General features: G+C 33.2%; 9 protein-coding genes, 1 long non-coding RNA gene and 5 pseudogenes across 12 annotated transcripts; 3 read left to right on the top strand and 12 right to left on the bottom strand.

The window, feature by feature from the left end:
* The first annotated feature begins 5,728 nt into the window (after positions 1-5,728).
* On the top strand, positions 5,729-11,140 carry LOC105165137 (premnaspirodiene oxygenase). Of its 2 annotated transcripts, none has more exons than XM_088884038.1 (3): positions 5,729-5,793; positions 9,134-10,191; positions 10,310-11,140. In XM_088884038.1, the coding sequence occupies exons 2-3, from the start codon at positions 9,253-9,255 to the stop codon at positions 10,922-10,924; spliced, it is 1,554 nt and encodes a 517-aa protein (XP_088740164.1). In that variant the 5' UTR covers positions 5,729-5,793; positions 9,134-9,252; the 3' UTR covers positions 10,925-11,140. The 2 variants fall into 2 exon arrangements, with proteins under 2 accessions (XP_088740164.1, XP_088740165.1); XM_088884039.1 differs by having other exon boundaries at positions 5,763-5,793; positions 9,139-10,191.
* Positions 11,141-11,871: 731 nt separating this feature from the next.
* Positions 11,872-14,614, bottom strand: LOC105165050 (viridiflorene synthase). The gene is made up of 7 exons (XM_011083958.3): positions 14,403-14,614; positions 13,900-14,161; positions 13,387-13,762; positions 13,037-13,255; positions 12,778-12,916; positions 12,436-12,681; positions 11,872-12,362 (listed from the first exon to the last, which is right to left on the bottom strand). Exons 1-7 carry the CDS (start codon positions 14,526-14,528, stop codon positions 12,066-12,068), a joined length of 1,665 nt encoding a protein of 554 aa, XP_011082260.1. The 5' UTR covers positions 14,529-14,614; the 3' UTR covers positions 11,872-12,065.
* An 8,759-nt stretch (positions 14,615-23,373) lies between these two features.
* Positions 23,374-29,328, bottom strand: LOC105164969 (small ribosomal subunit protein mS47). The gene is made up of 14 exons (XM_011083864.3): positions 29,077-29,328; positions 28,695-28,775; positions 28,378-28,446; positions 28,232-28,298; positions 27,258-27,337; positions 26,402-26,485; positions 25,225-25,309; positions 25,002-25,087; positions 24,792-24,913; positions 24,515-24,575; positions 24,210-24,308; positions 24,017-24,118; positions 23,897-23,938; positions 23,374-23,819 (listed from the first exon to the last, which is right to left on the bottom strand). The coding sequence occupies exons 1-14, from the start codon at positions 29,203-29,205 to the stop codon at positions 23,700-23,702; spliced, it is 1,227 nt and encodes a 408-aa protein (XP_011082166.1). The 5' UTR covers positions 29,206-29,328; the 3' UTR covers positions 23,374-23,699.
* Positions 29,329-30,973: 1,645 nt separating this feature from the next.
* On the top strand, positions 30,974-34,568 carry LOC105164886 (transmembrane 9 superfamily member 8). The gene is made up of 7 exons (XM_011083740.3): positions 30,974-31,258; positions 31,976-32,140; positions 32,227-32,336; positions 32,444-32,552; positions 32,630-32,742; positions 32,858-33,008; positions 33,212-34,568. The coding sequence occupies exons 1-7, from the start codon at positions 31,061-31,063 to the stop codon at positions 34,367-34,369; spliced, it is 2,004 nt and encodes a 667-aa protein (XP_011082042.1). The 5' UTR covers positions 30,974-31,060; the 3' UTR covers positions 34,370-34,568.
* A 66-nt stretch (positions 34,569-34,634) lies between these two features.
* On the bottom strand, positions 34,635-39,499 carry LOC105164802 (nucleoid-associated protein At4g30620, chloroplastic). The gene is made up of 7 exons (XM_011083618.2): positions 39,279-39,499; positions 38,077-38,228; positions 37,176-37,276; positions 37,039-37,078; positions 36,704-36,775; positions 36,498-36,554; positions 34,635-36,322 (listed from the first exon to the last, which is right to left on the bottom strand). The coding sequence occupies exons 1-7, from the start codon at positions 39,340-39,342 to the stop codon at positions 36,248-36,250; spliced, it is 561 nt and encodes a 186-aa protein (XP_011081920.1). The 5' UTR covers positions 39,343-39,499; the 3' UTR covers positions 34,635-36,247.
* A 3,081-nt stretch (positions 39,500-42,580) lies between these two features.
* LOC105156032 (cytosolic sulfotransferase 15) lies at positions 42,581-43,839 on the bottom strand. The gene has a single exon (XM_011072063.3). The coding sequence runs from the start codon at positions 43,759-43,761 to the stop codon at positions 42,802-42,804; it is 960 nt and encodes a 319-aa protein (XP_011070365.1). The 5' UTR covers positions 43,762-43,839; the 3' UTR covers positions 42,581-42,801.
* Positions 43,840-51,239: 7,400 nt separating this feature from the next.
* On the bottom strand, positions 51,240-52,551 carry LOC105156018 (cytosolic sulfotransferase 15 pseudogene; annotated as a pseudogene).
* LOC105164728 (cytosolic sulfotransferase 15) lies at positions 51,240-64,308 on the bottom strand. 2 transcript variants are annotated; one of them, XM_088885885.1, is made up of 2 exons: positions 63,102-64,304; positions 51,240-51,572 (listed from the first exon to the last, which is right to left on the bottom strand). In XM_088885885.1, exon 1 carries the CDS (start codon positions 64,119-64,121, stop codon positions 63,135-63,137), a length of 987 nt encoding a protein of 328 aa, XP_088742011.1. In that variant the 5' UTR covers positions 64,122-64,304; the 3' UTR covers positions 51,240-51,572; positions 63,102-63,134. The 2 variants fall into 2 exon arrangements, with proteins under 2 accessions (XP_088742011.1, XP_088742035.1); XM_088885909.1 differs by lacking the exon at positions 51,240-51,572 and having other exon boundaries at positions 62,886-63,246; positions 63,356-64,308.
* Positions 53,498-56,577, bottom strand: LOC148789306 (uncharacterized). Its single transcript, XR_016067300.1, has 2 exons — positions 55,105-56,577; positions 53,498-55,006 (listed from the first exon to the last, which is right to left on the bottom strand). It is a non-coding gene; the product is annotated as an uncharacterized LOC148789306 (long non-coding RNA).
* A 5,456-nt stretch (positions 64,309-69,764) lies between the features above and the next one.
* LOC105164651 (cytosolic sulfotransferase 15 pseudogene) lies at positions 69,765-71,110 on the bottom strand (annotated as a pseudogene).
* Positions 71,111-74,726: 3,616 nt separating this feature from the next.
* Positions 74,727-76,011, top strand: LOC105156001 (cytosolic sulfotransferase 14 pseudogene; annotated as a pseudogene).
* Positions 76,012-80,111: 4,100 nt separating this feature from the next.
* Positions 80,112-81,387, bottom strand: LOC105155993 (cytosolic sulfotransferase 15 pseudogene; annotated as a pseudogene).
* Positions 81,388-85,788: 4,401 nt separating this feature from the next.
* On the bottom strand, positions 85,789-87,100 carry LOC105155986 (cytosolic sulfotransferase 15). The gene has a single exon (XM_011071990.3). The coding sequence runs from the start codon at positions 86,987-86,989 to the stop codon at positions 86,003-86,005; it is 987 nt and encodes a 328-aa protein (XP_011070292.1). The 5' UTR covers positions 86,990-87,100; the 3' UTR covers positions 85,789-86,002.
* A 6,071-nt stretch (positions 87,101-93,171) lies between these two features.
* Positions 93,172-94,950, bottom strand: LOC105155977 (cytosolic sulfotransferase 15). The gene is made up of 2 exons (XM_020696467.2): positions 94,791-94,950; positions 93,172-94,501 (listed from the first exon to the last, which is right to left on the bottom strand). Exon 2 carries the CDS (start codon positions 94,309-94,311, stop codon positions 93,313-93,315), a length of 999 nt encoding a protein of 332 aa, XP_020552126.1. The 5' UTR covers positions 94,312-94,501; positions 94,791-94,950; the 3' UTR covers positions 93,172-93,312.
* Positions 94,951-101,437: 6,487 nt separating this feature from the next.
* Positions 101,438-103,047, bottom strand: LOC105155967 (cytosolic sulfotransferase 5 pseudogene; annotated as a pseudogene).
* Positions 103,048-111,700: the final 8,653 nt, after the last annotated feature.

The raw sequence follows: 111,700 nt of genomic DNA, 5'->3' as shown, positions 1-111,700 counted from the left end.
TATTGTTTTTTTTTTCCTAATTAAGGAAGAATTATATGTAGGCCAAGGTCAAGTCAATGATTTTAGTAGAATGGAACTCTCTGTTTCAACATTACTACTTTTCTTGTTCTGCTTTGATGCTTGGTTCAAACATTGAAGTCCCAGAAAACAATATTATTAGGGATCAGTTAATTAATTTGGAATTTAATTTACATTTTTTTATTTATAATTATTTTTTAACTAATTTTTCTATTGAAAAAAACATTATATGCAATGCACATGTGATATTTAAGGGTTATGTGATGTGATATTTTTCACATATGTAAAATATGTGATATTTTTTCGGCAGAAAAATCAATAGAAAAAGACCATATATGGCAAAAGTGCAAATTCCGCAAAGTTGAGATGGTAAGTTGATACAAAAAAAAATTCGATGATAAAGTGTAAAAAGAGTCATTGTTCTGAGGGCAAAATATAATTTACCCATTTTTTTATGATGAAAATTCGCGTATTATTTACACCCCTAAAATATGTATATTACAATCATTTGCCTAAAATATAATTTGAATTGTTAAAATAAAATTCTACCCAAAATTTATTATTTTTATAATAAATATAGAATCTTTATACATCTATAGATTTACAATCTATATATATATTTTTTCTATTTATTTTTCTTGTATCAAACAAAAATAAGCCAAATAATTTGAAGAAAAAAAATTATTATTCTTTTTCTTTTTTTTTTTTTGCCTTTCTCACCCCCTTTCCCTTTCACTTCTCATTTCCTCTCACTTAAACTAAATTAACCCGTAATATTATAAAAAATAATTAAAGAACTTGTCTCCAGACTCCAAGTTTCTAAGGACTCCAAATTAAAAAGAACATTTAAGAAAAATAGAAAATATTTAAAAAAACATCGGGACACTAATTGAAACCATGAAATTCGTGAAGAACAGTAGCCCCTCGTGACAAAACTGATCAAGGTTTAGATTCTTCTAAAAAACACGATCCGAAACATAAATAAATTAGCCCGTAATTTCTTCTGAATAAAAAATTATTTCTATTCATGCGATACCCCTCCCCCCTCCCTCTTTGTAAAAATAATATGCGTTCATTGTATCATTCAATACATTCAAATTCACAAAATAATACAATACAGCAATGATTCGTATAAACACATACGTAACAAACTATTATAAATGTAGACATACACCCACATTATATTCGTAGGACTCGAATTCACAATCTTTGGTTTATATATCCATGCAATTATGTTTTTATCTAATAAAAATTATTTAATTATGTTATTTGATATGTTAGAGTATTAAATATTTTAATAATAATAATAACAATATTTTTAAATTAAAACATATGTCTAATAGAGAAAAAAACGTATCATGCGCTAAATAAATGTTTGATTTTTTCAATAGTTTATAATAAAAGTCACACTATTTTGATGTCAAGAAAGGCAGTGGAAGAAAAGTAGTGGCGTCCCTCTCAAAATAGAAAAGTAGTCGGTATCAGTCAGTATATCTATATATATATATATATGCTGTGGGAATCTATCAAAAAAGAAATTAATTTATTATTAGTTCGATTCTAAAATTACAAAAACACACAAAAAATAATAATAATAATAATTAATAGGACCTATACACAAAGTAAGAATATATTTAATTTGGATCGAATTTGGTTAGATCAAAATAAATTAAATGATAATTATAATTCATTTATTATGTGATTGATTTAGTTCGGCCAAATTTAATTTAAATAAGAATTTTTTCATAAAATAATAACAACAAAATATATTTTTAGTTGTATAGGATAGAGAGTTAAGAAATTTAATTTTCTGCTTTACGAGATTTTTAAAATGATATCAAAATTAGAAAAATTAGACATTTTTAGCCTATACAATATAGGGTTTTCAAAATGGTCCGAAAATTAGGAAAACTCAGCACATTTAGTCCCATAAATCCCGTAAAACAAAGAAATAAATGTGTAGATTTTTTCAACTTCGGACCATTGAGGACTAAATGTGTTGAGTTTTTCTAATTTTGAGATCATTTTGAAATTTTCATAAAATAAAGAATTAAATATATTAAAACTAAAAGTGTAATTTTATGAATTTATGAGTATAGAATGACCAAAACAAATCAATCCGATCTTTGTTTTGAGAAGACCGTTATTTGATTTTTCCACAAGTTGATATGATGAAGATGTGATTTTGACAAATTTATCATTTTGATTAGGGAGGGAGAAAGAATTGTATTGTCTCAGGCCTTGTGCGCTAAGTCCATGTGAGAATTGGCTTCAAGTTGCCGTCTACATATATCTTCAAATTCAGTTATCAACAACTGATGAAAATATAAGAATACTTAATGAATGTAGTTGAATAAGGCGAAATTGTAACATACACCTGTATGTATGGGCCGAAATTGGTTCCATAGCTTTGAGACTGATAGTTTTTGTATTTTATATTTTAAATTTATAGCAACTTTGATCTTTCCGGTTAAAAGTGACAAAAAATTAACAAATCAAATTGGGGCTTGGGGTTTCGGCAATAAATGGACATTACTTACACAGTCAACATTCTACGTAGATACTGACGTGACAAAGAATGGTTAACTACCACCTAGCACCACCACCACTTCACAGCCGGTCGTCGGAGTTTTTTTCCGGCGCGTCTCCGACCATGCGCACCACCATTAAACTCACTGTTCGATATCGATTCCAACCCTAGAGTATGTGTTTCGATCGGAGTTTAAACACCCCCCTCCCCCAAATTATTGATTATAATCTTGCTCTGTAACCTAGATTTATTTTCTCTCTCATTAAAATTAGCCGCCGTCCAATCTACCCACTGTTCGAGACCACCACCAATCAACTCCCCATCTTTCGGTGAGTTGATTGCACCTAGGCCCTTCCATTTTCGTCCACTATCTGGCCCATTCTCTTGGTTTCGTTTTTGCCACCTTTTGCTTCACCTGCCACTAGTTTTTTCATCATATCTCTGCCACTAGCGATCATCTCGCTGGCAGATCAACATCCTTGTGTTCGCCTCCCCATGGCGCACACATCTCTCTGACCAGTTTCCGCCAACGGCACCATCCACGTCATGGCCTCCTCATCAATTGACTTCTCCTATATGTTTTAATTTAGTAGCAATTTTAGTTCTATATGTTTTAATATAGTGGCAATTTTGGTCATTTCAACCAAAATTATCCATCAGCAGCCATATAAGATGCCACGTGTTTAAGTTGAGACCAATCAGCAAAACCGAAACACTAAGCCCCAATTTGTCCTGCTAATTTTTGGTATTTTTTTCATTAAATTAAAACATATAGGACTACATTTGTCAATTTAGTGGTTACAAGACTAATTTTGCCATTCCTTATACTTGTAGGACTAATTTTGTAATTTTTCCCTTAAATAATTTAACCATAACTTATAGAACATTCACTTTATAATAATTATAGGTTAAATGTATTTTTGGTTCCATAATTTAGATTATTAGTGTTTTCATCTTTTAATTTTCTGCAATAGCATTTTGATCTTGTATTATTTTAATTTTTGCGATTCTAGTCCCTTTTTCTGTTGAAGTTCACCATTCTTGCTAGAAAAATGCAGTTGCATCTCACTCAATCTTTTAAAATTGAGACTATGATTCCTATTGGCTCATTTTTGCTAGCATTTTTGTCCTTTAAGTTTCTAAACTAATATTTTAGTCTTTTGGCTACAATACTACATCATTTAGGGCATCAAAATATCAAATATTAATTACAATACTATATAATATATGATTCAAATTAAAATATACAGTAAAAAAAATAAAAAATAAATCATGAATTCTATTGCTCTCATCCAATGTATGTGAAATAATGCTTTGACCATACTGCAATTATCTTATATTTAATTAATTCTCTTTTAATGCGGAGACTGATTATATAGCAATTGTTTAAAATTCCAATGTTTGTTAATTAATGCGGAGACTGATTATATAATTAGTTAATTAATTATCGTAAATTAAAATTTTAATTTCATTTTTGATTTATGATGCTCTGTAACTTTAATCTATATCATATTTTATAATTAGTTCTATCTAAACCTTAACATAAGAAGTTAGGTGTACACGAAATGTTTTTAAATGTAAGTGTAATTTTAATTTTTTTTTCTTGAGAAAAGCGTCAATTTCTCATTTTTGAATGAGATTTAAGTTTAATTAACCCTAATTATTTTATAAAAATTGTTATATATAAAAACATATGGTGATGAACTATAAAAACAAATAATTAAAATCACTCCAAATGTGTCATTAATTATCTATATATAGTGACAATTTTATGTACAATTTTCTTCACGCACTAGAAAAAAAAATTACTATTAGCTATGGACTAAAATTGTGCTAAATAATTATTATTAACCACAACAAAATATATATTAATGTAGAAACTTATATTACCCACTATGAAAATTACTTTTGCCGTAGCTTTGAGCCATAGCAAGTGTTTTTGTTCTGAATTTTAGCCATGACAAATATTTTAGTCATATTTGCAAAAACCATGACCAATAATTGTTACGTAGCCGTAGAAATGACTATTTACTAAAATTATTTATTTTTAAATGTTAAATTTCTTCTAGTGACAATGAATAAAGCTATTGTTCATTGTCAAATCATGTCTCTTTTATATGTATATACGAGTATATATATAATTTTTTTAATTGAATGTCCTATAATTAGTGTAGACTTATGTCGACATAAAATAAATGAGGCACTGTTTCAAAATATTTTAAAACACCTCAAAATAAATCAAGACAAACATTGTCCTTGTTTTGGCCCATCTCCAAGACCTTTAAATATTAATAATATTATACATTTATTTGATACCCTCTTTAGTAAAATCTAACAATCAATTTTTTATTTTAAATTTTATTATTTACGATGTTAATAAATTATTGTTGGATTAGTCGATAAATTTATAAACTCGTGTTCATGCATAAGTATATATACCAGATGTAATTTTAATAAAAAAAATATTGCAAGTAACGATCGAGTCTATTGTTTTGGTACTGCTTAAATGTCAAATGAGATAATTTGTGGGTTGATAAGATAATTGTTTTTCCCAAATAGTAACTATTTTTAATTCTTTAATTTAACTCTAGGTTTAACATGTTAGACTTGTCAATTGATGGGCAATACCTAAATCAAGACCATTTTTATAATAGTTAGTAATCGAACTCGAACCTAATATTTTTACATTAGATATATCTAGAGTCGGACAGATATGTATAGAAACAATTCTTTTGGAGATGGATAGAGTATACATACTAAAATGCCCGTGAGTACGAATATCGGTATAAGTAAATTGTGACGTCCGTAGAATTTTTCACATAATTGAAAGACTAATTGATAATTATTAAAAATTTAAATTTAATTAATAAATAAATTATAGATTGAATTTGAGATATAATAGAATTTAAAGGATTAAATTGAAATTCGTTATAACATTTGGGGGCAAATTATATTAATTATAAAATTTAGGAAGAACGTAATGAGTATTTCGAAAATAGTTTAATTAAATATATAAAATAATAATAATATTTTATATATATAAATAATATATATATATATATATATATAAGGGAGGAGAGAGAGAGAGTTGAGAGTGGGAGGTGGGGCCATCAACCCCCACCGCCTCACTCTCCTCTTTCTTTTACTTCTTCTTCTTTAATATATACACATAATATATAATACACACAAAACACAGTTAAGAAAAAGTTGCACTCCTGCCTCTTGCGGAAAAACTAAAAACAGAGGTACGAAAATTTCCATTTTAATTCATATTAATTAGTATACTTATATTATTTAATTACTCCGTTTATTAAATATTATTTATATTGATCGATGTACTATTTAATTGGAATATTTTATGGTTTTGACTATTTAAATTAGTGTCGAATTAAATATCACATTTGATATAAAAATGATGTAGTTGATTAATTAAATTATTAAATTTGTTATATTTAATTATTATTATTATAGTTAATTTATGCAATTCCATATGAATGATTAACCAAATATGTAATTCTATGTATCATTGCTTAATTAAATTATATGGCAACAATAAATTGTTAGAAAATTCATAGAAATATCTCGAAAAATTATAGTTAAGAAATATTATGTTATTAAAGAGGGAAAATGAGGTTTCAATGGTAATATAATTACGGATGTTATTAAAGCGATAATGATTAAATGAATTCTTATGAATTAGTTGATAAATTAAATATATGTTTGAGAAGCTTAGAAAGTGTAGTTATTTCAAAGAAAATGGAACAGGGGTTTGGACCTTAATATAAATAGAATATTAAAAGATTGGTAGAAAATGTACGAACATTATATAATATTTTATTTAGAGTTTATAATACTCTAAATATATTGACTATACGTATAATATTCTATTATAGGACTTGACGACAAAGTAGAGGGTTGAGCAGTCCCTCGTGAAATCGAAGCATTTTGGGATTTAAGATAAGTATAGCTAATTGAATTTATATATATAGCTATATGTGTAGTATTATATATATATATTGGTTCTTGGATGTGATCGTGAACTTGGCTTTATATTTATATACGTGGATTTCGTATATTGATTGTTTATATAATTAGTTGTGGATTATTTGTTGGATTACCATAATATCGGTGAAATTGTTACTATGTGTTATGTGATTGTAATGTAGGGGCGTGCGGGATATGATTATGTGATGACTATAATTTATTGTTGTATGAAATCAAATTGGGAGTTATTATTGAGAAAGTAATTTATTATAGTAGAATGATGATCGTGAATTAAAATAAAAGATGATGCTTGCCTAGTTGGGAACACAGTCAATGGTTTATGATAATGTGATTGATGATGTGATATGAAAAATATGTGAATTAAGCTAGGTACCATGGCGTGTAGGGTACCGGAGTATTCCGGGTAGCGGTAAATATCCTCTGTTGTTAGCTACACACTGGGGTGGTGTGGGGATACCATGTTTGTTGTGATGTCCTGTGCTGATATTGCTGCACAATTGGAGTAAAAGAGTGTGGGGATACCATGTTTGTTGTGATGTCCTGTGCTGATATTGCTACACAACTGGAGTAAAAGAGTGTGGGGATATCACATACAACGGGTATCCTGTGCTGTATATGATATGACGATGAGATGATGATGACCGGTGAAACCATTGACTGATGTACTCCAATTAGCTAATAAACGATAACGTCAAATATTATGTTGTGGATTGCTTATAGTTGTGAGTATGTATTACTACTTATATATGATGTATCTATATGACGAATGACTGTTAGTCGATGTAACTGCATGTACGTGAATCGTTGTCTGTGTGTGTGTATATATATATATATATATATATATATAGACTGATTATCTATACTTATTGAGTAGGCAGCTCATTCCTTGCCACGTACTTTTCAAGAGATAGATTACATTGACTAGTCACATCAGACTTCGAGTCATGCCGTGGTTTTTATTAGGTGGGTCAGTCGTAACATCCGAAGTTAGAGTTTTTGGCTGTTTAGCTTGCTAAATATTTTGGTCTTTTATCGGGTTGTGGTTAAAATTCTGGTACTACTTTTCTTGAGGTTATGCATATGAGGTCATCTAGTGAGGGTAAATATAAACTTTTGGAGGTATCTATTACCTTTTGTGATATATATATTATATTGATAAATCAGAATTTATTTTACAGGTTGAAAGGGAATTATTTATAAAATGAGTTCTAATTAAAGAAAATATGAAATAGTGATAATTAAATGTAGCGAGTAGAGGGTGTTACATAAATTTTTAATATTAAAAATACAATTTTATTCATTAATTTGAAATTATTGAGTTTATAAACTTGTGCTAAATCAATACGACTATTTATCCATTTAAATTTGAAAATCATTATTTTGCACTTAAGCAACTTAGACTAACTACTATTAATTTATAGACGTCATAGTTTCATAAAATTTTAAGTCAAATTAATCGATATATTTTATTATAAAGGATATTAAAGTGAATATACATATTATATTATTAACAGTCAAGGACAATTTTATTCATTTTTATTTAATTTAAATAATTATAACAAAGAAAGGGAGATAAGTAAATGTTTATTTAGTTTATAGGATAATTGACGAGAACGGTATATTTTAAGAGTGTAAAATATATTTAACTCATTTTTTTTTAAATAAAATTTGACATTTTTACAATAGCATCCATTATTTAATGGTGCAAATTTTTGTTTATTCCAAAGATTAATCAAAAAATTCAAAATTTAGCAAGATTTCTTTTTCTTTTTTTCTTTTTAAAATATTTCCAGGTAAAACTGTGTTTCAGGCAATTTTTCTCCAAAGTATATTAGGATTTTCATTTTTTTAACAAATTTCTTACCAAAATTAAATTTTCTGCCCTATATTTGAATTAGGCTGAATTTGATAAATTGCTATTAAGAGGGCGTTTGGATGAGCATATAAACTGTCTTTTTTTTTAAAAAAAAAAAAGAAAAAGAAAAAACTTATAAAATCTGAAAATAAATTGTTTAAAATCTTATAAGCTCTTAAAAAAATTGCTATGGCTCTAATTAGCTAAGACAAAAATATTCGCCATGAGTTTAGTCATGAAAAATAGTTTAACTACCCTTACTAAAGCCACAGTCAGTAAACATTGTATGGTTGTGGTCAATGATTATTTACTATAATTATTATTTTTTAGCTATAAAAATTAGTCATGATTAAATAGTAAGATAATTGATTATATTTTCTAATTTGAGACGAAATATGTGTTGATCATTAATACGTAATACTAAAATGTAATAAAAAAATCCATATGGTCCGTATCCCCATAAAAAATTCCAATTTGAAGATTCTTGGTGGTTTGGGATATAAAATAGTTAACGTAGACTGACTTAGAACTGATCAGGTGTTCAAAATAACGGACTTTTTGTCATATACAAGACAAATCACTTTGAATTCCACAGAGATAATCTGAATAAAGACATTCTTTATACTGTGCAGTAGAGCAGCGTAGACCGCTGTTATTTTTAAATTGACCCGATGGATTTTAAAATGAACCAGCAGTATTTGCATGCTGATGACTTTTCTTCGCAGAAAAGTATTTAAATTCATCTGGCGACATGCAAATCCCTCAGACCCACAGCCAGCACAAGGAGCTAGCAGATCTTAAAATCTCTTCGAAGTTCTGAAGTCTCCAGTCTTCTTCCAGGAAAATGGGTTTTGTTTTTCCTCTGAACTTGACAGCCGTTGCGCTCCTTGTCCCTGTAATCTTCCTGTTGATCAAGAAATGGAAGAAATCCAAACCCGTTTCTGTTAAACTCCCTCCAGGCCCGAAAAAGCTGCCAATAATTGGAGACCTGCATCTCATTAGCGCACTTCCCTTTCGTTCTTTCAGAGATTTAGCCAAACAGTATGGCCCGATTATGCACCTGAAACTCGGGGAAGTTCCCACAATTGTGGTTTCTTCGCCGGAAATTGCGAAAGAGGTGCTTAGGGAACACGACCCGAATTTCGCTGACAGGCCCGAAGCTATTGCCATGAAGATCATGTGGTACAATTATATTGATATTGCTTTTAGCCCGTACGGCGACTACTGGAGACAGATGCGTAAAATATGCATTATTGAACTCCTGAATGCCAAAAATGTCCGTTCCTTCAGTTCCATTAGAAACGATGAGGTTTCACGGCTGATCAAATCTATTCGCCTCTCTTCTGGAGAACCCGTCAATCTGACGGAGAAGATTTTTTCATTAACGAGCTCGATCACCTGTCGTGCTGCGTTTGGCAAGGTGTGCAAGGATAGCGACGCATTGATCAAGTTATTGAAGGAAGGAATTCAGATGGCGGGCGGGTTTGAAATTGCTGATTTGTTTCCATCCTCAAAGATTATCAATGCTCTGAGTTGGAGTAAACTGAGATTGGTGATGATGAGGCGTAAGCTGGATGTGATTCTTGATGATATCATCAAAGAGCACAAGGAAAATTTGGCAAAAATGGCGAGAGAAAATGGAGATGGAGAAGGGAAAGAGTCGGCTAGGAGGGGCAATGGCGAGTTCGGGAACGAGGATTTGGTTGATGTTTTCCTGAGAATTCAGGAAAGTGGGGAGCTGGAATTTCCTATCGGCAATGACAACATCAAAGCTGTTATTTATGTAAGTTCTTGAACTGAACATCTCTAATCTAGTCCATTTGGTTGAATTCAAGTAAAAAAACAGAGTCTTTGTACTTAGAAATGGGTGTTGCTTGGCTGACTTTCTGTGTGTGCTATAGGACATGTTCTCTGCGGGAACTGAAACATCATCGACAGCAATTGACTGGACAATGGCAGAACTGGTGAGGAACCCACGCGTCATGGCCAAGGCACAAGCTGAAGTAAGAGAATTCTTCAACGGAAGCGAAATCATCCAAGAAAACGATGTTCAGAAACTGAAGTATTTAAAATTGGTCATCAGGGAGTCTCTCAGACTACACCCTCCAGTTCCAATTCTCCCCAGAGCTTCCAGGGAGGAACGAGAAATCAGTGGTTACACCATTCCTGCAAAAGTTAAAGTATTGGTTAACAATTGGGCAATGCAAAGGGATCCTAAGTATTGGACCAATCCTGAAACCTTTGAACCCGAGAGGTTTGAGAATCAGTCCCTGGATTTCTTGGGTGCAGATTTTCAATACCTGCCGTTCGGGACTGGAAGAAGAATGTGCCCTGGAATGACATTTGGTTTGGCTAGCGTTGAGCTCCCTTTGGCTCAGCTTCTCTATAGCTTCAACTGGAAACTCCCAGATGGTGTTAAAGCAGAAGATTTGGACATGATCGAAAATCCTGGAATTACAGCTTCAAGAAAAGACAACCTTTTTGTGGTCGCCACCCCGTATGAATCACTGGCTTAATGGCATAAAACCTCTTAGTCCAATAACTACGACTACTTTCTTGCGTAATTTGAGTTCATCTTGTGTTTGAAATTATGCTTTCTTTTATTCAGTTTGTTTTGAATAAGTTTCCTATATAGGAAACATCCATCAGTACCAATAGTTTTTGTCCTTTTTCAATATTTCAGGTGTAATTATTTGGATTTATTCTTAGTTAATTTTTTCTGTTTTAATTAATTGATCTTTTTGTATTTTTCGTAATCTATAAATGAAAACGTACCACGACTATTCATTGCAAAAAAGTGCATGTATCTTGTTGATTTTGAATTCGAATGAAGGCTTTTCGTGTCATTCTGCTCACTATATATTTATAATAACAAATAATTATTTTATGATTAAAACATACTAGATCAATTATACTTATTAATTAACAAATAATTTATAATTAACATTACATTATAATTTTTTTTATTTTTCATTAATTCGGTAATCAAATTGAAATAAGTTCGATTTTTATCCATTCAAACTAAACATTTCGGATTGATTATCCATCTAATGTGTACCAAAATTGAGATTTTTTAAGTTATAAAAGACTAAAATTGAACCCTAGTAAGTTACGGGACTAAAATGAGAATTGCCTGAAGTTAAGGGACTAAAATTGCCTTTAATCCGTTAGGCCATGTAACTTTTTAAACCAATAAAAAACGAAATCCCTAATTTAAAAAGTCACGTGAAGGCCATGTGACTTTTTTAGTGACTGAGACAAATTTTTGACCAAATGTGTACCAAAATTGAGCTTTTTTAAGTTATAGAGGACTAAAATGGAATCCTAGTAAGTTACGAGACTAAAATGAGAAGTGCCTGAAATTAAGGGTCTAAAATCGCCTTTAACCCTTTATAATTTTTAAATAATAAGGGAGCATTCATAATTATATCAAATTTCTAATTTACCCAAAAAGAAATTCACTTGAAATAATTTCTGCATTATTTATAAATAGTATTACACCCTTTGGGAGACACAATGCATCTATGGTTATTCCATCATCACAACATGATGAAAAACCAACTGGCATTAATTTACATACTTATTGACAAGATATATAATAATTAACATCATGAAAGAATAAATCAAAGTATAAAACAGATCAAAAACCAGTCTTGTTCAAATCTTGAAGAAATCCAGAAGCAATCCGTTGATGTGAGGCTTCAACACTTTCTCCGGGTGAGTGTATCCATCTTGATTGTGCTTGTAAACAACATCTATCAATCGAGCAAGGTTCACAACTCGTTTGATCATCTCCTTCGACACAGCCTTTTCCTTTGCCAATTCCTCGTTAATATCCCTCCAGGCATTCTCCGCGATGTTGCTCAACTCCCTCATCGCCTCTTCCTCACACACTTCGTACTCGTTCATGTAACACTCAATTCCTGTCACCGTTTGCCCTCTTTTCTTCTCGATCTACATACAAAAATAATTCTATATATATTTATTTTATGGTGGTCGTGAGGTCGTTAACATATTAAATGCATACCTCGTAAGTGGCTATGTCATCGACGACACGACATATAGTCACATTGGCTACTTGGATTTTAGGTTTTTTCATCAGCCAATCAAATGCTTCCTTCGGGGCGGACTCCATGCCGATGAACGACGTTGTCGCAAGCAAGTAGTAGGTGCTGGTAATGAAACCATTGGCCATGTAGTCAGCAAAGGGTGGCATGTATCCTTCAATGAACCATTTAGCCTCTATGTTGTAACTCCTTACTATGTCCTTCATCTGCTCATCAAGATATAAGAAAATAAGTTTTATTTTTAAAAAATATCATTTTTGATATTTTAGAAATAATATAACTATTAATTAATGTGATCGTACCGTAGCTTTCGCATAGTGAACAGCAAATGATCGTCCTTGTTGTCTTAATTCCTCATCGTATTGGTCGTAGAGATCCAAAAGAGCTTTATAGCATATCTTCATATAGTCTGGGAGTCTATCGATTTCGTTGATATCCCATCTGGAGAATAGGAAAATATCGACTAATTCTTAATAGAGAGTTATATATATATACTTTGTTCCAAATATGCATAATCCAAGAAATTAAATTAGAGTAGCTAGCTATATATGTCGATAGTACCTTTCTATTGCATCGGTGAAAATGGCAAGCTCGTCAACCGTTCCATATGAGTCATAAGTATCATCGATTACTGATATCATAGCGATAGTTTTAGCCAACATGACTCGGGCTCGAGAATATTGAGGCTCGAAATACACTCCCATAGTCCAGAAATAGCATTCCACCACCCTATCTCTTGCATAAGAGAGTTTTGAGATAAGGTCCAACTCCTTCCACCACCTTAATGTACACAAAACAAGAACTCAACATTAATTACTTAAAACTCTTACCATTATTACAACATATGCAAAAGAGAACTGATAGTGATCATGAGAGTTTAGGGCATCATAATATGTACATGTCGTACGTACCTTGAGACTTCATAGAGTTCTTTCTTGTGCAACATTTGGAGCAAATTGAAGTCCAACTTTGCAAACCTTAATAACGATTCATCCTTTGATTCATCTTCTTCGTAGAATGCAATAAAATGGCGTGCCTCAATTCTTGGAATACCCCTTTGAAGGAATTGCTCCAGTGCATGCCTCACTTTTCTCCCCATCATAGAATTGCTCGAATCTTGTCGTCCATAGGACTCAAGATGGGCAGTCGAGAACGTAAGCGCCTCGTCTAGAACGGTCTCTCCATGATACCGTAAATGTGCTGCTTCATAGAGGCTGAGCAGACCCTTGATGTCAACCCTAAGGCTCTCTTTGAATTTACCGTTGTTTGTGAATTTGTCGAAAACGCCTGATCCAAAATATTAAATATTTAATGGTTTTTTCTCTCTAACAGTTCAAATTTCAGCATAAAACACCCAACAATTTGCCGTAAATGACATTTCATATTATGAATATGATATGTTAGTGAAAAATATGTATACTTACAAGAAGAGACATCAAAACCATGTTGTCTTAGCAGTCTGAATTGCAGTGCAGTGATGAACAAATCATCATTCTCCTCGTTTTCGAGCTTGAATATAAGTTCAAGTTGATCTTGGATTTCTTTCTCAAAATGATACGACAAACCAAGACGTTGGACAGTTTCGATCAAAATCAACTTTTCGTGCAACTTTTTCCCATCGGCAACTATACTACTCCTCGCCTTCTCTTTCAGTTCTTCAACCTCCTTAGCATAAAATTCAGATACCTGTATATATCAAACACACAGAAATCCAGCACAATACATTAAAACTTTAACAAGGAGACAAATCCAAAAGTATTCATTACTATTACATGCATGTCACTAATTAATTAACCTTATATAAATCGACAACTCTATTTTAATCTTATGTTAATTTCTTCATGCATGCAGGCAGAATTTCGCGCAAAAATCTTAATTAATCAAATTAATGCAGAAACAACTATTGATTACATATAAATTTATATACCTGAGTATCAGCACAACAAGAAGTGAAAAGATCACCCCAGAGACTAGGGGAGAAATTGGCGACAGGACGAACGATATTCTCCTGTCGAGAGCTTACAACAGACGTATTCATGTCTAAGGAAGCCATTGACAGTACAAGATCCTGAAAGAGAAAATGTAGTTTGGATTTTTTCTTAATTAATTAGAACTTGAACAGCAGGTATAACTATATATGTTGATGAAATGACAGAGAGGTTCAAAGGGTATTTATAGGGACAAGATCACCTTAATTTTTGCAATTTAATCACATCTATTACATTTGGATGTGGTAATATTTTAGTTTAGGATCTGGGAATTCTTGGTGCTTTCGTTTCTTTTGACTGTTGCATGCATTCCAGTCGTGATACACTACTTTTCTTGGGGCAGTTGGTTTAATTTGATTAGGTCTATTTTCCATGGAAAAATCTTTTTTTAATTTAATTTTGGCTGTCAAAGGTTAAATGCACACGAAAGTAAATATAATTCGCGGATAATGTCTAATTTAATTGGTAAAATTGAAGTTATAATAACCTCTTAATTTTGACTTCGAGTTCCATCAGTGTGAGGCTATAAATCTACTTTAATAATAGATACCGATCACGTGTAATAATAGTTACAGGTTTGCTAATTATACATATTTAATTATAATAATTAATATATATTAATTATTAATTTTTAAAATTTGTGATGTAATTATAAATAATTCATTCAAAAAAGAGTTGGTAATTTCTTACCAATTGACCACTTGATTTTCACGTCGCGAAACGCCCATATTAGACCGTTGATTTTGTATATGTCAAGAAATCCACGGTGAAGAAACGAAGTCAGTAAAGCAACAAAACCAAAAAATTCTTTGGAGACTGCATAAGTCAAATTCTATCAGATACAAGAACAAAATATGGAGTATATATAAATAATTTCTTTAATTTTTTTTTTAAATCGATATTTGTATAAGATGTTAATAATTCAAAATCTATAAGAAAAATAATGAGAAATTTGTATACATTTTCGTGTAAAATAAAAATAAATTTTAACCCGTTAATAAGATTGCTTCTTATATTAAACTTTTAGTGTCAAATCAATATATTTTTTATAAGAATATGTATAAAATAATATATTTTTATTTTAATTACTATTATAAAAATTGAAATTGAAAATGAAAACATAAACAAACAGGCTGATGAAATTAAATTATTATAAGTGAAATATTTATGCTTCATGGGATTAAATTAAACTCATGACGTCATATTTGTTATAAAATAAAAAAGATTAAACTTAAATCAATCGGAATTTTCAAGTGAGAGTTTATATTTTTCATAACTTTAAAATTTCATCACAATATTTATTACGTATTTTGTATATTTATTATTCATATTATATATATATATATAAGCAACTATAATATAATAAGCACCACATGCACTATTACTTAGTAATTTATTCAAATTTAAACGATAATATTTTAAGATGAATCTGATCATCATGATTACTGATTTCAAATCAATCACGATTTCTCAACTATTTTTATATTAATTATATACAACCCATTTAATTTACATAAGATTAAGTTCAATTTTTTTTTTAAAAAAAGCTAAATTTCAAATAATTTAAAATTTAATATAATAATAAATATTTTTTATTTAAAATATTATAAATACCCTCTAAATTTGAACCTCAAATTCAACCCTAGTTGGAAAATTTTCCCCCACTCAATTCTATTCCAACATAAGACTAAGAAAAACATGATATTTTTCAGTTTAGGTTGAACACATATATATGATAAGGATTGACATTTAAATCAGGTATAGTAGAAGTCAATTAATTGCATGTAAAATGTAATACAGTTGTAACGTGATTTGTTACTCTCTTTGAGGTATATATCAATCATATTACAAGTGTATTGTACTTTTTATTTAATTAATTTAGCTTTGGTCGGACCCAATTTGGGTTAGAAATTTTATATTTCTATGAATTTATAAGCTCTTTAAAATATTTCATAAGATATTTAAGAGTTTATAAAATGTTCAAATTCTATAAACCTTTTACAAAAAAAAAAGATTTAATATATTATAAGCTTATAATTTTTTTTTAAAAAAAAATGTGACCCCTCAAAGATTATAATACATAATTGTGAGATTAATTCATAAGTTTTTATAAAATTTAGTTAATTAATAAATAAATTATAAATTAAAAATTAATATACTAAAATTTGAATGGAATAAATTGGAGTTTATTATAATATTTGAGAATTAAATTATATTAATTAAAAAAGTTATGAAGGACTTAATTGGTATTTTAAAAAAAATTAATTAAATAAATAAAATATATATATATATATATATATATATATATATATAAGAGAGAGAGAGAGAGAGAGAGTTGAGAGTGGGCGGGCGGGGCGATAAACCCCCACCGCCTTACCTCTCTTTCCTTTCTTGCATGTGTGCCAGACACACATATACCAAACACAACACACACACACACAACACAAACACGTTCGGTAGTTGCAATTTTTCTCTTGGCGAAAAAAAAATTGAGGTGCGAAAGTTATATTTTAATTTATATAATTATATTATTTAATTATTTTATTTATTAAATATTATTTATATTGAACGATGTATTATCTAATCGGAATATTTTATGAATTTTGGTATTTGAATTAATGTCGAATTAAATATCACATTTGATTCAAATTGATATAGTTGGTTAATTAAATTATTAGATTTGTTAGATTTAAATATTACTATAGTTAATTTACACAATTCCATTGGAATGATTTACCAAATATATAATCCTATGTAATGCTGCTTAATTAAATTATATAGTGGCGACGAATTGATAGAAAATTCATAGCAATGTTCCGAAAATTATATTTGAAAAATAGTACGTTATTAAAAAGAGAAAATGAGGTTTTTAGTTATAATCTAATTTAGAAATTTTATTGAAAACGATAGTTATAAATATATAAAGGGTTTGATTAAATGAATTCTTATGAGTTAGTTGATAAGTTAAATTTATATTTGAGAAGCTTAGAAAGTGTAGTTATTCAAAAGAAATTGGTACAGATGTTTGGACTTCATAAACATGAAATATTAAGAGATTGGTGGAAAATGTACGAACATTATATAATATTTTATTTAGAATTTATGATACTCTATATATATTGATTATACGTATAATACTCTATTATAGGACGTGACGACAAAATGGAGGGTTGAGCAGTTCCTTGTGTTAATCAAAGCACTTTAAGATTTGAAGTAAGTATAGCTAATTGGATTTATATATATATATATATATATATTTATATGTATAGTATTAAATATATTGGTTTCTTATATTTGATCGTGAACTTGGATTTATATTTATGTACATGGTTTTTGTATATTGGTCATTTATATATTTAGTTGTGGACTATTTGTTGGATTACCTTAATATCGGTGAAATTGTTACTATGTGTTATATGCAAATGTATGGACGTGTGAGATATGATTATGTGATTGTATAATTGATTGTTGAATGAAACCGAATTGGAAAGTTATTACTGAGAAAGTAATTATTATAGAGAATAGAATGATAAAGTTTGTGATATTGCTGTTGTAAATTGAAATAAAAGATGGTGCTTACCTATTTGAAAACATAGTCAATGGTTTACGATAATGTAACTGATGATGTGATATGAAAAATAAATAAATTAAGTTAGATACCATGACGCGTAAGTAAATCCTATGCTATTAGCTACATACTGGGGTGGTGTGGGATGCTATATTTGTTATGGTGTCCTGTGCTAATATTGCTACACACTTGGATAAAGAGTGTGGCATATCATACAACAGGCATCTTGTGTTGTATATGATATGACATTGACTGAGATGATAATGGCCGGCAAAGCCATTGACTGATATACATACGGCGAATATTTATTAGTTGATGTGATTGTATTGTACGTGACTTGCTGCCTGTGTGCATATATATAGATGGTTAGCTATACTTATTGAGTAGGAAGTTTATTTCTTGCCACGTACTTTTCAGGAGATAGGTCACACTGATTAGCCACATTGGACTTTGAGCCATGCCGTTATTCTTATTAGGTAGGTTAGCCGTGACATTTAAAGCCGGAATTTTTGATTGTTTGGTTGTTAAATATTTTAGTCTCTTGTTGGGTTTGTGTTTAAAATTTTGTACTGTTGGTTGTTACGCTCTTTCTCATTGAGATTATGTATATGAGGACATTTGGTGAGGTAAATAAAAGTTTTTGACGATATATATTATCTCTTGTAATATTTATATATGGAAAAAAATTACTTATAAAATGAGTTGTAATTAAGAAAAGAATTTGAACTCACGACCATTTAGTTTGTAATCCATATTGTTAGTACTACTTGGGTGCAAGTTAAATTAGAAAAATCTGCATATCTATGCATTATAGCAGAACCATGGTTGATCAAAATTAAATTAATTTTGACCGATTACTAATTTTTGGTAAATATAATTTTTTTAATTATCAAGAAAAAATCTTATTTGTTAAAAAATTATCTAGTTTAAATATATTGATTATTTATTTCGTATTTAACCAAAATCTTATCTCTAAGATTAATATAAATTTTTTAATTGTCAAGAAAAAATCTTATTGATTAGAAAAATCGTATAGTTTAATATATTAAATATTTATTTTGTATTTATCCAAAATCTTATATCCAAGATTATATAATTGAATTTAAATTATTCAAGGAAAATCTAATTGGCCAAAAAAATTCTATTTTAATTATTAAATATTCCTCTTATAGTGATTTCTATGGTCATTGCTTGATTTTATTTTTCTATAAAAAGGAAAAGATTGTTTTAATAATTCTACTTAATTTGTTATTTAGCTTTAATTTATGTTTATAACCCATAATAATTTAATAATGGGTGTAGTAGTCCACTCAATTTCTTTCAAGAAAGGTGTTGGGGGATGGACTGACAGAATTTCCAATTGTTTGAGTCAAATTTTGAACTATGCAATAAAAAAAAAACATGGGAAAATCAGAAATGTGAATAATTTAAAAATGAAAGAACAATTACTTGTGTTCTTTATATTACATATAATTATGTCAACGGGCTGACGTATTTTACTGTTTTGTTTTGTGGGAATTCGTAGGTTTTGGTCTGATCATCAGAGTTTTCTTGTCCAACAAGGAATCATAATATATTTCCTACACTTTCGTACAACACAAGCAGCAGCCTCTTTTTTTTTTCATATGTAAAATAATTGAGTACAGTTAACGTTTGCATTATTGATTTTTTAATAACTAATTACAGTCTAATTAGGAAGTAATATAATAGGAAAAAAGTTATCAAAACGTTGATTTCGTCAAAAAATGGCCAAAAGGTATATATTATAAACAAAAAATTGTATTTTGCACTCGAAACGTTGATTTGCTCGTGAATCATAAGGCCAAAATAACATTTACTTATTTGGGGTCAAATTGCATTTTAGCCCCTTGTATTTTCTCAAACTAGTTAAAAATCCCCCTATATTTTTATATATAAGTTAAGAGGTACATATAATTTTAAAAAGTCTTGCGTAAAACTCCCATTTTATTAGAAACTAATACACACACACACATATATATATATATTATTTTGAAATTATTTTTTTGGTTTCTTTTTGATATTTTATCATTCTAAAAAAATTATTTTTTATCCTTTAATATATTTATTTAAATTAAAATACAAAACATATATAAAAAAATTAATATTTATAAGTTAAATAAAAAAGTTAAATTAAATATCACAACACAAAAACTTATATACAATGTTAGTTATTGATATCAATTATATATTATTAACTAAATAAATTATATTATTTACTATAAATAGTTATAGATTTAAATTACCATTCTAAGTATTTAAATGAAATTTCATACATTCTTTGAATTATTTTCAAGTTTGAAAAATATAAATTAATTTTCTTAATTTTTTCACTTAAAATCACAAATTAAAATTTAAGGAAAAGAGTTGAGCGGCCGCAGAGGAAATCTGGGCAAGCACGGTGGCCAGATTCGAGGGCCACGGCGTCAACCCCCCTCCCCCTTCCGAATTTAACGAAGAGGGACAAGTAAACTACATTTACTAAAACATCATTATTCAAATCTATATATTTGGACAACCTACCGTATACGTACACCGAGGTCTGTAAATAGACCTCTTAAGAATTATTTCGGATGGAAAATACGGACAGGACTGATCTTGTAATAATTTGTATTTTTTTAAATAAAATTATTTATCTCTATATAGTTACTGAATATATATATATATGTAATTTATCTAAATTATAATAATTAATTGACTATCATAAAATTTTCTACACTATTTAATATCTATAATAATAAGAAAAGTCTGATTCAGTTTTCAAGTAGTGATTAAAAATTTAAAATCTATAATCCAAATAAACAAGAGGCTGCGACACGGCTTCTAGATAGATAATAAAACAATATTAAAAAAATTAAAATAAATTTAATTTATATAAAATAAAATAAATACATATGTATCTAGAACACGAACCCGTAATATCAATTTTGTTTATATAAAATCCCAACAATAACCGCTAAACTTAAAAATATCATTTGAATTCTCGTTTTTCAACTTTCTGTCTCTCTCCCCCTTTCAGTCTTTTCTTTATAATTTCTCTTAACATTTTTTAATATATATGACAGATAATTTATAATTTGAATAACTAGGGGTGCATATAGGGGTGGCAGATAAGTCGAGTCGGCTCGTGAGCTTGAGCTCAAGCTCAACTATGAGTGTTCACCAGCTCGCAAGCTGGTGAATATATATATTTTTATTTTTGAATTTTTTATATATTTAATTTTATATTTAATATTTGATCAATTTTATAATAAATTTGATCATATATCATAATTATTAATCAATATCATACATTTTATTTTGGATGATAATAAATTATGGTACTTTTATTTATACAAAATAAATTTAATCAACAACTTAGTAAATTATATTATTTTTTATAATTAAAATTATTATTTAATATGATATATATAAACTTTATGTTTTATTTTAATATATATTTGTATTACGTTATACATTTTTTAAATTGACAAGTAATTCGCTTATAATTTTTTATTATTTATAAATTTATGTCAAAATTTAATAATTCCTATGAATTAATCTAAAAATCATAATAATAATAATAATAATAATAATAATAATTTAACAATAATAATAATAATAATAATTTAACAATAATAATATTAATAATAATAATAGTAATAATGATGATGATGATGATGATGATGGTTGAACAATTCTAATTATTATATATATAATGAGATTAAAAAGTTTAATCAATAATTACGATATCTTAAAATTCGGGCACCCGATTGATACGAAATTTAAATATACAAGACTGTGTCCATTATATCATATCAGACGATATGCTTTAAAATCACATGGTCTGATTCAATGATACACAGTCTTGAATGATTACTCTTATGTTTAGAATACGATATCTCAACATCCGTATACCCAATAAGTATAAAACTTTACCAAATGTATTTTTCCGATTTACCCATATTGTTCAATAATGTAAGATGATAGTTACATCAATATTATACTAACATTTATAAATATATAAATTTTGCAGATTGTGGACATATATTAATTTCAATTATAAAATATTTTTATGTATTTCAATTGCATTATTTCAGATAATTGATACTTTCTCAATAACTTTACACTGTTCAGAATAATTTTTTTTTGTACAATTTACTAATTATATTACTACTAAACTAATCAGTAGTTTATATTTATAACAATAAATTAGAATTTCATACTATATTTTGGTATATTTATAATATAGTATACATTATACAATCTATTCTATTACTTATAAATTTATGTAAAAAATTGGTGATTCCCATTTTAATCTAATAATAATAATAATAACAATAATATAATATGCATTATACAATTTATTTTTATTATTTATAAATTTTAGTGAAAAATTAGTGATTTCCATAATTTATAATAAAAATAAAGATAAAAATAAAATAAAATAATAATAATAAAAATAATAAATAAATATATAAATAAAATAAAAAACCATTTGAGCTCGCGCTCGAGCTCGACAAAAATGATCGAGCTAGACTCATTGCTACCCCAAGATGCATATCCATACACCATGGTCAGACACAATAATTACTGTATAATTATATTTACATCTTTAATTTATAATTTATTTACATAAATTATCTTTATTTTTTTAAAAACTGTACAAACACTTATTAAAAACGTCAACATCATATACATATATATATATATTATGGATAATTATGAATGTACATCCGTACGCCATGGTCAGACACAATAATTATTACAATTACATTCACACCCTCTAATCAATAATTTATTTATAGAAACCATTCTTGCTTAAAAATTACAAAACACCCACAAAAAATATTAATATCATTTACATAAATCGCCTCTATTTTTGAAAAAATTACACATACATCTCCAAAAAATATTAACATTATTAAACAAACTACCTCAACTTTTTATCTGACAGAATAATTTGTATAATTGAGCACAAACATAAGAATAACTTGGGTAAATAAACCATAAATCTCCTAATGTAGATATAATTATCCCTATATAATTTAATGAAAGAAGTAAATGCAAACTGTTGGATGATACCTTCAGAAGTCATATCACTTCCGTTTTGATTTCAAACTCACAAAACAAAATACAAGTCATTGATACGAATACGATAACAAAAATTACTAATTCACGCGTTTAAGCCCAAGATTTCTTCAAATCAAGTTTCCACTTTCGAAATCCTCTTTTTTCTTATAAAAAAAGAAAAAAGAGTTCACACGTGCCGATGGGGCATGTCCAGAACATATGTCCTGAACTATCCACCCCATCTGCCATCTCTACCTGCATTAGTTCCAACATCACAATCCATAACTCGTCGCGTGATCCGTTTATTAATTGAATATTGCGTCTGCAGCTGCAATTCATCAGCAGCGTTTCTGACATAATATTTGAGGCGACGACGGTACTATTATGACTCAGAAAAGCAATTTTTAGCTACAAAAACTTGAACCCCAAGCTACTAATTTTTCAGTTTCTGCTGATCACCACATAGAAGCAATCATGAGTATCCATGACTTGTCCCAATCAGTAGTAAATAGCAAATGGAGACAAATGTAGAGCATCTTGGCTAAGAGCAAAGTCAGCTTCAGAAACTTGGATTCCTTCTGTAAAATCTAAATTTGTGTCACACATCGGGCTCTCGTACTGAGACGGGCAAGTTTAGTTCAGGTTCGACTTCACCGAGAGGAGAGAAAAAGGAGGCAACCATGTCATCAGTTACTTCCTCCAACTTTGTCAGACTCCACTGGAAATTCAGAAATTACCTGGTTAACTAATTGTGTTTTTTGTCGGAAGAAATTTTATAGGGCCTTAAAAACGTACCTTTGGGGCGAAATCCTTGTCGACTAATCTTGCACGTACACCCTACCAAAGGAACAAATGCAGTATATAAGCAAGTTTTCGATGAAAGTTCCTGAGGGAGAATAGCAGTTAAGGCTATACCTCACAGAAATCATCCGAGACCTGTTTAGATATAAATTTCAGGGATGTGCGGTATTCTCTAGCGAGACACTGGTCGAGAGTTTGGAACCTACCTTCCCGTATCTTCGAATTGTGCACGGACAGAAAGGTTAGAATCATGAATGATGAAGGCAAAACAGATGGATTTTGTAGCAGAAGGTATTGTGAGACTTACTGACTGTAAAGTCACTTTCAAGCTCAATGGAGAAGCTTCTCTAATTTTGTTGAGCACCATACTATACCATTTATTATTAGATTCTGCCGCATTAGTTTCCTATAGGAGTAAAAACAGGAAATGAAATGGGCGTACGTGCAAATGAAAAGTCGATGATAGAAGGTGTACAAGATGGTATATACTCTAAAATTGAAAAGTGCCAGCGGATAAGGCGTATATGCTCATTCACAGTGTTCTTAACCAGAAAATAAGAACAAAGGAAATCCATAACACCAACTGGTAAGTAAATATGATAGGAGACTTACCAAAGCTTCAATAATTTCCTCCATGGTATCGTGGCAGAAAATCGAGTCAATTGTCTCAATCCTGATCACCATAAAGAAAAGTAGAGCTAAACAGACAGAAATAGGATAAATAAGCTAGCTGACTATCAAATATCATAAGATGATACGTAGTTAAGATATATCATTTCTTTCAAATACACTTAAGAAATGATATGAATAACGACCATAAAAGGCAGAAAAGGCAAAGACTGAAGTAGAAGGAAGGTAAAACAAAGGCTGCATGGGATGAAAACATTACTCATGAAGCATACTCCTGCTGTCCGGGTAGACTAAGCTGCCATATTGAGCAAGAGAAGTTTCAATGACCGAGCGGTCATCAGTTATCAAATTACCAAGACGTTCTTCAATCCAAGGAAGCTTCTGTTAAGGGAAGTGAATCTATGAAGATGCTTAATAAGTAAAATTAAACACTGAAACAAGATGTGGATTGGGCAAATGGAACACTAACTTCCTTTGGTGAATAGTGTGTGGCGAGACCGCAGGCCATCATTTCAACACCATTTAGCTTTTCCCCTGTAAGAGCTAAATATTCTCCTGCAGAGAGAATTTATCTTGAATCCATTATTTTTCCAACCTCTATGCTACTCAATAACCACAAGAGTTTTCAACATGCGTCAACATCAAGATGTAATGAAAACAATCCAAACCTCAAAACTTTATTTCTTTTGTACCTAAATAGCCAGGAAGACGAGAAAGATAATATGATGCCCCTGCATCAGGATGAAAACCTATTTGAACCTCTGGACTCGAGAAGACCTGCAATTCATCAGAAAGATCACTTTTTTTAAAACATAAAGACCCATAATTCAAAGCAAAAATGCTTGCAGAAGTGCTAATCATCCTAACAGCCTGAACATTATATTGTCCTGATTACTATTTATAGTTTATCATAATGGAAGAGGCAGCTATGTACTCTTATGCTGGGGAGCACTGCCATGTAGGCAATACCATGGTTATTTAACCAATTGTAACCCGTGGAACAGATCTTTCAGAACCATCAAATAAAATCCAATAAGAAGCATTGGCACATGCATGAACCTACAAATGATCAAGTCATCGGGATTGATAGTTATGTCTGCTGACTGTTGCATCATTCTGGACAGAGAAACTTAATAGAGCTTTCAAATGTTTTTCTTGTCTTTTTTTGAGCAAACAAATAAACGCATTAGTATAAAGCCTCAATAAGTTACCTTCTTTAGTTTTGTCAATATGAAGTAAAAAAGACAGAGATTTCAAGCTCCTAAACCAAAACAAAACTACAAGTCAATATGTGTTACCAAAGGCCGAATTGAACTTGATACCAATCATCACAAAATGTCTAGCTCATTCATTGAAGCACAATTAACATAATTATCAGAAACGACCAACTGAAAGGGCCCAAGCAAATGTTTTAAATGCTTTTCTCACTAAATTGTTACTTGAGATCTTCTAATTATCAAGCAGTTATTCATGCCTACGCTGCTGGCTTGCAACTTTCTCATTGAGTTCTCAAAGAGATGGTGTACATAAGCGAAAATTGCATGCATAACCCTACCACTGAGACATATAATCATTATCTGCGATATCAATACAGCATAGGAACAATACTTTCTATTTATCCAATGTGCGTGATTACAAAGACACATCCTTCTCATTCTTTGGACTGAACTAATCCCAGTTGGTAAGCACATCAAGAGGAGAGTAAACTCGAACTAAATCCTTCCAAAATGTTGCACGAAAAAATATGAAGCTAGGCTCAGGAAAACTCGAGTGCCTTTAACTTGTCCTGAACCAAGTTAACATACTTGAAAATCAATGGAAGCAAAAAACAATTTGTTCAGGATATGCATTCAGGGAGAAGTTTCATACAGTTCTATCAGTTACAACGCGAAACATCCCGGGAAGTGAAATACCTGCCCCGCCTCCCATTACAATACCATCCATTATAGCCACCTGTACAAACAACAATAATTCAGCTAAAAATAACAATTTAGCACGGTCTCCAAGTAATAAATTTACTGAAGAATTGAAATAATAAATTAGCAAGAATATATCCGACTAAGAAGACTCACAGAACTTCCTAAGACAATGAGGGAATTCACAAGCTTCAAAATCAACCACTACTACTTCAACTTCAGTAGGATGTCCATGATATCTTAATCCAAGAATCTAGGTGGAATATTACTTTCTAGGAAATATACACTGATATTAACTATTCAATGAGTCGAAACAAAGTGCACTGCAACAGTATGTTACTCCTATCCGAAGCCCCCATATAGTTTTATATTTGCAGCTATAGAATTAAAACTCTATTCAAAATGCTTATAAGTCAGTATTTCAGCAACAAGTACTATTACAGAATGATGATGGATGCAACTAAGTCTAAGATGTACTATAAGGTCAGCAATCATTTTACAGCATAGTAACCCCAGATGGAACTGAATTCTGTATCCTCTATTATTTCAGTTTCGAAAAACAAAATCCATTGTGGTTCAATCCCAATATAGGTTAAGAAGGTACTTCACCACGCGCAGGCTTACACATATGATGCTGGCCTCATAAATACGAAATCCATCTCCATTCATTTCTTAGGAATTTAGGGCAGAAACACAAGCAGCAGATATGAACACTAAATAGTCTATATATTAGGTTAATGCTCAAAGGAAAAAGAACTTTCCTTTTAGTTAAATATTTCAACAGATTTAATAGAGAGAAGTGAACTCACATGTGGCTTGAGATATGTCCCCAGAACATAGACGAACTTGTACAAACTCTGAAAGAATGCTTTGGATTCCTCTGTCTTCCCTGCATATTAGTTTTAAGTCAACAAAACTCCAGCTCAAAAGAAGAATATATCCCACCAGATACAAGGCCATCTGTAGTTCATAAAGTGATATGATATGAACATACGTATTATATTAGAATATAAGAGGTGTTGTTGCACAACACTGAATACATTCTAAGGAATTAAGTAGTGTCCTTCATGTTCATCAGAATCCAAATGCTGAGACCTGCTTTCCTGTCCATTTACAGTGTCTATGGAAAGAAGCCAATGCTGCCTCACATAAATATTTCACATTTAGCAATCTCCAAATGATGTCATTCACTATCAGCATTTATCTGATAATTTTCAAGCATCATATCAGAGAACCTTGAAACTTTTATTCACAATGTAAACATTAACCCAGGAACAAAGAGGTTCACACATGCATCCACGTATATTGATATTGTACCCAGCATTTGTTACTCTTCAGGCTGTTATGATGTAGCTGTATGTCAAGAACCTAAATTTTCACTAGCCTATAACAAGAAATGGAGAATCAGAAGTTAGATAATCGGTTCTAAGAGAAACCAAAAAACCTCGGACACACCGTAATAAATCCTACAACAAGCATCTTATTCATTTCTTGATGAAAACCTGCTTAATGACTTTAACATAATCTAACAGCTTATGTTAAGAAATAATGGCCAGAATTCATTGCGGACGCACATGCAAAATAAAAAAGTATCATTGATCAATGAGTAAAGTGCCTTGGTAAAAAAAGTTCACACCCATTTTGTTAGCAAACTATCTTTATCAGTTGAAACTTGATATAATCATCGCATACTACCAAATGAGTTTACCATTATGGTTCAAGGCTCAGTGCAGAGAGTTCAAATTGCCAGATAGAAACAAGCAAAAGCAGTTTGATGACCAACCTTCATTAAGCAGCTGATACAGTGCAACAACATCTGTGCCAGAGCAAAATGCTCTGTTACTACCCCCCTTCAAGAAAAAAGAGCAACTTTAGACAAGGGAAGAGAAATATAAATTATGGAGGTGGAATAATAAAATAATCAATTACCTTCATCATGACAAATCCTATATCTGAGTTTTCCTCCCAAGACTCATATAACCTGTTTAAACGAGCGGCCTACCATCGAGTGTAAAAAAGGTGCAACTAATATGAGTAAGTTAAGAATTTGAATAAGGAAGCAGAAAGTTGAATAAATAACAATCTTGAAGAAGGATTATATCACCTTTCCCTACAAGAATCACGTAATATCAAAAAGGGCTGTCTTAAACTACAATTTCTTTGGCATATTTGAACGGAACAATATCAAACACAGCAAGAACCAAATAATAATGTTGTAACAAACAGAAAATTGAGCGTGAATTTACCATAGAAGCAGTGAGAGCATTGAGTGCAGATGGTCTATTTAGAATGGCGGCCCTCGAATTAGCCCTTCCTTCCACCAATACCTGAATTTAACAATCACAACAAGACGTTCCCTTCAAAACATTATTTTTCAACGAATAAGAAGAATTCAAGTAAAATCTCAACATGGCCTCCCTTGCAATATCATTAAGTCCCTATATTACATAAATGCATATGTATGCAAACATAAACGAATTTCCCAATCTTTTCTTGGTAAAAATAGCAGAGCAACAAGTTGACATGGCTCGTCCCTATACTTCACCAGTTCATAAGCATCAAACATGCGACACGAAAGTAGTTTCAATAAACATAAATCAAAACTCAAGTAAAGATTGATAAACTAGCCTCTTCTCGTTGGAGATAGCCGGGTTCCGTATAACTGGGGAGAGCAGAAAAGCTTCTCCTCTGTTGAGAAACAAAACCATTTCTCTGTAAATAACGTCTCAAAGGTACCAGCAATTTTAGTTTCTGCATTCTTCAAACAACGATTGATCTCCGTGGTTAGGCTGTTCCTCGAGCTCGCAGTGTTCTTGCGGCTACGGCGGTCTCAAATGGGGTTAAATTCGGAAAAGAAGAGAGCTCTGGGAGCTGAGTCTCTAATACTGTGGAATAATTACAGTTTGGCCCCTGAATTTCTCATATTCATCTCTAGGACTGGTCACTTTCCTTGACTTACCCTTTAACATTTATTAGTTTTGGGATTAAGATTTCATCAAATCCCAATTTAAAATGCTAAACCAAAGTAATAAAGTAACATGGTATAAAGAAAATTGAATTTGTTTGCATATGTGTAGCATTAGTGACTTATAATTGTCAAAGTATATTTTTTTTTAGTGTGATATCTTTTTAAAGATAAATTTGCAAAATTTATATAAAGTTAGCGTGGATAATACGTCGCTCGATAGAACACTAAGGGAATCAAACTATGTGACCCTTCCATGCCCGATAGGGAGTTAATGATGATGTCGCACATTCCATATCTATTGGAAAGAATGAACTTTAACGACTTATAAACTCCAAAACTTCTTTCCATATTAGTTGCAAATATGAGTTTGAGTGGTTTATGAGCATCAGTGCAATCATTTCTTTGTACATGACGCCTTTTAAAACAGAAAATCATGAGGCTCGTTTAAAACTGAAACGAATAATACCTCACATAATAAGAAACTGATCGCATCCCATGTCGTATCACTCATTAATTTTATTATAATTTATAAATTTAGAATATCAAAAATAGAGAAATATTATATAACAAAGAACTTCTTTTTTTGTTTTTGCACACACTCCAAACACACAAAAAAAAAGTTCAAAAAGATTTGACTTTGTAAAAATAAATGATGATGAATAGTAAAAGGCAAAGGGGAGGCAGTTTAGAGTAGGTGGATCACTTGCATCACATTGCATGTCTACAATAACTTTGTACATTAAATCAAATAACATCCAAAGCAACCAAGTCTATTACAACTTTGGAATTTCCCCTTCCATGTGGAAATATTGTTATTTTAATTTAGATCATAGCATTAATAGAAGTCTATGCATAACATGAGATAAATGGCTGACTTATGTTAGAAATACCTCTACTCATACTTAAATAATTGCCTATACACTCTATGATTTCACCCTCATAAAATTATATTACAATTTTAATGGAAAAAATGCAAGTAACCCCTTGTTATATTGTAAATAAGCAAATTACCCATTATGAAAAAATAAATAGCGATTTACCTCTCTATATTTTTTAAAATACAACAATTTACCCCTTTATGATTTTTAAAAATGAAGCAATTCATCTCCCTGTATTTTAAAAAGTATAGTAGGGTAAATTGCTATATTTTTTTATAGGGAAGGTAATGTGCTCATTTTCAATATCGCATTGGGGTAAATTGTGATTCACCCCAATTTCAATAATGCAATAAAACATATAATTGTTTTTGTTCCATTTCTTGCTACTTCATGTTTTGACTTTTATGTTCAGTTACAAATTAAATACTTGAACGATTAATACAAATCTTGATTTATCAGCGTAACGTTATTGAAATTTAAATAAAATTATTGAACATCTAGAATGAATCCTTAAATGAAAGAATATTGCAACTAATAAATATTTGTGAAAAATGGGCCATAAGTTTGAAATTTATCTACCCCTTAAAAATAAGTTTGATAAAAAAGAAAAAGCATGAAGAGAAATACAGGTTTAAGCAAAGACAATATTATAGAATGGTAGAAATATAAATAACTTTCCTTGATTTCCACTTTTAGCCCGAGAAGTGAGAGTGCAACTACCGAAAGCAACCGACAGGTTTATATTACACACAAGAACGATCATTCCATGTCTCAATTCTTCTTCCCCCACTCCCCTGGATCTGAAAGCAGAGCGTTCTTGATTGATTTCACGATGGGCAGAGTTGCTGTTGGATCCCGTGCAATCCGTACACTTTTCATATTCACAATCATCTCCATTCTGCTCTTTTCCGACAATGCTGGCTGCTTCTATCTCCCCGGTGTTGCCCCCCAAGACTTCGAAAAGGTTTAATGATTTTCTGTAGTGTTCTTTTTGTGATTTGGGTTTTCATTTATAGCATTCTTTAGTAATCCCGTGTGAAAATCTAAGTTGTAGCGTGTTTCTTGATCTGGGTTGATTCTGTTCAAAGATCTGACCTTTCTGTTTGTTTCTCTTTGTTCTTGTGTGTAGGATTAGATTAGGTTAGCAATTCGAAATGGGTTTTTCTTGAAAATTTGAGAATTTGATCAGAGAAAACGTATAGTGTGATACTGATGCTTGTTGTTGCCTATATGTTGTGGTAGTGCTTGGAAAAAAAAACATAAAACGTTTTGATGTATAAAGTACATCATTGGATCTTATTCTTTCTGTGCAATTACACTTATTGAGCTTAGTTTAATTAGTAGGAACCGCTTTTGCGTGTAGGATTCTATATTGTTGGAGTGGGTGGTTCCTAGCAATTTGTGTACGTATCGTTGTATTGATCATTGCCATTTGCTTAATGAAATTTCAGGACACAATGAAAATTGTAGAATATGAACATCAAAAGCACTTGGAAACATAATAAAAGAGCACATGGTTAATTTTTCGCTTTAAGTAGGCGTGCAATTAATGGATGTTTGGCATTTGAGTTCTTAGTGTTGTCTAAAATGTTTACTTCACTTTTTGTTGTTTATGTAATGTTGAGTTGAATTAACAACTATACTCGCATTGATCCTGTTATTCTTTTTCTTGTTTCTCCAGGGAGATCCATTGAATGTGAAAGTGAACAAACTGACTTCTATAAAGACTCAGCTTCCTTACTCATACTATTCTCTTCCTTTCTGTCGCCCAAACACTATAATTGACAGTACAGAAAATCTTGGAGAAGTACTTCGTGGGGATCGCATTGAGAACTCTCCTTATGTGGTTGGTGTATTATATTTGATGATATATTGCTTGTTTTACCTTCTGTCAGTCAATTGACCTTTCTTCTTTGCATGGTTATGTTACAGTTTAGGATGAGGGAACCACAAATGTGCAATGTTGTTTGTCGGCTCACGTTTGATGCCAAAACTGCAAAAGATTTCAAGGAAAAAATTGAAGATGAATATCGTGTCAACATGTACGGCTATATTTCGCACTGAGCAAATCATTCTCTTACATCATGTTTCAATGGAGTCTAATTTGAAACCATTCCCTTGCTTAATACTTTTGCATTCTGTAATGCAGGATTTTAGATAATCTTCCTTTGGTTGTTCCAATTCCAAGATCAGCACAGGACGGTCCTCCAATCTACCAGCTCGGTTTTCATATTGGGCTGGAAGGGCAATATGCTGGTGTAAGTTTACTGATTATTTCAGAAGATTATGTTCTAGCAATTTCTGTACAAGATTTCTGATCTTTTTACTTTTGCAGAGCAAAGAGAAAAAGTATTTTCTCCACAACCATTTGAGCTTCACAGTCAAGTTCCACAAGGATCAGCAAACGGATTCATCAAGGATTGTTGGTTTTGAAGTCACGCCATATAGGTGGGTTCTATATGTAGCGTATTATATTTAAGAAATTGTGAAAATTCTGTTATTTTCCAAATCTTTCCATTGACTGATTTCCTACCGAACTCATCATTTATACTGTTTGCTTTAGTGTCAAGCATGAATATGAAGGAGAATGGAGCGGCAATACTCGCCTAACCACATGCGATCCTCATGCCAAGCGTTTAATTACTTCTTCCAACTCTCCCCAAGAGGTTGAAGATAAACAAGAAGTCATATTCACTTACGACGTTGAATTCCTGGTAAGTCAGTTCACCTAAGCATATTTCCACATTAAGCATTGATCTTCATCACTCCATCAACTTATTGTTATTATGTCTCCTGGAGCCTAGATTTTCATTTTCTGTTCTTTGTTTGTCTTAATGCAAGTTATTTCTCGCTTTTCCCAACGCCAATTTCATGTTTATGGGGATCAATACTTCATGATCCAATGTCTGTTTTGCAGGAGAGCCAAGTGAAGTGGGCATCAAGATGGGACACTTATCTTCTAATGGCTGATGATCAAATCCATTGGTTCTCCATAGTCAATTCTCTGATGATCGTACTCTTTCTCTCGGGCATGGTCGCGATGATAATGCTGCGGACACTTTACCGAGACATCTCCAAGTACAATGAACTTGAGACCCAAGAAGAGGCCCAGGAAGAAACAGGATGGAAGTTAGTCCACGCTGATGTCTTCAGGCCCCCAACCAACTCAGATTTGCTCTGCGTCTATGCTGGAACAGGCGTACAGTTCCTGTGTATGATGCTAGTCACTATGATCTTTGCTGTCCTCGGATTTCTTTCCCCTTCAAACAGAGGTGGTCTTATGACAGCCATGTTATTGCTATGGGTATTCATGGGAATTTTTGCTGGTTATGCTGCTGCCCGTCTTTACAAAATGTTCAAAGGAACGGAGTGGAAGAAAATCGCCCTCCGAACCTCGTTCATTTTCCCAGCAACAATCTTTAGCATCTTCTTCGTACTCAATGCTCTCATTTGGGGCCAGAAATCTTCCGGGGCAGTCCCTTTCGGAACAATGTTTGCTCTGGTCTTCTTGTGGTTTGGTATTTCAGTTCCACTCGTCTTCGTAGGCAGCTACGTTGGATTCAAGAAGCCAGCAATCGAGGACCCCGTAAAGACCAACAAAATCCCAAGACAGATCCCACAACAGGCCTGGTACATGAACCCAATCTTCTCAATCTTGGTTGGAGGCATACTCCCATTCGGAGCTGTTTTCATCGAGCTCTTCTTCATTCTAACCTCAATATGGCTGAATCAGTTCTACTACATCTTCGGATTCCTCTTCATCGTCTTCATCATCCTCATCATCACCTGTGCCGAGATTGCAGTCGTGCTCTGCTATTTCCAATTATGCAGTGAAGACTACCTCTGGTGGTGGAGGTCATATTTGACATCTGGTTCCTCTGCACTATACCTGTTCCTCTATGCAACTTTCTACTTCTTCACAAAGCTTGACATCACTAAGCCTGTTTCGGGTGCTTTGTACTTTGGGTACATGCTGATTGCTTCGTACGCGTTCTTCGTGCTAACGGGCACCATTGGTTTCTATGCTTGCTTCTGGTTTACCAGGCTGATTTACTCTTCTGTCAAGATTGATTGAGAGTGCAAAACTGTTGTACGAGAAGAGGGTCTATCTTGTAGGAGCAGCAGAAAACCAGGCAAAGAGAATTCATTCAACTCAAAGTTCATGTACACTCGCAAATTTTTTGAACTGAATTATTATGTTGATTAGTTGTAGATTTGTAGTGGTTCATTTTCACTGTTTGTATTCGATGCTATCTTATTAGTTTTGTGAATCAGGTCCAATTCTTGCCATCTTTACGATGCGGTCTTATAATTCGGGCGCTTTTGTAATATCAAGAACATGAACAACAATAATAACAACTCTGTTATTTGAGCAACCGCAGTACTACATTTTTCACAATATACAACGTAGTAATAACAAAATCCCAGATCCCCTATTTTCGTTGGCGCGTTTCAGCCGGATCAGTAGCACCCGCCGGGGCTCGAGGGACGTCGAGGTGTCTAGCTTCAGGCTTCCTCCTGCCGTACATGTACCAGAGGCCGCCGGCCACCGCGAGGCCTGCTACCGCCATGGTGTAGGGACTGTAAGGCATGCTCCAGCGCTGGCGAACGCCGCCGGCGGGATTCGAGCCTGCTGTCCTGTGGGCATCATTCCCTGCCATTCTTGATTTTTTTCCCTCCTGTGAGCAATTGTGCAGTTGTGTGTGTGTGAAATGGAGTGCTGGTTATATGAGTGCTGGTCATGGAGGTGCATGGGACATAAACGTGTCGTCTTGGTGGATGGATTGTTTATTACACGTGTTAGTTTGGGTTGACAAGACAACTTTATCTTGTTCATATCTCTTCTACATTCTTCTTTTCTAAGTGCTCAAAAGGAAAAGAAATTAGTTAATAACTTTATGGAGTGTATGATAAGATTCTTATAAAATACCTACAAGATTCAAACATGGAATTTATAAGATTTAAAAAGTAAAATATTAAAATTTTATAGATTTATTTAAAAAGAAAAAAAATCTTAATTTATTTTTAGAATTTAATATGTTTTTTAATTTTAATAATATTAATTACAAGATTATATGATCTTTTATAATTTGACTATATCCAAACACTTTAACCGTTGGATTCTTTTAAAACTTGTCACAATTATAAATATTACATCGTTATTTAAAAAATTATAAATACTCAAATTTAATAATTTTTTCATAGTAGTCCATTGTAATGAAATATTTGTTAGATTTAATTTCAAGAAGGTATTTATAAACTTTTAAATAATAAAAAATATTTATAATTATAAAAAATCCTCAGAGGAGCTCAATGTAATTTACACATTTTTAAAACATGTATGAACTTAAAAATGTTGTTTGTGTAAACTTAACCTTACGAGCACCATGGCATTATTGATAATTGAGGATATTAGACAACGAATTCTTAGCATTAGTTTATCTACATCAGTCAGTACACGAGCTTTATATAGACTATGGCGTATCCCTTGGCCTAACGAGGGAGAAACCAACTGATGATCACATTGTTGTACTATACTACTATTTTACTTAATGAAACTTACATTTACCCAAAAAAAAAAAACTTAACCTTAAAAAATAGAGAAGATTCAAGGCAAATAAACTCCCTGTAAATGTACAGAAAAAACTTGTAAAGCTTAAAAAAAGTTGCACGATTGATGCCAAACAAACTCTTGAGAAGTATAATCACAAATGGCATCAATAGTTCAAAGAAAGGCAGATGATGTTATGCATTTCTTTTCTCCTTGTTCTTTCTTCTCTTTTAACCAAAGACTAGTTTAGGAGAAACATCACTACTGAAAAACAATAATACATTTTTTTCTTATGTTGAAGGTACAAGTTAAAACCTTAAAACGGTTAGAATCCGAATATATGACTAATCGAATCAAAAGATCGTATACAAAATTGAAGCCACCTCAGTTGATCATCAGCAATCACTTGAGTCCCTCGCTTAAACCTGGCGGCATTCCTAAGCTCTGAGCAAGATTGCTCATTCTTTCTTTCATGGCCTGCACGCTCAAAGCAACACAAGTAATGATAAATGCTCAAGAAATGAATCTCGAAACGAAGGAAACCTTAGGAGGTCATGGGATCTTGTATTTCAGATAATCGCAACACATTGTTGTGATTGTCATGAAATTTGAAATCTCGGGGCCGCATAAAAGTGACCCTTAATTGTCTCACCTCAACACTTTTCTTGTGTGCGTCCTTGTAGGCCTCTGTCACCAGAAGAGAGAGTCTCTGGACAATGAAATATATTTCAATAACTCCGTAAAAACGGGAGAAAACTATAGTATTCTCCAACTTGAGAATTGTACGAGAATTCTATGGAGTATGATAACAAATGGGCACAAAATGAGGCGGTATCCGAGTGATTTTGACCAACTTACTTCAGCTCCCAACTCCATAGCAGCCTCAGTTATCTCAATGCGCACAGGTTGTTGATTCCCAGAGAGTGTTGCCTAGAAAAAAGATTCATCAATGCATTCAAGGAGATGCAAGAGTTTGCTGTGAAATTCTTATACTAGTTTTTTAACTATATGTAAAGCTTTATCAGTGAGTATCATAAATGTACTTTGTCTTCAGTATCAACATAGGAGCATATTGTAATATTTATTCTGTGGTAGCTGCACAACGATTATGTAGAAATATCACCAATAAGGCTGAAAAGCATCTTCCAATTGACACATTATTGGTACTTAATGAAAATGAGCTCGAAATTTACCTTTATTAGCTCATCTTCACAATAACCATCAAATTCAGCTCTGCAATTTGGCAATATTTTTGTATTGAAGACAGAATATTTTAAATCCTTAAAAGATAAAAATATAAATGAAAATGAGTTCCAGTAATGGCACTTACGCAGCGAGTTCTTTTTGCACTCGTACAGCCTCAACTTGGACAACCATCTGCGCCTTTTTTACAGTCTCATATAAATTTTGCATGTTTCCTAATATTCCTGCCTATATCAAGCAAAACTATAAATGAGCACATCAATATGAAATGATTAGAGTTGAACTGGTAAAATTAAGCATGCATACAGAGAAAAACAAGAAAAAAGATACATGCCAAATGAAAACTATGATAAGTTCATTGCAAAATACAGATGATATGCCAACTGGATATTTTGAAGCTATTATTGGAGGACTATGTTTCCGGGTAACAAACTGTTTTATCATTTAGATGCATATGAAACCTTAAAGAACTTTCCATATATTTTCAAAGTAGACAGCCCTCTTTTCGACAAAGCTTCAAACACTTAAGTATGATTCTGTGATACGTAGAACTTTCATGTTTGTTTTGTAGTAGATTGTTGCAAATTCTGTAGAGTACCAAACATAACAAAATTATTGAGGGAATTGCATTCAACTAAATGAACTCCTTTTAATATACATGAAAATTTGTTCACAAGCTGGGCCCTCTTATCCAGATTAACAGCTAATATCAACCCAACCTATCTGACAAGTCATCAATTTACCAGCAGTATTGCCCTTGCATCAAGAGCACAACTGATACTCCAACTAAGATTCATTCTGTGGCCCAACAGCTTAATAGGTACATGAAAGTATGTCAAAATATCCAGTCTAGAATGCTGGATGTGAATTATTGAAAAGAGGGCTTCACAAAGATCTAAAAAGAGGTCAATAAGCAAAATGCCAACAAGTGTCAAACATATTCAGAACACACTCAAACATGGAATTTGAAACGAAGATAGAATTCATCCAAATGCCTAGTAGCCCAATTGTGGACACATATGAAATACCTTTGAAGAACCATCATCACTCTTATCATTGCCATCTTTCTTTCCACCAAATAATGCATGCACACGAAGAGATCTTCTAACACTCCCAATTCGATTTCCTTGCCATGATAAATTCGGGGTTCCAACAAGATTTGCATTCTGAAGTATCTTGCCTGAAACGCAATAAAGAATATGCAAAACAGTTGCCAGCAAGAATAGAAAAACACGATACTAAAACTTGGACAACTTCTTAATATACTTCAAGGTCGAATCATTGTTAATGGAAAATAAGGTTAACATTGATTATAACACAAACCTTGTGAAAAGAGCAGATGGCGGGATATTGGACCTTTAGTAATCAAAGCAAGGTTAAATTTGTACCCAGTATGGACAACCTAGTGGATCTTTCTTCCACCTTCCCCCAATCCTATTTATACTCTATTCATTGAATTCATTCAATTTCTCATCATCTCTGGCTCTTTTAATATATATTTCATCCTTACAATATATACGAATAGACCAAACTAAACATTATAAAATACCTCAGCCATTTACCAACAAGCTCCAGGACCCTTACCTTAAAAAATTCATAGGACCAAGGAATCCTTTTTTCGTAAAACAGCTTGGCAATTGCAAGGGCACTTTTCATGAAAGCTAACTTGAGATCAAGAGCTTCAATAACGGTCACAATTTACTCACAGGATATATTATTTGGCCACTCACAAAACCTTGTGTCTTTACATCCATCTCAGTTATTTTGTCCAGCTTCCTAACACTTGACTTCATATTGGAAAATTTATCCTTAAATTTCGTACTGCCTCAACTGTATCTATCTGTAAAGGGGTATAATTGAAACACCAAAGACAAATAGGTGGAGACAAAGAAACCAAGTTTCTTGCTTCAATAAATTTCATCACCGTATTCTCCAAAAATGGTTTTCCCATATAACACAGATTCCTAAATTGCCCGCATATCCTGACTGTATCAAAACTACAAGAATTTCAATTTTCAACTAAAGTCAAAGATTTCAAGAAATATCACTCAAGAATGCCCATGTAGTTGAAAAAAATCCTTTCTTGCGACCTTGAACTCAACAAGAATCCCAGTCTTATAAATGCGGATTGTCGTTCCTAAAACCATCTATCCAGGAACTCCAACAAAAGAAAATAACGGTGTGAACACAAACACACTCACACAGAGAGAAATAGAGAGAAGGAACTTACAAGAAGAGAAAGACGACGAAGAGGGGAATTGAGCTGCCAGAGCTGCACTCGGAGACATCGCCATTTCTTAACGTTATCTGATACTACAAGTATTCAAGATTTCAATTTCGGAAATTGATTTCAAGGGTTGGGGGCCTCTGTTTATTGCAGTATTCTTGATAAAAAAAAAAAAAAAAATCCTAGTTTTAGGTAAATATCGCAAATCGCAGAAGACGGGCACACCCCTGATGGAATTTTCTAACTTCTACGCCCCAATTTCTTGGCAACTGCAAAAATTCGGATATTTCAGATTGACCCCTAAACTTTTTTATTTTTTTTCCCCTTCTTAATTAACAGAGTGAATTACAACGAGCCAATCTCTTGAAAAAGTACTTATATCCCTCTAATTTTGACGATTTTCTAATAATTAGTTAAATTTGTTATTTTTTTTTAAATTTTCATTCATTTTTTGTAGTGAAACTAACCAAAATATTCTATGAATTATTAATTATTATTTAAATTATTTTAAAAGAATTTTAAAATATTTTTTTGGACTAAATAGATGGTTCTTTATAATTTTTTTTCCACTTCAATCAATTTTTATAATTTTTTAATTTTTTAAAATTAAAAATACTTTAAAAAGCAAAATTGACAATTATAGACATACATTTAAGGATTATATAATCTTATCAAACATCAAACAGAATATTTTATGATTTTTTAAAAAATAAGTTATATCAAAACTTAGAATAACTCCTTCTATAATTTACCCTAATTAATAATAACAGAAGTTTATTAATTGAATATTGTAAATAATATTAAGAGTAGTATCAAAATTGAATAGCTAATGGATCCAACAAGTAGTTAATACAAGAAACATGGACAAATACAATTATATTTTTGGGATTGAATTTTTTATTTTATTTAATATATACATGTCATGTTTATATTGTGATTGGTACGACTTAATGACTTATGGCCCAAGAACGGGTTAAGAGGCCCAACACTCTACCTCTTGGTCCCAATTCTCGCGAGGGAGGAAGCTCGCCTCGAGGAGCCCAATGATCGCGGCCCAAATGACGACAGTCAGCCCTACTCCCACTTATACGTCGCCCTTTAACCCACGTGGCGTGCATTAAACCTCCCGTGTATGCCCCCTTCTTTGAACAACTTGAAATACGCCTGGCAGAAAGACTTCCCTCAAGAGCCTGGACACTTCCACCCAACAAACTCCCTGTGGACTGAGAGTCCCCCTCCGCCTCGGACTCTCTCCATCACTTGAATCATGATCCTTAAATAATAGGACTTGATCAGGCCTTATCTCAATCAATTTTATCCATACATCGCCAGAATAGGAAGCCCTACCGACTCCTTAATAAAGGAGGACACTTCGATATTAAAAGAAGACTCATCCTCAGGCGGGAGGACACCTTCATCCTATAAAAGGTTGGCTACTACTCTGCTATGCTTCTATAAGTATTCATATACATGATCTATCTCTATTTTTCTATCATTATATCTCATTCTTTTAACGCTTTCTATTATTTCAAAGTATTACATTAAATTTAGTACTAATTTAGGCTTCGAAGTGCTAATGTTTTATTTAGTAGGTCTCTTTCTTTTGTATTCTCCTCTAAATAATTTAGGCCCAACGTCCGAGTTTGAGTTCATTAAACTCATGCTAAAACGGCACATATCACAATGATTATATTATTTATTCTATTTAAAATAAAATTTTATACATGTATTATATTTATAAATATTATATATTTAAAATAAAAAAATTCAATTAGCATATTTCCATAGTACATCTTTTGCCAAAATATAGACAATAATCATAGTGATTACAATTATGAGACTATCATCAATATTTTATAGGGTAAATTATGTCCACACTTCCTAACATTAAATTTAATTATATATTAATTTTTATATTTAATAAAATTATATGTAACCATCATTTAAAATTATAATTGTAATTATACCTATATCCTAAAAATTTTACGAATATCACCTAGACCTATTAATGGACGAGTATTGCTTTAATCGAACACAGACCCAACCAAATACCAATGACATTTTTTTCATACCTTATTCATATTCTACTCTCTAAAATACCCATATGGTCTTACCCAAATTATACCAAAATAATTGGATAGAGTTTCAGTCTTACCCATTTCAAAACTATTTTTTTTCTTTTATAATATATTTTAAAAAAATAAAAGTTCTCAAACTTTTTAATTTACATTCGAGTCAACTTATTAGTGTTTTTTCATAATCCATTGATTGATAAAATAGGACTAATTACTTAAATTTTTCATCATTGAAATTTAAATAATAGACTTGATATTGTCTAAATGACGGACTAATATTGATAAAATTTTAAATAAAAATCTTAAACTTATTGAAATGATGGACCGATAAATCAAGGCGAGTTAAAAATAAAAATGAAGAGATAAGAGTTGATAAATTTCAAATCTCTTAAGTATCATTTAAATTTGCATTTGCTTTCAATTTTGACTTGATGAACTTTAATAATTTGAGTTCGGACAAATTTTATTTATTCACAGCTTACTCAAATTTAACTAAATTACTTTTTGTCCGTATTTTTTTATTATCTAAACCGTCAAGTTAAATTTTGCTTATTTAATCATAAAATTAATTTTAAATAATCGCGAAATCAATATGAAAAACTCTAGCATATTTGTTCAAAATTTCAATACATAACAATATAAATAAAATATGTAAAGAAATGATCATATACTATTTAATTTTTTAAGCATTAAATAAATTTAGTTGATTGATTTACTAAAAAATTTCTATAATTCCATAATTTTAAGTTAATGGATAAATGAATATTTTTGGATATTAGACTATATCGATATGACCCATGAGTATTTTAGGGTATTAGTCATTACCCATACCGATGAATATCTTTTTGGGTATTAGACTATTCCGTACCCACTAATCTAATTTCATGAGTGTAGGTTAGAGTAGGATCTTCTATCCATTGGGTAGGATATGGATATTCGGACGAAAGTTATTTTTTGGGTAAGAGTAAAGTAAAACCCTACACATTGACAGCTTGGTACATTGACACCCCTTAGTGAGTGTATTTATAAAAATTAAAAGGTATTTATATAATTTAATCTAATTTTGGAAACTACTAATATAATTTACACTATTTTATATGATCTTTGGAGTCCTCCACCTCTTATAAAATTGTAGCTAATAGACTAAAACAGTAGCTATGAATGTGTTTTCGAAACTAAAAAATGTTTCATTCATTATTTTTTTTTCCTTTAAAAATGAAAAGCAAGAAATGATAAGGAAAATGGAACAGAATAGATTGAATTCATCAACCGCCATCTTTTTGCGCCCAAGAGTTTCATTTTCAAATGTTATTCATAAGTAGAAAATGAGATCCATACAAACAGATTGCAGTAAGAACAGAAACTTGCAGTGAACCTTAATACTAATTAACCTCTGAAAAATTCTTCAAATGTTCTCCCATAATCATATTCTTCACTGGCTGAAGTTTTGTTTAGATCTTGAAAGTTAAACCAGAGCCGTCGAACTTGCTCGCCATGAGGTCCTTAACACGTTCAGCCATTGCAGGAGTAAGATGATTGATCCAATCTCCGACTTCTCCCTTCCTGAAGAATGAACTGTTTTTCAGTACATCAAGGATGTATCCATTCTTGTTCACCTCCAAATTCCTAAGATTTTCGATGCTACATAGCCTTGAGATTTGATCCACGACACCTTGTTTTTCTTCCTCGGGTGAAAATGGGGACCCGATGAATTCAGCAATCTTCTTGACATGAGGCGTGATATCCTCTTTCAGATCCTCGTACCTCAGAAACAACACTTTCTGAGGATTCTTCAAGCCAGCATTCCAGTATCCAAGAGTATGGTCCCAGAGGGGCCCGAAATGATGAATTCCCTGGCAAAACAAGTCGAAAGCCGCGTCTATATCGAGTGGCACTGCGACTTTTTCTATCTTGTTTTCGAGCCAGAAATGGCGGTGTGAAACGAACTGATCCAAAGGATTTCTGCAGACGTAGATAATTTTACACTCGGATTCACGGATGGAATCAGGAAGCATTTTGAAAGGCATGTGTGTTGCGAAAATTCTTGGACTAGGGAGGTCTTGGAGATTAGGATTTTCTTGGTATGAATAAAGATTGAACTCGAGGTAGGGCACAACTGTGTGAGGATTGGAAGTGAGTAAAGGGCTTTGGTCAATGGAGATAACGTTGCGATTGGCTATGGAAAACACAAGCGCTTTCAACCAGGTGGTTCCTGATTTTGGGATGGATGCCAATATGATGTCGGAATCTTTTGCTTTGAAGTACTTTTGAGCGGACAATATTGGTCGAAGTGCGATATCTGGCAACCAGAATGCATCGTATTTAACGAGCGGAAGGCCATCCCAGTTCGTCTGTTGTTCAAGTGTTTGGAGCAACTCCTGGAGCTCATTTGAAACTTCTTTCTTCTCCATTTGAATGATGAATGTATTCTCAAAAATTCAAGTACGTACTACTCTTTTATAGACTACTCTACACTCTCTACATGTGCTTTCTTTGTTTCATATTATGATGGGCAAAAGACAATTTTCGTCCCACAGCTATAGGCCATTTTCGTTTTAGTCCCGTAAGTATCTAGGGTTTCAATTTGGTCCCGTAAAACTAAAAAATTCGCAATTTCAGTCCAAATTTCGCCGGAAAATTTTGTGGGTCGCCGGAAAAAGTCACATGCGATGCATGTGACTTTTAAAATTGGGGGCTCGATCCTGATTGGCTGGAGAAGCTGATGTGGCGCATATGTGGCGCATACGTGGAAATTAAAAAAAAAAAACGACGAAAATCGAGCTCGCGACCGTCGGCAAAGGCGGAGGATGGCTTTCGTCAAATCTTTGCACAGAGGTGACCGAAATCGATGGGACTGGTCTCAAAAGATTCGCCAGAACAAGAGGCGTTCAACGATGGTCTTCCGAGCAGGTGGTTCGTTCAGACGAAGGAGAATACGCCGGCGGAAGGTGCAGTCGCGGCGGACGATGATTGAGATCTTCAAAACGATGGATCTTTGCACCTAGTTGATGAAAATGGATGAGACTAGTCCCATTAAAACCGCAGTGAGGAGACGAATCCAATGGTACCAATCCGCGATCGTGGGTCGTCCTGTCGCCGGCGAATCGATGGGAATTGTCCGTGGCGGTCAATTTCAAAGCCCAGTCGCTGTCGTGGTGGGATCTCAAAATTGGTTGAAGGGTTTTGCTCTCCTTGCTATGGGGAATCGAATGGTATATGTGGTGGCCAGAAATTTCAAGTAACGGCGGCGGAATTGAAGAGAGAAGGTAGCGGCGACTGGCGGGCGATTTTTCTTTTTTTTTTTTTAATTTCCACATATGCGCCACATCAGCTTCTCCAGCCAATCAGGATCGAGCCCCCAATTTTAAAAGTCACATGCATCGCATGTGACTTTTTCCGGCGACCCACAAAATTTTCCGGCGAAATTTGGACTGAAATTGCGAATTTTTCAATTTTACGGGACCAAATTAAAACCCTAGATACTTACGGGACTAAAACGAAAATGGCCTATAGCTGTGGGACGAAAATTGTCTTTTGCCCTATTATGATTTTTGGAGACTGGGAATCTTGTTGAGATATTACAAGATAACGTGTCGGGTAGTGTGCCGGATGAATCACAATCAATCATGCATTTTGGTGGTTTTTTTTTACGTGTGAACTATTTATATAAATCACAATCAATCGGAAAGAGGACACGGGCCTCACATTTCTTCAAGTAGGCAACGGGACGGGGGAACTCGAAGAAATAACTGAAGAACGTGGAAAGTCTATAACAACACATTACTCACGTAACTCGTCTAGTGAATTTGTTATATAAATGATTCAGGTTTAACTAAATTAATTTAAGTTAACGATAATAAATAGAACAAGAACAATGTTATAACTTTAATGGATTTAATGTAATTTATCTGATTCTAATATTACAAATGAGCAAATTATTTTTATGAAAAAAAATAATAATTTACGCCATATAATTTTTAAAATGATACAATTTACCTTTGTCTAGGGGGATAAATTGTTCATTTTAAAAAACATAGGAATATAAATTGTTGTATTTTAAAAAATACAAAAGGATAAATTATTAAATTTTTTTATAAAAAAATTATTTCTCATTTATAATATCATAATAAGAACTGCTTGCATTTTTCCCTAACTTCAATATTCTTTCAAAATAAACATGAATACTTAATAGCTTCAACATATCTAGCTACTACCAACATCATGATTTTGCAGCGTTGGATCGTATATACTTTCCCTCTGTTATCCTTGTCGATTTTAGAAAATAAAATCCATACCAACAGACAGTAATTGTTAGGAATGACTAACAAGAAGTCCAAGTCTCTTGTCTTATTTTTAGCTAATTAACCAACAAATCCTCTTTTATTCTATTATATCCGTTGGATTAAGGATTGGATAAGTCCAATTGATTTTATCTGCTTAGTCATGGCTCTATAAATAGGCATGAGTTCTCCTTCATTTACACACCAAAAATTTGAGAGCTCTCCTCTTCTAGCTCATTTCTCTTCTTTCACTTCTGAGTTTTATATTTTGTTCGTTGTTTCAAGCTTTCTTCCACGAGTACGCGTGTAAGAAAGTAATAGCTGTGTTAACCTTGGGGAGCGATCGGTTTATACTATCTGCACCACAGTAGTACCGAAATTTCGCTTTCAAGGCAGTGGTTTTTCCACGGCACAGTCTTTCAATTTTCCAACAGTTGAAAGCGAAATTATAGTATCAAGTACATCAACATCAGATTGCCAAAGAATTGAAAGACATTTTATTATTTTGAGATCATATTTTGGCGTTTGGTTCTCTGCTGATTTGGTTTTTGTTATCTGCAGTCAGAGATTTTGCGAATGATGATTAATACATGACCATTGGTATTATGCGCTTAATAATGCTATTCTTTCCGTGCTTAGGGCATTAACGTATTGGTTAAAGTAATTTTGTAATCTAGGAGAAGTTTTATGTATGCCCCGTGCAATGTGTGTTGGCCTGATGTTTTTCGATTTTTGGTTTCGGAAATTTGACGTCTTAGTGTATTAAATTTAGAGGACTGCGATCAATTGTTTTGCTGTGGGGAATAATGTGCTTTTATGGTGTATTATTGTTAAAGATGGAGAATATCTGTAGTTGGTACTAATTTGCTGTGAATGGAAGTGTTTGATTAAATGTGGACAGAAATATAACTATTTTCGGCCAGCACATGTGGAGTAAAAAATTGGAAATAAAATTGTTTGTAGCAATGGATTAAGGGATGATCAACACGTATAGTTTACACAATTTTTGGTAGTGGGATCTCTATAAATATGGGAGAAAGAATTTTGTGGTTTAACTTTCCTTAATTGCCATTATATCCAAATGTAAGACGTGTTCTAATGAGAAGGGATACAATGTGGTTGAACCATTGTTTTTATCCAGCAGATGAGCATGATGATATCCATGGCCAGACATTTATTTGAATAAGTTGATGAAATTAGTCGATGTAGAAAAGTTTTGACCCGGTGATGTGCAAATTTCCAGCTTTCATTACTTATAAACTCAATTTCAGTATATGGGCACAAAGTCCAAATATCTAATTTGCACTGAGTTGTATTATTCCATAAACTAGATTTTTTCTATTTCCTTTCTGTTTATCAGAGATTACTATGCTTTAATTTATTTCATGATTTAAGGTCTTTCATCGTACCTCCATTGTTTATTTCATATTTGCTCACTGTCAATTTCTTACAAGCTACTTCGAACGTAATCTTAAGGTGTGTTAGCCTCGTGAACATGATCTAATTCTCTAGACTAATTTATTCTAACTTTGGGCTTGGTGGGGGTTCAGGGCTTTGGGTATGATAGCATGTAATTTGGCCTCTCTATTGGGAGTAAGTTTGTTGCAATATTGCTTCCCATTCAACATGTTTGCCTATCATCTTCTTGAATTTGCTGGTGAAAGTCGCACACTTTTTCTTATATAGCAGCTCTTCCTTTTAAATAGGACCAGATACAGAACTATTTTACATTGCCTCCCGAAACTCGGAAACTCAAGAACTTCAAGGGCCCCGTTGTTTACAGTGTTTAGTGGTTATTTTTACTTCCTTACACTTAATTCTTATCCTCTTTTTGCACTGCCTTTGTCTGCAATGTATTTTAGGCGACAACATTTTGCTGTTGGTTTTGCGCCCAATTTTCTTGTTTCCTTTATAAGGAATACGTATTTACTTTTTGGTGGAAACGCCTGGTTCTTTGATATGTTTGGAATTTTAGTTGCCAGTTGAATCTTTTGAAAGAAATATATCAATGGAAGGTTCAAATTTGTGGAAGATATGCTGACTGTTGGGTGGTTGTATTCCAAGGTTTGATACTTATTGAGATTATTCCATGTCATTTTCAAGTGTGATTTTGCAGATGAAGCTCTAATCTATGCTTTTGGTCTTTGATTGAGGTTAAGCGATCACAATCCTGGGACATATATGATGCCCACATGTTAGAGTTATCACTTAAACCCAAATAATATTCTGAACACTGGAGGTTGGTGTCTTTTATGAGGAGCTGAATACGGGTGCAGCTCCTCAGCTGTGTTGTCATGTGCATGCTGTAGCATATTAACAGTCCCTTGTCACCTAATGGTGCAAGGGGTTAACATGGTTTATGGTAGGCATCATCCAACAGTTGTGGCAGATATTGTCTTACATTTCTTGCCAGTCTTTTGGTCTTAGACTAATGATGTGGGGAAGCAATGCTAGGAGGGATAACTGTGAAGAGATAACATATGCATTTCACAGGGTCAGCCCTATCGGCTTGTGGTGATAAAGCGAGAAATATTTTTTACATGGAATGGACTTAGCACAAATGTTTTAGTGGAGAGGCGAAGCGGGAGTAATGCTGACACGCTGGGATCTACTGAGTTTGTCTATGTCTCCCCTCTCTACTTGTGTTTTAATGTGCATGTGAATTTCCTAAGATGCACTGCCGTTTTTCTTGTCGGTCATCATATACTTTTGTCAACAGAACTTTGCAAAGAATGGAATATGGTAATGACCATATAAATCCATAGCCCTGTGTTTGGGTGGTCCGAATAAGGACTTGATGGATAACTCTGACTCTGTTCAGAAAGATAGTCTCATAGCTCAGTTGTTGAGTGGTCTATAGACTTGATGAAGCTATCTGTGTTGAGTGTGGAGGTGGGCCGCCTTCTATGAAAGAAAAATGAAAGTTCTTTCTAGAGCACTCATTTGAACCCAAGGTATAAGCGCATGGCCATTAATAGGCTCGGAATTTTATTGCGGAACAGCGAACACTAAGGAATTCATACGTGATTGTGGGGGTCTCAATTTGAGCTATCGAAAGTTCAAGAGTCATATCACTCTCGTTAGCCAAATTGATTGCCTCACTTCACTACGCATTAATTCAATCGAAAGATATTAATGCTTAAGTATATCTATTCCTTCACTCAGAAATCATGTTCTTCTTCTATATTAGTCATTTGTGGGTGATTGTTAGGAATGACTAATAAGAAGTCTAAGTCCCTTGCCTTATTTTTAGCTAATTAACCAACAAATCCTCTTTTATTCTATTATATCCGTTGGATTAAGGATTGGATAAGTCCAATTGATTTTATCTACTTAGTCATGGCTCTATAAATAGGCATGAGTTCTCCTTCATTTACACACCAAAAATTGGAGAGCTCTCCTCTTCTAGCTCATTTCTCTTCTTTCACTTCTGAGTTTTATATTTTGTTCGTTGTTTCAAGCTTTCTTCCACGAGTGCGCGTGTAAGAAAGTAATAGCTGTGTTAACCTTGGGGAGCGATCGGTTTATACTATATGCACCACGGTAGTACCGAAATTTCGCTTTCAAGGCAGTGGTTTTTCCACGGCACAATCTTTCAATTTTTCAACAGTAATAACAGCCAAAAATGAAATCCATACCTATAGATATAGGAAGAGCAGAAATTGGTAACAAAAGCTAGCAGTAATTAAGTGTTCCCAAGGTCATATTCTTCAGCAGCTAGCTTTGTTTTAGGTATTGAGAGCAAGTGGCTCGGCGTACCTCTCAATATTTTTTATGAGCACACTATAAAAAAATCATTATTGAACAATATTAGTAATTATGGTTAAAACTCGTGTTAAATAATTATTATTATTAATTATGGTTAAATAAAAACGATGCAATGTTGAGTTTCATGTAATCAAAACAACAGAAATGCAAAAACAGAATCATTCTAGAGAGGATATGTTTTTCTATTTTCTGTAAGAGATTCATCATCTAAAATGAAGGTGTACAAGGAAATTAAATGCACAATGGGCGTAACCTCCCCAACTAATCTAACACACTTTGTTACGCAAAAGACAAAAAAAGCTATTACAGAGAATCTATCCTGTATCCAAAATAACCGCCGCTGTGATAGTAGTGACCTCAGTATCAACAACCTCATGACGTGTAGTTGGAAACATGAATTCAGGATGCGTGAGCTCGTGCACGACCTCATGATGATTGGTCTGGTGTTCAACCTGGGAGGAGGTCGAACTCTCAACAGGCTTCCCCACAAGTTGGACGTGGCTTGAACGAGAACAACACCAACTCGAAAAGCATGGTGGTGAAGGTAGAAATAGGAAGGATCTTTGTAAACAAATCAGCGAGCTGCAGCGAACTTCGCACAAACGTCGGTGAAATGAAGCCCTCTTTCTAGGTATCGTGAACTAAATGACAATCCAATTTGATGTGCTTAGTTCGCTCATGAAACACAGGGTTGTCCAAAATGTGTAGGGCTACCTTGTTATCATAGAAAAGATCGATGGGCAAAGAAGCGGTAAGGCCAAGATCGGCAAGGATGTATGTGAACCACTGCAGTTTGCAGACAGTGGTAGCAAGACTGCGACAACAGTTGACTTGAGGACAGTAACCTGTTTCTTAGTTTTCTAGGATACCAAGGCTGGTCCAAGGAATATACAAAAAACAGTGAGTGAGCGCCTCGAGTCTAGGCAGGAGGCCCAATCCGTGTCACAGTAGGACTTCAATACCAAGGAATTATGCGAAGGAAAGAACAGTCCTTTTGACGGACGCCCTTTCAGGTAGCGAATTACATGAAGAGCAGCACGCCAGTGAGAGTCGCAGGGATGTGTGAGAAATTGGCTGAGTTGCTGAACAGAATATGAGATGTTTGGGCAAGTAAAACCCAGGTACAGTAGGCGTCCCACAAGACATTTATATGTATCAGGGTTAAGAAGCAGCTTATCAGTTTTAGATCGCAGCTTCAAGCCCTGAGGAAGATGTGTGGAAGCTGACTTAGCTTGAGTCAGACCTGTGTCGCGGATGACATCCAGAACATACTTTGTCTGTGAAACATCAGACCATTCGTACTGCGAGTAATTTCTAGACCAAGAAAGTAGCGAGCATTACCAATATTCTTGATAGTGAACAAGCCGTAGAGGTATTCTTTCACCTCTTGAATTCCTGACAGAGAAGGGCTAGTGAGTAATATGTCATCCACATAAGCTAACAGTGCCATCGGCCCTGTAGGAGTATGCTTGACGAAGAGACAATGATCATGGGCCGATTGATTGAAATCATAGGCGGTGAGACAAAAGGTTAATTCCACATTCCATTGATGAGACGCCTGTTTAAGTCCGTACAATGACCTCCAATTTATAGACCAGGTGAGGGGCCAAATGTATCCCTCAGGTGGAGTCATATAAATGTTTTCGTCCAAATGCCCGTGCAAAAAGACATTATTGATGTCGAGTTGCTGTAGAGGCCATGCGCAAACTGCGGTTGCAGCAAGAGACACTCGCACTACTCTTCATCGGTCTGCTAGGAATATATATTTGTGTATTTTTACTTAAAAAAAAAAAATGTTTCATTCATTATTTTTTTTTTCTTAAAAAATGAAAAGAAAGAAATGATAAGGAAAATGGAACAGAATAGATTGAATTCGTCAACCGCCATCTTTTTGCGCCCAAGAGTTTCATTTACAAATGTTATTCATAAGTAGAAAATGAGATCCATACAAACAGATTGCAGTAAGAACAGAAACTTGCAGTGAACCTTAATACTAATTAACCTCTGAAAAATTCTTCAAATGTTCTCCCATAATCGTATTCTTCAATCGCTGAAGTTTTGTTTAGATCTTGAAAGTTAAACCAGAGCCGTCGAACTTGCTCGCCATGAGGTCCTTAACACGTTCAGCCATTGCAGGAGTAAGATGATTGATCCAATCTCCGACTTCTCCCTTCCTGAAGAATGAACTGTTTTTCAGTACCTCAAGGATGTATCCATTCTTGTTCACCTCCAAATTCCTAAGATTTTCGAAGCTACATAGCCTTGAGATTTGATCCACGACACCTTGTTTTTCTTCCTCGGGTGAAAATGGGGACCCGATGAATTCAGCAATCTTCTTGACATGAGGCGTGATATCCTCTTTCAGATCCTCGTACCTCAGAAACAACACTTTCTGAGGATTCTTCAAGCCAGCATTCCAGTATCCAAGAATATGGTCCCAGAAGGGCCCGAAAAGATAAATTCCCTGGCAAAACAAGTCGAAAGCCGCGTCTATATCGAGTGGCACTGCGTCTTTTTCTATCTTGTTTTCGAGCAAGAAATTGCGTTGTGAAACGAACAGATCCAAAGGATTTCTGCAGATGTAGATAATTTTACACTCGGATTCACGGATGGAATCAGGAAGGATTTTGAAAGGCATGTGTGTTGCGAAAATTCTTGGACTAGGGAGGTCTTGGAGATTTGGATTTTCTTGGAACAAATAAAGATTGGCCTCGAGGAAGGGCACAACTGTGTGAGGATTGGAAGTGAGTAAAGGGCTTTGGTCAATGGAGATAACGTTGCGATTGGCTATGGAAAACAGAAGCGCTTTCAACCAGGTGGTTCCTGATTTTGGGATGGATGTCAATATGATGTCGGAATCTTTTGCTTTGAAGTACTTTTGAGCGGACAATATTGGTCGGAGTACGATTTCTGACAACCAGAATCCATCGTATTTAACGAGCCGACGGCCATCCCAGTTCGTCTGTTGTTCAAGTGTTTGGAGCAACTCCTGGAGCTCATTTGAAACTTCTTTCTTCTCCATTTGAATGATGAATGTATTCTGAAAAATTCAAGTACGTACTACTCTTTTATAGACTACTCTACAGTCTCTACATGTGCTTTGTTTCATATCAGGATTTTTGGAGTGTTACACAAGATAAAGTGTTGGGTAGTGTACCGGATGAATCATGGATTATTAATAAAAAGCACATGGCCTAGATTATTTTTTTCTGCTATGTCAACGCTCAATTTTATATGCTAAGTTGTATATTTATTATTCCACAAGCATAGCAACCGGATTATTTTTCTAATTGTAAGTTTAAATAAACAAAAACATATATTTAAATATAAACTTGTACGTTTTTAATTTGAGTGTGTGCCTTTGCATACTTGTAAACTTTTTAATGCTAACCTATTTATTGAACTAATATATCATAATTTGTAATATTGCATAAGCATTGAGTATAACATTAATCAATTAATAACTCATAAAATAAAATAACGAAAAGCAAATTCAGAAATTGTTCAATATAACAACACTAAAACAAAGAACTGAAGATGAACAAGTTTACATTAACTAGGTGATAATAAGGATGTACATTCATAACTTTCGTGGGATCGATCTAACGGCATTTAAATAAAACGATCTGCATGTTTAGAATAAGTGGGTGATCCAAATGAATTATCTCTTTTAGAAATTCATAGAAGTTACTGTCCGTATCTATATATGATGAGCATTTGACACACACCCCACACTTCACAGTTGACTTGTCTATACTGAGATGTTCAGTGTGGAAATTGTAACCATTCACAAAGTAAGTTTGGAATGCTGTGACTTTAGCTATAGAACCTCAATAATGCAACTTTAACAGCTTGTTGTCTGTGTAATTCAATTCTGATTTCACCTATATTGCAAATATTAGAGAAATCATATATTGATGACTGACAGTTGTGACACAATTCATAAAGCACAACTTATACAATATTTGAACCAATCCTTGAACTGAGTAGCTACTAGCTCCTCAATATTAGGGTCCTTCGAGTGGTGGTGCTAGTATAATTCATTCAGAAAGGACCTGTATGTAAAATTTAGAATACATATCAATGCATGGGCTAAAAGTTTGAAAATAACAATAATTTATAAACTATTGGTATCTTTTTTAGTTCTTTTACGGAGCAAAAGATTTGCATCTTTCTTAGACTTCTAGTTCACCCAATTTCTTCAAAATAGACCTTTTTCAGGTCGTTGGATTCCTCTAGGCATAAAACTTTTTCAAGTTATGAATGTTCCATGGTTTGGACAGATCCTTGCCTTCCATATCTTGGAGAGCAAACGTTCCTTTCCTCTTTACTTCTACGACCTTGTAAGGACCCTCCTACGTAGGGTCCAGGTTCCCTACATGCTTGGATACTTCAACTTTCTTCAAAACGAGGTCGCCCACCTGAAAATCTTGGGCTTCACCCTTCGGTTGTATTTTTAGTCATCAGGCTCTATTGCAGTATTTTGGTATAAGTGCGATCCCTGCATTCTTCGACCACACTGAGATCAAAGGATCTTGCCCGAGCATTTTCTTGTGGATCATACTGACTCATCCTCACCTTCTCTTTTCCTATCTCTACCGGTATGATCGCCTCACTACCATATACCAAGCCAAAATGGGTCTCTCCTGTAGATGACCTTAGCGTGGTTCTATAAGCCCATAGCACGCCTGGTAACTTCTCGACCCATGATCCTTTAGTTCCCTCTAATTGAGTCTTCAAGTGTTGCAATGAAATCCTATTCGTTACTTTGACCTGTCCGTTCGCTTGAGGGTTCCTAACTGCAGTGAAATTTTGCTGGATTTTGAACTCCTTGCACCATGATACGATCTTCTTCCCTTGAAACTGAGCTCCATTGTCTGACACCAACACTCTTGGAATGCCAAACCTGCAAATTATGTTTTTCGAAATGAAATTAATTACCTTTTTTTCAGAGATCTTTGCTAATGCTTCTGCCTCCACCATTTGGCAAAATATTCCACAGCCACAATTAGGAACTTCTTTTGGGCCGCTGCTTGTGGGAAAGGACCTAAGATGTCGATTCCCCATTGATCAAAAGGACACACGACCTTGAGAGCTTCAAGTGGAGTCGCTGGTGACTGCAACAAACCTGCAAACTTCTTCCAGTTCTCACATTTCTTCGTGAACTCTTTTGCGTCCTCCACCATGGTGGGCCAATAGTATCCTTGCCTTAAAATCTTCTAGGCCAACGACCTTCCCCCTGAGTAATTCCCACAGCTTCCATTCTGATGACCATGGGATCATTTTGGGCCTCCGATCCCGAGCTTAAATCTTTATTTCCAGAAACGAAGTCCTCTTGAGGTTCCACACACAATACTTGTCCTCCCCGCCTGTATCTACAATGCCTCGCATACCTCTTACGAGCTCTTGATGAGTTTCCACCTGTAGGACCTCCCGATATGGTATGGATGACTCCTTTGGTGGGCGCATTATCGCGAGGCTCATTCCTGCCTGGATCGTCTTTTCAGCCTCGATCTCTACTCCGCGATCTACTTCTATTTCCTGGTTCGCTTCTTTTCTCGATTAAATTCTTAAAGTAACTCCGCCTAATCAGCCTCTCGATTTCGTCCTTTAATTGGAAGCACTCCTCAGTGTCGTGGCCTTTGTCTTTATGGAACTTGCAATATTTGCTAGAAAATTTTTTAGTAGGGGTATCCCGTGTTTTACCTGGCCATTGAAGAAGTCCTTCCTTCTCTACCATTAACATGGCTTTCTCCCTAGTAGTATTCAATGGAGTATATCTGTGATATTTAGGTTATTAATGTACTCGTCTTTCTCGATCTTTTTCAGATCGGTTCTTGCCTTCTTTCGATTGCTCTCCTCTCTTCATGCGACCCTAGTCCCTGGTCGACTCGCTGTCCTTCATCTCGTTGATTTCTTCCTCATCGATAACAACACTGGTCCTCATCGCGTTGATTTCTTCCTCGCGTTGGAAAAAAAAATTATTATTGTCTACATTTTTAATGATTATGGATTAAAAATTATGGTAAATATAAATTATTAGTCATGATTAAATAAAATCAATGATAAAATTCAAATTATGTACAAAGAAAAATATTTTTGTCATAATTCTTAGCTATGACAATAGCAAATGTTTTAACGACACTAAAAAAATGACGACAACATCACTGCGTGATTGTGATTATTCTTAATTATATTAATAATTAGCCATTTTAAAAGTTAAATTTCTTCCTGTGACCAGACAAACTGATTCAGAAGATTTTGCAATTAACAAGAAATAAGAAATAAAAATCACATGCATTATTAATGAAAACCACATGATGGCCAGCTGGCCTAGATGATTTATTTTCTGGTATGTCAACGCTCAATTTTATATGCTAAGTTGTATATTTATTATTCCACAAGCATAGCAAGCGGAATATTTTTCTAATTGTAAGTTTAAATAAACAAAAAAATATATTTAAATATAAAATTGTACGTTTTTAATTTGAGTGTGTGCCTTTGCATACTCGTAAACTTTTTAATGCTAACCTATTTATTGAACTAATATATCATAATTTGTAATATCGCATAAGCATTGAGTATAACATTAATTAATTAATAACTCATAAAATAAAATAACGAAAAGAAAATTCAGAAATTGTTCAATATAACAACACTAAAACAAAGAATTGAAGATGAACATGTTTACGTTAACTAGGTGATAATAAGGATGTACATTCATAACTTTCGTGGGATCGGTCCAACGGTATTTAAATAAAACGATCTGCATGTTTAGAATAAGTGGGTGATCCAAATGAATTATCGCTTTTAGAAACCCATAAAAGTTATTGTCTGTGTCTATATATGTTGAGCATTTGACACACACACCCACAGTTCATAGTTGACTTGTCTATACTGTGATGTTCAGTGTGGAAATTATAACCATTCACAAAGTAAGTTTGGAATGTTGTGACTTTAACTATAGAACCCAAATAATGCAACTTTAATTGCTTGTTGTCCGTGTAATTCAATTTTGATTTCACCTATATGGAAAATATTAGAGAAATCATATATTGAGGACTGATAGCTGTGACACAATTCATAAAGCACAACTTATACGATGTTTGAACCAATCCTTGAACTGAGTAGCTACTAGCTCCTCAATATTGGGGTCCTTCAGTGGTGGTGCTCGTATAATTCATTCAAAAAGACCTGTATGTAAAATTTAGAATACATATAGATTCGTAGGTTAAAAGTTTGAAAATAACAATAATTTATAACCTATTGGTATCTTTATACTTACTCGTACTATAGCGTGACTATCTTACAATTGCACAAGATGTACATCTCAATTATGTGACTCTCTGAGCCGCTGAGCGACCTCTTCTTTGAGGCACCACATGCTTGGCCAAGTAGTTGAAAATAAATCATTAGATACGATTGTCGTTCATACAGAGCTCGTCATTTCTGCATGGCATGTTCTGTGTGCAAAGAATATGTGGCTCAAAGTATTTAGAAGTGAATAGACTAATTTCTTATACAAGGTAAGCATCTACAATTGATGCCTCAACGTGTACTTTATTTTTTACCTTCATCTTCAAGTCGCGAAGAAATCTAATAAATGAATATTTAGTAGAACACATATAACACTGAAACTATTTTAAAAAATTAGAATAACTCATGTATTTACCTCTCAAAAGGGCACATCCAGCTGCATTTTACGGGCCCATCCACACATGCTTAATATAACAAGTGAACAATTAGGTGTTCCATTAAGTTGAAAAAAGCTGGAGGAAATATTTTCTCGAGGTCGCACAAAATGGTGGCGATACCAGCTTCAAATCTTGTACTTTGTTTACATAGAGCGGTGTCGAACATAGAATCTAGAATACGAGGTTGACCTCTGTCAACGCATTCCACACAAGCTCACGAAGTATTTCATGGAAGGCAATCGGGATCAGCTTGTGCATGAATACGTGACAATCATGACTCTTCATGTCGTAAAGCTTCAGCTTATTCATGTCAACATACTGGGCCAAATTAGATTCATAATAATTAGGAAACTTAAGATGACTAATCCATTCACATATCCTCCTCTCTGCTCCTTGGTCAGGGTATATACGACTTTAAGCATCCGGTTCAACCTCCTTTTATCCACCTCAAGCTCTGGTCAATTACATATGATCTTACAGAAACATGCAAATAAGATATCCAACTATATGGCCATTAATGCTGATGATTTCCATTACCAAATATCTTGTTTTGATAGTAGTCAACATTGTGTGGATCTTGGGTCTTGGAGTTGCAGTTGTTAGAAGTGGCAACTGTCCAGCATACCATGTAAGCATGCCAGTTATGCCATTTATCACCAAAAACAGGACCCTTCAGATTATGTGGCAGACTGTTACAGTGATGAGACTTATAGAAGAGTATATAAACCTACTATAGAAATGAGCCATGTGGGCTTGTGGTCAGAGTCTTGCATAATTCCTCCTCTACCACCCAACTTTGGAAGGGGTGCAGGGAAGCCTGCAAAGGCAAGAAGAAGAGAGTGATGAGCCTACACTGAAGAACAAAAAGAAAAGAAAGAGGAAGCAAGTACTGAAACTTAGAAGACATCACCACAGTTTATTAGAGAACATGTGAGGAACTTGGGCAGAATACAACCAAGTGTCCAAAAAGAGTATCACTTGCAACACAAGAGGTGCCTAAAAAATTAGTAATAATGTTTTGCCATTGTAATCTTTATCTTCTAATTACAGTTTCAAACTTCCCTTTTGCAGATGACTGAAGCAACAATCAATATGGAAGCCACACGTGTTAACATAGAAGGCACAAGTGTTAAAGTAAGAAACCCTGGTTTATAATGATAATAACATTGATTTTCTATTTTAATTACTTTTGCATTGATATAATAGGCTGGCAAGAGGAAAGCACAAGAAATGCAGTTAACATCATTGAGAAAAATGGATACCTCAACTGTAAGTTTAAGTTGCTTCTTTTTTTTTTGAAGTTTTTCCAAGCTAGTTCAATGCATGCATTAATTTGGTTTTTGCTTTCCACGGGAAACACAAGGTGCTAACATTCTTCCACCTTTGCAACCAGAAGAAGACCCCATCCTTGAATCCACTGTTGAACCCTGTATCATACAAATGGAATCTCAAGCTGCAACAGCTCCAGTGTACAAGCAAGGTCCATCAATGTATCAACACCTGCAACAGTCAGACCAGCACTTAACCTTATAACCCAGGGTCCAAATTCGAGCACCTCCACCTATGATTGGCATCCATGGGTTACCAGTTTTTCCTACCACATCAAGAGCACCACATGGAAACCGTAATCCAACAATAAGATAAGGAGGATAAAAGATTTTAGATTGAAGCCAGCTTAGTTCATCAGATATACAAATATCTTTAATAGTTATTGCTCATTTTGTGCTTAAAATCTTTTGTAGTAATTGTTATATACTGTTCACAGCTCCTTTTGTTTTTTGAAGTTTGAATTTTACACCTATGTTTGCAGAATGAATTTATATTTGGAAATGAAGAGTACACTCATTGTGAACCTTATGTCATCGGTGAAATGAATTTAGTTTCATTGTGAACTTGTTGATTCGGTAAATTGAAATTTTTTTTAGTATTAATTCTTGTTTTCTAGGTTGTTTAGTTCCAATTTTTCTAGATGTTCAGTTCTAGTTTTTCTAGGCTATTTAGTTCCAGTCTTGAAGGGGTTTTTAGTTCTTTCCAGGCTTTTTATTCCCAGATTTTTCAGTAAAAAATATTTACATCCATAAATAAAAAATCAAGTACTCCCATAACCAAAACATATACAAACAGTAATACTTGTACATTACCAAATTTCATTCCGAATTAAAAGAACAAGTACACTTGTACATTCGATGATTGCAAAGGATTGTTTCCTTCTAATACAAAAGCAGCAAGAAAAAAAAATCTATCTACCTACCTATTTTCACAACCAACATAGAATCATCCAAAGCAAAGGTAAGACAACAAGATTTCTTTTGTTTTTCTGTTTCGCTTTCTCAAAGTTCAATCTCTAATTCCATGCCATTTATCCTCAGAAAACTTGGAATAATGGCCCTAGCCCTTTGAAAAATTGGAGATCGTTCCATGCAAAAAACCTACACCCTCCTCTCTACCAAAAACCATCAGATCCAGTTTCCAACCCAACAAACATAATAGTTTAAGAGAAACTCCAACCCAAATTGGGTTTTCTTACCTTGTAGTAATTCCTGCAGGAGTGAAACCTTCTTCATGGGTTCTCGTTCGTCCATGCCATACGCATCACCACGGGCGTTCCACAGTAGCACTCATGTGAACTTGTAACAGTGGACATTGAAGGAATTTTAATGAAGGGGGCGAGCAAGATGCATAGGATTCTTCATTTGGGGATGGGGCTTCTCTTATAAATCAATACATGTGGAATCTGTTTATTTTCCCTCTCATTCCACATCAGCGTGTAATGTGGCCATTCATGCCACATCAATTTTTTTCTCTTTTGAAAAATCGTAAAAACTGCTAACTCAACTTCATATAGCCAATAATATCTCACCCCTAATTTCAAAGTCCACATGGGTTCCACGTGGAATTTTTCGGCAAGCTGGATAAATATTCGATGAAAAAGGTTTCAAAATTGAGCAATTAAAAATGGTAAAGGACCATTTCCTTACCCTAGGAAGTTAAAGGACTAAAATGAGAAATGACTATAGTTAGAGGACCAAAATTGCACTTAATCCTTTATTTTATATATAAATTCAGTTTTTTTTTCACGAATTTAGTCTGTGAATAGATCTCATTTATGATCTTGTAATTATAGGTCGTTAGCACAAAAATTGCCAACAAGCAACTAAATTTTCAAAACAAAATGACCTATGTGAGATGTTCAGAACTAAACTGATAAAAAAAAGTGACTAAATGTGTAAATGGAGTAGGACCAATAGTACTAATAACCTGTAGTTTCAGAACTAAAAATGTAATTTTGCCTGATCTACTTGCTTTTTCCTACCTAGTTATGTTTGAATGTATTAAAGCTACAATAAAGGGATAAAGAAAACTTTAGTCCTTTATCTTTGTCAAGGATTAATTTTGGTCCTCTAACTTTGACAATATTAGATTTAGTCATTTATCTATTAATTTAGCGTAAATATGGTCCTTCAACCTATTTTATGACCATTTTACCCTTTCAAAGGAAATAGCTTCATAATCTATTTTCATGCTCTTAAAACGGCCCAACATGCTTTTAAAATAAATTAAGACCCCATAAATTCGTACCTTGCTTTGACCACTCTATTTTTGAGTTTTTCAAGTCCTCGGTTTTACGGACTTCTTCCAACCACATTACCGTAACAGATGGTTCGTAGGCACTTGGCTCATTCAATTACAAAACAGCACAGCCCTATTTCGTTTCCTACCTTAGGGCGTAAAAGGGACTCCAATACAGAGACTTAATAGAATTTTGGACAAGAAGATTGAACAAAAGCCTAACTTTTATTGAAGAAATATAGAAAATATTACATAGATATTATTCCTCCGTTGGAGGAGACAACTGTTTAGCCTCTCATATTAGAGGACTTGACTCGTTGGGGAAACACCCATAAACTGAAAGATTAAAATACTACAAAAGATTGAAAAGACTTAGAATTCTAATGCTTTGAAGACTAGGAGAACTTTTCTGATAATCCCCTTCTGCTTCATTGCCTCTTTATTTATAGGCGTCCGCCAACTTCAAATTCGGACTCCAAACTTATTTTTGATGACGTTATTGCATTCGTCATCATCTTGTCTCTTTCGAATAACGTCACTGCGTTCGTCATTGCCTCGTCCTTTCCAGATGTTGGTCATAAGGGCTTGTCGGTCAAGTGATTTCCAGCTGGCTTTCTTGCTTTGCTGATTGTTGGCCTTTGTCGTTTTCTGCCGACAGTCTTATCCATGTTTTTTTACAATTTTTAAATTTTACTTCTTTTGTAAAACCATTCATTAGTAAAAAAGTTGAATGAGAATTCCTGTTTACCCATAAATTGATTATTACTCGCTTATATATCGCAGGTCAAATAATTTTTTTCTAAACAAAATATTCTTATAAAGGTGAAAGATATATCGCCCCACACGAATTTACGTGTGAAGATGTGTAAAGGTTAGTTTTGCCAAAGAAGATTTGTATAACCTGTGTCAATGAGGGTAAACATAAATTTTTATATAATTTTTTTTATAGATATCAATAAATTCGATAAATTTTGGCTAATAATGATATTTATTTTCTTTTAGGAGAGGAATTAGTAATTCCATCCCAAAAAACATGGTATTAGCTATCTCTATGAGCTTGGAAATGATATTTTTTTTTTTTTTTTACAAAATTATCCTTGTCATGATCACATTATACAAGGTATTAATATTTCTGGGGCATATCTTACTGAGGGTGACTCTTTTCATTAATTTCAAATATCATTTTGAATTAATAACAAAATACTGGGACAAAATATTGATTCATTGGTTTTGATATTTAATTCTAATTTTTATAAATTCAAAATATTTCTTCTATCAAGTATTGAGATATAATTATAAATGTATTGTGATTAAATAGATTAGTTGATTTGATTGTTTAAATTAATATAATTTTTTTTTCGGCAAAAAATACTGTCTATGTGGATTCGATCAATAAAATTTTCTCATACATTTTTCTTAATAACATATAAGATATTTTATTAATGGCTTATAATCTTTTATAAGTATTTTATAAAATTATTATTTTTATACAATGCATTCAACATATTTATATATATATATATATATATATATATCAAAGTGCAAACTTGTCATAAAAGTTATTATATTCCATCACTAAATTTATTTTTAATGATCAATCATATGAATGAAATCAATTAAATAAATTACAATTTTATTGTCTTCTAATGTTTTGTATATACCAATTACAGAATGGTATTCAAATATGATTTTTTTATATATCAATCACATCCTAAATGTAATTATGCAAATTACAAGAATTGATCCATAATTATACCAAATTTTTAGAGGAAAACAATGTAATTATCTCCATATTTTTCTTTGATTTCACTGTGCCTCGTGTACTAGTTTCAGTTACAGGAACAATGGAGTCAATATATCATTTATGGGAAAAACACAATATTAATCTGTAACTTATGAGTGGTGACATTTTTAGTTTTGTACGAATTGATTTTTGTAATTTAGTTCTGTAACTTTAAAAATTTGACAATTTTAATCCTTTTTCGGCCAATTTGGCAGGAATATCCCATGTGATGTGCACATGACTCAATTAAATTGTATTTTTTGTCTTGTAATTTAGGGAACATTGATATTTTCAATCCTATAACTTAGAGGAGTTAGTATTTTTTGTCCTGCATGAATTTATTTGCAGGACTAGAAATGCAACTTCCGGCAGAATTAGCCAAAAAATGATTAAAATTGTCAAAATTATAAAATTACAGAACTAAATTACGAAAATGAATATATATAGAATTAAAAATACCACTCCTTAAATTAAAAGACTAAAATTACAATTTTCTATATTATTTTTCAACAACCGTGTTTTTGTGTGAGGTGAAGAGTCTTATGTTCAGTTTTTCCTCTTTTCTTGGATGAGCAGAAAATGAAATCCATACAAATTTTACATTTCAGTAAAGAAAAGAAGCTGGAAATAAAAACTACTATTAATGTGATACGAACCAGAATCTTAAACTTCAGCACCTGATCTTTTCATCACATCTTGAAAACCAAACCGGAGCCCTGGAACTTGGTCTCCGTCAGGTTCTTGACGCGTTCAGCCATTGCCGGAGTCAGATGATTGACCCAATCTCCAACTTCTCCCTTCCTGAAGAATGAACTGTTTTTTATTGACCCAATAAAATAGCCACTCTTGTTCACCTCCAAATTCTTAAGATTTTCAAAGCTACATAGCCTTGAGATTTGTTCTATCATACCCTGGTTTTCTTCCTCCGCCGAAAACGGGAACCCGATGAATTCAGCAATCTTCTTTATATGGGACGAAATATCCTGTTTCAGATCCTCGTACTTTAGAAACAACACTTTCTGAGGATTCTTCAAGTGGGCATTCCAGTAGCCAAGCATATGGTCCCAAAAGGGCCCAAAGGGTTGAATTCCCTGGCAAAACATGTCAAAAACCTCGTCTAGTTCAAGTGGAATTGCGTCTTTTTCAATCTTGTTTTGAAGCATGAAATGATAGTGTGAGACGAACTGGTCCAAAGGGTTTCTGCAGATGTAGATAATTCTACATTCAGATTCCCGGATGGAATCAGGAAGGATTTTGAAAGGCATATGAGTCGAGAAAATTCTTGGACGTGGAATGTTTTCCAGCTCAGGATTATCTTGATCCCGGTAAATCGTGTACTCTAGGAAAGGCACAAGTGTGTGAGGATTGTAAGAGAGTAATGGACTTTGATGAATGGAAAAAACATTACGATTGGCTATGGAAAAAGTAAGAGCTTTCAACCAGGTGGTTCCTGATTTAGGCATGGTTGTCAATATTATATCTGTGCCTTCTGCTTTGAAGTGCTTTTGGGAAGTTAATATTGGTCGGAATAACATTACCGGCAACCAAATGCGCTCGTACCTAACGAGGGGACGACTATCCCAACTCTTATGTTGTTCAAGTGTGTGAAGCAGCTCCTGGAGGTCATCCTTCTCAGCGTCCGCAGAAGAACAATTTACGTCTTTTTTCTTCTCCATTTCAACGATGAATGCGTCGGCAGAATATATTGGCTATTGTATGTATATTCTAAAGCCAACTCAACTACTCCTCATAGACTACTCTATATGCACTGTTTTTAAGACTTTGGAGTGGGAATCTTGAAAACATTACAAGATAATTAAGTTTTTGGGCAGTAGTGGTTCATATGCATCACAATTAATCATGCAAGAAAAGTATATGTTTTTATGGATCACGCAAGGAAAGTACAATAACGCATGGACCGATGCAGGGGAGGTGCATCCAAGATTTGTAATTCTTTTTAAGGATTATACAGAATTTTTAATTTTTGTTTGTATTGGCTCCTCAATTTTTGTATTTATTTTTAAAATTATACATATATCTTATTATATATATATATATATTGACCCCCCTTAATTTTGTAATTTTGTTTAACATCATATACATTTATTTTATTTTTATATATTGGTCCCTAATTATTTAGTGGCTTCCAATTTATGCATCTTACCATTTTGACAACCTAAAGTAATGGTGCATATGCTACACTACACCCTTACCCCCTCATAATACACAATCTCATGCTCTTAAGTATGTTTGTATCGAGTATTTTAAAAGAATGTTATTGCACAAATTTTGGAATTTTTTTTTTTGAATGTAAAAGTTGTTATAACAAGTTTTGATTGAAAAAAAATCAAAATAGACTCAAAAGTGACAAAGGAAAGAGAAGGACATAACAGAGTTACCAATGTAAATATAAAAAATGTCTATCTGTTTCACAGTTGCGTCTGTGGCGTTGACGACGAGATCTTCTTATTTCCTCGCCCACATTTTGTATTAGCTTATTTTGTGCCTCATTATCATCACCATTGGGATTAATGTCCAATCGACTTGATGTTGTTGCAGAACTAGACTCCACATTATCACGATATGCACTAATGATAGAAATGGAATTAGTGAAATGTTGTATCTTGGTGTATATGGTTGATTAATGCCAAGGCCAAGGTCAAGATATATTTGTGAAGAATAATCTTATGTTTGGGTTGTCATATATAGAGCTGATTGAAATCAATCATCTTGTGGCGGTTGAGGCATGTAGTAATTTTGAGGCGGTTGTGGCACGTAATAATCTTGAGGTGTATATACTATAACAGGACCAGCTATATTCACCCTAACATCATGACGTTCAACTGAACCAATAGACATTCGGCTAGAACTTCTTCTTTGTCTGTGGGATGTGGTGGGAACAACATTGGATGACAAAGCAATTTGTTGTGACTGATGGGATATAATTTCCTTGATAATATGTAACTTGTATTCGAATATGTCCACCAACTGACTATACCCTTCAATATTTAGTGGTCTCCATTTACACCAAGCTTCAAGGGCATTCACCTCTTCTGCCTGAAGAATGTAAAAAAATAATGAATGTTGTGTTGTAAAAAAAATATTTAAAATAAAGTATGCGATATTATATAACATAGCACAACTTGCACGTCTCCAAGTTGGTACCCGCTTTCCATACGTCTATCACTAGACGACGACACGAAATTTCATGCTATATTGTAGTACCATTCTCAATACCCTCGTTTTGTTTCTCTTTTATCGGAAATAGGTGGCCTTTGTACAACCGTGTCATATCATCTTTGTCATCTACTGATGTATTGTATGTGTTGCAGGTTTTGATTTGTGCCCATATGATTTTTTTGGGAGATCTGATGTGGGCTCATGTCCCGAATATCCGTCGCTTCTGGAATATTCTGTCTCATCCCGAATTGACGAAGGACCAATTTGAGAGGATTTATTTCCACACAAGGTACGTCAGTTATGCTACTAGTTATGCTACACAGAACTACTCAGCAAATATTTTACCGCTCTATACCATTTTTTGAAAAAATATTTTGGAGGTACCCGTGGATTCCATTGATGTACCAATTATAATGTTGCAAAATTTTATGATAAGAATGAAGGCAGATTGGATGTGGAATGATTTTCAAAAACAAAGAAGCCTTAATAGAGGCGGTGAAAGATCACTCGATATGACATACACGTCGCAAGTATTTTGTAACTGACAGTTCGAATGTCGAGTGGAAAGTAGTCCGTAAGCAGCACAATCCAAGTATACATGTATATGTTTGTATATTTCTTAACGATAAGCATACATCATTAGTCGAATGATTGATATTTATTTTTTTCAAATATCTGGTGTAGATGGAAGTTGTGAGGGATTTTAAAATAAAAAATTGGAAGATGGATAATAACTAAATATGGGAGGGGACCATACGTGTATATTGAATGATATGTCCCTTGAACATGATAATCTAGATTAGGTTTATGTTGCTTCTTTGCTTTTAGGACAGGTGAAATGCAACCCCGCATATTAAATAAAGCACGTCATCTAAACTGTGAAAGATCATACATGGTAGAATATTCCATACCAAAAGGCATGGTACAGTTTGAAAATAACACGTGAAATTGTTTAGGGCACATGGGAGAGCTCAGTTCAAAAGCTACCTAAATATATGGGAGCTCTTAAAGAATTTAATCCAGGAACTATTATTGAATGAAAACACAAAGCCTTCCAACCATCAACCGGCGCATATGTGCTGGGAGACGTCTTCTGGGCGTTCAAATCGTGTATCGAAGGGTTCTAATACTGTCACAAATTTACCACTGTAGATGTGACCCATTTATACACAAAGTACAAACACAAAATGTTGATTGTTGCTGGCATGGATGAAAATCAACAGGTATTCCCTCTTGCTTTTCAATTGTCAATGAAGAATCACATTCATCTTGGAAGTAGTTTCGTAGATAATTGAGCAGACATGTTATACGGTGGCAACGTGGGATGTTCCTTATTTCTGACCATCACCCCTGTATCATTAAAGCAGTATGTGAAAGTTTGGATTTTGTGCCACCTCACGGCGTACAACAATATTGCTTGGGTTATGTGTGTTCTAATTTCAACAGTTGTTTAAAAAATATCATGTTGAAGGATCTTTGTTGGAGAGCTGGCTCTAAATATTAAATCAGAAAATTCAATCGAATTATGAAAGAGATAAAGAGCCAAAAGCTAGCCACATTTGAATTCTTAGACTAGATTAACATGGAAAAATGGACAGTTTCTCACGATGGTGGATGGCGATGTGGTATTTTGACGACCAACATGTCAGAATGCATCAAGAGTATTCAAAGGGACTCACCGCCTACCGTTGACAGCAATACCTGAGATGACGCTTTAACGTACTATCTATTCTTTTCATGAGAGATTTGCAAAGAGTAGTGTAATGTTGACCAACAACCAACTGTGGACGGATTTTGCGTACAAGATTTTCACATGTTGGCAACAAAATTTTGTTGAGCATACCGTCATCAAATGCCATCAGTTTCAACAATCCGCCTTGGTTGTTACAAGACGTCAGAATGGACATGGACTCAATACTCATATTGTCAAAATTACGAATCAAGAATGTCTATGCAACAAGTGGACTCAATTTAGTATCCTTTGCAGTCACGCTCAAAAGGTATGCGTTGCATACGTGATTAATGCTGCATCAATGGTGAAAGATTATTATGATTTAATGGCTTATACGAATACATATTTTAAGTCATTTGAACCTGTGTATTCCGAATATTATTGGGATGTCCCAGAATTTGAGTTGGCACACGATACTACTATTTGTATCTCTATATGCCTTGGTCAAAACCAAACATCACGTATTTGGCCGCAAATGCGTGAAAGGCAACAAACCCAACAAAGAGATTCTTCTACACAATCAAATGTGCCGGTGTGGGGTTGTCAACAATAATTGTATAGTTTATTATATTTTTTTAGAATTATATAAAAAAATATACACTATTACATTTGTATAGTTCATTGTATTTTTAAAATTAATGCAATTTTAACATTATGATTTTTTGAATTTTAATATGTTGTTAAAAATTAATTGAATATTAATTTATAAAAAAAATTAAACAAAAAAAATAAAAAAGTTTCCTATCTTTGATCAAATCCACGTCATATCAATTTTAAAAAATTATTTTTTAAGTCGAGTCGCGGATGTGATCTGCAACTCAATATATTTTATTATATATTTAAAATAAATTATATTTATATAATTTTTAATAATAATTAAATAATTAACCCCAATAATAATAGTTACTAAAATTATGAGACTATCATCAATACTTTATAGGGTAAATTATGTTGACATCCAATAATATCAAATTTAATTATATATTTTATTTTTAATAAAATTATAAGTATACCTTTTAAAATTATAATTGTAATTACACCTATATCCTCAAAATTTTATAAATACCACCTAAACCTGTTAATGGATGGGTACCGCTTTACTCGAACCCATACCCAACCATATACCAATGACATTTTTTTCATACCTTATGCATACCCTACTCTCTAAAATACACATAGGGTCTTACCCAAATTATACCAAAATAATTGGATAGAGTTTGAGTCTTACCAATCTCAAACCCATTTTTTTTCTTTTACAATATGTTTTAAAAAAATAAAAGTCTCAAATTTTTAAATTTACATTCGACTCAAATTATTAGTGGTTTTTTATAATCCGTCGATTGATAAAATAGGACTACGTACTTAAATTTATCATCATTGAAATTTAAATAATATACTTGATATTGTCTAAATGACGGATGAATATTAATAAAATTTTAAATTAAAATCTTAAATTTATTGAAATGATGGACCCATAAATCGAGGCGAGTTAAAAAGAAGAATGAAGACATATGAGTTGGTAAAAATTTCAAATCTCTTAAGTATCATTTGAATTTGTGTTTGCATTCAATTTTGATTTGATGAACTTTAATTATTTGAGTTCCGACAAATTTTATTTATTCATATTTAACTAAATTAATTTTTGCCTTTATTTTTTTACTTTCTAAACTGTCAAGTTAAATTTTGCTTATTTGATTCTAAGATTAATTTTGAGTAATTACGAAATCAATACAAAAACTCTAGCATATTTGGTCAACATTTCCATACATAACAATATAAATAAAATATGTAAATAAATGATTATATACTATTTAATTTTTTAAGTAGTAAATAAATTTAGTTGGCTGATTTACTAAAAGATTACTATAATTCCATAATTTTAAATTAATGGACAAATGAATATTTTTGGACATTAGATATCATTATAACACATTGATATTTTAGGTATTAGTCATTACCCATACCCATGGATATTTTTTGGGTATTAGACCCTTCTGATACCCACTAATTTAATTTCATGAATGTAGGTTAGGGTAGGATCTTCTACCCATTGAGCAGGGTAGGTGTATTGGGACGAAAGTGATTTTTTAAATATGAGGTAAAACCCTACCAATTGACAAGCCTAGTACATTAACACCCCTTAGTAAGTGTATTTATATAATTAAATCTAATTTCAGAAAGTACTGATATAATTCACACTATTTTATATGATCTTTCGAGTCCTCAACCTCTTATAAAATTGTAGCCAATAGACTAAAACAGTAGCTATGAATGTGTTTTCAAAACTAAAAAATGTTAGAAATTTATAAACTTTTTAAAAAAAAGAAAAAATTCAACTTATTTTTAAGATTTTTACAAACTCGCCTTTTCATTCATTATTCTTTTTCTTGAAATGAAAACAAAGAAATGATAAGGAAAATGGAACAGAATAGATTGAATTCATCAACCGCCATCTTTTTGCACCCAAGAGTCTCATTTTCAAATGTTATTCATAAGTTGAAAATGAGATCCATACAAACAGATTGCATAAGAACAGAAACTTGCAGTGAACCTTAATACTAATTAACCTCTGAAAAGTTCTTCAAATGTTCTCCCATAATCGTATTCTTCAATGGCTTAAGTTTTGTTTAGATCTTGAAAATTAAACCAGAGCCGTCGAACTTGCTCACCAGGAGGTCCTTAACACGTTCAGCCATTGCAGGAGTAAGATGATTGATCCAATCTCCGACTTCTCCCTTCCTGAAGAATGAACTGTTTTTCAGTACCTTAAGGATGTATCCGTTCTTGTTCACCTCCAAATTCCTAAGATTTTCGAAGCTACATAGCCTTGAGATTTGATCAACGACACCTTGTTTTTCTTCCTCGGGTGAAAATGGGGACCCGATGAATTCAGCAATCTTCTTGACATGAGGCGTGATATCCTCTTTCAGATCCTCGTACCTCAGAAACAACACTTTCTCAGGATTCTTCAAGCCGGCGTTCCAGTATCCAAGAATATGGTCCCAGAAGGGCCCGAATGGATGAATTCCCTGGCAAAACAAGTCGAAAGCCGCGTCTATATCGAGTGGCACTGCGTCTTTTTCTATCTTGTTTTCGAGCAAGAAATGGCGGTGTGAAACGAACTGATCCAAAGGATTTCTGCAGATGTAGATAATTTTACACTCGGATTCACGGATGGAATCAGGAAGGATTTTGAAAGGCATGTGGGTTGTGAAAATTCTTGGACTAGGGAGGTCTTGGAGATGAGGATTTTCTTGGAATAAATAAAGATTGAACTCGAGGAAGGGCACAACTGTGTGAGGATGGGAAGTGAGTAAAGGGCTTTGGTCAATGGAGATAACGTTGCGATTGGCTATGGAAAACACAAGCGCTTTCAACCAGGTGGTTCCTGATTTTGGGATGGATGTCAATATGATGTCGGAATCTTTTGCTTTGAAGTACCTTTGAGCGGAGAATATTGGTCGGACTGCGATTTCTGGCAACCAGAATCCATCGTATTTAACGAGCCGACGGCCATCCCAGTTCGTCTGCTGTTCCAGTGTTTGGAGCAACTCCTGGAGCTCATTTGAAACTTCTTTCTTCTCCATTTGATGATGAATGTATCCTGAAAAATCAAGTACGTAATACTCTTTTATAGACTACTCTACAGTCTCTACATGTGCTTTCTTTGTTTCATATTATGATTTTTGGAGACTGGGAATCTTGTTGATATCTTACAAGATAAAGTGTCGGGTAGTGTGCCGGATGAATCACAATCAATCATGCATTTTGGTGTTTTTTTAACTTGTGAACTTGTTATATAAATCACAATCAATCGGAAAGAGGACACGAGCCTCACATTTCTTCAAGTTGACCACGGTGGGCCGGGGGAACTCGAAGAAATAATTGAAGAACGTGAAAAGTCTGTAACAATACATTACTCTTAACTCGTGCAGTGAATTTGCTATATAAATGATTCAGGTTTAACTAAACTAATTTAAGTTAATGATAATAAATAGAACAAGAACAATGTTATAATTTTAATGGGTTTAATGCAATTTATCTCATTCTAATGTTATAAATGAGCAAATTATCTTTATGAAAAAAATAATAATAATTTATCCCATATAATTTTTAAAATGATACAATTTACCCTTATCTAGGGGGATAAATTGTTCATTTTAAAAAACATAGAAATATAAATTATTGTATTTTAAAAAATACAAGAGAATAAATTATTAATTTTTTTATAAAAAAAATAATTTCCTCATTTATAATATTATAATAAGAACTGCTTGCATTTTTCCCTAACTTCAATATTCTTTCAAAAGTAACATGAATACTTAACAGCTTCAACATATCTAGCTACTACCACCATCATGATTTTGCAGCGTTGGATCGTATATACTTTCCCTCTGTTATCCCTGTCGATTTTAGAAAGTGAAATCCATACCAACAGACAATAATAACAGCCAAAAATGAAATCCATACGTATAGATATGGTAAGAACGGAAATTGGTAACAAAAGCTAGCAGTAATTATGTGTTCCCAAGGTCATATTCTTCAGCAGCTGCCTTTCTTTTAGGTATTGAGAGCAAGTGGCTCGGCGTCCCTCTCAATATTTTTTTGAGCACACGATAAAAAACTTATTATTAGCTACAATATTAGTAATTATGGCTACAAATAGTGTTAAATAATAATTAGTATTAATTACGATTAAATAAAAACGATGCAATTTTGAGTTTCATGTAATCAAAACAACAGAAATGCAAAAACAGAACCATTCTAGAGAGGATATTTTTTCTATTTTCTATAAGAGATTCATCATCTAAAATGAAGGTGTACAAGGAAATTAAATACACAATGGGCGTAACCTCCCCAAGTAATCTAACACACTTTGTCACATAAAATACAAAAAAAAGTATTACAGAGAATCTGTCCTGTATCCAAGATAACCGGCATTGTGATAGCAGCGGCCTCATCAACGACCTCATGACGTGCAGTTGGAAACATGACTTCAAGATGCGTGAGCTCATGTGCGACCTCATGATGACCGGTCTGGACAACGACCTCCACATGTGCGACCTGGTGTTCAACCTGGGAGGAGGTCGAACTCTCAACAGGCCCCCCCACAAGTTGGACGTGGCTTGAACGAGAACAACACCAACTTGGAAAGCATGGTGGTGAAGGTAGAAATAGGCAGGATCTTTGTAAACAAATCAGTGAGCTGCAGCGAACTTCGCTCAAACGTCAATGAAATGAAACCCTCTTTATAAGCATCGTGAACTAAATGACAATCCAGTTTGATGTGCTTAATTCGCTCATGAAACACAGGGTTGGCCAAAATGTGTATGGCTACCTTGTTATCATAGAAAAGATCGATGGGCAAAGAAGTGGTAAGGCCAAGATCGATGGGCAAAGAAGTGGTAAGGCCAAGATCGACAAGGATGTATGTGAAACACCACAGTTCGCAGACAGTGGTAGCGAGACTGTGACAACAGTCGACTTGAAGACAGTAGCCTGTTTCTTAGTTTTCTAGGATACCAAGGTTGGTCCAAGGAATATACGAAAAATAGTGAGTGAGCGCCTCGAGTCTGGGCAGGAGGCCCAATCCGTGTCGCAGTAAACCTTCAATACCGAGGAATTATGCAAAGGGAAGAACAGTCCTTTTGACGGACACCCTTTCAGGTAGCGAATTACATGAAGAGTAGCACGCCAGTGAGAGTCGCAGGGATGTGTGAGAAATTGAGTGAGTTGCTGAACAGAATATGAGATGTTTGGGCGAGTAAAACCCAGGTACAGTAGGCGTCCCATAAGGCATTAATATGAATCAGGGTTAAGAAGCAGCTTATCAGTTTTGGATCGCAGCTTCAAGCCCTGAGGAAGAGGTGTGGAAGCTGACTTAGCCTGAGTCAGACCTATGTCGCAGATGACATTAATAACATACTTTGTCTGTGAAACATACTGACCATTCATATTGCGAGTAATTTCTAAACCAAGAAAGTTGCGAGCATTACCAATATTCTTGATAGTGAACAGGTCGTAGAGGTAGTCTTTCACCTCTTGAATTCCTGACAGAGAATGGCTAGTGAGTAATATGTCATTCACATAAACTAACAGTGCCATCGGCCCTGTAGGAGTATGCTTGACGAAGAGATAGTGATCATGGGCCGATTGATTGAAATCATAGGCGGTGAGACAAAAGGTTAATTCCACATTCCATTGATGAGACGCCTGCTTAAGTCCGTACAATGACCTCCAACTTACAGACCAGGTGATGGCCACAGTGTATCCCTCAGGTGGAGTCATATAAATATCTTCGTCCAAGTGCCCGTGCAAAAAGGCATTATTGATGTCGAGTTGTTGTAGAGGCCATCCACGAACTGCGGTTGCAGCAAGAAACAGTCGCACTATGACAGTCTTAGCGACCAGAGAAAAGCTGTCCGTGTAGTCGACCCCTTTCACCTGCGTAAATCCCTTGACCACCAAACGAGCTTTATACCTTTCCACCGTGCCATCAGCTCGCAGTTTGGTCTTATAGACCCATTTGCAACCAATTGCCCATTTTGCTTCTGGTAGCGGAGATAAGGACCAAGTATTATTTTTCTCCAAGGCATCCAGCTCGCATCGCATCGCATCCCTCAATTCCTGATGTTGAACAACCTCTGTGTATGACCTGGGCTCCTGCAAAATAGATAACAAGGCCACATAACACATGTATGCGGGGTTAATGGAGAGAAGGGATGAGATAGATCTGCTGTTGCAAATGAAATCGTCGAGCCAGGCTGGTCATTGTGTATTCCTGGCAGACCGACGAAGAGGAGGTGCGGGAGAAGTGTTAGGAACAACAAAAGTAGGCAAGTGAGTGTCTAGAGTAGATGAAGTGTCTAGAGTAGAGGAAGTAGAAGGTAAGGATTGAGGGATGTGAGTATTAAGGTCGGCATGTGAGGGGACAACATGAAGCAGGCACGTCGCTGTTGTAGGTCTTGTAGTGGACTAAAAGTAAGCAATTTCGTAAGTTACTGGACCTAAACAAAAATGAACATAGTTATCGGACTAAAATTAAAATTAGGCATATTTAGCGAACTAAAATAATACTTTTCTTAGATTAATCCATAAAAACTTAAATGACCAAATTGATCTTTCTCCCCTACAATAAAATATGGTACTAGTGACAATAATTTTGTTTTATTATTATACAATTTTAAGTGTCAAGACTTGTGTATAAAGTTATTAATAATATGAAATGAGGATCTAATGGAACTTGACATATTAATTAATTATTATACAACCGACCTGCTGACTCAAATTATTATTGCTCGGGAAACCTTTGACAATCAGTTTGTCCGAACCGTGTATGCATTTCTCCCTTAAATATAAGATTGCTTTACAAGACCAACCATATAATATATAGTAGCCAGCCAAAATTGTACAAGAGTGTATATCCAATATCATTGCATCGCAATGGAGAAAAAAGAAGACCCGGAATGCTCTTCTGCTGAAGTTGATAAGAGTGCCAAGGATGAGTTCCAGGAGTTGCTCCAAACAGTTGAACAACGGGTGAGTTCGTATGGGTTACAGCTCTATGCTGTTATGGATGTTTCGACCTATATTAGCTGCTCGAAAGCACTTCAAAGCAAAAGACACAGATATAATATTGTCAACCATGCCTAAATCAGTAACCACCTGGTTGAAAGCCCTCACGTTTTCCATTGCCAACCGCAGTGTTTTCCCCATTGACCAAACTCCTCTACTCACTTCCAGTCCTCACATGCTTGTGCCTTTCCTAGAATTGAATGTCTATTGGGGGCAAGAAATTCCTGATCTGGAAACCATCCCATTCCCCAACCCAAGAATTTTCTCAACAAACATGCATTTCAAATTGCTTCCCGATTCCATTCGTGAAAGTGACTGTAGAATTATCTACATCTGCAGAAACCCATTGGATCAGTTCGTTTCACACTTTCTTTTCTCCGTTGAAAACAAGTTTGGAAAAGATGCAGACCTAGCTGCCATAAATGAGGCTTTCGAAATGTATTGCCAGGGAATTTCCTCTTTTGGGCCATTTTGGGATCATATCCTTGGATATTGGAACGCACATTTGGAGAATCCAGGGAAAGTGTTGTTTCTCAAGTACGAGGATCTGAAAGAGGATATCACGTTTCAGATAAAGAAGATTGCTGAATTTATGGGGTTCCCTTTCTCACTAGAGGAAGAAGAACAAGGCCTGATAGATCAAATCTCAGGGCTATGCAGCTTTGAAAGTCTCAGAAATTTGGCTGTCAACAGGACAGGCGATATTAATGGTATTCTGAAAAATGCATCCTTTTACAGGAAGGGACAAGTTGGAGACTGGACCCATTATCTGACTCCTGCTATGGCTGAATGCATGAAAAAGCTCATGGATAGCAAGTTCGAGGGCTCCGGTTTAATGTTCAGGACTTAAAACAAACAAGAGTAATTAAGCAACTGCTCAGTTATTTGTGTTTGTTATGTCATTTGATGACCTTTTTTTCTGTTTCTGTTGGCATCTATTAATAAAACCACAGTTGGTGAGAAGATGAGGATGGTCGTTGCCTGTTGAAAGCTTTTGTACCATCACGAGTATTGATTTTATGTAACATGTTTAAGGTACTTTCCTTGCAATATTAAAGTTATACTGTTCTTGTTTTGTTTGTTCCTGTTTCTTTTATTAAATCGACGAGTACGTGTTTTGGATATTTATTTTTCCATATGGCTCAATACAATAAACATCAATGATCGTCAATCGTTTGTGAGTGTGCACGGTATGCAGAGACCTTCAGAAGAAGGCTCCGATACCATGAGGAAAAATGGAGAAGAAAGCAAAACAAAATTTGCAGAGAGCCATGAGTAAAAAATCCGGATTCTGTCATGTTTCTAATGAAGAAGATGAAGACCTGTCCTGCTTTAAATACACATAAGCTGCCGCATAATCACAATTGCTCCCTCTAACCACCCAACTAAAATGCCTGAGAAAAAGTCATCCGGCATCCAGAAGAAGAGCTACAACTTCAGCATCATCATCACCATTTTTGGCTGCAGCATGTACTCCAACAGGAGGAAGAAGAACAAGGCCTGATAGATCAAATCTCAGGACTATGCAGCTCTGAAAGTCTCAGCAATTTGGCTGCGATATTATTAGCATTCTGAAGAATAGTTCCTTTTTCAGGAAGGATTGGATCAATTATCTGACTCCTGCCATGACTGAACGCATAAAAGAGCTCATGGATAGCAAGTTCGAGGGCATTTACCTTTAAACACATGCTTCTGCCCATGATATTTTCTTGTTAGATAAAACGTATGCGGTAAAATTTAATTTTAGATTTTAAATACTATACCATTCCAATACTTGTTGGAAAACAATTTCTACTTTCTATTCATCAATTAACGTGCGACGTCAAAATCAATGAAATTGAGAGGCAACCAGCTTTGCTGTGCATTATTAAAGAACCAAGAAAAAGGTATTTTCCTGCTTTTCTTTAAGTAATAGCCCCACAGCCACTTTTCCAAGTAATTCAATTCTTTTTCAGGGGTGACAAATTATCGGGTCGATCTAAGATCGACAAGAATCAGTCGATAAAATTTGGTCTAGGATCAGTCCATTGTTATTTCTGATCGATCTTGGAATAGTTCTAAGCCTTTAAATGAACCTATGAACTCAGGTCCAGTTCGTGAATCGGCTCGATTGAGGCCTGAATGTGCCTATTTTATTTTTATTTTTTTGTGAAATAGAGGTTTTCTTTTGAACAATTACTTAAATTTATGGTAGTATTATGAAATAAAATAAATAATAAATTAATCACACAAAAAAAATATAACTAGAAAAAATAATAGTTAAGATTATATAATGAATTTAGATGATAATAAATTCATAAAGGATTTATAATAAACTTTGAAAAAAATAAATAAAAAATTAATGAATTAAAGTACTAAAGATTTAGAAGTAGAGCAATAATGATAATTATTTTTAGAGTTTTAAAAGTATAAAAAAGCTACTAGAATAATTAGTGTAGGAGAAAAAAATAAAATTTATACGTCATGTATTATTAATATAAAATATTGTGATACATAATATCTAATATATCCAATACAAATTTATAACTAATTATATGGCTCCAACTCATGCTAAATACATCGTTTAACGTATTCAAAATTAAATTAAAAGAAGACTTTCTTACACAAACTCAGGGTTGTAAATTGTTGGAATCGAGTTCAACGTATTATTGTTTTTTTTTTTTTTTGGGAATTATTATCAAGTTTCAAAATTACGTTTGAATTTAGTTTGCTTACTAATAATCGAGTTCAAACAAGCTTTAATCGGGTAACACATGAGTCGAGCTCGAATAATTTAATATTTTTAATTACATTTTATTATTTTTACACTAATTGAAACAAGCTGAAGTCGAGGTTGAAAGCTTATTGAATGTAATTTTTTGTTCATGTTTAATTTAAAATAAATTTAATTAATCAATTTTAATTGTGAGACAAAACCAGAGCTTAGAGATGCTAGATAGAAGAAACGTGCTTCACTTATAAAGTCGCGCTCTTGTACATATATCTGTATAGCTATTTTAGGTAATAGTTGCTAATCGTTTTATTTTTTGGGGGATTGGGCCACGTGGCTTGCCACATTGATAATTAGACAGTTTGTATGGAGTGTGGCAGCCATTGTTGAATAGAGAAATTGACGGAGAGCAATCCTCTTTTGGAATTATAGTGATTCGAGTCGAAATCTACGCGATCTTCTTGGTCGAGTGAATTGGTCCATCAAGCGGTTCGAGGTTGCTACCTCTTCCAAATTAGTGATTGAGCCCTGAGAAAAGAGAAGCAGATTGTTAGACTTGACGGGGTGGCCCTCAACTAAAACTCTCCAATGCTTAAGTCAGTGTTTGATTTCGAGGTCGAGAAAGCAAGTCGCTGGCAAGCTGAAGAGACCAAAAAGTAAAGAGTGGTAGAAAGAGCATACCATTAATGAACTGATTAGGAGATATTTATAGTGTAAGAATGAGGGTCTTGTTGGTCCAATAGGCGTCTTCCACGTGTCTCGGGTTACCAGGGTCGAGTTTCTAAACCTGACCCAAGTTGTGGCCCGACCAGCTCAAGAATGCACGAATCTTCCAAATAAAGTTGTAATTTTATGCCCTTTCAAAAGCAAATCAATCTTTTTCAAACAAAATTACGATTTTCTCCATCACATGGCTCTCACAAACATCTGGTGCATGTTTACATTTTCTCACGGACACCAAAATACATATGAGAAGAAAACGGTTGATGGTATGTCCATTCAGTGCTTTCACGCTTTTCCTCAATGGTAACCCACTTTCCAACTATATCCCATTCTCTTCTTTTCTGGAGTGCCTAATTGCGAGGACCCATGAGTAGGACTCAAACTCTTATCTCCAACTCTATAATCATCTCTTCTAGATTGGAGCACACATTTTTCTGTTGGTGAAATAATATTTTTTTTGTGATGTATTCATAAATCGTTAGTTTTTTTTATCTATAATTTATTTTAGGCTTAAATGTATTTTTAGGTGCAATCATTCCACAATGGATGCTTAGTAGCATGCACTATATCATAAAATCGATCATTCAGTCCAGACAAAATAATCGTAGGGGGACCCATCGAATATGATCGAGGCCCTGTATCAGTCGTACCATTATCAATTTTTTGTATTATGTATATATTGCTATTATATCCTCACTTGCAGTGTTTCAAATTTCCTAGTGTATGTATGTATTCTTAGCATATAATTTATAAACGTAAGTATCTTTATTTTTTATTAATTTCAAATGTTGTTAAATTTATTATTTATGAAAGAAATAAAAAAAGTGATGCTATTTTTTTTTTTAGAAACATGATTACAAAAGGGACAATTTATTACGAACTACATACATTTTTCTAAGAGAAATCAGTTTATATTATAGGACAAATATTATAATATGCTTTATATAATAATGTATTTATATTTATTATGTTTGACGGCGTGCAAAAATTCAAGATTTGTGAGAATATGTATTGAGATTTATAAGATTTATGGGTAAATTATTTATGTCTATTAATTCTTTGGTCCATCAAAAGTAATCAAATCCGCGTAAGCATAAAATAAAATTATACACAATTAATAATTTCATATTCATATTTTTCTATTTCAATTTTAATTAGAAAAAGTCAACTAAAATCTTGATTTTCTTGCCCCTTTTCCTTAGGTATAGCGATGTAGTTTTGAATATTTTGCTTAAATTAGTTTATATATTTTATTTGTATTAAACTTCTTCGATTTTTCAAGCTTTGTTCATCAAATTTCCTGTTTATTTATTCAAAACTCTTATTGAATTATATGTATTTAGACTAAGCATATTTATGATATTTTCTCCATCAAAATTCTTTCATCCATCAATTATAATTATTGCATACGTTATGTCATTAATTTTAATTTTCCAACAAAAGTAACATAAGAATATTACATGAAATAAAATACCAATTGAAAACTCTGCATACCTCATTTTTATGTGGGTTAGATACAATTTATTTCCCTATGATATTGAAAATAAGTAATTATATCTCTATAAAAAAATAAAAATTTCTCTCTATATTTTTTGAAAAATAAAGTAATTTACTTATTTATGTAAAGAGGTAAATTACTTAATTTTGAAAAATACAAATAGATAAATTTTTATATTTTTAAAAAATACATAAAGATAAATTATTATTTTTTTGTAAGAAATAATTTAGTCATTGAAAAAAATCACAGGAGAGAAGATTGCTTGTATTTTTTGTTTTAAGGTGGCATATGGAAAGACAATGAAATCCACACAAATTAAAATATTTCAGTAAGAACAGAAACTGGTAATCGAAAACTAATATTAATGCATTAATCTCGAGGGTGGAGATCATATTCTTCAGCAGCTGACATTTTCTGATTCAGATTTTGATGATTAAACCAGAGCCCTGAAACTTGCTCTCCATGATGTTCTTGACGCGTTCGACCATTTCAGGACTCAGATAATTCACCCAATCTCCAACTTCTCCCTTCCTAAAAAATGAACTGTTCTTCACTAATCCAAGAATATTTCCGCTCTTGTTCACCTCCAAATTTTTAAGATTTTCAAAGCTACATAGCCTGGAGATTTGTTCTACCACACCTTGTTTTTCTTCCTCCGGCGAAAAAGGGGACCCGATAAATTCGGCAATCTTCTTTATATTGGACAAGATATCCTCTTTTAGATCCTCATACTTTATAAACAACACTCTCTCAGGGTTCTTCAAGTGGGCATTCCAGTATCCAAGCATATGGTCCCAGAAGGGCCCGCAGTCATGAATTCCCTGGCAAAGCCTGTCGAAAGCCTCATCCAGTTCAAGCAGGACTGCATCTTCTGAAAACCTGTTCTCGAGCAAGAAAAGGCGGTTTGAGATGAATACGTCCAGAGGGTTTCTACATAGATAGATAATTCTACAGCCAGCTTCACGAATGGAGTCAGGAAGGATTTCCAGTGGCATGTGAGTTGACAAAATTCTTGGGTCGAGAATTCGTTCAGGATCAAGATCTTCTTGCCCCCAGTAAAGATCGAATTCCAAGAACGGCACAACCTTGTGAGGATTAGAAGTAAGTAGAGGACTTTGATCAATAGGGATAGCGTTGCGGTTGGCTATGGAAAACGTGAGCGCCTTCAACCAGGTGGTTCCTGATTTGGGCATGGTCGACAGTATTACATCTGTGCCTTTTGCTTTGAAGTACTTTTGAGCAGAGAGTATCGGTCGGAAAAACAGTTCCAGCAACCAAAAGCCCTCGTACTTGACAAGACGTTGCCCGTCCCAATTGGTCTGTCGTTCGAGTGTTTGCAGCAACTCCTGGAATTCATCCTTTGCGCTGTTATCAACTTCAGCGGAAGAACATTCTTCTTTCTCCATTTGGATGACCAATACTCGTCTGTACTAGCAAGAAACTTCTGATTTCTGTCTAGAGCATAGAATTATAGATGTATTTGTCGAAAGGGTTAATGATTATATATTTATAATGTTCTCTAAGTTGGGATCCGTCTTCTAATTCTTAGTCATAACGGGAAGATTTGGTTTAATTATTTATTTATTATCGAAAAACGAAAAAATTAAAAAATAATATTTTTTTAAATATGTTAACATGGTTATGAGAGTCGTGATTAGCCACTAAAATATTTTTTTTTTTTCAATTTAAGCCCCAAGTCGTGGATCTCAAGGCAACTTTTTTTTTTTTAAATAATAGTCAATTTGTGGATGCTACCTTGTGGTTGGCATCCACGATTTTTTTTTATTTATAATTTAAATAATTTAGTAATTAGAATTATTAATAACAAAAATATGATAAATTTAAACATTATAATTACAACCAATTTATTAAAATATTTTTAAATAAAATAAAAGTTCAATTTAAAAAGAATTAATAGACAATTGATGTTGAATATAAATAATTTTAATTTAAAAATTAATTTATTTATTTAAAAAAATTATCCAATGGTTTCTTTAAAATAATAATTTTTACTTTTTATAGTTTGTGCTCAAATATTAATATAGTTTTAGATCAAATAATAATTTAATTTGAAAATAGTAAAAAAAAATCCTAGAAATTATCTAAAATAAAATAATTATAATTTTAGAGCTATTTTATTGTATATATTAAAATAAAAATTTTCTAATATTTTTATTTTCATAAAAAATAAAACAAATCATATAGTTTGTATATATTTAAATCATACCGTTTGATATGATCTAATGGACACAATCTTGTATATATTTAAATTTTGTATGAGGTGATCGAATTTTAAAATATCATAATTGTTGATTAAATTTTAAGATATCTTATTATATATAATATATTTAATCTCATCTGCAATCCCCAATCTCTATGTTGGATCTGTCTTCTAATTCTTAGACATAACAAGACCACGGGAACAGTTTTAATCATTTATTTATTATAAAAAAAAAGTTAAAAAATAATATTTTTTTTTAAATATAATAACATAATTGTGATGAGTCATGGTTAGCCAAGGGGGAATGCCACGCCAGGGATGTGGCCTAACAAAAAATCAATTTGGGATAATTATAGTTTTGGTACTCAAATATTGCTATTATTTTGTTTTCAGTACACAAATATATGAAAGTTCTATTTTAGTTCTTTTATTTTTAAAATATTAATAATTTTGATTAGTCTAATTAATTACCATTTTGTCCTTTTAAAGAAAACATATAGCGCAATTATTTTTTTCTTATGCTCATGATTAGGCTCAACATATTTTCGAAAATAAAATTAAGCCTCCATAAATTTATACATTAAAAAAAAATTAATATTGTCTATAATATTAATGACTATGGCTAAAAATCATGGTAATTGACTACTATTAACTATGGTTAAACAAAGATGATGAAAAAAAATAGTTTTTCCACCACGAAAAAATTATTTGTCATGAGTAAAAGCCATGGTCAAAACATTTGTTGTGTTTTTAGCCATGCAAATATTTGAGTCATCTTCGCAAAAATTACGACCAACAATCGTTATGTGGCCGTGGTCACTAGATATTTGCTATGGCTATTTGTTATTAACCATGACAATTAACCGCAGTTAAATGTTATAATTCTTCTAGTGATACTTTTCTTTGACCACCTTGTTCTCGAGGTATTCCAAGTCCTCGATTCACGGACTTTCTCCAACCACACTATCCGGGAATACTGAGGACTTGAAAAACCCAGGAACAAGATGGTCAAAGAAAAATATGAATTTATTGAGGCTTAATTTTATTTTTGGAAGCATATTGGCTGATCATGAGCATAGAAAAATGATAGTTGGACTATATATTTTATTTAAAAGGGCAAAATGGTCATTAACTAGGCTTACGGATCGAAATTGTTAATATTTTAAAAGTTGAAGGACTAAAATAGAACTTAAAATATTTAGGAATTGAAAAAAAATAGTGATAATATATGAGGATCAAAACTGTAATTATCCCGACTAATTTCGAAAAGTTTGATCCTAGACTAGCTCGTTACTATTCATGATCGATTTTAGATTGGTCATGAATTTTTAAATGGGTCCCAATTGAGACCATTTATAAACTCCAATCCAACTCATGAACCGGACCAGTTAAGGACAAGGACTAGGCTAGGCTTGAATGTGCCTATTTTATTTTTATATATTATTAAATTGAGGTCTTCTTTTGAATAATTACTTAAACTTATAATTATATGTGAAATAAAATCAATGATAAATTAAATCACACAAAATTATAATTAGAAAAAACAATAATTAAGACTACATAATGAACTTAAATAATAAATTGATGAACAAGCTTACAGTAGTAAACTTAGATGATAATAAATAAAAAAAACTAAAATAAACTTTGAAAAAAATAAAAAAAAAAGAGTATTAATAAATTAAAGTACTAAAAATTTAGAATTAGAACAATAAAGATAATGATTTTTAGTTCAAAAGTACAAAAAAAAAACATTACTAAAATAGTCAATTTAGAAAAATAAAATAAAATTGATAGGTCATGCATTATTTTTATAAATAAAATGATCCAGCAGCCCTGGCCCATGAATAAAATAAAATGATCTATTATATATTGACACCATTGATATTAGGTCAAATTATACAAATATTCCATGTCTTTTGTAAAATTATAACTACACCTTTTGAGGGGTGTTAGTGTAATGTTTGTCAAAAGGTCTTTATATGAACTTTGCATTTGAATAGGAGATGTGGTTGCAATTATAATTATAACCACAAGAGATATAGCTACAATCTGCAAATATATATATATATACATATATATATATATATATATTTGTGTATTTTGACTTAATCTCAAAGATGTCAATACAATTTACCCTAAAAAATTAGAAGACGAATTCCAAAATGGGAATATATAAAATTTGTAATGGTATCAACTTCCGGAAAAAATTATCTTAAATTATTAGTCGTTTGTATAAATACAGATGGAGTATTTGTGGTTCAAATGAAGAAAAACAACTCCTCTGGCAGGCGAAGAAGACTCGCCAAGCTCCTAGTGTGCAGAGGTTGAAGGCTCAGAACTTGCCTTGTTGTTTCTAGTTAAGCTGACCTAAGTAGCTGATCCGACTCGAATGTGTGACCTTGACCAACGAGCTTGACCTAGTCGAGTTAAACAGGTACGTCAGACTAGTAGGGTTCGTCCCCAACGAAGACCCTCCGATGCCCAAGTTAGTAGATGGTCGAGATAGAAATATGCGATTTGAAGTTAAGGGATCAAAATAATAAATGTCAGTTACCTCGATTGAGTCAAAATTTGAAGTATTTATAAGGCCTAATTTAACACTGTAAATCAATCCACGTGTCCTAATTTGAGCTTCCTTTGCTTCAACCACACGGTGTTTATTCATCCTCAGGGTCCGGGAGCCTTAAGGATCTGGGTCAAACTGCGGGGCGGGTTCAAACGACCCGACCGGCGATCCCATGCGTGGACCTTGCAAAAATGTCTCTTTTGTCCTTAATAACGGACTTTTTCGTATTTTAATAATAAAACCCTCATCAATAGCAAATCCGAAAATGAAATTTCCTCCCCAATCTCTACTTAGTACTCAATTTCAAAATTAATATTAATAGTGTTGTATCCAAAAGATACAGCAAGAATCTTGAATATATGTAGTGAGTGTTTAAAATATCTACTACTCTCAATGCTTCAGGCATGTTTTCAGAGGTGAAGCATATCCTGCAAAAGCAACACACATTAAGGCCAAGTCACAAGGAATTTCATCGATGATTCTCTAATGCTCAAGTTAGTAGAAAATTTAAGGTGTCTCTGAAAGAAAGAGTGTAAGGAGTTGAGATAAACAAAGAATTATTTACATATGTAGAAACCCACTGGATCAATTTGTTTCTACATCCATGTCTCGTCTAACAACAAGTTTGGAAAAGGTACGAACCTGCATGTCATAGATGAGGCTTTCGACCTGTACAGGCCGTTTTGGGATGATATCCTTCGATGTTGGAATGCTCATTCGGAGAATCAGGGAAAAGTGTTGTTTCTTAAGTACAAGGACTTGAAAGAGGATATTTTTTATTTTCAATATCACAGGAAGTCCCCAATCAAAATTCTTTCATCCATCAACTATAATTATTGCATACGTTATGTCATTAATTTTAATTTTCCAACAAAAGTAACATAAGAATATTAGATGAAACAAAATACGAATTGAAAACTGTGCGTATCTCATTTTTTTATAGATTTAATACAATTTATCTCCCCGTGATATTAAAAATAAGTAATCATCTCTCTATGGAAAAAAAAATAAAAATTTCTCTCTTTATATTTTTTAAAAAAAGAAGTAATTTACCTATCTATGTAAAGAGGTAAGTTACTTAATTTTGAAAAATACAAAAGAGTAAATTGTTATATTTTTAAAGACACATGAAAATAAATTAATTTTTTAAAGAAAAATAATTTATTAATTTACAATGTCATAAAACAGAATATTCCTTCCATTTTTCCATTTTGGGTGGCATTTGGAAAGAAAATGAAATCCACACAAATTAAAATATTTCAATAAGAACAGAAACTGTAATCGAAAAGTAAAATTAATGCAATAATCTCGAGAGTGGAGATCATATCCTTCAGCAGCTGACATTTTCTGAGTCAGATTTTGAAGATTAAACCAGAGCCCTTAAACTTGCTCTCCATGATGTTCTTGACGCGTTCGACCATTTCAGGACTCAGATAATTCACCCAATCTCCGACTTCTCCCTTCCTAAAAAATGAACTGTTCTTCATTAATCCAAGAACATTTCCGCTCTTGTTCACCTCCAAATTCTTAAGATTTTCAAAGCTACATAGCCTGGAGATTTGTTCTACCACACCTTGTTTTTCTTCCTCCGGCGAAAAAGGGGACCCGATAAATTCGGCAATCTTCTTTATATTGGAGAAGATATCCTCTTTTAGATCCTCATACTTTATAAACAACACTCTCTCAGGATTCTTCAAGTGGGCATTCCAGTATCCAAGCATATGGTCCCAGAAGGGCCCGTAGGGATGAATTCCCTGGCAAAACATGTCGAAAGCCTCATCCAGTTCAAGCGGGACTGCATCTTTTGCAAACTTGTTCTCGAGCAAGAAATGGCGGTGTGAGATGAATACATCCAGCGGGTTTCTACATACATAGATAATTCTACAGCCAGCTTCACGGATGGAGTCAGGAAGGATTTCGAGGGGAATGTGCGTTGACAAAATTCTTGGGTCGAGAATCTGTTCAGGATCAAGATTTTCTTGCCCCCAGTAAAGATCGAATTCCAAAGCCGGCACAACCTTGTGAGGATTGGAAGTAAGTAGAGGACTTTGATCAATAGGGATAGCGTTGCGGTTGGCTATGGAAAACGTGAGGGCCTTCAACCAGGTGGTTCCTGATTTGGGCATGGTCAACAGTATTACATCTGTGCCTTTTGCTTTGAAGTACTTTTGAGCAGAGAGTATCGGTCGGAATAACAGTTCCAGCAACCAAAAGCCCTCGTACTTAACAAGACGTTGCCCGTCCCAATTGGTCTGTCTTTCGAGTGTTTGCAGCAACTCCTGGAATTCATCCTTTGCGCTGTTATCAACTTCAGCGGAAGAACATTCTTTTTTCTCCATTTGGACGACCAATACTCGTCTGTATTAGCGAGAAACCTCTGATTTCTGTCTACAGCATAATTTTATAGATGTATTTGTCCGAAGGGTTAATGATTATAATGTTCTCTAAGTTGGGATCCGTCTTTTAATTCTTAGTCATAACGGGAAAAGTTGGTTTAATTATTTATTTATTATCAAAAAAAGAAAAAATTTAAAAATAATATTTTTTTAAATATGTTAACATGATTATGAGAGTCGTGATTAGCCACCAAAATATATATTTTTTTTTCAATTTAAGCCCCAAGTCGTGGACCGCAAGGCAACTTTGTTTTTTTTTTAAATAATAGTCGATTTGTGGATGCTACGTTGTGGTTGGCATCCACGATTTTTTTTTTAATTTATAATTTAAATAATTTAGTAATTAGAATTATTAATAACAAAAATATCTATATTACATTAAAATTAATAATTATAAATTTAAACATTATAATTACAACCAATTTATTAAAATATTTTCAAATAAAATAAAAGTTTAATTTAAAAAGAATTAATAGACAATTGATGTTGAATATAAGTAATTATAGTTTAAAAATTAATTTATTATTTAAAAAATTATCTAATAGTTTTTTTAAAAAATAATTTTTACTTTTTATAGTTTGTGTTCAAATATTAATATAGTTTTAGATCAAATAATAATTTAATTTGAAAATAGTAAAAAAAAATCCTAGAAATTATCTAAAATAAAATAATTATAATTTTAGATCTATTTTATTGTATATATTAAAATAATTTTTCTAACATTTTTATTTTCGTAAAAAGAAAAACAAATCTTATAGATTGTGGTCGAAGTTGGCAAAATATTTTTTTTCTCTTAATGGTACCAAAAAATAGATTTTTCATATCTTTTATCGTACCATTAAACAGAATTTTTGAAGTTAAAATTACGTGAGCTAATAGGAATTAACGACCGTTAACGGTCATGTGCCGCTGCTGTTAACTTATGACCAAAAAGACATATTTTTATATTTTATAATAAAAAAACGAATCACTACACTTATGATACCAAATCAATAATGATCTACCAAAAAACCATTTAGCCCATTATTTTATGACAGCCGTTTGGAATCCATCTTCTAATTTCTTATACTAATAAGTCAAGGGGGAAAGTGCCATGCCAGGGATGTGCAATGGCCTACCATAAAATAATCTTATCAATAATGCATTTATCCGTCCAATGATGTCAAGGTGCATAGTTGTTCGGATAATTATAGTTTTGGTCCTTATATATTACTATTATTTTATTTTCAGTCCCCAAACATATGAATGTTCTATTTTAGTCCTTTAATTTTTAAAGTATTAACAATTTCGATCCTTAAGCCTAATTAATTACTATTTTCTCGTTTCAAAGAAATCATATAGTGCAACTATCTTTTTTCAAAGCTCATGTTCTGGCTCAACATGCTTTCAAAAATAAAATTATGCCTTCATAAATTCATATATTAAAAAAAATTGATATTATCTACAATATTAATGACTATGACTAAAAATCATGGTAATTGATTACTATTAACTATGGTTAAACAAAGATGATGAAGAAAAACTAGTTTTTACACCACGAAAAAATTATTTGTCATGACTAAAAGCCATAGTCAAAACATTTGTCATGGTTTCTAGCCAAGGCAAATGTTTTAGCCACCATCGCAAGAACTACGGCCAACAACCGTTACGTGACCGTGGTCAATAAATATTTGCTACGGCTATTTGTTATTAACCATGACAATTAACCGCAGTTAAATGTTATAATTTTTCTAGTGATACTTTTCTTTGATCACCTTGTTCTCGGAGTATTCCAAGTCCTCGATTTACGGGCTTTCTCTAACCACACTACTCGGGAATACTGAGTACTTGGAATACCCAGGAACAAGGCGGTCAAAGAAAAGTACAAATTTATTGAGGCTCAATTTTATATTCGAAAGCATGTTGGGCCTGATCATGAGCATAGAGAAAGGATAGTTGGACTATATGTTTTATTTGAAAGGGCAAAATAGTCATTAATTAGGCCTAAGGACTGACAATGTTAATATTTTAAAAGTTGAAGGACTAAAATAGAACTTCAATATATTTAAGGATTGAAAACAAAATAGTGACAATATAGAGGATCAAAACTATAATTATCCCGACTAATTTCAAAAAGTTTAATCTAAGACTAGCTCATTACTGTTCATAATCGATTTTAGAATGGTCATGAATTTTTAAATGGGCCCCAATTGAGATCATTTATAAACCCTGATCCAGCCCATGAATCGGGCCAGTTAAGGACAAGGACTAGGTTAGGCTTGAATGTGCCTATTTTATTTTTATATTTTGTGAAATTGAGGTTTACTTTTGAATAATTATGATTATATTATGAAATAAAATCAATAATAAATTAAATCACATAAAATTATAACTAAAAAGAATAATAGTTAACACTATATAATGAACTTAAATAATAAATTGATGAACAAGCTTAAGGTAATAAACTTAGATGATAATAAATTAAAATAGAACCTAAATTAAACTTTGAAAAAAATAAACAAAGAGTATTAATGAATTAAAGTACTAAAAATTTAGAATTAGAACAATAAAGATAATGATTTTTAGTTCAAAAATAAAAAAAAAATTTACTAAAATAGTCAATTTAGAAGAATAAAATAAAATTGATAGGTCATGCATTATTGTTGTAAATAAAATGATCCAACAGGCCCGGCTCAAGACCAGGTTAAGTCATGTATTTATTTATTCATTTTCTCTCTTTTGTGTCAAAGCTATGTATTATTATTCCCATAATATGCATTTCAACGAACAATTGACATTTTTCGTTAATTATTTATCGTTGGGATCAAAATTAAGACAAATCGAAAAATATTGTACTGAAACTAATATTTTTATAATAAATGAAATCAAAATTGAACAAGACCTAACATATACGACTACAATTGAGATTTTCCCTAAATTATGAATATCTGGATTACTGCATTATTGAATTTTACTCTAGCAACAGAAATTGCAATTATGTACTTAAACTGCAACATTTAGATACTAATAAAATGAGAAAAATGCAAGCAACTTTCTTGTGATATTGCAAATGAGCAAATTACTCGCTAATAAAAAATAAATAGCGATTTACCTCCCTATATTTTTTAAAATACAACAATTTACCCCCCTCCCCCATGATTTTTAAAATGAAGCAATTTACCTCCGTGTATAAGGAGGTAAATTATTTTATTTTAAAAAAGTATAGGGGGTAAATTGCTATGTTTTTTTTCATAGAGAGGTAATATTCTCATTTTCAATATCACAGGGGGATAAATTGCGATTCACCCCTAATAAAACTATAAACTTGAAATCCATATAAAATTCCATATTTGTTTATAAATTCATTATATTTTCTTCAGAATATTGGTAGCTGCCTTAGATCAGGTTTATAACTTTAAGGTCATGGGTTCAAATCTCACCAATATGTGAGATGCTATTCTATTTTAATAGTAGATATTGATTAAATATAATTATATGATATTTGTATAAATACAGAAGGAGCATTCGTGGTTGAAATGGAGAAAAAGAAGGTCCCTTGGCAGGCCGAAGAAGACTCGCCAAGCTCCTATTGTGCCGAGGTTGAAGGCTCAGAGCTCTGCCTTGTTGTTTCTTGTGAAGCCGACCTCGGTAGCAAATCCGAAAATGAAATTTCCTTCCCAATCTCGACTTAGTACTCAATTTCAGAATTAATATTAATAGTGTCGTATTTAAATCACATTAGACTTAGTAAAATGAATAATTTATTTATTAAAAAAGTATTTTAATTTATTAAATTAATTTACTTTAAAAAAATTATTTCTGCTTCCCCTACTCTATCGTCATGCCCACCCTCAATTATGTAAATATAAGTATGTCAAATTATATACACATTTATATATTTATATTGTATAATATATACACATATATGTATGATTTATTAATTTTAATAAAATTTATTTATACATAAACATAAAAAAAATAAATGTTTTAATTTTAAGAATTTAAAATAATTCATAAAAATAGTTTTTAAATTTAAATTTGTAACCTAGTAACTAATTTTTATTAATATATTAATTAAAAAATTTAACATTTCAATTATTAAGATGTCTAATTTTATATAAAGATTCAGTAAAATAAATTAATCAAATAGTCATATTATTCATTCCTTAACCTTGGCACCCCCTCTACCTTGTGTTAATTACACAAACACCCTAAGGGCATTCGTCTTATTGAAAAAGTAAATTAAAATTTGATTGGGTCAACAGGGGCATTTTTTAATTTTAAAGGCTATCAGGGGTGATTTTTGTAATTTTTGAAAAAAGCAGGAATAGTTTCTATAAAATGACAATAAATGAGAGGTGTAAATGTAATTATCCCTAATATTAATGGTATTGTGAAAAATAGTTCATTCTTCAAAAAAATGAACAAGTTGGAAACGGGACCAATTATTTGACTCCTGCCATGGCTGAGCGCATCAAAAAGCTCATGGTCAGCAAGTTCGAGGGCTTGAAACAAAAAAATAAAATAAAATAAAAGATGAGCATTTATGCAACTAATCAGTTATTTGTGTTTGTTTTCTCAATTGATGAATTTTTCTGTTTGTGTTAGAACCTATTGGTATTGTTCATGAAAAATACACTTTCTGAGAAGATCAAAATGGTCGATGCATGTTGAAAACTTTTGATCCATTATGAGTACTGATTTTATGTAACATGTAAGTGTAAATTTTATTAGTATTAAATTATTCGAATTATTGAAAACTCTAATATCAGTTATAGATGTGCAATATTGAAAAATAAATTTAAAGTATTATAATAAGGGTAAAGAAATCGAAAATTAAGTTTTAGAAATATAAAAAGAATGTTTTAGAAAATATATAAATACATAAAAATATAAAAAGAATGTTTTAAAAATAATCATAAATTTAAAAAAATAAAATAAATATTTTATAAGATATATATTTAAATATAAGAACTAACCCTCCACCCCCTCCCCCGCCCGCCGGGGAATTTATTTAAAAAATGCAGGAAAAAAAAATTTAGAAAAGTAAGGTTCTTTGGAAAGATTTAGAAAATTAAGTGGCACCACGGTTACTCACCGCGGTGACATAGAGAAATTTTTTTTTTTAAAATAAAAATTGTGGCACCGCGGTGAGTAACTGCGGTGCCACTTAATTTTCTAAATCTTTTCAAAGAACCTTACTTTTCTAACTTTTTTTTTCCTGCATTTTTTAAATAAATTCCCCCCGCCTGCCCCCCCTCCCTGTAGCCACCAAGAAAGAGGCGAAGACAATGCCACAGTGCTCGGGCGTCGCCCCATTCTATGGGGGAGGCGGAGGGGACCTATGGGGGTGGGGGGGGTGGGGTAGGGAGGTAGGATTTTTTTTTTAAAAAAAATATTTTATAATTAAATATACTGAAACATATATTTTTTTATCAAGTCAATGCTTAGTTAGCGAAATATCGTTAAAACATACACAATTTGCAAAGTTTTCAATTTAAAAAATTCTAGATTTGTCCACTTCAATAAATTTCGACCACTTTTTAAAATTCGATGGTCGGTAGCAATTATCTAAAAAATTTTAATTTTAGGTTATTGATTGTCACCTCTATTTACCATCTTTTTTTTGTCACTTACCGTAAAAAAAAATGTAATGTAACCTATATATATAAAGTGAAAAGGGTGTAATTGCAATAAGCATTAATCCCAAATTATAGTCATGGCACTAAAAATAAATTATTATTTACTACAATTTTAATCAAAAGGTATTTAACTTGTAGATGAGATCATTTGAAAATGGTTTGTCCTCTATTCCAATCTAGCATACGTGAGACGACGGTCACCCTTCACCACGACAATTAGCCACACAAGAAAAGTTATAACATAAACATAGTAAATAAAATCATTATAAATTTATTTTTCTAGGAACAATAGTTTCGACATATCAACAACATCTCATTTTAAATAAACTCTTGTTTTTGCACTACCAACATTAATAATGCATCCTGTAGTAGAGATAGTAACACCAATAGAAGTCTATGGTAAAACAGAAACAACTATTTCACCTGCTTGTACTTTTTTTTTTTTTTTTATGTAAAATGCAATTTACCTCCATGATATGTGAAATGAGCAAAAAAAAAAGCACCTTGTGAAAAAAAAATTAGCAAATAACACCTGTGTTTTAAAAATGAAACAAATTACTGAGAAGAATAATTTATTCTTTTTCTTTTACACGGATTTTTTGCTTATTTCTCACGTGAGGTGCCGATAAATTTTGTCTCCCCTTTTCAGATCTTGAACGTTAAACCGGAGTTTCCGAACTTGCTATCCATGAGCTTTTTGATGCGTTCAACCATGGCAGGAGTCAAATAATTGGTCCAATCTCCAACTTGTCCCTTCCTGAAGAAAGTACTGTTTTCCACAATACCTTTAAGATTACCTGTCTTGTTCACAGCCAAATTGCTGAGACTTTCAAAGCTGCATAGCCCTGAGATTTGATCTATCAGGCCTTGCTCTTCTTCCTCCTGTGAAAAAGGGAACCCCATAAATTCAGCAATCTTCTTCACCTGAGACGTGATATCCTCTTTCAGGTCTTCGTACTTTATAAACAACACTTTTCGTGGATTCTCCAAATGAGCGTTCCAATATCCAAGCATATGATCCCAGAAGGGACCACATGGATGAATTCCCTGGCAAAACATATTGAAAGCCTCATCTATGTCAAGTGGATCTGCTTCTTTTTCGATCTTGTTTTCAAGAAAGAAAAGACGATGCGAAACGAACTGGTCCAATGGGTTTCTGCAGATGTAAATAATTCTACAGTCACTTTCATGGATGGAATCAGGGAGGATTTCGAAAGGCATGTGAGTTGCGAAAATTCTCGGACATGGAATGTTCTCAAGATTAGGATTTTCTTGCTCCCAATAGACATCGAACTCTAGGAAAGGCACAAGCATGTGAGGAGTGGAAGTGAGTAGAGGAGTTTGATCAATGGGAAAAACATTTCGATTGGCAATGGAAAACGTTAGGGCTTTCAACCAGGTGGTTCCTGATTTAGGCATGGTTGACAGTATTACATCCGTGGCTTTTGCTCTGAAGTTGTTATGAGCTGATAAACTCGGTCGGAACAACAGTTGCAGCAACCAAAAGCCCTTGTATTTGACAAGGCCTTGGCCATCCCAATTCATCCGGTGTTCAAGTGTTTGAAGCAACTCCTGAAACTCATCCTTTGAACTATCGTCGACAACTTCTGCACAAGAGCATTTCGGGTCTTCTTTTCTCTCCATTAGAGTGGTGGAATCACAATGTCCAAGAAGGGTTGCGTTCCTGGCAAGATATGTCGAGTGGGACTGGATCAGCAAGCATTACTTGGCAAAACATGTGACAGTGTGATGATCGCAACTAAGGGTGGCAACGAGTCGACCATTTTTGTCGAGCTTGACTCTGTAATTTTGAGTTCGAGCTCGAGCCGATGAGCTGAGAGAAACAATTGAGAAGAAAGAATCCAACAATAAGAATTAAACAAATCATAGTGCCCCTAAATCGGACTAAACAAGAATTAAACAAATCAATGTGCCCCTGAATCTGATTAGTATGATAATAGAACTTTAATCTTACATATAAACTGCTACAACAGTCATGAACTTTCACAACTTTCACCCTTTCTTCAACTTGTTTTGGTTATAGAAAATAGAAGATATTAAAACCACACCCAAACGCAAGAAAAAGAAGAATAAGTAAAGTGCAACAAAAAAAGAAGAATTACCTATCGTACTCGTCGCCGTCCTCGTTGCCGACTTTCCGTCCTTGTTGCCGTGAATTTGTTTCTAAGAGATTGCTTTAGGGAAGAAATGAAAGAGGAGAAAGAATGGAGATATAATGAGAAAGAGAGAAAGGAAAAGGAAGAAGAAACCAGAAAAAGAGACAGAGAAAAATGGGTTTTTAACTTTTTGTTGTATTATTATTGTTATTATTATTATTATTTTAGATCATTCGATCAAATCATCAAATTTTTAGATAGATATAGTTGAAATCAATATATGCTCACAATTTGCAAAATTTATATATTTATAAATGTTAGTACAACATTGATGTAATTAACCATCATCTTACATTGTTGAACAACATGGGTTAGTCGGGCCATCAAAATTCATATCAAACCATTCGATATGATCAAATTTATAAAAAAATACATTTGGTAAAGTTTTAGACTTATTGGATATATGGATGTCGAGATATCGTACCCAAAATATAAGAGTAATCATTCAAGACGTTGCATCGTTGAATCAGGCCATGTGATTTTAAATCATACCGTCTGATATGATCTAATGGACACAGTCTTGTATATATTTAAATTTCATATGAATCGTGTGCTTGAATTTTAAAATATCGTAATTAAACTTTGTAATTTTATTATATATATAATATATTTAATCTCATCTGCCATCCCCAATCTCTATGTTGGATCTGTCTTCTAATTCTTAGTCATAACAAGACCACGGGAACAGTTGGTTTAATTATTTATTTATTATAAACAAAAAGTTAAAAAATAATTTTTTTTTTAAATATGTTAACATAATTGTGATGAGTCATGGTTAGCCACCATAAATATATATTTCTTTAAATTTAAGCCGCGATGCATCCACAACTCGAGGCAAAATATTTCTTTTTAAAATAGTGGTCGGTTCGTGGATGCTACCTTGTGGTTGGGGTGAAGTGCCAAGGTTATTTATTTTTTTATTGTAAAAAAAATTATATTATTTTCTATTTATTGTAAAAAAAATTTCTATTGGTTGGGGTGAATCACGACTTGGAATCACGACTTGTACTATTTTCTTTTTCTTTTTAATTTTATTTAATTAAATTTTGTTTAAATTAATTATATAAAATTAATTTTTAATAACATATTAAAGTCAAAAAATCATAATATTAAAATTATATTAATTTAAAAAATTACAATTAAGTGTACAAATGTAATAGTGTATATTTTTGTACAATTGTAAAAAAATCAATGAAATATACAATTATTCTTGCCAACCCAGTACCGGCACATCTGATTGTGTTGAACAATTTCTTTGTTGGGCTTGTTGTCTTACACGCGTTTGCGCCCAATTCATCTCGTTGTGAATACGTGTTGTTTGATTTCAACCAGGGCGCGAAGATATGCGAATAGTAGTATCGTCGACCAACTCAAATTCCGGTACATCCCAATAATTTTCGGAATGCAGAGGTTCAAATGACTTAGAATATGTATTCTTATAAGCCACTATATCATAATAATATTTCACCATTGATGCATCATTAATCATGTATGCAGCACATACCTTTTGAGCATGACTGCAAGGACTACCAAATTGAGTCCACTTGCCGCAAGAATATTCTCGGTTCGTAATTTTGACAACATCGGTATTGACTCCATATCCACTGTGGCGTCTTGTAACAATCGAGGCGGACTGTTGGAACTGATGGTATTTGGTAATGGTATGCTCAATAGACTTTTGATACCAACGTGTGAACATCTTATGTGCAAAATCCGTCCATAGTTGGTTGTTAGCCAACATTACAGAACTTCTTAGCAGCACCATATGGTGCTACTTGAAATTGTCAGCACACGTTCACCAAAACAGTACGGGGAACTGTCCAGGTGATAAGAGAAATACTAGATTAGATGCTGATAACTCTGCAATTATAATGATTTTATAGCAATTTAATCTTCCTTTTTAAGCCAAAATATTCCTAATTGTGTGATTTTATTGCATATTCAGCAAAAAGGAAGATTACAAGGACGTTTCTGCAAAATTGACAAAGTGCGCCCACGCTTAATGGAGTAGTCAACTCGGGATAAGGATAAGCACGAACGATTTCCCCAAGCGATAAAGGAATCAAGTGTTTAGATTTAGAAAGGATTCTTTTAAACTTATCTTTTGTAATCTATTTACCTTTTTAGAGTTTATCATGTATCTATCCCCCCACTACGTCTAGATTCGTAGGGGACTTTTATTATAAATAGGGGGGATCTCTTCATTAGAAGACGTTCAGTTTTTATGTTAGAACTATATAGAATTCTCTGTTCATCTCTTCTCTTTAATTTTATTCTACTACCGGAATTAATGGAATTCCACTTTCTAGTGTGTTCTTCTATTAATATGTCCGGCTAAATTCCTAATTTTCTGGTTAAGGTATGGTGATTGCTTGATTCCCATTATGTTGTGAGATCTAATCTGCGTTCTACACTTGTCAAACAAATATTCATGTTATTCTCTGTGCTTTAATTACAAACGTCTGATTTATGAATGATTCGGCCGGTTGTTCATTATCAAGAAGGTTTGCTTAGCTAATTGAACTTTATAAATCCGTGTAATTGTTTATTTAGTTCAATACTTAGTGGCAACGTAGCATGATTAGTTATGTCACAGTATTTAATTATGTTATGGGGAATGCATGATCTAGTTTAAACGAATTGTCCTCGTAGGAGTTTGTTGATTAGAATCAGGCCTTTCTAATTCTTAATGCTGTTAATAGATTAAATCTTGTGGACGTTCCCAAGGTTGTCTGTTAATTAGAGATCTAGCCAACGATCGTACCTTGGCTAACGAAAAGGTAAGGAAAGGTGAGGTTGTTAGGTCGTACCAACAACCATAACTGGTTTATTTGTCCATACATGTGTTATTCTTGCATTAATGATCAACTCACGAGAATCAAGCATGATCCTAGCCTTAACCAGAAAATCTCTCTCTCATATTTTTATCAGGTATTTTTAATTATTTGGCTTTTGATCACATCTTTTTATCAACATCCTTCCCCCATTATTTTCCATTTTTCTAAAAGAAATTAACTTAAAACCAATCTCTGTGGATCGACCCTACTCCCACTTTCACAAGTGTAGTAGGAATTATTTTTGGTGACTTCGACACTCATCAGATGCAGGCGGATCAGGTAACTTATTTTTAATATTATACGTATATTTATATCGTGAATTAAATGTGTATTAATTTTCATCTTTTTATTTATTATAGTTCATCTGGCAGTTGTATGACATGAACTCGGATGTCATTATGGCTTACGCCGCTAATTTGAACCCTCAATTGTGGAGGTCATCATGTCCATTTATATTCTACGCAATAGTTGAAATGCATCATCCCGAACGGGTTCTTCACCAATTCGGGATGAGGCAAAATATTCCAAAAGCGATGGATACCCGGGATATGAGCCTCCATCAGATCTCCCAAAAAATCACACGGCTATAGATTGGTACCTGCAACACATAGAATATATCACTAGATGGCAAAGACGATATGACACGGTTGTACAGAGGCAACCTATTTCCAATAGAAGAGAAACAGAACGAGGCTATTGGGAATGGTACTACAACATAACAAGAATTTTGTATCGTCATCTACTGATAGACATGTTGAAAGCGGGTACCAACCTGGAGAAGCACCTATATTGCAAGTTGTGGTATGTTGGTATATAGTATTACATATTTTATTTTAGATTTTCTTTTACAACACAAGGCTCATTATTTTTCTACAATTTTCAGGCAAATAAGGTGAATGCCCTTAAAACTTTATTGCGTGCCTCAACCGCCTCAAGATTATTACATGCTCAACCGCCTCAAGTTGATTGGTTTCAATCGACTCCATATATGTCAAACCAAACACAAGATTATTTTTCACAAGTACATCTTGACCTTGGTCTTGGTATTAATCAACCATATGCACAAGGATACAATACTTCACCAATTTGATTTCCATCGTTTAGTGCATATTGTGACAATGTGGAGTCTAGTTCCGCAACAATATCAAGTTAGTTCGGTGGTGACGAAAATGAGGCACAAAATGAGCCAGTGTAAAATATGGGCGAGGAAATAAGAAGATCTCGGCATCAACGCCACAGACGCAATTGTGGAACGGGTGGATATTTTTTGCATTTGTAATTGTATACTTCATTGTATTTTTTACAATTGTACAAAAAAAATACACTATTACATTTGTACCCTTAATTGTAAATTTTTAAATTAATACAATTTTAACATTATAATTTTTTGGACTTTAATATGTTGTTAAAAATTAATTATATATAATTAAATTATACAAAATTTAATTAAACGAATTAAAAAAAAATGGCCAAGTCGTGACCTTAAATCACGACACCAAATCACGATCTGTGATCGCGACTTGGGGGTTTTAATTAAAAAAAATTATTTTTAATGTCGAATCATGATTTTAAATCACGACTCGATATATTAATATTATAATATTTTTATAAATTATATTAATATAATATTTTTTTACTAATAAATAAATAAATAACTCGAAAGTACCATGCCAGGGATGTGGCCTAACATAAAAATAATCTTATCAATAATGCATTTGTCCCTCCAATGATGTCAAGGTGCATAGTTGCTCGGATCGGCAAGGATTATTTGGGATAAATATAGTTTTGATCCTCATATATTATTATTATTTTTTATTTTCAGTCCCCAAATATATGAAAGTTTTATTTTAATCTTTTAATTTTCAAAATATTAATAATTTCGATCTTTAGGTTAATTAATTAGCATTTTGTCCATTCAAAGAAATCATATACTGTAACTATCTTTTCTCATTGCTCATAATCAAACCCAACATGTTTTTCAAATTAATATTAAACTTTCATAAATTCATACATTAGAAAAAAATTAACATTGTTTAAATATTAATGATTATGGCTAAAAATCATGATAAATGACTATTATTAACTACGGTTAAACAAAACTGATGCAAAATACTAATTTTTCCACCATGAAAAAATTATTTGTCATGACTAAGAGCCATGGTCAAAACATTTGTCATGGTTTTTAGCCACGGCAAATGTTTTAGCCACCTTCACAAAAACCATGGCCAACAATCATTGCGTTGCTGTGGTTAATAAATATTTACTACGACTATATATAATAAATGAAAACAAAATTGAACGACACCTAACATATACGACTACAATTGAGATTTTCCCTAAATTATGAATATCTGGATTAATGTATTATTGAATTTTACACTAGCAACAGAAATTGCAATTATGTACTTAAACTGCAATATTTAGATACTAATAAAACTATAAACTTGAAATCCATATACAATTCAATATTTGTTTATAAATTAATTATTTTTTCTTCAAAATATTTGTAGCTGCCTTAGATCAGACTTAACTGAATTGACGAAGTTGAGACTCCATAACTCTAAGGTCATGGGTTCAAATCTCACCGATACGTGGGATATTATTCTACTTTAATAATAGGTGTTGATTAAATATAATTACATGATCTTGATGATTAATATACGATTTGTTATAGTTATTGCTAGTTATTAGTTATAAATATTTAATATTGATAATTGTAATCGACTTATTTAAAAAAAAAATAATGGTTCATCGCCTTCACTTCAACAAAATATTGGTAGTTGTCGTTGTACGGGCAATAAAATTTGCAACTCATTTAAATATAGTACTATTGGGTTACTACGAAGAAATTGGATAAATTATATTGACACCCTTGATATTAGGTCAAATTATACAAATATTCTATATTTTTTGTAAAAATTATAACTATACTTTTTAAGGTGTTAGTGTAATGTTTGACAAAAAGTATTTATATAAACTTTGCATTTGAATAGAAGATGTGGTTGCAATTACAACTATTGGCAAAAGGCTCAGAGCTTTGCCTTATTGTTCCTAGTTAAGCGACCTAGGTAGCAAATCCCAAAATGAAATTTCCTTCCCAATCTCTACTTAGTACTCAATTTCAAAATTAATATTAGTAGTGTTGTATTCAAAATTAATATTAGCTTTGGGGGTCTTATACTTACTGAATATTTTTTATTTCTGCTCAGCCACATAAGCGCTTATATAAAAAGAAAAAAAAAGGAGGTTTGAAATTTATTTTATATTTATTTTCGTGATATGACATTTTTGCATGTATATAATAAATAATTTTATACTCTTTAAATATTTTATAAATTAAAATAAAATATATAACTCAATATATCAGCTTAATAAAATAAAACTAAAAAAAATAATTTAAATATATTATATAGATACAACAAAAAAATAAATTATAGTCATTGCACTAAAAATAAATTATTATTGGCTATAATTTGAACTAAAAGGAATTTGACTTGTAGGTGAGATCATTTGAAAATGGTATGTCCCCTATTCCAATCTGGCATACGTGATACAGCGGTCACCATTCACCACGACAATTAGCCATACAAGAACAGTTATAACATAAGCATAGTACATAAAATCATTATAAATTTACTCGTCTAGAAACAGTAGTTTTGACATATCAACAACATTCTGTTTTAAATAAAATCTTGTTTTTGCACTACCAACATTAATAATGCATCTCCATAGCAGAGATACTAACACCAACAGAAGTCTTTATGGTGAAATAGAAACAACTATTTCACCTGCTCATACTTTTTTTTTGTTTAACGTTAAATGCAATTTACCTCCCTGATATGTGAAATAAGCAAAAAAAACTCCTTGTGAGAAAAAAAAAATAACAAATAACGCCTGTTTTTTAAAATAAAGCAAATTACTTAGAAGAAAATTTTGCTATATTTCTTTTATACGAATTTCTTTTGTTCATTTCTCGTATCATCGTGCGGATAAATTGTGTCCCCCCTTTTCAGATCTTGAACATTAAACCGGAGTTTCTGAACTTGCTATCCATGAGCTTTTTGATGCGTTCAACCATGGCAGGTGTCAAATGATTGGTCCAATCTCCAACTTGTCCCTTCCTGAAGAAAGAAGTGTTTTTCACTATACCATTAATATTACCTGTCTTGTTCACAGCCAATTTGCTGAGACTTTCAAAGCTGCATAGCCCAGAGATTTGATCTATCAGGCCTTGTTCTTCTTCCTCCTGTGAAAAAGGGAACCCCATAAATTCAGCAATCTTCTTTACCTGAGACGTGATATCCTCTTTCAGGTCTTCGTACTTTAGAAACAACACTTTCCTTGGATTCTCCAAATGAGCGTTCCAATATCCCAGCATATGATCCCAGAAGGGGCCGCATGGATGAATTCCCTGGCAAAACATGTCGAAAGCCTCGTCTATGTCAAGAGGATCTGCTTCTTTTTCGATCTTGTTTTCAAGCAAGAAATGACGATGCGAAACGAACTGGTCCAATGGGTTTCTGCAGATGTAAATAATTCTACAGTCACTTTCATGGATGGAATCAGGAAGGATTTCGAAAGGCATGTGAGTTGCGAAAATTCTCGGACATGGAACGTTCTCGAGATCAGGATTTTCTTGCCCCCAATAGACATTGAACTCTAGGAAAGGCACAAGCATGTGAGGAGTGGAAGTGAGTAGAGGAGTTTGATCAATGGGAAAAACATTGCGATTGGCAATGGAAAACGTGAGGGCTTTCAACCAGGTGGTTCCTGATTTAGGCATGGTTGACAGTATTACGTCCGTGGCTTTGGCTCTGAAGTTGTTATGAGCGGATAACATCGGTCGGAACAACAGTTGCAGCAACCAAAAGCCCTTGTATTTGACAAGGCGTTGGCCATCCCAATTCATCCGTTGTTCAAGTGTTTGAAGCAACTCCAGAAACTCATCCTTTGAACTATTGTCGACAACTTCTGCAGAAGAGCATTTCGGGTCTTCTTTTCTCTCCATTAGAGTGGTGGAATCACAATGTCCAAGAAGGGTTGAGTTCCTGGCAAGATATGTCGAGTGGGACAGCATCTGCAAGCATTTCTTGGCAAAACATGTAACAGCGTGATGGTCCCATGAGGTCCCGCTAGCCTCCGGAAAAGAATCGTCATGGAGATCACCCTATGAGGTCAAGATCGGGACAGCATCTGCAAGCATTTCTTGGCAAAACATGTAACAGCGTGATGGTCCCATGAGGTCCCGCTAGCCTCCGGAAAAGAATCGTCATGGAGATCACCCTATGAGGTCAAGATCGCATTATTGTCCGAAAAATACTAGGTTAAAAATTTAAAAAAGATTATTTTAATAGAGGTCGTGCTAGTATCTGAAGAAGATTTTTTATCTGAAAAATATCATTTTACTCTGAAAAAGATTTTTAATCTGCAAATGAACACCTTATAGAGTAAGAAGAATTTTTTTATTTGAAAAAGATCACCTTGATCTGAAAAAGATCACCTTAACCTAAAAAAGATTTTTATCTGAGAGTAGGGGTTGGTGGTAGGGGTAGGAGCAGGGGCTGGGGCCAACGTGGGGGGAGAGGGAGATAGAGTGAGAGAAGAGAGTTAGCAAGGAATGGAGAAAATCTGCTAAGTATCGATTATATATCTTTTTTTTGGTACAAAGTGTATTACAATAAATGAGTAGTCATGCCTAAAGGTTACAATAATTTAGCCATTTATAACACCGTTACAAACAGAGTTACAACATATGATATTTGTATTACCATAAATAACATCATATTGGAGGCCGTGTAAAAAGTCCATTAAAAACTGGATTCCAAAGGAATAAAACGATGTCATTTTGCTCCTCCGTGTTCAAAAAGTCATTACAAATGGTATTCCAAATAATTAATTATTATTTTATTAAAATATACAAAAGATCCATATTTGACAATTTAATGTTATAGAAACGAATCTATTATGTGGAAAAAATTATAATTGACATTGATACATTGTCGCAGTATGCAACAAATTTGCATATTCATAAATATTAGTATTACATTGATGTAACTATCATCTTATATTTTTGAACTACATGGGTTGATCGGGTCGTCATGTAGTTCAACTCGTGATAGACCTGTACGTTCATATATTATACAATCTTATATGTAGCACAACATACAATTTCAATTATTAATAAAATGCATAAACTTACACGTGATTTGAACCAATCCTTGAAATCAGTCGATATAAGTTGATTAAATAATTGGGTCATCAGTTTAGTGGTGCTGGTACAGTTCATCCAAGAATGATCTCTATGGAAGTACAATTAAATTATATATATAGAGAAAAATCCAGAGACCCCCCATGTGATAATAGGAATGTTAAAAAGAAACCTATGAAAATTAAAGTATCGAATAGCCCTCCTGTGATATAAAATAAAGTTAAAAAAACCCTCTCCGTACAGAAATTGAGCCACACTCGCTCTTGACTGCAAATTTGCTATAAAAAATTTTTTTTTGACATTTTTGCCCTTCTCTCACATCTAATATATATAATATTGTATATTTATTAATAATAAAATATTATATAATTATTTAATTAAATATTATATATATTTATTAATAATAAAATATTACTTTATTATTTAATTATTTATATAATAAAATATAATTTTAAATAAATTAATTAAAAATTATAAATCTTTTTTTAAAAATAAAACACTTTTCGCCGCCGGCGCCGCTGCTGAAGAGGAGGGCGCGCGAGCGCCCTCCTCACCAGGTGGGTGGGTGGGGGGTTATAATTTTTATTTTAAATTTTTTATAAATTATAATTATATATATTATAAATATATTTTAATAGTTATAAATTATATATATTATAAATCAAAATAATACTATATTAATATTTTTAATTTGACAGGTTGACTATAAAGGGTATTTTAATCATTGTTTCTAAAAAAATAGGTTCAAGTTGACCAGGGGCACTGTGATTATTTATTCATAACATAGGGATGATTTTTTATATTAAAAATTTCATAGGCGAATTTTTGATATTTTGATATATCACAGGGGGTCAAAATGAATTTAACCCTATATATATATATATATATATATGTATATATGTACACACTTAACATTTATATTAAAATTGAAAAATTGGGAAATAACAATTTACTCATAATATGGTGTGACTAATTCATAATTGGTCAATATACACGTCTCAATTATGTGACGTTCTAATCCACTGAGCCATCTCTTCTTTGAGGCACCACTAGCTCGGCCAGTGTAGTTGAAAATAGACCATCGAATTCCATCTTCATTGCTCGTGAGATCATCGTTTCTATGAGGTATACTTCGTTTGGATAGAACATCTGGCTCAAAGTATTGTGACGAAAATAAACTGATTTCTTCGACAATGTATGCCTCGATAATGGATGTCTCAACATGTTCTTTATTCTTCACCTTTTTCTTGAAGTCACGTAGGAACCTTTCAAAGGGGTACAACCACCTGTATTGCACTGGCTCCCCTATGCGATCCTCATATGGCAGGTGAACAATGAGGTGCTCCATTAAGTCGAAAAAAGCATGAGGAAATATCTTCTCACGGTTGCACATGATGACATCAACATTATATTCCAACTCATGTAACTTGGCGACATCAAGCGTAGTCGAGCATATGCTTTAGAATAAAGACTCACCTCCGTTAATGCAATCCATACATGCTGAGGAAGCATCTTACAAAAGGCAACCAGGATCAATTCTGCATGAATACGTGACAGTCGTGGCTCTTCATGTCATGCATCTTCAACTCCGTCATGTCGACGCAGCGAGCAATGTTAGACGTGTAGCCATCCGTAAACTTAAAACCATGAATCTATTCACATATCCTGCTCTTCTGCTCCTTCATCGGGGTATAGACCTCTTTAGGCATAGGATTCGATTTACATTCATCTAACTCAAGCTACGGGCCATTACAGATAATTTTCAAATCCTTCCGTGCATTCAAATTATCCTTCATCTTTCCCTTTATGTCCATCACGGTATTAAATATATTGTCAAGCACATTTTTCTCAATGTGAATGACATCAAGGTTGTGTCGGATCATATGTGTTGCCCATTACGGAAGATCCCAGAAGATATTTTTCTTCTTCCACTTGTGGTCGCTATAATAGTCGGAAGGAGTCTCTATGGCATTTCAGTTGCAGGACATATGTCTGCAATCCAGTCATGGATCTGATCTCCTATCACCTCGGATATACAACCTTATAATCAACACGATTCTTTATGAAGGCTTTCTTGTTCCTTTGGTAGGGATGGTCCTCAGGGATAAACTATTTGTGGCAGTCAAAGTAGCATACCTTTCTATCATGTTGTAGATGGAATAACCGTGTGTTATCCATATAAACTAGACAATCCATAACACCGGAGGTGCTCCACCCAGACGCCATTCCACAGGCGGTTAGGTCGTTCACAGTCCACATCAACGCAGCCCGCATAATAAATATTTGATCCATGGCATTATCGTATGTTCAAACACCAACATTCCAAAACTGCAGCAGCTTTCGATCAATGGTTCCAAGTACACATTAATCAAATGCTTCGAATTAGAAAGGTCAGGGATCACTAACGTAAGAAACATGTGCTGAGAATTCATGCACATAGAAAGATTGTACGGTGCACTGATAACATACCAACATGAATAAGTACGATCATACTGCTTGTGCGGCGCAAAACCGTCTGTGCAAAGACCCAACCAAATATTATGCGGCTCTTCTACAAAATAGGGAGACGTCCGGTCAAAACTCCAAGCCTCTGCATTGGAAAGATGACATATGGAGCTCTCCTCTGTCTAATGTGTGACATGCCACGTCATGTGCTCCGCAATTGCTCTAGAAGCATACAACCTCTGCAGACAGGGAGTAAGCGGCAGGTACCTAAGGATGGCATATGGGAACTTCTTACGGCGGGGTCTCGTATTAGGTCGGCTTGTACCTAGCGTCTCCACAAAACTAGCAATACTCCAAATCGACGTCGTCCTTCCAGTACATCATGCAGCCATTCTTACACGCATCAATCTTCTCAACGGGTAAACTCAAATCATTTATCAACTTCTTCGCCCTATAGTAATCTCTTGTTAGGGTGTGACCTGGTGCAATATTTTATTAGCCTACTGGGATATTCGATCATATGGTTGCTCAAAAATACGATCGTCTGCCTTGATATCCACCAACTCAGCAACAGATGTCAATTGAGATTAGGTACAATCGTTCCACAATGACTAGTCGGCAACATGCACTACATCGTAAAAACGGTCTGGCAACCCTAACACATAATCATAGGGGCCACCGCCATAATAATATGAATTAGGACCGGCATCAATAGGCCATAACCTCATACATTCCTCAGAGACACCATCATGAGAAGAAGAAAAATAACTAGACCCGGCTACACCAAAAACCATCATCTGCACCTAATTCATTTGTTATTTATCACCCTAGTGTGAATAATTATCCTCCTCATGAGCAGTTGGGGTTTGCTCCTCCAGTACTGGAGGGGCAGTCATAGCATCAAAGTACTCCTACAAACTCTCCTCGCCATGAGAAGTCTAATTATAATATTCTAGCATAAAACCCTAGTATACACAAGTGATAACTAACATCGTCGAGTGTTTTGAACTTTGTGTTTTGCACTTCCGGCAAGGGCACCTAATTTTGCGTCCATCCATATATTCATGCTGGCACTTGGCCCATTCTATGAAAGTATTAACCCCATCCTCAAACTCCAGTGTAAGACTTGTGCTTCCCTAGATGTTCTCATGATACATCCATCTCCTTTTTTGTCGTAATATGATGATATATATATATATATATATCACTACATATTCACACGTATATATATAATTATATAATTCGATCTATAAATTTATAAATATTACATTACACTAATTAAGAATACATAACATATAAGATCAAAAAATTATAAAACTAAAATAAGTAAACTACAATTAATTAATTAACACAAAATGCTTAAACTAATCGTTGTTACCTAGTCAACAAACTCAAGAGATGATCAGCAGTTGAAGGTCCAAAAATTAAGCAATCTACCTTATCAAGTGTATATACATGAAAATCTGAGAGATATTGAGAGTGTGTGGTTAATAACCAATTCTGCAACAAATTAAATAAAATGAAAATAACTTGCAACACAAATATATATATATATATATTCTATTTTGTAGCGGCCATTGTAACGGCTTGTGGAATGTCAAATATAGCAGTTGAAATATAGTCATTAAAAAATGTAGCCATTATATGCACATATTTGGAATGGTTTTTGTAATACGTATATTTTAAAAAATCGTCCATATACGCGATTTTTGTAACAAAAGACCAACATGGACCTTCTCACAATTTTATTCTCGGCTCTTGTAACGGCCATTCATTTTTCAAATTGGTCATTCCAAAGCTACAGATTCATGCCAAAAAGTCATATGAGAATAGCAATGCCCTCTGTGTTGTAATGGTCATTCCAATATGTGAGAACTGACATAGCCTTTTAAATGGTTTCAGTTGTTACTTAGCAAAATTTATATTATCTTGGACATGACGCCAGCACAACTTATCCATTACAAATTTGTACAAAATCCGTGAATATTGGAATGGCCACAGTCGTTACAAATTCCGCATTTTTTGTAGTGTGTTATCTAGTTGTTAGGAATCAATTCTATAGTTAAACCTTTAAACTTATGTTTTTTCTGCTGCAAATAATGTTTTGTGATTTTATTGCTTAACATTTGTATTATTGAGTCTGGATCCACTGTTCAGTAATGAGGGTTTCATGCTATTGAAGATATGCACTTGGTGGCATAGCCGTTGTGACCCCTAATCCGGGGCATGACAATATGGTTGACCTAATTAGTACGTAAAATTCGTATTCCTAATCTATATGGAGAATATTGATAATTCCCCAGTAAGAAGATATTCATAATTATATCAAACCTTATAAACTCGATGTAATTTACCCTTCTTTTTAACGAACAAAAAAGGATAACTGGTAATTGTAGTATTCAAAATACATCCCGAATAAACAAATTACCTCGCTATAAAAAAAATAATATCAATTTACCCCATGTATTCGTTAAAATGAAGCAATTTACATCCCTATTTAAGGAGGTAAATTGCTCCATTTTGAAAAATAGTGGGGAAGTAAATTGCTATATTTTTAAAAATACGAGGAGGTAAATTACTATTTTTTTTATAAGAAGATAATTTACTCATTTACAATATCAAAGGAGATTGCTTGAGTTTTTCCAATAACAAAAACTCCCCTTCTAGAATTTACATCCAATAAATACATAACAAACAAAATATTACCTTAAAGTTGACCACTTCACAAGTTTTGAGTCAAAGAATGTTAGTTGCTAATGATTGGTATTTAACTGAGTTGAATTATCTGTACAATGACAATGCTACATTTATCAAAGTATAAAGGGAAGAAGAGCCCAAAGCATACCTTTTAGAGTTTTTGTCACTGTTGCAGCATCAACAAAATTATACATACATGTACAGATCGAAACATCTAACACAGTCCCAAATAAGGTTCAAATGTTATGTACAACTCTGCAGCAAATTATGATTCGTCGGTCTCCGCAGGCTCCGAATCAACTTGCGCTTCCTCAGACAAAGACGGTTTCTCATCTGAAGTTGCACCTGACTGGATAGGTTTCTCGAATTGCACCGAAATCATGGTCATATTATTGTAGCCCTCGCCTCCGACGGTTGAAGGTGCCAGGCACCTGTCGAGTACTTTTTCACATACCAATGACAGCTTACTTTCCTGCATGAGAAAAATATAGCGAGCAATATTAATGAGGATCAATGTTAGATGAGCGACAGAGCATATACGGCCAGGGTAACGAGAAAGCGATACATTGAAGAAATTGTTGGATCGTAAAGTTTGACTCAACATTACACGTTATCCAAATAACGAATGTTATTGCTGAAGTTGTATGGGATACATTTCTGTAACATTTTACATGTATCTTATAGCTTAATATAAATAGCTGATGAGTAGCTGCCAATTGTAATAATCATTAGTTACAAAAGACATGTCCTAAAACGAGAACTTGTGTAGACGTGAATGTATAGGAGCATTTTCTGAATGTAAAACTTTTGTATCTTGTGCTTAATTTATATTCTTGTTTTCTGCACACGTTTCAAAATCTGTCATGCATTATCCTTATAATAGTAAGACACCATGGAGATTCTGTTGGATGCTACGGTGGGATAATTGTACAATACTTTGAAGGAGGAGAAGAGGAGGAAAATTTAGGTTTTTCGTACTCTAAATTGTGCTTCACTATTCACTTGAATATCATCATATTACAAGCCCTTTTATAGGCCTAAACATCAATTAATATGCATAAAAATTCATACACAAATAAATGCAAAAACCATAATTCTAAACATCTTTTTCCTGTTTTGGCATTCCATGGCCTGAAGGTCTCTAAAGGTCATAATTTTCTGCAGAAATTTCCGATACACTTGAAACTTAGATCATTTGAAATTGGACTCAAAGAGCTTTAATTCCATGTAAAATTCACCCAAAATGACAACCTTTTGAGTTCTGAAAAAACTGTAGGTGGAAAATGAGAAGACAAGTTTATATCATTTTGCAGTTCTTAACAAGATTCTAGTTCGATGTGGCTTGATTATAAGGTAACTAAGGGACCTTAATGACATGAATTATTCAATGCGGTGCCGAAGGACTTATAGATTTCAGTAGCTCACGTATAAAATCTACTAGTTGTTGGCTTGACATGCAATCCCTGAGAAGAATAAACTAGAGGAAATTGATTAGCCATGCATATGAATGTAAAGTTCCTTGTCTACATATATTACTACACAACAGCATCCAACGTTAAAATGGACGAACTTTCAGATATGTTCAAATTATGCATAGAGATGCAACTCAAGAGCTTCGATAAAAATAAGCCATACACAAGCTGGAGAAAAATACCATATCTCTAAATTATAGCAAAGGTAAAATCCATATTACCCTTATGATACTCACAATGTTCAAACAAGCCCCTGTAATAGAAAAAATACCATAAAATCCTCTGTAAAATTTAAGAAGGTGCATATTACCCCATTGCCTGACGCACCCAAAATGCGATTGGTATGTATATTTTGTCCCTAAATGATCAAACTACCCTTGTTTTTCTTGTTTTTAAATTATACATATTTTAGAAATATAATATAGAAAATATAATTTAGTTATATGTATATTTATAAAAACTCAGAAAAGAAAAAATGAAGATAACTCATCACGGACGAGAGATTGGCGACGGGTTAGGTGTCAAAATGCTCGTCGAACGGGCTTTCCAACTGTGGTAGACTCGTGTCGAAAAATGATCAAACAGTGGAGAAAAAAGCGACAAAAGATGCACTACAAAAAAATGCGGGATTTGGCATGGATCAGCCGACCGTTCTAAAGCCCGTTCCATATTGGAATGGGAATTGGAACACAATAGGAACAAAAGTTGGTGGATGACGTCATGCTGCCCATTTTTTATGGGTTATTTTTTTGGAGCAGTTAAATCATGTCATCATATATTCCAAAATAATAGTTACAATGTCCGCTCTCACGATAGTTCCAATATAGTAATGGTAAATAGTTGGAACTCTATTTGGAACATATTATTAGAATTAAGAATGGACTTGCGTTGACCGTTCCTATATGTAAAACAATTGATGTCCAAAAGATTACAGTTAGTAAATGTATTCCAAAATGAGGTACAATTTAGAACGATTTTGAGCAAGCACCTGAGCAATTATGCGAAAAACTATTCCTAAGTATGAGTTTTACTTAAGACGGAATGTGTTACACTGAGATGGTGCAGGAGTATTTTGAGACCGTCACCGCAGCTCCTTTGCAGGAGGAGCAAACTTCGATTTCTCATAAGGAGGGTACCAATATGCACTGTGGTAATGCAGCACAGAGGATGATTTTTTATGCCACCAAATCGGTTTTT

Source organism: Sesamum indicum, linkage group LG1, assembly GCF_026168435.1.
Source record: "Sesamum indicum cultivar Baizhima isolate 11 linkage group LG1, ASM2616843v1, whole genome shotgun sequence".
Classification (NCBI taxonomy): domain Eukaryota; kingdom Viridiplantae; phylum Streptophyta; class Magnoliopsida; order Lamiales; family Pedaliaceae; genus Sesamum; species Sesamum indicum.
The sequence above is the reverse complement of the archived record's forward strand: the minus strand, read 5'-3'. Positions and strand labels throughout refer to the sequence as shown.

Excerpts from the sequence above, each read along its gene's own strand:
- LOC105165137 (XM_088884038.1), top strand. The coding sequence starts at position 9,253 with ATGGGTTTTGTTTTTCCTCTGAACTTGACAGCCGTTGCGCTCCTTGTC. Across the intron at positions 10,192-10,309 it reads ACATCAAAGCTGTTATTTAT|GACATGTTCTCTGCGGGAAC; the intron begins GTAAGTTCTTGA and ends TGTGTGCTATAG.
- LOC105156032 (XM_011072063.3), bottom strand. The coding sequence starts at position 43,761 with ATGGAGAAGAAAGAAGTTTCAAATGAGCTCCAGGAGTTGCTCCAAACA.
- LOC105164969 (XM_011083864.3), bottom strand. The coding sequence starts at position 29,205 with ATGCAGAAACTAAAATTGCTGGTACCTTTGAGACGTTATTTACAGAGA. Across the intron at positions 28,299-28,377 it reads TAGGATTTGTCATGATGAAG|GGGGGTAGTAACAGAGCATT; the intron begins GTAATTGATTAT and ends TTTTTCTTGAAG. Across the intron at positions 25,310-26,401 it reads GCGTTGTAACTGATAGAACT|GTCTTCTCGAGTCCAGAGGT; the intron begins GTATGAAACTTC and ends GATGAATTGCAG.
- LOC105164802 (XM_011083618.2), bottom strand. The coding sequence starts at position 39,342 with ATGGCGATGTCTCCGAGTGCAGCTCTGGCAGCTCAATTCCCCTCTTCG. Across the intron at positions 37,079-37,175 it reads GTGCAAAAAGAACTCGCTGC|AGCTGAATTTGATGGTTATT; the intron begins GTAAGTGCCATT and ends GCCAAATTGCAG. Across the intron at positions 36,323-36,497 it reads CACACAAGAAAAGTGTTGAG|GCCATGAAAGAAAGAATGAG; the intron begins GTGAGACAATTA and ends TTGAGCGTGCAG.
- LOC105155986 (XM_011071990.3), bottom strand. The coding sequence starts at position 86,989 with ATGGAGAAAAAAGAATGTTCTTCCGCTGAAGTTGATAACAGCGCAAAG.
- LOC105155977 (XM_020696467.2), bottom strand. The coding sequence starts at position 94,311 with ATGGAGAGAAAAGAAGACCCGAAATGCTCTTGTGCAGAAGTTGTCGAC.
- LOC105164728 (XM_088885885.1), bottom strand. The coding sequence starts at position 64,121 with ATGGAGAAGAAAAAAGACGTAAATTGTTCTTCTGCGGACGCTGAGAAG.
- LOC105165050 (XM_011083958.3), bottom strand. The coding sequence starts at position 14,528 with ATGGCTTCCTTAGACATGAATACGTCTGTTGTAAGCTCTCGACAGGAG. Across the intron at positions 13,763-13,899 it reads TGGTTTTGATGTCTCTTCTT|GCGTTTTCGACAAATTCACA; the intron begins GTAAGTATACAT and ends ATTTTGGATCAG. Across the intron at positions 12,917-13,036 it reads TTCACCGATGCAATAGAAAG|ATGGGATATCAACGAAATCG; the intron begins GTACTATCGACA and ends CCTATTCTCCAG.
- LOC105164886 (XM_011083740.3), top strand. The coding sequence starts at position 31,061 with ATGTCTCAATTCTTCTTCCCCCACTCCCCTGGATCTGAAAGCAGAGCG. Across the intron at positions 32,141-32,226 it reads TTGAGAACTCTCCTTATGTG|TTTAGGATGAGGGAACCACA; the intron begins GTTGGTGTATTA and ends GTTATGTTACAG. Across the intron at positions 32,337-32,443 it reads GATGAATATCGTGTCAACAT|GATTTTAGATAATCTTCCTT; the intron begins GTACGGCTATAT and ends TCTGTAATGCAG.